Source organism: Ptychodera flava, chromosome 14 (genome assembly GCF_041260155.1).
Source record: "Ptychodera flava strain L36383 chromosome 14, AS_Pfla_20210202, whole genome shotgun sequence".
NCBI classification, from domain to species: domain Eukaryota; kingdom Metazoa; phylum Hemichordata; class Enteropneusta; family Ptychoderidae; genus Ptychodera; species Ptychodera flava.
Genome location: NC_091941.1, coordinates 40,448,124 through 40,592,302, shown reverse-complemented (window position 1 = coordinate 40,592,302; position 144,179 = coordinate 40,448,124). Strand labels below are relative to the sequence as shown.

General features: G+C 37.6%; 7 protein-coding genes and 1 long non-coding RNA gene across 9 annotated transcripts; 2 read left to right on the top strand and 6 right to left on the bottom strand.

Annotated features, from left to right (window-relative positions):
* Positions 1-2,043: 2,043 nt before the first annotated feature.
* On the bottom strand, positions 2,044-6,555 carry LOC139150509 (uncharacterized). The gene is made up of 4 exons (XM_070722927.1): positions 6,396-6,555; positions 5,996-6,224; positions 4,338-4,459; positions 2,044-3,784 (listed from the first exon to the last, which is right to left on the bottom strand). Exons 1-4 carry the CDS (start codon positions 6,445-6,447, stop codon positions 3,639-3,641), a joined length of 549 nt encoding a protein of 182 aa, XP_070579028.1. The 5' UTR covers positions 6,448-6,555; the 3' UTR covers positions 2,044-3,638.
* Positions 6,556-15,954: 9,399 nt separating this feature from the next.
* On the bottom strand, positions 15,955-19,014 carry LOC139150729 (protein shisa-3-like). Its single transcript, XM_070723140.1, has 4 exons — positions 18,873-19,014; positions 18,083-18,320; positions 17,038-17,171; positions 15,955-16,417 (listed from the first exon to the last, which is right to left on the bottom strand). Exons 1-4 carry the CDS (start codon positions 18,940-18,942, stop codon positions 16,251-16,253), a joined length of 609 nt encoding a protein of 202 aa, XP_070579241.1. The 5' UTR covers positions 18,943-19,014; the 3' UTR covers positions 15,955-16,250.
* Positions 19,015-36,094: 17,080 nt separating this feature from the next.
* LOC139150508 (protein shisa-3-like) lies at positions 36,095-58,238 on the bottom strand. The gene is made up of 4 exons (XM_070722926.1): positions 58,082-58,238; positions 57,448-57,679; positions 41,096-41,217; positions 36,095-40,426 (listed from the first exon to the last, which is right to left on the bottom strand). Exons 1-4 carry the CDS (start codon positions 58,146-58,148, stop codon positions 40,194-40,196), a joined length of 654 nt encoding a protein of 217 aa, XP_070579027.1. The 5' UTR covers positions 58,149-58,238; the 3' UTR covers positions 36,095-40,193.
* Positions 58,239-60,938: 2,700 nt separating this feature from the next.
* LOC139150505 (protein shisa-4-like) lies at positions 60,939-66,775 on the bottom strand. 2 transcript variants are annotated; one of them, XM_070722925.1, is made up of 5 exons: positions 66,617-66,775; positions 65,174-65,369; positions 64,642-64,763; positions 61,816-62,038; positions 60,939-61,755 (listed from the first exon to the last, which is right to left on the bottom strand). In XM_070722925.1, the coding sequence occupies exons 1-5, from the start codon at positions 66,768-66,770 to the stop codon at positions 61,719-61,721; spliced, it is 732 nt and encodes a 243-aa protein (XP_070579026.1). In that variant the 5' UTR covers positions 66,771-66,775; the 3' UTR covers positions 60,939-61,718. The 2 variants fall into 2 exon arrangements, with proteins under 2 accessions (XP_070579026.1, XP_070579025.1); XM_070722924.1 differs by having other exon boundaries at positions 60,939-62,038.
* A 6,285-nt stretch (positions 66,776-73,060) lies between these two features.
* On the top strand, positions 73,061-105,923 carry LOC139150503 (15-hydroxyprostaglandin dehydrogenase [NAD(+)]-like). The gene is made up of 7 exons (XM_070722923.1): positions 73,061-73,326; positions 74,130-74,253; positions 95,303-95,409; positions 95,672-95,768; positions 96,210-96,286; positions 96,813-96,967; positions 105,604-105,923. Exons 1-7 carry the CDS (start codon positions 73,234-73,236, stop codon positions 105,722-105,724), a joined length of 774 nt encoding a protein of 257 aa, XP_070579024.1. The 5' UTR covers positions 73,061-73,233; the 3' UTR covers positions 105,725-105,923.
* LOC139150504 (uncharacterized) lies at positions 98,234-100,217 on the bottom strand. The gene is made up of 2 exons (XR_011556235.1): positions 98,831-100,217; positions 98,234-98,420 (listed from the first exon to the last, which is right to left on the bottom strand). It is a non-coding gene; the product is annotated as an uncharacterized lncRNA (long non-coding RNA).
* A 2,729-nt stretch (positions 105,924-108,652) lies between the features above and the next one.
* LOC139150501 (uncharacterized) lies at positions 108,653-124,260 on the top strand. The gene is made up of 6 exons (XM_070722921.1): positions 108,653-110,370; positions 110,815-110,918; positions 111,822-112,057; positions 112,605-112,797; positions 116,558-119,353; positions 121,342-124,260. The coding sequence occupies exons 1-6, from the start codon at positions 109,419-109,421 to the stop codon at positions 121,441-121,443; spliced, it is 4,383 nt and encodes a 1,460-aa protein (XP_070579022.1). The 5' UTR covers positions 108,653-109,418; the 3' UTR covers positions 121,444-124,260.
* Positions 124,261-124,704: 444 nt separating this feature from the next.
* On the bottom strand, positions 124,705-143,619 carry LOC139150502 (BTB/POZ domain-containing protein 9-like). Its single transcript, XM_070722922.1, has 11 exons — positions 143,463-143,619; positions 141,505-141,797; positions 139,985-140,351; positions 138,966-139,230; positions 138,022-138,244; positions 137,241-137,360; positions 136,363-136,472; positions 134,942-135,131; positions 134,273-134,380; positions 132,694-132,772; positions 124,705-131,979 (listed from the first exon to the last, which is right to left on the bottom strand). Exons 2-11 carry the CDS (start codon positions 141,687-141,689, stop codon positions 131,713-131,715), a joined length of 1,914 nt encoding a protein of 637 aa, XP_070579023.1. The 5' UTR covers positions 141,690-141,797; positions 143,463-143,619; the 3' UTR covers positions 124,705-131,712.
* Positions 143,620-144,179: the final 560 nt, after the last annotated feature.

Below are 144,179 nucleotides of genomic sequence, written 5' to 3'. Positions count from 1 at the left end.
CAAAGATCTGTAAAATCTTGTTTGAAAAATCGATCCCTTCCACTGAATCAGTGCGGTTTTTAAAGAGGCACTCCCATGCACTCGGTAACATTTTTAAAACACTTTTTTTTTTAATGCCAACGGTCGATATTTGACGTGGCGAATGCGCGCGGATCGCGAGATATCGATAAAAACATGTCATTTCCCGAGCGTATTTTTCACATCCCGAAATTTTACGATCGTTTCTGATTTTGACCCGAAATCCCCCGAAGGTTTGTTGTTGTGCTGATTGACGATATTCTAGGGAGTCTACAATAAGTTCGAACGACGCAATTAATTTACTTCCCACTGCAAAGACTTTATATACAGCATTATGCCATTACCTCAGGTAAGTTTTGTAAAACTTCTCCTTAGTTTTTGTCATTTTCATTGTTCTAAATCAGTTGTACTATATTTTTAACCAATACCACATAAACATCAGTTTTTACGTGTCAAATATTAGCCGCCTCTGATGACTACATTTTGTCGTCTGCCACACAGTACGCCGCGCGCGTCGTATGCGTCTATGCATACCACTCGGCGGCCGCTATGTATCAACCGCACGTAACTGTGCTAGTCACCTATGCGAACTCTGGTGGAATCAAACTTTGTTTTCCGTTTTTTTCTCAGAGTCAGTAAGACTCGGCTTTCCCCCGGGGAGCATGACCGATCACCGACGCGAGTGGTACTGTGGCGTACAGCAGCGTTAATAAAGCGTAGACTCGTACTCCATAGCTTAGTTGACAATGGCCCCAGTGCCGAACGTTCGATGTTCGGAAGCTGAATTTAGGTGGGTCACCGGAATTTAAACTTTTACTTTTTTGAGGACATGTTTTTATCGATATCTCGTGATCCGCGCGCAGTCGCCCCGTGTAATATCGACCGTTGGCATTAAAAAGATGTGCTTTAAAAATGTTACCAATTGGGAGTGCCACTTTAAAACTCCCAGCCCATAAACCTTTGGATTTCTTCTTGTTCAGCTTTGCACCTGTTGCTTTTTTCACATTTGTTAAACATTTTCAAAGACTGTGTAATGCTTTCTACATTTATCAAGTACACAGTCGTATCATCTGCATAACTCTTAATTTTTTCCTCTTGTTTGTTTGTCTGGCAGTATGAATCCCGCTATGCTGTCATCTTTACGAATATTTTCGGCTAGCACTCCTGCTGCCGTAATATACAGTGATGGTGATAAGGGGCACCCTTGTCTCTCACCCTTATGAAGTTGAATTCTGCGAGAAAGAAAGCCATTGCACTTAATTTTGCATGTAGTATTGTTATAAAGAATTTTTATCCACTTGATGAAGTCAGTGCCAAATTTAATTTGAATTCGTCAAGGAATTGAAAAAGGAAATCTCTGTTTAGCCTGTCAAAAGCTTTTGTTTGGTCAAGACTTATGACAATAAGAGGTTTATCAGTAATATTTGCATATTCAATGATATCTCTAGTAAAGACAATATTATCAACTATCTCCAGCCCGGGGATGTATCCACACTGATCTGGGCTACATACTGTGCCAATTAGCTTCCGCACTCTATTAGCAATTACTTTTGCAAGAATCTTATAGTCTACATTGGGGAGACTTATTGGTCTCCAATTTTTAAAGTCTGCCTTATCTCCCTAGAGCAAAAGAAACTAAACCATCTGGCTGTTTGTCAATTCCCCTGAATTAAAGCAAGCGTTAAATGTTTCAATAAGGTCAGATCCTAAAATATGCCAGGAGCGAGTTGCGCTTTTCCGAGCTCTTCGTAAGCATAGCGCAGCCAGCGATAGAAATGGGACAGGGAGACAGATCAGTACGTGACAGTGCAAGTGTGCCATATCGGAGATATTCACACATTACGGGGTGTAACCTGACACTCTTAGAGGAGTATAAGCTTACAGTTGAGCGCCACCAGGCAGTACGTCGTACTTCAACATACTTTAGAATGATAATTATGAGGCAGAAAAATGGTGGAAATATTATCAAAAGTAATAACGATTGTCCTTTTTATAGTAAAAGCTCTAACTTTTGCTAAAGGTCTTGAGCATTTTTATTTATGTACACGATTCAGTATTTAATTTTCTGGAGCAATGCGAAATAAGGTGGCAAGACTGATAAGCCGAACATTCAGACTTCATTTAAATGAAACTATTACCGGTAGTTTAGATTTGTCTCATATACTTGCGAAGATGCCATTTAACAATTAGGCCTGAGAAAGGGGGGGTGTCTGGACAGGGAACGTTGGCTCCTTGTTTTTCTGTTGTTTATACATGTTTGTTTATTCGTTACGTATGACTATTTCCATATACAGTTGTGTTTGTGTTCGTGTTTGTCAATAAAGAACGGTATGAAATAAAGCCCCTTTGCCATGAAGAGTAAGCACTCATGTGTGTCCAACACTCTCTCTTAATACTTACCCTTTCTTTCTTTGCATTTAGAGAGAGTGTTGGACACCTCATGACAAAGGAGGTGCTTTCTTTCATATGAAATCAATGCATTTCATTTTGTATATACTGATAGCTAAATAATGATGACTTTAACGATGGTACTCGACAGGTTGACAACCCCTTGCCATCAAAATGACGTCTGATGTGGAATTTGACTATTTACCCATCAACAATCCAAGGATTAATTCATGTGATAGTGAGTATATATAAATCATTCCTTTGTTTCAAATTTTTATAGGAGGGAATTCCATTCAAAATTTTAAAAAAGTTTGCTTTCCACTTAATATGGCGAGAATTAATTCCATGAATGGAAAGAGTATCCATGTCACCTTATCATCATCATTATCATCATCATCATCATCATCATCATCATCATCATCATCATCATTTCAACTCGATAGCTCTGATTAGTGTATTCCTCTTTTCGGCAGGTTCAAGCACTAAAACGATACTTATTTATACGATTTTACAAAGTGAGAAAAATGTTCCAAAAAAGGACAGAAACAATAAAAACATAACAAATAAATTACAAACATTATCAGGTCAACTGGTAAAAATATCAGAAAAGCTTTGAAGATTAAAAATTAACAAAAGACATGCTTTAAACTTCCTAGACCCATACAATTCCTTATGGAAATAGGTAACTCATTGTACTGGCAAGCCGATAACTATATCCTTTACTAAAATACTGTTTTTGCAGTTCGCTTCTTGCAAATGTTACTTGTACAGAATCATTACTTACAGATAATAACGATCTATTTAGGTCCCAAATATATTTTAGGATGATACGACACTCTTTACATTTTCCAGATATATGGTAGAGACAGGGTATTAAGAGAGACGTCACTGTTTTTTACAAGAAATACCGCCGTCCCTACATAATCCAACAAGCCCTATAATATTGATGACGGCTCGTATTGCTTAGGTTTGAAAGCTGAAGCATAGTAAATCAATCCTGTTTTACAAGAGCTGAACTTTATGGCGTTTCTTTTATTCCAATAACATTTCAACGCCAGAGGACCTTCTCCATACACCAAGTCTGAAGAAAATTGGCGGCGGACACACATATTAAACCAGGCTGTATTGACCTCCAATAGTTTCATATCACGTGATTAGATTAATTCGGTCCGCTTGTTTTTGAAATGTGAAGTTATAAGCCATGCTGTACTATTTACAGGGAAGAGTCAATGCTAATAATGTGATGACCAACCAGAATCTACCGGAAACACAACACCGGGCAAACTGGATCCATTTACACCAACATTAGCTTCTTGTGTGATGTGACCAGAAATCGAAGCGGCGTTCTGGTGACTGCCTCGAGACGTTGGCAAAATAGCTTAAATTGAAGAAAGTAAGGGTAGAACGTTAAATCAATCTTTATTAATGATGGTCTTGTTTCAAAAAGTGGATATAGTCTGCAAGCTTCAATTCAATTCAAGATATGAGATAATTTATTTACCAACCAGAGATATTTGCAGTCCACTGTTTCTTTCGAAAAGTCATGTAAGAGAAAGTCGGTTGTCAAACCTCTTTTAGTGTTTTTCTAGGAAAATGCTTACTCGTACTCTTCGCATTCAGTAATTAGAAACATTCAGTGTTTCCCACGTCACTTGTAAAATAGCAAACGACTCATTATGTAAAAGTCGTTTGCAATAATAAATAGAAAATAATCTAACATTCGATAAGTATACCGGTATCATGGTATTTCCGTTTCTAGTTGTTCTCTCATTACGAAAAAATACTATTTCATCTCATTTCATTTCATTTCATTCAATTTCAATTTATTTCATATATAAATTCAAATGCCAAGTTACAGTGAACTGAACATTACACTTGTCCTATAGTTTATGGTATTCACTCGTTCAGAGATTTTTAGAATGCGATATTACCTTGCTTGCTAACAACAGTTGATGACTTGTTTATCAGCCAAAATACCAGTACACTCATTACTATGGCAACGAATATGACAGAGCCTACAACTGCTGTTATGATTATAACCATGGTGACCAATCTGTATTGAAAGACAAAAATAAGGAAAATGAGGTTAATCATCGAAACAGTAACTTGAGAACTCATGTATTACACACATGTGCAGTGAAAATTAAAACAATATTATGTTATACAAATTATCTCCTTCATTAACTTTGAAGTTCAATTTCCCCGCAATTTGAGCAGATACTGCCTTTATGTACTGTATTCAGCAGTAAATATAGACTTAATGCCAACACAAGACACCTTAGTAATATAAGGTTATTTTAACAAAGTACCGGGATTTTATAATATGTTCTCGTACATCGTTCTCGAATAACCGTGAATAAGCTTCTATGAACAATATACATACCGCAACGCGAGGTAGTGATTACGCTTTAAGGATAAAAACACATCTCCGTAAAATAAAGGATTCTCTCTTTTCAAAATAGAATGATAAAGTGATAAAGACAGTGTGTATCAAACCTAGAAACTTAATTATTTCGGAGAACATCTTGTAATCCGCTGCCATTTTTACGCTGATAAGATGAAAACGTTTTGGCGAGTCTGTTTTCCAATCTCCTGTTAGCATAATTCCTGTTTTCAATTCTATTTCATTCCACATGCAAATTAGCATCATTACATGCTCTGAAAAGAATGAGTTCAATTTTCATAAGGGTTTTCAATCATTTTACGAGAACATCACTATGTTCAAACAAAATTTTGGTCAACATTATACCGCACCTCACAAGACTAACATGAGACTAAGAGAAAGAATAATCGTAAACGATTTTCCGTAAATGTTATGTATGCCATAACATGAAAAAAAATAGAAAAGTACAGCACGACTAAAAGCAATTGCTTACCGGAGGTAACAATTATGGCCGGGGATATTACACAACGACAAAGTAAAGGTTACTTTGAAAAATGATTTCATAGAATAACAAATCTTCATTTTGAGCCAAAAACTCGAATGAGCTCGGAAGGGCCGATCCCTCTCTTAGTAGCTCTAGAAAATGTCTGTCGGACACAGTGCCCGTACACAAACACGATTGGAACTAATTTGGTATAATTGGATTTCATATTTTTTTAATTTCTCAAAAGAGTTAGGTGCCAAATAGTTTAATGTTGCAATATTACAAATTACTCATAAAAACAAGTGTGTAATGTAAAAAGAAAAGCAGATGAGATTACATTTGTAGCTTAGATCGACATTACTTCACCATCCAATAATCCCAAATTAGTTCCAATTGTGTTCACAGTCACCAGTAGTTGAAGTCGGCATATAGAGTTTATTTTATCGAGATTTACTATAATAATCTAGATTTTTATCACAAAAAATTGTTGTCTAATTGTCGGAGGTCTGAAAATTTTTCATCGACCTGGTGATAAACGAAGAGGGCTTCCTTGATAGGGTGTTGCACATGACAGTGATAACCCTTAACAAACTCACCCGGCTCGGATAAATTTGAATAAAATGTGAATGAATTGATGGATGGCTAGTAACTGTAAGATGTTTCTCTTCACCTATCAAACGATAACTCTATTCAAATCTATAGAACATTGATATAACACTTACCCGTCGTTTGAAATGTCATCAGCTGATAAACTGGAGAATTCCGATTCGCTAGACTCTGATTCTTCAGACTGTGAGTCAGAAACTGATGACAAACTGCTCGAAGAAGACCAACTTGAAGACCAACTTGCAGACCAACTTGAAGACCAACTTGCAGACCAACTTGAATGAGACCACGCCGACCCTCCAAAAACAAAGCCGAAACCGCCCACACCACCACCGCTTAATGCTCCTATGGGTAAAGATATTGCATGCGGTGTTATTAAAATCATTTTATATACAGATACAATGACATCTTAAAGTGTTGCTGAAGACACCGACGATGTCAGAAAAATTCAACTACATGTATGTGCATCAAAATACATTGAGAGATTGCAGTAGAGTTCACAATTTAACAACTTACCTTTAAATGTAGTAAAGAAGACAAGGAGAAGGGTCAAATGAAGCCCCATCATGCCTTATTTGATGAAATAATGATTGTCACTTTCGTCTTATATGATACACGCTGTTGAGCGAAATGCTACGCCAGACCAAGTTGTTGGTTTTGTCACTGGTGTCATATTATCAAGGAGTGCGGGCGACACTGGCATGAAAAAGGTCGGTGTCCTGATTAGCTGACAGTCATTAATTTTGCATAAGTAGAACCCGGAGACATTAATAATTCATCAAATGTAAAGAAATTCATGCATCAATTTAAGACCAAGTGACCTCGCTAATTACAGTGTCTGGGAGACATTGTAACTAGTGGATCATAGTGTTGTTTAACAGTACGCTTCCTTTGTAATTGTTCAGATATGGCTGTGTACCCCATTTCCTGCATGTCAATTAATCAGTGTTGACGAACATTTTCCACCATTTCCACCACTTCACCATTGATACCTATGATTTTCCATCCACGTACATTTCGACAACTTTCTCCCGTATAGCTTCTGCTGAACGTACCCCTCTTTTCCCGCGGACCATGAGTTTGTTTTGCCAAATAACTTCAAACAATGCAAAGGCAAGGACAAGAGTACAACTCGACTCTGACTTGGCTATCATACAAAGTAACCCAGGCCTATAAAGGAATGTACATGTATGAAGTATATATATGAAGTGCACCGCACAGTGTGCTCTGTGGTGTGTTTATTATGGGTTGGTATACAGGTCTTTGATTTTCACTGTAGTTACAAGTCATTGCAGCTTTTGAGGCCAATTTGGAACAGCTTTACAAACCAAAAAATCATATCAACTCATGTGAAAGTAGTACAGGTGACACTCAACAGATTTGACATATTTTCATTGAATATCGTTTTCGTGATCGGTTCTTTGTTATCCTTACATGTAAGACTATTTAAAAATGAGATGTTCAAAATTATTCTACTGGCTACAAGAAATATTGAGGGAAGAGCGAATTTTCTTTACCTGAAAAGTAGGTAAGGTAGATATACCTGACAGTCACGCAGACATGATCAACAAACGACCTTGTCTATAGTATCGCCACAGCGAAGACCCTGCACATTTGTAATAGCGCTTTTAGATATTTAAATATCATAAGTGTATAATAAATATTGTTTGAAAAATACAGGGTATTTGATGCATTAGATCACTTTGATTGGCATCTTCAAATATTTTAAGGGGACAGTCCTACATCCCTTTATACAAATTTTAATATTGCGTCCTTCAGCAGTACACTTTTAGTTATCTAGGCTTTTCACTGTGCCTTACCCAAGATTGGTGGGTACATACAGGCATAGGCCTTCAGCCTGACACTTTGATCCCGGACCTTCGATCGACTATCCTATCCTACGCAGTTCCATTACATTCTATCATTTAGGAGAGTAATGAACTCGGCAGAAGAGATGGATATGAATAATGCTTCGAACCTTTCGAGACACGTTAGGACGTATACACTTGATCAAGAAGGAGAAGATCTGTAGACAAGGCAATGACGCTATCGTCTCATAAATAAGTTGCGAAGTCTTTGTTTTATTTAGTATGTCTATTTCGTAACTAATCAAAGTGTTTAAAATGCCTGCTTAGATGTAGTCAGCTTCACTGTTTCGCAGATAAGTTTCATTGTGGGCCACTTATCTGAATTGCACGCAATTGCAATATAAGTAACAGTAAAATATTTGCATTGAAAAAAAAAGTCCGAGCAATCATCTGACGATAGGACTCATATACTGGTACATTGGTTGGTTGACGATAGGACTCATATACTGGTACATTGGTTGGTTGACGATAGGACTCATATACTGGTACATTGGTTGGTTGACGATAAGACTCATATACTGGTACATTGGTTAGTTGACGATAGGACTCATATACTGGTACATTGGTTGGTTGACGATAAGACTCATACTGGTACATTGGTTGGTTGACGATAGGACTCATATACTGGTACATTGGTTGGTTGACGATAGGACTCATATACTGGTACATTGGTTGGTTGACGATAAGACTCATATACTCATATGGAGGCATCATGGGCCAGTGGCTAGAGCAGTGGACTCACGATCAAAGGATGGTGAGTTCGAGCCCCGGCATGGCTGTGGTGTTGTGTCCTTGGGCAAGGCACTTTATTCCTCATTGCTTCTCCCCACCCAGGAGTGATGGGTACCTGGTAGGACAGAGGTTGTTATGTGTGCGTTTAGCTCTGCTGCGCTTATTGGCTGCACATGTGAGCTGTTGTCTGCTCCCCAGGGAGTTGAGTGGTATAATATTAGGTCCAGTGACCAGGGGTAATAATAATTGTAAAGCGCCTTGATCACATCTACTTGTGGATATGTGCGCTATATAAGAACCAAATATTATTATTATTATTATACTGGTACATTGGTTGGTTGACGATAGGACTCATATACTGGTACATTGGTTGGTTGACGATAAGACTCATATACTGGTACATTGGTTGGTTGACGATAGGACTCATATACTGGTACATTGGTTGGTTGACGATAGGACTCATATACTGGTACATTGGTTGGTTGACGATAAGACTCATATACTGGTACATTGGTTGGTTGACGATAGGACTCATATACTGGTACATTGGTTGGTTGACGATAAGACTCATACTGGTACATTGGTTGGTTGACGATAGGACTCATATACTGGTACATTGGTTGGTTGACGATAGGACTCATACATACGTCGTTGTTCCACTAATGAATACATGACCTAACTAATGTCCCTGTTAGTATAGATTAACCTTCCATAAGCATGTACATCAATATCCCTGAGTTCTGTCACTTGACATACACACATTAATTCACGAGGAAATGTAAAATGCACAAATATTGATTAAACAAGTAAGTGTCAAATTAAAACGTAAGTCTCAACTTTCGCTTGGCGGAAGGGATTGAAACGATATCACTTTCACTGTTAACAGCAAAAAGAAATATTTGATGTGAAACATAGCCATGTATGAGCAGTGCAATCCGTTCTATTGTGACGTCATTAATGGGGCTCAATTACAAAGACAGCGTAATCATTGGAAGAATTGACAAAATGTATGTTTATTCATAATAAAGAGGATTACAATAAAATTAACAGCTTTTTATTGATACTATATCGAAAATCTATCCTATTTAGGCTACGTGCACACCAAATTAATAAAATGAAGATATCCAAATTGTTAGACATATTATTTATACAGAGGTATCTTGTTAGAAATTGTTATCGTAAGACTTATCAAGACTTATAGCCTTGATATTCCGATAGGCAGTAAACTTTGGGATCTGTCTCCAAGCATGAAAGCATTATGCAAATACTTACTCCATTGTGACCTTCCTCCTTATTTTTTTACTGCTTCTTCTGAGAAATTAGAGATATGCAAGATAGAATTAGTCCTAGTCTTGTATGATCTACAAGATATTATGTCATCCATTCTAATAGACATTAAAAGAAAGATTTTATCTCCGTTTATCTTATTATGACAGAAACGAAAGGCTTTGGTGTCTAGATGTAAGTGTTATCCCAAACCGCAACACGATGAAAATGATACTTAATTATGACTCATGATGTCTTCAATGATGGCACTTGAGTTTTGTCGTAAACTAAGAACTTGATCTTTACGTTGGTGACCAAAGACGTCGTACATCCTTAAAAGTGAATTTTTGGGTCAAGTGTGACGTCATTGGCATTCCACTGATAGAAGGAAACGGATTTTTGCAATCCGGTTCTTGGAGGATAACAGAAACCAAATCATCAGAACAACGGTATCGATAACTTTTTTAATACTTGGGCATTAGGATTAGTTAATAAAGCAATGACTGTGCACACAGTGATACACTAGGTTTACTAACTAGTAGGTGCCGGTTGATGAGACCACTAGAGTTCCGGCGAGTGTCCAATGTGGTTTACGTAAAAAACGTTATTCAGCACTGAACACTTAAAGCGCCTTTGGACACAAATTGAGACACAAATTAAACATGGTATTCAGCTCAGTAACGTGGCTGAAACTAAGATCCATTTTGAAGAGACTGGTGGCCTTCAATATAAGGAAGGTGCACTTTCATGAATTGGGTGACGTAAGCGTAGGCCTAATGAGGAACAATATAGATGGCATCAAGGTAGAAAATATCTGAGTAAAGATTGTTGTTGTTATTGTCAACTTAAAATTGTTCGATTAATCAGGGAGACATATTGATTTTGTTGTCTGTCATGGTTATCGAGTCAACAACCTTAGTGTTACGTCTAGCGTAATTAATTCCTTGAAGAACTTCTATTCATCTGCATGACATTAATTTGTCATGGTTACTAAGCTACGTAATTGCACAAAGTTTGATTACATACCTCGATCTGAATGCCTGGTAAATACAATGAACAGCATAGGTACCGTCTTTTTGATGAATCTTTTACTGTACGTAGCCAAATCCGATTAAATCAAATGCTGTAACTATTGCGCTCGTAGAATTCGTTGGAACGCTTTGAACATTGAAGTCAAATTTTAATCATCAACACCACGGTGCTTAAATCTTTATTTCTGGAATACTCCTTACCATAGTAGTGGATATGTTGTCAATGTCTACATGAAATAAAATTAATGTTTTCGATGTACGTTTTGAGACTATCTGCAAAAGAAGCTAATAAAAGCTTGCAATGCTATAGTTAACATGCCATAAAGATCATCTACATCTTTTACTCATTTATCATCATAAAAGCTTGGTTGAGGATTGGTCGAATTGTGGGGGGACTAAGTAGAGTGTGGTCATAAAAATTTTCATTGACTTTTTGTTTGATTCATACATATGAGGTGCACATATTTCTTACTCGCATGCCCTGTAATAGCCTCAGAAACTTGTTTTTGGCCTTCCTTTCACAATTATAAAGGTTTACTCAGCTGGTGGTGAAATACTGACAGATGTTGGTAACAAATTTGTACTCCTCGCAACGCACAGATACATATTCTGAAGCTGATTTGATCGTTGGAAATACATTTGAAGTTCTGGTTTTCTTCACCGAGAATACTGCTAAGAATCAAAGTATGCTTTGTGCAATCACGTCAAACTGACGCGAGATACCACGAAAGTAAGAGTTGTTGCGTTATTGTGTTTGTCCACCGTCCTATACGTGGAGGGACTGTGGTTTGCCGTTGTTTTTCATTAGCGTCTTGTTGTCTAATTACAAAATAGGGTAGGCTTTTCCCCGCTGTGAATCATTGCGGTCATAATCTTCCAAGACCATAAAGAAATTGAATGCTTTATTCCCATAGAACTACTAGTTTTACAGGATTGGTGCAGGATAAACACGATTCACGAAGGACATGACATAAACTGCAGCATATTACTGCAATGGTTGCTGAGGTTGTCATCTTCTCTCTCTTGGCTGAATTGCTTATGTTTGTTCATTAATTCCCTTCATTTTGTTGTGACGCTGGTCGGGCTATAGCCAGAGCCAGTAATGTATTTCTTCTTCGATCCAAAAGTCTCTGTTATTTTAAACTTGTTTTGTTAAATTTGAATCACTGAGCTATTTTGATAATATTAACTATGACCGATGACGTTCGGGTCAAAGTTATTATTTGATGGACGTAACATTCGCACATCGAGTGTGTATATGTACCTTGTGTTTACTCGAAAGTATCGGATGGATGAACTCCAATCTACATATAATTAGAGCAACACCTGTTGCCTGGTTGCATGACACCAACCAGCACCTACAGATATGACATAACTGAGTTGGATATATATTGACGTGTTCACAACAAAACACCAGGAATAAAAACCTAAGGCAGGTGTGCCTTTCTGTCGCTGCTGCCCCTGGTGTCACCACTGTCTCCAGTCTCTCGGCCGCGTGACTGCCCGCTCCCGATGCAATGACTTGCTCATCGGTCGCCAGTGCCGTCACTGCGCGCTGTCAATGCAATGACTGCTGGACGGCCGCCTGTGTTGTGCAATAGCTGCTAGCTTGATCAAAGTTGACAGTGTGTGAGAGTAGAGAGTTTTCTCTCCAGTCTCAATTTACCAGCCATTGATTTAGGTCTACTGAGCATGGAAATGCAACCCATACTCGGTCGACAGTCGTCGGTCAACGAGTCATCTTTCAGTTCTTTGTCAACTAACAGTACGCGGTTTATCCACGACAGATGAACAGACTGTCATTTGCAAGCTATTGTCACTCGATGTCTCCACAGTCCCTCCACACACACCCACTCACACGAGGGACTGTGATATCTCCTAGCATTTCAGAGCATTGACATAATTGTGTTTTCCACTGTGGGTTTTGATTCTGTTGTAAACACGATTGGAACAAGTTTAGGAGGATAGGATATTGCAGTAATGTTGGTAATTTGTTATATTGCAACTTTCAGCTACATGGCACCGAACACAATTGATAAATTTGAACAATTACAAGACCCAATTTTCTCAAATCAGTTCCAATCGTGTTTGTATTACTGTAATTTGGTTCGTTGATTAGTTATTCAATATAATAGTTTTCAGACCGGTTTAAATGTAGTACATGTTTTAGTCTGTGTTTAACACGTGACCTCAATAATCAAGCTTTTCATCTGGTTTGGATCTATTTCTATATATCTGCAATTATGCCTAACCTTTGGCAAAATTTTGACAGTCTCCATTTCGTACTATGCCGACACATGATTGCCACATACTGCACAAAGACGTTATCATTGTTCCAAGTCCCTAACATTGCTTTTGTGCAACGCCACTTTTTGTTATGTATATATTACAATAAACAAATGAGTGCAATAAGCTTTTTCGTCCTTGATGGAATACTTTGCCAAGAAAACGATATCCTAATGAAATATCACACCAGTCTACGGGGTAATTACCCTGATAACAGGGATCTGAATAATATTGTGTCTGCAGGGCGGAGTGGGTTGAACTTAAAATGGAAGTAAAATCTGTACCATATCATGAAACTTAATAGCTGTTTATTTATTGCAATGAAAAGCTATGAACGTTATCGATGTAAATAGCCAAACAACAAAATACAAATCAATATTATCACAGCATGCTCAATAACCAAACCTAGTCTTTGGGTGATGAGTTCAAATGTGTGACGTAATCTTCAACCTTTTGATGGAAGGTGTCATTGACAGTCCCTAGACTTTACGAGAAAATGGAATTAAAACACCATCATCGTTTATTTATACAAATTATGAACATTCGCTTTATGAAATAAAGGTATATAAATACATTAAATTCTTTTTAAGAATGGATTTATTCTTCAAATTGGAACGAATATGAAGAATGTTGCTGTCAAACATTGTTTTTAAAGAAGACGCATAAACTGTAATTTCAAAGTCTACTTTCCGAGGTATTTTAAAGGTCTCCCATTTAGCTTTGAGTTCGTCAACATAATCAATTTAAATGTAAGTAGCAATTTCATCTTTGGCAATTGCTTTAAATAAAGCTGTTGAAAATTACATTCTTGTTTCATAAACTAATTGTCCGAGGAGTGTTCTTGCTGTTCTGGAATCAGGATTCAGGGGAACTTCAGACCACAGTACTCGTTAATGGAGTAAATATATAGATCAGGCGACACAGGAATTAACGTTGTGCTCGAAACTTCATTTGCCCAGGTCAGCCTGATGGCTGCCTGGGGCAACTCTTAGCTCCGAGAGCCCGGAGATATGCTCACTTAAAGGCCCCCAAAGTCCGACTCCCAAATTTACAATACTTTGTCGACAAGAAAACTTGCCAACGCTAGTTTCACAATGATTAATTCGTAGTATGTATGAGACATGTCACAACATCATTGTTTTAAATCAAAGCTGTGAAAATATGAAAAGCGATACTTAACAGCTACGATTCTGATAAAAAAGTTCGTCTACATTGTCTTTCTATTGTCCAACCTTGCGTGAGACATTTCATGCATAATCATAGGAATTCACGATACATGAGGGTGCCAGGAATGGTGCTGCCATTGAATTTAAACACAGGAGAGACTTGCAAATGTAAATTTGCCGCCAATTTTGAAGAATTACACCTCCGGCAAACCGTGGAAATTCAAGCCCAAGTGGCGAAATGTTGAAATTTGGCGAATTACTAGAATGAAGATTTACAGTAACCGGTACAAATTATAGAAACATGACAGTTCTTTCAGATTACATTCTTCAAGAGTACGCGTGCAAGAACGACTACAGTACAATGGGCGACTCACAATGTTCAAATAAACACTAGAAAGACATTATAACATCTCAGACTAGAACCTACAACAACAGCTATGCATGCAATAATATAAAATGCCCAAATTTCTGGCAGCAGTGTCCGATTTCGCTCTCGAGAATTTATATTTAGTATCAAAACTGTAACCGCGAAACAATGCTATTAATGCAAATTCAATTTTTACTGGATTGAATCTGCAGACTTAAAGTCAACTGTCGTTAATAACAATTATTTACAATTATAAATATATATATATATATATATATATATATATATATATATATATATATATATATATATATATAATATATTATATATATATATTGTCTGCAAAACAAAGAACAATAACAATATATATATTTATAGTCTGCAAAACAAAGAACAATAACAATATAATATATATATATATATATATATATATATACATATAAATATGAGAACACATCAAGTATATATGCTTGGTACCTATTGCTCGACTTTCACGCATACACACGATCGTCAGATAGGTAGATTTTATTGTATGAAATTTGCTTCAGGTGCTCACATAGAAGTATCAGGTTGGGTCAAACCATTTGGTGCGGTGGGTTGGATTGAAATTTGACAAGTAAAATTTATTTTCGTGTCGGCACTTGGAGACCAACTCGGAACGCTTGTTTGAAAGGCTGGACTTATCTGCATTAGTTATGAATTGCTTCTCTGTAAGACAAAGGCTGCATTTCTTTGACACATTTAAGTAACTTCTTGCTTTCCATAGGATTGGCCGAGATATATTAAATGGTTTGTCCTGAGATTTCAAGTGACAGACATAGTTACAACACATTTAAAACACGCTATGCAAATCATGTCTAGACAGCTCATCCATGGCAAGTGGTGCTTAGTTTTACATTTTGGTCATTTTTACATTTTAGTTGGTCACGTTTATATTGTAGCAAATCACGGCTAATTTTTGTAAATTTCCATGTCAGACTAAAGTGTCAAACATGCAAGTATACATCTATCGCTTATCGTTTCTGACGTGTCTAACACGTCTAAAATGATAAACGTAAATGATAAACGTGCAGCTGAATTATGACAACTAGCAAGGACATGCTATGCTGGTGCATGAACGACCACCACAGCGACACCATTACGTGAGGAAGTCATACAACAGTTGTGACCAAGATTGAATAATAGTTTTATAACTATGATTATATATATATATATATATATATATATATATATATATATATATATATATATATATATATATATATATATATATATATATATATATATATATATATATATATATAGCGGCTTACAATGAAATCGGTTTACTCGCCAATAAACATGTCACAAGTAGGCGACCTTCCTCAAATGTCTTTGTTTTGAATTTTTTTGATAACCGTGACATATTGAATTATAAGGTCAATCAAGGAGCAATAAAATAAAAAGTTGATATGTGACCCGGAGTAGACCTTTTTCGTGAAGCTATTACTCAGTCTTTTATCAAGATTTTTCCCAGCCCCTCCGGAGATCTTCGTGGACGCTGCCTAGAGTACTTTGAGATATTAACATACAGGAAATGCGTGTGTACACTGCGCACGGGCAAGGAGTATTGTATGTTAAGCCACAGTCTTTAACAACTCCAACATATTTCCATTTCAAACCAAACCGGCATTTGAAAAACTAAGTTGGGGTGAATATGGAGGTGGACTCGGCGGTGGTACTAATTCTTCAACTGACATCAGATCACCATTTGTCGGACGACTTGCTGGATCTTGTTGTGATTCTGAATGTTGATGTGATGTTTGGACTGGGGATACCCTGTCTGTTTCAGAAAGAAAGAAATAGTGTGTTTGGTATCTTCTGTCTGTGACTTGTTAGAGGTTGACTATGTAAAGAGTATCCGGCAGACCTTTAACTTTCTATTTAAGTTGTCATGTATTGGGAAATATTTGTTCTTGCTGCTTTCTCATATTGTTCTCATAGAGAAAACAGTAAAGGATCAGGATGTTGACATGCTTTGTGTGTGAACTGCAGATTTCATATTAGTACGCTTTGCAAACCAGACTTTCAATTTGCAAACATCAAGATATCTCTGGTATATATTAAAGATGCGCGCAATGCAACTGAATGATGCAATTCGTGGCTTGTACGGTGCGTTTTATCGAACAATTCAAAAAATTGTGACCCCCCTCTATCACCGAAGTCAAAAACAGGCCCCTCCCATAGATCCACCGGCCCCCAGACTGAAGACACTGACAAGTCCCTAAGTTGGTGTTTATCATATTGTAAATGGAATGTTTACTTGGAAATGTATGGAATCGCATACCTTCGCAAGTAATGCCGTAAATAGTGAATGATTTGAAAAAATATGAGAGATTTTCAAATAAAAACACTGTAATATTAAATAGACATCTTGTGGAAACTTCCAAATAGCATACTCACTGGGTGGGACCCACGGCATCTTTGAGGGCGTTGAAGATCTAGTTGACAACCAGTAACACAGCAAACAACCGACTACAGCGGCCACTAATAGAAATCCACTGGTCCCAGTTGTGACAGCTACAATAGTAAAAAGTCTGTTGGGGAAAAACAGATTATTAGTTACTTTTACCATTTTCCATGTCACTGGGTAAGAATTTGATCTGATGTTTTCCCAAATTCCTTACTTCGTTGAATGCACACTTCAGTGTCAAAATTACTGACTAAATCTTGCCAAGTTCAACAAAAGGACATTATCCGCGAAATTGTCGGAAGTTGGCGTCAAGTCCTTGTCGAAAAACTTGGTTGCATATAAAAAGTAAAGACTAATCAACATGCAATACTGACCAAATCTTGCTAGGTTTAAAAAAGCCGTGTCGAGATGATTTTATGTGCCGATGGTAAGATAGTTATCTGGTATTAGGTTGATTGCAAAGACCATTGTATCGTGCTGATACAAGTCTTCACAGGTATATATCTCACCTCTGAGCTGCTAAGTTCGAGGTATACTTGTTCGCCACACATTGTCATGTTGTTAACGAATTCTGAAATATTTTATCTTGGAAAGCGTAACCTTGCGTTTTAGTGTCGGTAAAAGTCTTGTCTGTCAGAATTCCACTCTCAAGATATTCTGTATCATTTCGCATGTTATGGGTGCTATTTTCACAGACGTATTACAAACATTTGTCAAATATGCAAATTACAAATTGACAAAATGTAGACTTCTAAATATCATGCTTAATAATAAGAAATAAATGTCACTGGTAACAGACGTCATTAAATTGCTGAGCGATGAACAATATAACAATTTACACATAAATTTTAATCACAACTAAAGAGTTGTCTGACAACACTGACCGGTCAGCTACACTGACACAAAGTAGTGTCCGATTTGTCGCTGGTTTGACACCCACTGACAAAAAGTAATGACAAATGGGTAATAGATTGATCCATGGAAAGAACCCGCTTACGTCCAAACATTGCTCCTTTAAATCAAAACAATACGTACTCATCTTCTCTTAGCGAACTCTTCTCTGTAACGGTGATCTCTGTGCTCTGAACAGCAGTGGTTATTTGACAGGAAGACTGGTCTAAGTCTGACGGGTCGTTACAGCAATACTTGAAGGTACATATTCCGCAGCAATAATTGAAAAACCGCAACAAAATGGCATTTGAACACGTGAAGCCGTTATTCAAATTCCCATTATTATCATAGTATGGCTCACAGTATTCCGTACCTTTTACTCCTGCATAAAAAGTCAACAAGAAAAAAGAAACGACTAAGCTATGCTACTAAAAACTGTGCACCACATATGACCAGCACTCGTAATATTTATGTGCCGTTTTGCAACACAACATTAAATACAGAAGAGTATAAAACTGAAAAAATAAACAAAGATATAAGACTTTTCCATCAACCGGGTCAGTTCGTTCTTTGAAGTTCTCTGAGCGAGGTGGATTAGTGGTTGAATCTAATCACACACAAATCAGGAATGAACATTTGAGAGTGTAGTATCATATGATTCAATATAGAATTTGAAACGACGTTAACGACTTGATTGTTGTTCGTTTACTCAGGAGTCACTGCACTTACTACCGACTGACGTAATCTTGTGACCAGATAAATGCAAGTAGTCTTAAATATACTTTACCGTCTGATCTATATAGTCATGTGGAGTTAAAACTGCACTGATTGTCTGCACAACTGATGGACAAAATCAAACGTCATTTGATGTTAAAAGTTGATCGAATCGCCTTTTACTAAATAACCGATTCTAGTGAAAAGCGTGTTATCTTACCTTTATGGAGTACCAGAATAGTCAAACTAAGTCTTTGTAAAAAGGTCACGTCCATGTCGAACTTTATCATGGAGTAACAACTCAAGAACCCGTCACGTCAATTGAGAAGCGTAACTAAATGCTATTAATCCATGATCCCAGCCTGTTTGCTGCTCTCAACGCATTGTTCACTTTAATTCCTTTTCTATAAGACCTCATTCGATCCTGGTTGCATAATCTTCTGTTTGAATTATCAATTACTCGAGATTTGCTCATTCATCTTTCATGGTTGTATCGACAATCAATGAAATTCGAAGTATGGATCGATTCTCGTCGAGGTCGACGGTATCCCCGCTGCTTCGATCGACAGTTTTGTACCAGCCTCGAGCTCCTTGCTGCACGTGTGCCATACCATTTAAAGACCAAAAATATGAAAGAAAGTTTTGTTGGTACATGTGTCCTTACTGGTGCAATATTTCATGAAAATTGTAGGTGGAAACTCTCCACAAAATATTCAAATTACATTAAAATAGTATTTTCGTTACGATGTCTCACCTTCTCAATTTTTTCCATGGTAACATTCTCTGTATGAGTCACAATTCTCCACTTCCCTCCGCTGCAGTGTCGCAATACTTTATTTCGAAAACGATGAAGGACACTATACTTCATTTCCTCCATGCAGTACCATTCTTTGCTTTTCAAACATACAAACATACATTGGTTTTATTCATGGATACACCAGGTGTTTACTTTCCTCCATGTGGTGGAAACAATATTTTGATTCATAACAACAGTTAGGAACTTTTCAGTAAAATGGTGGTTCTTTAATTCAATTAAGTAAATATCGGAAAATGTAATATCATATGTATACACTGTATGGCTGTGTGTTCGGAACACTTGCACAGAGCCTGACTTTTGTCACATGAATGGAGTGCTGAAGAAAAAAGCTCCTTGATGTCATGGTGCTCATTTTCGATTATAAAGGGCTACCCGCCTTTGTCAGTATTAAGATTACACTGCATTCACAAACACCTCTGGAGCGGGGAGGGGAAGGAAAATAAAAGATTCTCTGATTTCTTCAAATTCCTCCCCTAACAATCTCAAACACCTGATAATGCCCCCTATTCTGATCTGCTATAATTTTGACACCCCCTCAAAATAAAACTGGCGCCGTTTTAAAATGCGCAGATTGTTTTCGGTGTGTGTTTCCCTTCCATAGGGAAGGAGGGCGCTGTTTTGACATATTTCTCTTACAGGAAAAACTTCATCCTGTAAAACAGAAAAACAGCGATAACAGAAAAAATGATTTGGAAACAGGATGACTTCCTTCACCTACCAGGAAAACTGACATAACTGTGTAAAAGGACATAAGCTGTACTTTTTGGCCAATTTTTCAGTACATTTTGTTTGTTCTATGTATCAATTGCAGTTTCTTGTTCTACTCACGGCATGTTGGAATAACAAAATAATCTGTTTGGCAAAATACTCTGTATATGTGTAAAGACTGTAATCATTGTTATTGATGACAAATGAAATCTAGTCCGGACTTAAAGTCAATTTTAAACACATAACAATTCTGACTGTACACATAATGCTGCGTTGATAACTTAAAAACTAGACTTTTTATCACGCTCCCGAGACTAGAGCAAGAAACTACAGCAGATACAAAAAACAAAAACAAAAAACAAAAATAGCCCAAAGTTACAAGTATAATGGAGTAAGGTTACTCTTAGGCTATGTAAATGGCCCATTCTCACCCATAAATCTGAGTTGTTACTGAAAGGCCAGTCAGAATGTGTTTAACTGTTCCATTTGTTTCCTATTAAAAGTGAACCAGTGTGACTTCCACTGTTCCACTGCTCATCTATGGAAAAGGCCGGTCTCACAGGTTGTTTTCCATACTGTTATCAACAGCTGCCATTTAGTCTTATACATTAAACACCAACTTTTGGTTTTCCAGCCTCAACTAGAGAATGCTGCAAAAGTTGTGGATGTGATGTTTCATAATACCTATATTGTGCATTGGAACAAGCGACTCACTGTAATCTTTTTACGGTCTATAATGTGTCTGTTGATACACAGAACAAAGAGGCTGGAGCAGTTCCATTTGATCTGGGTTGATGTCTATGGATGTTAGAAAGTACCAGTATGTTTATGTATGTGTTCTTAACAATAAATACACAACAGAGAATTTTTTCCATACATTTACTTTCTGTGACTTTTTATCTTAGATTTAATCCAACACATATTTCATATCAATCAGAGACAGTTTCGTTTCGGGTCCCCCTTTAAGTCTCCAAATCCCTTCAAATGTTCCAAACATACCCTTGCTATGTCCCCGTTAATTCTCCTCCATGAGGTGTTTGTGAACGCAGCCCTATGAAGACTATGATTTATGTTTGGGGAAGAGTTTCTGAGATGTGCTCTTTAGGCCTACTGGAAATTCGTGTGACGTACACAGATGTGCCCACATTGTTGATATACTGAGACTGAAAATAAAGCAGGCCTACGAAATTTCAGTCAATTAGGTTGCGTTCACAAAACACGGTGGTGGTGGGGGGTGGGGGGGTGGGGTGGAGGAATCGCGATTGAAATCTCAACAGTTTTCAAGTCCTCCGTCTATATGATCATAAATTTTCAAGTCTCTCCCGTATTTCTTAGGAATGCACGCAGAGCAAAAATAAACATGTATTGCTTAGTTTTGCTCGCAGATGTTCGAAACTACCACTTATCAACAGGTTGTAGAGCCATTTCGCTAGGGCAGGTTCTTTAATTGATTCATTTTTAAATGCATCAGTGGACTTTTGATTTATCAGTCTAAGTCGACTTGAGATTATCCAACTCTGGCCATACCAATGGCACCAGCTGAAGAGCACACAAAATGACAATCACGAGAGATTATGCAAATTGTGAATTCCTGGCTACATTTAGCCAAATTGTGAAAAACTGACCTGCCAAAAATATTTTTTTCAAAAGTACAAGACATATACGATTTAGATGCTACTTATAAATGTTTTGCAAAACTGACAATACTGGTAACTGGAAGGTTAAAATATTCTATCAAATAAATGATTATACTGTTCAAAACTTTACTTTTGTGTCATTGTATGATGAGATGTGAAAATTTTATTCACTGCATGAACTTGAACTGAATGGTTTTATATATTGATTTTAAGTCATTTTCGAGAAACACTGTGACTTTTCATCGTGCATTTGTATAAAATCAAGCATGGTGACCCCATCTTTTTTCTGTAATATTTTATTACTCTTATATGCCAGAATTCAAAATTCCATGGTAACTATTAAGTCTCCCAGTCTTCCATGTGTTGCTCTCTGGCCTGATCTTGTGTACAAGTACATGTATGTTTCACTGTCAATTGAGTGTCCTATGACCCAAACTCTTCTTAAACTACATCAGAGTCAGAGTATCCTGTCACCATCGGTATGCAGTGACTTACCTTTGTATTTTGACAATATTTTTGTTCAGTTTATACAACTGCGTTCTTGTTCTACTCCCTCCAGCATGTTTAACTGTCCAGTATTCAGCTTGCCAACACAGCCTTGGTGTACCGTGCATTCGTATAATTGAAAAATAACTTTCAGTCTGAACTCTAATTCGCTTATCACCAATATACAGACAAACGGGCTTTGTTGACAAACTGAATATTGTGTTTTTCAGCATGCTGTAGAGAGACATCAAGAAACTGTATTTGTATATTGCATAGAAACATTAAAAAAATTATCGACATTTGCAGCTCCTGCCCGTTACAAGGCCAACTTGTTGTTTTTACGAAAATTTAATGCCATTCATGCATTTTTTTATTTTTTCGAGACTAGAGTCATAAAATGCGGCAAAACGGTTCTAGATTTTGTTTAATTTATTACTAACATTAGGACCATTGGACGACATCAAAATGTTGGGAACCAAAAATTTTCAGGTTCCCCCTATAGGCAGATTAAAACTTTCAAGCCCCCCTTTACTAAGCCCAGAATTTTTGAACCCCACCCGTAAATTCCTCCAGCCTCCTCCCTCATAATTTTTTTGTGAACTCAGCCTTATCGAGAGAAACTTCGACAGTCTTACCGAATGAATCACGTAACTTGAGCATTAATCGATGCTTCGACTTGCATTGGTCCGATAATAGTTTTGATGTCTGTGACGTGTTCAGATGTTTTACAGAAGTTACCAACGCTGACTACAGGAGTAAAGATCGCCATAAAGGAAGACAAGGTTCCATGAAAATATGTCACAGGATAATGAGGAAACTTAGGGAAAGAAAAAAAAAACTATTCAGTTTGATAGCCTAAACAAACAGGCAACGACAATTTGAGTCAAGTCATTTGAGTCAAGCCTTTTGAGTCAAACCAACTCATAATGAAGACATTAACAGGCACAGTCATTCGAAATACGCGCCTAAACCGCCACTGTAGCCAACAATAGGGCTTGATATGCTTGTTACAAGTCAGTTTGAAATTGGGGTTTCCGTACCTGTTTCATACAGGCAATCACAAAACGATTAAAGATTTGGTAATTACTTCATTAAATTGTTATAATCAACATCACATACACTATTCATCATGTAATAGCTTCAGTTAAAACAGTGTTTGGTATGCAAATATGTAATTACCTAAAATGAAATGCTAAATTTCTTCCACTGCTGTCATATCATTGAATTATCACTTTATTTAGTAAAGTTTGATTGCCATTGGTCAAGTCCTTCAAGTTTCATATGCCAAATTGTGAAAGCTCATTAGATATGCCAATAACAAATTAGCTGACTTGAAAATGCGAAATGTCTTTCACTACTACAATATCATTTGTCTCATCAATATACATAGTAAAGGAGCCGTCATTATTTACGGCATGGGGGTCGGAGGAATCTGAGAAGGGGGGCACTCAAACAATTGAAAGCTACAAGGGGGTTGTTCAAAAAGTGGAGAGAAAAAAGGGGTTATACTCAATTTTTGTTGCAAAATAAATTGAAAGACCTCTCAGATTGCACCATTACACGCATCAATATCTCAAAATATTCGATGCGAGAGGAGGACACCCCTCTCGTGCTCTCCCCTTGGGGTGTTCTGACAGTTTTACTTAGTAAGGGACGATTCAGAATTTACTTCCAGGGGGGTGGAGGATTTTCAGGGGGGGTCACCCATTTTTCCCAAGAAAATTTAGGGGGGGCCAGACAAAAATACCACAATCTTTTAGGGGGGGCCAAGGAAAAAAAACATCAATTCAATATTTGCCCAGAATTTCTGATCCCTACGAAAGAGAACCATAGACGCTACCTGGGTGACAGATAAACTCACATGTTTAGTTAAACTCCTTTAGCTGCCAAATTCGGTAATATTCACAGTGGTTTTGTTTTATGCATCTACTGCAGTATCTTGTTCTCCTCCCTGAAGCGTCATGAAATGTCCAGTATTTAGCATGTCAACACAAACCATACAGTGAACAGTCAGGGTTGTTTTTGTTGAAAAGAGATCTCGAATCAAGTCCAGACTAGAATTCATTTATCAACAATAACAATGGTCATTTATGTTCACACTGGTATGTTGCTAAATACAGCATTGGGTGTTCTATGTAGTGATAGAATATCAAACAAATGCTGATGCACAGAGATGAACATTGAACAAATGCTAAAAATTACAGCAAATGTCTTTTTAAGGTTGGGTTTACCTTGTAGCTTGTAAAGCAGTTGAAAGTTGTATGAAAAAGAAGTGTTAATTTATGCAAATCACCCGATTTCTTGGCTTCTTTTGCCTCCCAATTTTCAAAATTTCCAAAGAATTTAACTCCACTCCGGCTGGGTCAAATTTTCTGAAATTTCACATTATGTTTTTTACATGCTATATAACACAACGACTATCAATTGGTTTTGTTTGGCAATAAAGCTCTTACATTTTTAATATGAGGCATTTTGAATAAGAGGCATCTTAATTTTGCTGATCATGATTTTAATCAATTATTAGTGTGTCAGTCTTTAAACCCCTACAATTTTAAAATGAGGATGGATAATGCCAAATAAAATAGTTGTTTTTTTCTACATATACTCTCCTTTCAAGTGAAATATTACATTTCAGAAAATAGTGTCAAGTTTTTGACTTAAATTAATTTTTATCATTAATACCAAAATTGAGGTTTTTTACCCCAAATATACACCCACTTCATCCTTTGAGTAAACTACTGCTACCATACTAAACTTTAAAGTCTCTGCTTTTTGAAAATATATGGTATGAGGGGGTTTCCTTGTCATCTTTGATGAGAAATATTGCTTTGAAAAAAACTGTGTTGGCAACATGCAGCTCCACCTTAATTCAAAACAAAACGACTTGCTACTCTGCCACTTCTTAAAGTAACATGGTCACGTTGGTTCTCTGGGATTTTGTCAGTGTCAGTGTCTGTGTCACTATCATATTCAGAACCAACACCATCATCATCACTCTCAATGACTCCATTGACAGAGGTTTCCAATTCAGAGTCACTGCTATCTGACTCTGACTCATCTGTGACATAAGTTGTTACAATATCTTTCCCTGACAGTTTTCTTAAATTGAATGAAGGTTGTGCATGTACGGTATATGTGCGGTTATAATTTGAACTTTTTCAGCTTTCAATTTTTTTTTGTTTTGGTAATTTATGTTTATCAAGGTATTTTTTTAATTCTTTTACGTTTAAATTTTGAAGGTTCCCACTCAAGAGCAACTTTAACCAGTCATAGTCCTCGTATTTTTTATCCTCTCTTCTTTTCTGCTCCTTTTTTCTATGTTTCATTCTCATCAATTTTACCCTTTCTAAATTTTTTAAATGTTTTACATAACTTTTTACAGTGCTTACATCTACTATAAACTTTTTTGAAAATAAATTTATGGCCGTCTCATCTTCAAGTTACCTTTTCAACGAATAGTTTTTTAATGTTTAAAATAAAAATATTATGTATTACTGTCAAAAATATATGGTGATAATTTATAAAAGGGTTGATTTTCCAATAATGCTGTATGGGCATCCAGAAGATTATGTGGCACTGCATCAATGCTACGGTGTCGGATTGTTGAAATATTGTGTACCAAGAAATTTGCTGTAGTCCAAGAAGTGATCTCAATGTGTATGAGGCTAGGAGAAATCTGGATACGCTTACACATTGTGTATTGATGCTAATACTTTTGTGTCCCATTCATTCTGATATGTATAATCAAAGATTTTACAGTGGCGGCTGGCAGAAAAGGCAAAAAAACAAATTAACATGTATTGTTTCGTGTCATCTGAAAACATGTGCATCACGACTATTTTAAATTAAAGTTTGTTAAAAAAATTTGAAATATGAATGCTCTGTCAATTTTGAAAAATACTGCTGACAAAATGTGAACTTTGACTTACACAGGGTAATCTGCATTTTAATATGAACATTGGATTGTGAATGGAATGAGCAGAATAACATGTGAATTCATGTTTTGGATAAGGTGTTTTGTTCAAGAAATGTTCCGTCAGCAATTGTTGCTTTCAGTGGCAGCTACTTGGTCTTATGACAACCAAATTAGAAAAAAAGAGAAAATTAAAAATAAGTTGGCTTTCACCAATTTTAATTCCTAATGTTTAAAACTTTCACCGTGAGTCTGCAAATATTCAGCATCATCAAATGAAAATGTATGCTGAACGTGTGCATGTACATGTACATCTCACTTTCCAGAAATATCTGGATATCTGCAAATGATGTACCATTAAACTTCAAGATATATATCATTTGCAGACTGCTCCTCTGATTTTCTGTTCACTATTTCTAACTGACATCTTTGCTTGTCTTTGTGTGCATCATATTTATCAGTGAGACATAACGAAAAAAGTATTCATATTTAGTAATTAACTTTTCTTCAGAAATTTACAACCAGATATGTTTATTCTTTCCAAAAGTGTGCCACTTGCAGTCCCTGCAAATCATTCTTTTTATAGTCACATAACCCTGAAATGATTTGTTATATCATCGATTATATGTCCACTACAGTTCCTGCAACTTGTTAGACTGGATATGACTATAATGTATAAGCATGCATGTATATATTTAGGGGGGGGGGGGCCATGGAAAAAAAAACAGGAAAGATGAGGGGGGGGGCCATAGATTTTTTCTATAATTTACTAGGGGGGGGGCGTGGAAAAAAATCACCCAGAAAATAGAAAATCCTCCACCCTCCCCCTGGAAGTAAATTCTGAATCGTCCCTAAAACAAAATTAAAAACCCCTCTCAGATTGCACCAAACTGCACCATTGCACACGTCAATTCCTGAAAATTTCCCATGCAAGACAGGGGCAGCCCCCTCTGACGCTTTTCCTCATCTTCTCGCGTATACCCCCTCCGTACTTTCAAATTCCGCCCTGTGAGATATCGTATAGTGAAAAACCTGTAATGATACCCATCCAAATTAAACGATACTGTATGGTTGCATACTGGTTATAGCATGAGCTTTTATAACTATATTTTGTAGTGACTTTGAATTTCGTTTTGTTGGTTTCACCTTCTTCAACCGTCATGAGATAACCGATGATAATCTAGCAGGGTACACCATGATGTGTAAGGTCTTTACTATTGCTGTAATTTTGTAAAATTTACAAATACACGTAGTGACATGTAACTTTTTCTATGTGTGGGGGTCAGTCAAAATTTATGTGTTAGGGAGGGGGTTACTCAAATTCATCATGATGGGGGGGGGGGGGGGGCTGGGTTACTCGAAATTTCAGAGTTTTCGATAAAATTCCTCCGACTCCATCACAGTCCGGAAATGATGATGGCTTCCTAAGTTTCCCCAACTTTGGTTTAGTCAAGTTTTTAGGTCATTGCATTTTCGCATCGAAATGCAACAATTTATCCCAAGACACGCGACATGTTTTAATTTTAGTCTTGCTCAGCGAATGCTGTACAGTGCTTTTGCAAATAGAAAATCGCCATACCTTCTTACATTTATTGCTTTGGACTAATCCATCAAAGAATGCACAAAACTCAGGGGAGAACGTCTGCCCGTCTGTGGAAAGGCAATCTGCAGTGATCTTGACCAAAGTGATAGTTCGCGAAATACTAATACGAGATGGATGGTGACAAGGCGACAGGTTTCATGGATCATACGTACAAACAGCAAAGATAAATTCTGATTGGCAGCAAGACAGCAAAGAATATTCGGTATATTGTTTGCAAGACAGAAACTATTATTAATAAACTAGATACTATTATTAAACATTTGGGAAAATAGTCGATATTGTCTTCATCTGGGCACCTCAGCAGTGTTACTTTACATTTCTCCGATAATCCTGCTTGAAAGTACCCTCGTCTCTACTCTGTTCAATATTTATGTACTTGTCTGCAGCGAGTGAGGTGCCCACGACTACATCAGTCCTGGTTCTGAGCTATGTATCCAAACCTACGGCAGTAGCAACACGAGTGGCTATTGTGTCCGTATTTCGTCAATTTAGATTAAACTTGGGCATGCTTTGAACTGAGGTTTTAAAAAATCATAAAAATTGTCATACGTTGAATTCGATTCGTGAATGCTAAAACCGGTGGCCAATAAATATCTCCAAAGTCAGATAGAAAGGGGCTTCGGTTAAAATTAAAGAAGCAAAGCTGAGCACCTAAACCACTGGATTCAAATTTTTAACAAATACAAAATTTACTGGATGGTCTGTAATATCTGTTTCAATACGCCAACATTACAGATAATGATCTGTGATATTGATGATCAGCTTTTGTCCTGCTACCCGCATTGACCCTAGGAACGCTTTCTAAACCTCTCGCATCATAATCTTTCTAAAATGCACCCCTTATTGCCCATCAGCTTTTCACGCACCAAGAAACTCAAAAGATAAATTTATAAACGAGGCAGGAAAGGCTCTTTTAGACATCTGTCGCAACTTTGGTATTCACATCGTTATACCACTCTCAGCCTCGTGCCCATTGTTCTAACCATGCTTTCTAATTTCCATAACCGAATATTTTATTATTACCACCTGGCTTTCTTTTGTTTAAAAAGTGTCCGATTTACAAGTTCTTTTGTTTAAAAGTGTCCGATTTACTAGTAAATCGGACACTTTTAAACAAAAGAACTTGTAAAATGGACACTTTTGAAACAAAAGAAAGTCACGTGGCGACGAGTAAAAAACAAAACAAATGCGAGACATTAACCAGAAGAAATTTATTTCACCATCAAGTACAGAGTAAACACTTTAAAAGAATCACCGGACTGAATTAATTTTGCACGACTGTACATCTCAAAATCAATTACAGGTCACCGTGAAATAACGCTATTGATTGCAAATATCACTTCTGTGTTAAGGTTATTGTTATCACGATCATTCGAATCTGAAATTTAAGACTTCAAAGTCAAGTTTTTAAACACTGAATGTGGAGATTTCAGTCGCCTTTGGTAAAGTTAAATCTAGCTACAGGCAAACACACACGCAGTACCACAGTCATTGTGGATCTAGACAGTTTTTTGTACTTGCAGTTTCTGTTGCGTATGGCGTTGAATCCCTGCCAAAATTACGCTATGCCATTTGTAATTACGACATGCCATTCGTAATTACGACATGCCATGATGAGGTACAAAATGCGAATATTTGGACATGCAGACTTGACATTCGCAATTACGACATGCCATGATGAGATGCAAAATGCGAATATTTGGACATGCAGACTTGACATTCGTAATTACGACATGCCATGATGAGGTGCAAAATGCGATCATTTGGACATGCTATTATGCGATGCAAAATGCGGACATGCCATTATGCGATGCAAATGGCATAGCTTAATTTTGGCAGGGATTCGACGCCGTTAGGCGTTGAATCCCTGCCAAAATTAAGCTATGCCATTTGTAACGACATGAGGAGTCGAAGCTTTGAATTAGGCTACCTTTTCCAGCAACCTAGGGAGTCACCTTATATCTTCACTGCCCCGGCGTATTTGCAAACATGGCCTCAAATGAGAGTAGCCAGAGGCATGGCTGTGTAGCTCGAGGTTTTGCCCGGGTATTTGGGTCGGACGGCAAAACCATAGCTTTGCGTGGCAGGGCTGTGTGTTACCGGCGTTATACAGCCTCCCACCACAACACCGGTAACACACAGCCCTGCCACGCAGAGCTAGACAACCACTGCAGAGCTACAGGTCCAACCGTACGTTCTGATATGTAGCCTTCATACAGGGAAGGCTATAGCACAGGGTGTTGTCTAAATGTCCGTCCCCAGGGGTGGGTAGGTGTTTCGTTGTATTGCTAATAAAGATATATTCTACCAACCTTTGGTGTTTTGGTCTTAAACTTAGCACTGCCCTTGACAATCTTGCGTTAACGTTTTATTCAACATGCTGTATCTATTATCTGATAGCAGGTGCAGCCAACGAACAATGCACTTTTAAAAAGATCCTTACTATGATAAGATATATTGTGCATGACAAATAATGTGAATTGACTAATTTTAAGTCAAGAGGGTAATTAACTAGCTGTTCATAATTTGCCCTCCCACAGAACATTTTTCGACTTACCCTCCCACACTCAAACTTCATTTTTACCCACTCCCCACTTATTTTTGCATGTTTCCCCTCCCCACTGTGAATTTTTGAAGCTCCCTCACCCTGTGGCGAAAAAAAACTTGCCAATTTCCCCTGCCCTGGAAACAATTCCCCTCAAAAAGTTTTTCGCCAAGCCCTGTCCCCATGACAATCGACCGATATCCGCCCTGCCCTACAAAAAAACTAAAATTTGCTCCCCTACCACCTAAAAATATGTCCCCTGCCCTAGCAAAATTAAAATTTCCCCTGCCCTCAAAAATTGCTCCTTGAATAGCTTTTTCGATGAATAGCTCCGGTGGCTGCACCTGTTTGAGTGCCTAATTGGCCAAAGTAAGCAAGGGTAAATTACTAAGCTGTGGACGCTGTCACCAGATTATCACCGGATTAAATTTGACAAAGTCAACAACGAACGCGCCAGTAGTTGTTGACTTTGTCAAATTTAATCCGGTGATAATCTGGTGACAGCGTCCACAGCTTAGTAATTTACCCTTGCTTACTTTGGCCAATTTGCACTCAAACTCATCAGATAATAGATACAGCATGTTGATAAAACGTTAACGCAAGATTGTCAAGGGCAGTGCTAAGTTTAAGACCAAAACACCAAAGGTTGGTAGAATATATCTTTATTAGCAATACAACGAAACACCTACCCACCCCTGGGGACGGACATTTAGACAACACCCTGTGGCTATAGCGCATATCAGGACGTCGGAACGTAGCATAAAAACTCACAGCAAACACCTTTGATACAAACTACCCGGTCAACAATTATGCCTGTGGTCTGAGAAGGTTATTTGGCGAATTTAGCCTTCCTTACCTTGCCGGTCGCGGTTTACCATTTGGCATCTACCCGATGTCTGCTATTTAGCCAAATTACTACTGTTTAACTGTTTAATTTAGCTTTCCAAACTTCCAACAAAACTTTCAAAAACCGATAAAACTCAATTCCGCACCTTAAGGTAAAGGACGACGAATTCGGACGCGCACACGCTTTAGAACGTTTCTGCGCAGATTTAACTCCAGCCTGCCGCAATTGGTTATTTTGTAGCGCATGTTTTTAACATCACCTGTCATTGTTGAAATTGCGCTTTTACCTAATTTTTTGACCCAGTGTCTTAGAAATACATGTGACCTATAACCTTGTCATATTTTGACCCCCTAGGAAGCTGGTTTTTATTCAATATGAGCGTAAAATTAACATTTCTCTCCCTTTTATATGGTGCAAATTACCCATTCACCTTGAGATATTGTAAAAAGTAGCGTGGTGACACCCTTTTATTAAAAGTGTAAACTAAATGGTATTATGTCAGGAGTTTATTCGCCATGTTTGGTCAAATGACACCATTCAAAGCGACAGGAAGAAAGTTCGAAAATTATGTAGTGATATAATTTCGATATTGTCATTTTGTAATCGATACTTATGTCAAAATTTCTTCACAAACATCATGAACACTATACATTCGATAGATATGGATCTTAAGTCTCGGTATTTATTAAAATTAACTCATTTGCTAAGCGTTTTATGATTGCTTTCTTTAGTTTAAGTGAATTATATCATTTTTATGTATTTCTAACGACGCCATTCTAACGTCCGTTTCCATGGAAACAAGCGTGGTGACCCCCATTTTTTATTTCATTTCTGCACTTGCACAACTTCCAAGAATATTTGTGCAAAGTTTCAAGAAAATGACACCACAACTTAATTTTGACGTAATTCGTAGTACTTCACCTTAATGGAGTTACACGAGGCACTGTCCCTCTATGAATAGCGGGACTGTGCTCGTTGCCTCGTTTGTATGATAGGTGTTGAATGCGTATATATTGGTGTCAGTGTATTTTGTCTTTAACTCCACGATGTCGACACCAGTATATTTTGTGTATATTCTCTAAATCATGTAATGCAGTTTTATAGGTCTTGTAAGTCCGCTGTCTTTTGACGATACGTTGTAAGAGGGGGAATAATGCAATAAACATGGTGAGTTCTTGGAGGGTACAAAGTGCGCTCGTGGGGTGTGACGACCACCCCCGGCGACCACCGCATACCGCACATTATCTCTGTTGTGTATCATTTATTTTTCATTTCTCGAAATTAAATATAAATACCTTTAACCTCTGTTCATGCTCAGAACAGTGATTCTGCTACGCTCATGGGTCGTAGCTTGTTAGTACAAGTAGTTCACAAAACTCGAACAGGAACGATACATACTAGAAACAGCCAAAAAACAACCAACCAATCAATCAATCAATCAATCAATCAATCAATCAATCAATCAATAGATCGACTTAGAAGGTAAATTAATCTGTAAATAAATCCCAAACAATATCGACCCCCCTATTAATTCCACTGCTTCCAAACAGTTGTGAATTATCTCTTAAATATTAGATCAACTGCTGATGAGAATTTCGGCAAATGATCCATCAAAATTCTCTGTTGTCCTTACATATGAATTGATATTTCAAGGCACGGAAACGACGAAAGCATTGATCACGTGACAGATATTTGTTTTCATCAAATAATTTTATGACGTACGGGAAACGTTCTCTATGTACCTGATAATCATAGCTGTTTAGAAGTACTTGCTATGATTTCCTGTCATGGACGGACTTTGAAGTCTCATATCAACTTTTTATCCGACGCCTGTAACTGCACAGTGTCAAAGGAAATTAGGCTATTCATTCCGAGGGTAGAAGAATAGTCCTCATGCCGAGAAATGTTTTTCTTGAAAAATACACAAATTTCACATGTTTCTGAGAAAAAAGTGCAGCAAAATCATCAGGGACGCAGAGCTAAACCAAAAATCACACGTTAGCACAGACACATGTACATCACTGCGTGCCGTCAGACGTACGCGTAAATACGCGTAACTAAACCTCTCTACGGGAGCCTTCAGTATTTACAAGGGTTGGGCCGGGGGAATTTCGCGCGCACCTGTACTGTAAAATGTGACCCTCCCTCCCTCTATCCTCTTGTCTAAAATGTGACCCCCTTGTCCGACATTCTAAAACTTGACCCTCCTTATATTCTCTCCCAGGAATAACTGAAACAATATCAGCAAATTTAAATAACAATTGGTTATATATGTTAGCGATAGAAATTACAGCCCGGAGGGCCGGCGGTTTTGGGAGGGAGGGTTGCAATTTATCATGCAATCATTTTCGTAGGGTCATACATTTGCAGGAGGGTCTCCATATTTCGTCAGTAATTTCCTGTTCAGGAAATATCACATGGACAATCAAAGGTCTGGCAGTAAAATAAGCTTCTGTTTAAGTGACAGCCCCCCCCCCCCCCCAAGATAGGTTTATAAAAAGTGACCCTCCCCCTTAGACGGTTTTCTAAAAAGTGACCCTCCCAAAAATTCCCCCCGGCCCACCCACCCCCTGTAATTACTGAAAGCTCCCTCATAAGCTTACAAAGAAACGTGAATGTGCAAAAGTGTGGCGTTTCCTTTCAAACATGGCGTCGCTTGTGAGAAACCAGCTCCCGGCAAACAAAAACCCGATATATAAACAGCAGTAATTTGGCTAAAGAGCAAGACATCAGGTAGATACCAAATGGGTAGACTGGCATAGAAATTTAAAGGAAGGCCAGATTCTCCGAATAACCTTCTAAGACGCTCGAACGGAATACCGTTCGGCAACCATGTGCACGTTCTGTACGGTTTAGGCCTATCTGTGTAGCTCTGGTTTTGCCGTTCGACCCAAATATCCGGGCAAAACCTCGAGCTACAGTACTGCAGCTAAGTCTCGGGCTTCTCTCATTCGAGGCCATGTTTCCAAATACACCGTGGCATCGAAGATATAAGGTGACTACCTAGTTTGCTGGAAAATGTGGCCTTATTCAAAGTTTCGCCTCCTCATCATGTATCGCTTATTTAACCTCATGCCCGCATTCTGCGTGGCATAATGTCATATCCGTATTCCGCATCGCATAATGTCATGTCCGCATTCTGCATCGCATATCGGCAAGTTCGCATTTTGCATCGCGAAATGGTATGTCGTAATTACGAATGTCAAGTCTTCATGTCCAAATAATCGCATTTTGCATCTCATCATGTCATGTCGTAATTGCGAAAGGCATTTCGTAATTACAAATGGCATAGCTTAATTTTGGCAGGGATTCAACGCCATAAGGCGTCGAATCCCTGCCAAAATTAAGCTATGCCATTTGCATGGCATAATGGCATGTCCGCATTTTGCATCGCATAATGGCATGTCGAAATATTCGCATTTTGCATCTCATCATGGCATGTCGCGATGTCGTAATTACGAATGTCAAGTCTTCATGTCCAAATATTCGCATTTTGCATCTCATCATGGCATGTCGTAATTACGAATGGCATAGCTTAAATTTTGGCAGGCATTCAACGCCATAGTTGCGCCTTTCTCTGACGTGGCTGTGAAGCTTGGTCTTCCGATTGTAGCCGCTAGCACTGGCGTGACAGGGGGACTTTTCTTTTCCATCTTTGGCTTTGGTAGTTGAAGTGCACCGGATACAGCTTTCATTTGTACTTCATCCGCCATATCGAAATACGTAGAGCGATTCGACAATTACTTGTATGCTGCTCAAAGTTTTCGACTCAAATGAGCAAAGCGTGACTCTAACGTCGATCTGCAAACACCTTTTCACTTCATTCAACCAACCAATCAATCAAATACAATTCAAATCAAACCAGGTGCTCAACCACGTCATCGCACTACAATAACAACACATGTCAACTTTGTTTCATCCAATCATGGGTTATTTTTTATACTTTCGTTCAACAAGGTGTCAAAACGCGTCAATGTTTTCCTGCCAAAGTTTCAACTTGCTCTGCACTAAAATTACAAAAAGAAACATTCGGCGTGCAAACAAGGCTCTAAAACTCGGCAAAATCGTGGTATAACACGGTAAGCGAACTCGTAGTCGGTAGTTTACGGAATTTAACGGTACAGTTTGCCATAAAACTCCTCGGCCCTGCGGGCCTCGGAGTTTTACTGGCAAACTGTACCGTTAAATTCCGTAAACCGCCTCCTACTCGTCCGTTTACCTATAGTTAATGGTTGATATAAAGAAGGAAATGTAACACATGTATCCTTGACGGGTTTATCCTTGACGGGTGGCAGTGTTATCGATTTATGTCACTGTGCCTTCAGAACTTTTCAGTTGTGTAAATCATTTTGCAGTTGCTCCTCGAATAGAGTCAGATCATTTCCCTATCACGTGTCTTATGAAGTCAACATGCATTTCCACACGTAAAACAATGTGTCCAGACGAGTCTGTTTCGACTTCTATTCGTTATCGTATGACTGAAGAATGTAGGAGTCATTTTAATGGTCATCTACTCACTGCACCTGTGCAGAAATTGTTCCAGGATGAAAACGGGCTTTACCGAATCCAAGTCATGCTATTCAAATTTTGAATGATGCCTTGAAGGCAGCTGGTGTAGAAGGGCGCATTCAGTCGAGTTTTCGGAGGAATCAAAGGTCAATTCAGCCGCCATGGTTTGATGAATTCATTGAATTCTGTCAGCAAGCCAAAAGCAGTGTTCATGAGAAATTAAAAACAGCTAAAAACAACTAGGTTCCTCTGACACGCTGAATGGTACCAAAAATGCAAAGAAATACTTTAAAGAGATATGCAAGAACTGCAAGAGCAATAATTATTATCAAGACTCTGTTCGTAACCGCTTTCGAGAGGCTGCGACAAAGAATTCGGGAGAATTTTGGAACATTTTAAATTCCGTGATGAATCGTAAAAAAGTTCAACGAGCGATATCAACATTCAGACATGGTACGATTACTTTAGCAACTTGTACCAAAAAATGCAACGATTTAAATTCTGGTGATTTGGGATTCTCGCAACCTGTTGAAGAACAATTAAATGCATATTTTAACGGGGATGAATCAGAGGAGAGTGACCATGATATAGATAACGTCCTAAGTGCACCATATATAACAGAGACAGAGGTGTTAAATTGCTTGAGAAGGTTGAAAACTTGGAAAGCGCCTGGTCCAGATGGTGTCCCTAATGAAGTTTACCGTTTTGCAGCATGTATAATCCTACCAGTATTAGTAGAACTTTTCAATATCATTTTCGACTCTGGAAATTTTCCTTCTGAGTGGTCAATGGCTTTTTAAAAACATGAGACACAGGTACTAGGTGATGTAAACAACAACAGAGGTATTTCCCTCTTAAATGCACTTGGTAAAGTCTTTACTGCAATTCTGATCAATGAGCGTTTAACCAAATGGTCTGAAAGTGCAAGTATATTGTCAGATTGGCAAGCAGGTTTTAGAAAAGATCGCAGCACAATCGATAATATTTTCGTTTTACATGCTATCATCCAGAAATACTTATCTGTTAGACGTGGGAAGCTATATTGTCCTTTCATAGACTTTCCCAAGGCTTTCGATAGAGTCAACCACACTTTACTCTTGTATAAGCTTTTGTCACTTGGTGTTAAAAAGCAAAATGTTACACATTTTACACTCTATGTATACAGTGGTATCCAATCTTGTCACAGGGCTGATAATGTGTCATCACAGTATTTTGACAGCCCAGCAGGTGTTAGACAGGGCTGCATTCTCAGTCCTATTCTTTTCAGTTTTTTTATTTTTTTTTATTGAAGAGCTTAACTCGATGCTTATGTCATCTGATCAAATAGGTATCCAGTTAACACAAGATATCTATGACCACAGACAAATAGAGAAACAGACTAACAACGGGAATTGTTCAAGGCGTGAAGCGGTTACGTAACCAATCCATGTTCGCGTCGCCTCAGGTAGCTCTCGCCTCTCTTTTCCTAAGAGTGCCGACCATGCATCCTTCGGTAATTTTCGGATTTTCGCCAATTGTTAAGCGAAAGAATGTTAGGCAAAGTTTGTGTTGTTGTTGTCGTGTGGTGCTGAGCGGAATAGACGTACTGGTGAAAACGGGAGTGTTTTGAACTTCAGGAAAGTGAGTTTTACCATTTTAAAAATTCCTCTCATATTTTTATGAATATATAATGAGTGTGTTTGAACCAAATTTGAAAGTCTTTTATCGATACTGTCTGGTTTTACTCAATGGTTTACGGTCAGTCATACTGTCTTTTACACGTTCATCAAGGAAGGACATGTTTATGAAACTGCTGGCGTGTTACGTTTTGATTGGCGTGAAGCAGTGTTTCTGCCTTGAGAGCTCACAAAGTAACTATGGTTGCTACGCGACTGGCAGCACGATGCCATCTCGTCGTATTTTTCGCATAATCTCGTGCAATTATCAACCACAAACAAAGTCTCCAAAAAGTTAACACCTTTGCAGCTCATTTTAATATGAAAAGGCCATAGTCTACGGAGACGACCATGGAACAAAAGTCATGCCGCGTTGCTAGTCTGTTTTTCTATTTGTCTGTGCTATGACCTTTTTGACCTTCTGTATGCAGATAACGTGGTCGGTTTTGCTGACTCTGTAAGAAGTCTCCAGCGTTTCATTGATATCTCTCAAGTTTTTGTGTAAAATGGTGCATGGAAGTTAACCTCAATAAAACAAAGGTTATGATTTTTCGAAGAGGTGAACACCCCTCTAGGTTTGAAAAGTGATACTTTCGTGATAAGCAGATTGAAGTAGTTTCTTACTACAAATGCCTTGGTCTCCTTTTTGTGTACAGGAAATAAATGGTCTAAAGCCGTGTTCACTTTAGCTAAGCAAGTTGGCAAGGCTTTGATTACATTGTCAGCTGCTAGGCGGGGACTTGACTTCTTGGATGTCAGTACTCATTTTAAATTATTTGATGCAATGGTAATGACAATCGTTCAGAATCTGGAGATTTCAATACTTTGACGTTATAGAGAAAATCCAGAGAAGGTGGTGCAGAAAATTATTGGGAGTCCCTAACCATACAACAAAAGAAGCTGTCGTTGGGGAATGTGGCCGTCTCCCTATTTGTTATCATACTTTAAAATGTTGTATCACATTCTGATTGAAACTTCTTGAAATCTCATAGAATTCCAAGACAAGCATATCTGATTTTGTGCATGCATTTTTTACAACATGGGTAGAAATACATGGGCGACGTCTTTTAAGATTATTTTATATTCATTTGGCTTTGGTTTTGCATGGGTTTCCCAGGAAGTGGGTAACAAGCAGTTTTTCTGTATACTTTTCAAAATAGATTTAAAGATGTTTTTAAACAACGCTGGAAGGAAAGTTTAGCGTTGAAACCAAAGCTTCGCTAAGAGTCTTCGGATCCCGAAAAATATCTGTACCTACATAGTAATAGACAAGCCGTTCGAATGTTTTCGTTGCTCAGTACTTCCTCTTGCAATAGAGGAAGGCAGAAGATACAACATTGCTCCAGTCAACAGGCTCTGTAAAATTTGTATTTTGAATATGGTAGAAGATGAATATCTCTTTCTTGTTATTTGCCCACTGTACAACAACTTCAGAATTCAATACTTACCCATGGATCTGTTTCTGGAACCAAATTATTACAAATTTGTAAAATTTATGAGTTCATCTGTCCCAGAAGATTTATTAAGTCTGTGTAATTTTCTTTACAGAGCATTTAGGCCTTATCTCAGAGAAAACGCATGAATAGAGTTTTACACATGTGTACTACTGCGTTTTCACTGAATCGTTGTACTGTGTATTGTAACTTTTACAACGTAGTAGCAAATGTATTCTCCTATTTATGTAATGTGTTTATTTATCGTTATTCACTCATTTTGTACTGAACACAAAATAACAGATGTAACCCCCTTTGCATATGGGCCGCTGGGCCTTGAGACGCAAATAAAACTTCAATTCAATTCAATTCTAAAATGCGCTGCTAGCGTTCGGGAATAGCGGACTTCTCAGCGGGGAATGAAGCCGGCGGTGCACTATGCCTTGATCATTACGTCACGTCAGCAAAGCAACGAGGTTTGGAAAGCGTTACTAGGATGTTAATGATTTTAAACGTTAATAGAAGAATGTAGAGAATGAAGATACCGGAAGTGAATTGGATTTGAAATCAATTTTGCACTTCTGATCTTTCAGGAATAGAATAAAGACGGTTTCGAAACTGTCCAAGAAATTTATGAGGGAAGAGTTTATTTTGAGGTGAACGACGCCGATCACAGTCTCTGTCTAGTGTCTGACAAATGCAAAAACATAATTTAACTATTTCATCTGGGGTTTTTTACGCTGAGCAGCATACAAAAGGGGAATTTTATAAAATATTGCTAATCACGGAATATCACAGACAACTAATTTTTCCTGAAGGTATGCATCATTAACTGTTCCTTTCTCCCTTGTGACAAAAGTTACAAGCTTCCCATGAAAAATGGAAGCTAAGCACACTGTAACGGGTATTTTCCCCCACAATCGACCATTTCGCTGTTACTTTCCACAGACTATTAACGTAAGCTGTCGACAGACATTGTATTGACATCATAGGCAAAATTTTCATCGAATCTCATGAATAATGATATTTCAAATACTTCTGATAATCAAGTTAAAAGACCTGGAAAGACGTTAATCATCACATTTTTTATCAAATGTATCAATTACATTTTTGTATTTGTGTGTGTTTACATGTGTGTGAAATATGACTACAAATACAAATAGCTACGAATTCATATATCATCAACAATTAATTGTGCCAAGAGAACAACTTCGAGCATAACGCTGACTAATGATACCACGGACCACATAAAGTCAAACAAGAAATTCTGATCATTATCATCATCTTCAGATCATGCTGACGTCAATTCATGGTTTACATTTACATGCACCGTTCTGTTGAACATAATGCACGTCATTGATGACACTGAACATTTCAAATCCATCAATCTACAAAGGAAGCGGTGCCTTTGTTGAAGGGCCGGCTCCCTCGTTTTGACGGCAGTAATTTTCAGGCGGATAATAGGCAGGTGGTGGCGGTACCGCTCCGTGGTAACCAGGTGGTTCCATGCTCATGTGTTGAGGGACGTATGCTTGCTGATTGGTTTGCTGTGAAGATGTTTGTACCAGCATTGATGTACGTGGTGAGGGCATCGGTACATGGGGATCGGCTTGTCGGGTCTCTGGATAGTTTTGGCATTGAAAAAAATATGAAACAGCCGTGTTTATAATTGATATAATGAGAAAAGTAAAATTCATATCAGTAATCAGCAAAACATGTGTTCCCATTTTTATCGTAACAATATTAAAAGCTGTGAGGTAAACGTATGTTTTTGCAAAATTCCAAAGCAAATTTACCTCACATTTCAATTACAACCATTTTCAGTATTAGTTAGCGAAGCTACCGCAGTGAACTGAAATAAAACTGCTCACACTAATTAGTTTCAGCTGTAGCCGTGGCCACTTTGGTGTTGAACAAGGCTACTTGATAAAGACCAAAAAATCTGTTTGTGCAAAGGCAAAACTAGCTCTGTCTGAGGCTCGGGTTGGAAATGAGAGTATATGATTGGCACCCTGTGTTCAAGATTAAGATACAATGTAACATTACCATGCACTGGTCCATGTACAAATCTTGTTTATTTCAACTTCCCCAGACAAACTGTCTCCATGGGACATACAATGTTGTCGACTTTGCCAGCTGGCTACAGGTGAAACTAATAAGTGTGAGCAGTTTTATTGTAGTTCACTGCAGTGGCTTCGCTATCTAATACTGAAAATGGTTGTAAGAAACAAACCACGCAGTGTCAAGCATATAGCGTCATTGAAAAAGTCATGAATGTATTAAAACTTACGAATGACAGTGGTTGCACTTCTTGACTTGGCAGATATGTAGTGGCAACATACACACGCCATGACCAGTAGTGATAGGATAAAAACAACAAGACCACTGACGATGTAAAGTATGATCAACCATCTGAAAAATATAAACATTAAAACTTTACGATTTTTCGAAGTAAAGTCGTTGACCTTTTCCTCCATAACACTGACATAGAGTGCGCTGTGTTCTCACGACCTCGTCTAAACCTACGACAAAAGTCAGAGGGAACGTAATACTCAATTTACTGCGTATTTCTCGCTTCTGTATACTCGTCTATGGGGCGAATAGTCCCAGAGTTGAATAGCTCTCGAGCGACTGTGTATTTCTCGCTTCTGTATACTCGTCTATGGGGCGAATAGTCCCAGAGCTGAATAGCTCTCGAGCGACGGTATTTCTCGCTTCTGTATACTCGTCTATGGGGCGAATAGTCCCAGAGCTGAATAGCTCTCGAGCGACTGTGTATTTCTCGCTTCTGTATACTCGTCTATGGGGCGAATAGTCCCAGAGCTGAATAGCTCTCGAGCGACTGTGGTTGGGGAGACCATGCTACGCAAACTTAATCAAGCCGTGCGGACCGGACGATGCGTAAAGCAGACTTGGCATCGATTGACCAATCACAGGTATCATACAGTTTTATAAATGCAGGTTTGATGTAATAAATGCAGTGGATTAACGCCTGATGATGCCCTCACAGTCAATCTATGTACGTAAAATGAAATTATTTGTATTTTTACACTATTTAAAGATACATGCGAACAAGTTATGTGTGTCTGTATTTTGCTTCTACTTGTAACTCGGTACGGATATGGAATACGACGCTTATGCTCTAAATGAGTCGAACATCCCCGACTGTTGTATGGAACTGACTGCTGATGTCACATGGTAAAACCATTCTACTTTACAAGTCTTCGAACAGCCGGCCACGAACAGAAACACATGAAAATACTAGAGTTCAACATGTAACAGCGCGTATACATGTCGTCATGTCAACACTAAATTAACGTAACGTGACGAAATGGGACGAAATCCAATCACATTTACCGGAGTCTGCATTTCAACTAGGACTCACCTTCATGCAAACTTTTTCATGTTCACACATAGGGTCCTCGAGCTCCGATGATGATGATGATTATAGATTAAACATTTAAAAATGAAGAAAAATAAAAATATATTTGGACTCAGTAATGTTGTTGTTGTTGTTGTTATTGTTGTTGTTGTAGTTGATAGTATTTGCAGAAAAGGACAAATTATGCGCTGCAAAATTCAATACAGCCTCACTGTACACATGGAGGTAAGCTACCTCCATGCTATACACATGCGCTGCAAAATTCAATACAGCGATATTGATGATGATGTGATGATTAAATATTTAAAAATGGAGAAAAATAAAAATATATTGGACTCTGTAAATTTGTTGTTGTTTTTATTATTGTTGTTGTTGTTGTTGATAGTATTTGCAGAAAAGAACAAAGTATGCGCTGCGAAATTCAATACAGCCTTACTATACTATGCGCTGCAAAATTCAATACAGCCTAACTATACATGTGCGTTGCAGCCTAACTATACTATGTGTTGCAAATTCAATACAGCCTTAAACTATACATGTGCGTTGCAGCCTAACTATACTATGCGTTGCAAATTCAATACAGCCTAACTATACATGTGCGTTGCAGCCTAATTATACATGTGCGTTGAAAATTCAATACAGCCTAAAAAGTTAGGCTGTATCGAATTTTGCAGCGCATGTGTATAATATACTATAAAGGCTGTATTGAATTTTGCAGTGCATGTGTATAGTTTGGCTGTATTGAATTTGCAACCCATACTTTGTTCTTTTCTACAAATACTATCAACAACAACAATAACAACAAAAACAACTTTACTGGGTCCGATTATATTTTTATTTTCCTTCATTTTTAATGTTTAATCATCATCATCGTCACCATCTGATCATCATCATCGGAGCCTGAATTCCCTATGGTTCACATGGTCGTATTTTCCAGTGAGAGGAACAAACTACAATTTCAGTACTACCTTGGCACAAATATGCCAGACTGTACGGCTATATACATTTCATGTGACCAACTACACGGGCTAAGTTATCCATTGCCTTGTGGTAAAGCCATTGACACAAACCGAGGTATCTATTGCCCCTTGGTCAGGCCAATAACACAGGCCTAGGTATCCATTGCCCCCTGGTCAGGCCAATGACACAGGCCTAGGTATCCATTCTGTCCATTGCCCCCTGGTCAGGCCCATGACACAGGCCTAGGTATCCATTGCCCCTTGGTCAGGCTAATGACACAGGCCTAGGTATCCATTGCCCCTTGGTCAGGCCCATGACACAGGCCTAGGTATCAGTGTGCGAAATTAACGTCGGTCCGACGGTCCGAGACCGACAGATTTCTCGTCGGGCCGAAAGTTTTTAGCAACATGTCGGTCCTTATGACCGACTGAATTTGGAATAAATGATGAAAATTTCTCCGTCAAGACCTGTAACAGATGCAGATGACTGACTCTGAATCATGTGATTCAGACTTGAATGTCATGCACCTATCAATGTTTTTCACCGTGGGAGTGCGAGGCAACAGGGGATATTGATCGCACTTCGTGTCCTGGTAGTTGGGAATTTGATCTCTATGGTACACCAGACCGGGGTGGTGGGAGTTGACAATGTCGCAACATAGTATTTTTTTTGTCTTGCGACTTTTTACATTTACGAAAAGTCTATACCTTCCGATCGATGCGCATAGCACGGTGCAGCTGATTACATTCAGATCAGTATGAATTACGTCCGTGCATGCAGATTCTAGCAATGATGGAATGGATTGATTTTGGCGCAACAATGTGACACAATATTATAATACTCGTCTAGAGAGTGTAACCCTGGTAAAGTTAGCATATTTGTGTCATATGATAACAACAACCAGTATTACTTCACTAGTTCCACACTTTAAGTGTTCGGAATTTACATGTACACAAATGTACATAATACAGCCCTTCATTTTATCAAACTGACTCCGTTTTCTTCGCTATGATTTTCCATTGAAGAGTTCAAACATAAACGGTTCACAGAAGAGTTTAAGACAAAAACCTACTACGAGAACAGTGCTGTTGACTAAACATATTTGGTTTTGAACATGGAGGTATTTTTTTACCTCAAGTTTTGAACAAGGACTATATGTTACACGACAGCCCAATTGCACTACCTGCAGTCGACAGTCAAGTTCAAATTTCGCTGCGTTTGCACACGATTTTTGGACCGCTAGAACATCTTGCTTGCTTGTTGGTCTTTAACAAAAGTTCACAAGGCCGACTCTTACCACGATATATCGTGATAACAAGTGTACATTTTATAAAATAGAGCGACCTTATCATTAACAGTTTTGTCGAGTTGCACGATCCGTCGTGTATACTCTCAGAGGCCGAGAGTAGGGCTTCAAATTGTTTCGATGTATACCGTTTTACGACAGACAGGCAAAACTTAGCGTCATCATGGACTGTAGGCCTAAATGTCGCAAAAAATTGCGTCTTTTAAGATTTTACGGTATCATAAACTGATTGTGTCGACGGTTTTCGGCAGTATCGAGTCTGTCAAACTTTTCAGAGTCATTTTAATAACTTTAAGCTTTCAAAGGGCGATGAGACCCAGCAAACTTTTCGATCAGAAAATATGCATTCATTTCCGTGAGTGGCGACGTGTGCCATTCATGTTGTCTGCAATTTCTATAATCGAGAAAAAGTTACGATACTTATCCTTTTAATTAAAAGTATAACTTCATCTGTTTCTTCATGAATGCAACAGAGGCCACATTTAAGCATATTTATTTTTTGAAAAATTTTGAGAAGTATCCATACGACATACAGACCAAGTTTTTTTCCCTCCTGTTTTACATTACAATAAACAAGTCGTAGTGATCAATGTTTGCATAAAAAAATTATTCATACACTACCCTTACTCATGACTGTTTTCAGGGTACTAAGTTCTTCACTCACTCTTCTACCACTTGCGTTGGCTTATTTCAGAAGTGCTTTTCAGCTCGCCAACCATTTTCAAATCACAATATCACATGCCCTGGTGTTGTGTACAATAGGACTGTTCACAGTTTACGTCGCTGTTCTCATTAATATGCAAAAATAAATATTTGTCCGCATTTTTAGATTACGCTTTTGAAATTGCGCATGCAAAATCGACGAAAACAAATCTAAGTAGGCGACTGCTAGTGTAACAATGAATACTAAAAGGCATATTCATGACTCAGAGTACAAGCTGCAAAAACGGCCATGTATGCAACATTGATAAAATTTGTCCGTATTTCAAGCTGCCGTGTCCGATGTCGCGCGCGTACAGCTATATTTAGTAACAAACGTGTAACCGTGAACAGCGCTATTGTACATAGCAATGTGGAGAACACCATTCCCCATAGAAAGTTACGATAGACAAAATTTCTTGCTTTCATCAGCCACATGTAGCCAGTGCATGAGCCTGTATTCCCCGGCCCCTGGGTGTTTGACATCATTTTATAGTCCGAGAGTGGGGGATTTGACATGGCTAGAAAAATGTCAAATTCTCCTGTTAGTCCCGTAGTCCCCCCCCCCCCCCGTGGTTGAAAACATTGATAAATGTGTGCGCATGACAGTGAGGAAGATGAGGGCTGTGATCTTTTTCAGATTCCAGATCATGTAGATGAATATTTCATGATCATTCACTTACACTATTTTGCAATCTATGTGAACAATAGTCCTTTGGAGTGAATACTTACTGACTCTATTGATAAAAGGACATGAAAAATTAAATATTACAACATTAAAAAGCATAGTATTGGTGGAGAAGATGACTTTAATGGTCGTTAACAACTTCATGTATTGAGGACCGGCAGTTTTCTGTAAGGACCTGAAGCTTTGGCTTGGTGCAGGTCCTTATGACCGGAAGCTATTTTCTCTTAATTTCGCACACTGTTCTTTGGCCCCCGTTTACGTTTTCTACACCGCTTACACTGCCGGCAATCGCCCACAGTCCCTCGTGGGCTATTCAGCTCTGGGACTATTCGCCCTATAGACGAGTGTACAGAAGGGAGTCATTGTTTCTCCCTTCTGTACACTCGTCTATGGGGCGAATAGTCCCAGAGCTGAATAGCCCACCAAACGACTGTGCAGTCGCCAGCCATGTTGGAATTCTTGACCGCGGACATCCGGGAACTTGCGGTTTTTCACGTCATTTTTGCGTCACACTGCTGTGAGAACAAAATATTGAAGTGTGGATTTTCAACCTTTACACCAGTATTCAAAGTTTCAACATAATGTCAATGATAAACACTAAGTTCTGTCCTTTGTCACATAATTTCTGCATTGTTCACTGTCCTGAATAGTCAAATCTTGATTCACCTCACTCGCCTGCATGAGGTGAGTATTGTAAAAGGTAAACAGAGGAATATAAATTGAAAGCATTTATGACTGTTTTCTATTGTCAGTTAGTAAAACATTAAGACATGCCGCTAGAGAAATATACAAAGTAGTGCATTGTAACTCTATTTAACCAGATATGAACTGTAAATGCTCACGTGTTTCATTGTACATGTATATTGCAGTTATGTGTAAATTTGAACCTTTGCCACATGTTTGCAACTTAATTGAAAGTATTATGATCAACATAATGAACAATATTCACCACAGATTAAACTCTATAGGTCATTAAGTATTCAAATACGCAATTAGCTGAAATAGAAATAATTAATTTCTTTGACTGCTGTCATTGTATCACCACTTTATATAGCAAGTGTAATTGCCTTTGGTCAAGTGCTTCAAACTATATATTCCAAACTTTGAAAGCTCATTAGATATGCAAACTATTAATTAGCTGACATGAAAACTTAAGTACGAAATGACTTTCAATATTGGTATAACCTGGTATAATCATCAATATACATAGCATGTTATGCCAACTTTGATCAAATAAATCCAAGTATGTATCCGTAATTAGGCAAGTTCATTAAATATACACATTAGGAATTGGCTGAAGCAAAAATGCTTTATAATGTTAGCCTACATAATAGTATCTTTAATGTACATAGCAATTTTCATCAATTTTGGTCATGTAAATTCAAATATATATCCCTAATTTCAAAAATTCATTAAATGTGCAAATTAGGAGCTGGATGAAGTAAAAATGCTTAATCACTTTCAATAATGTCGTATCATAGCATCTTTAATGTACATCGTAAGTTTTGTAAACTTTGGTTTAGTCAATACAGATAAATATCCCTGATTATGAAAGTTCATTAAATATGCAAATAAGGAATTGGCTAAAGTTCAAATGCTCAGTGACTTTCAATAATGTTCTATCATAGTATCTTTAATGTACATAGCAAGTTTCATCAACTTTGGTCAGGTCAATTCAGATAAATATCCCTGATTATGAAAGTTCATTAAATATGCAAATAAGGAATTGGCTAAAGTTCAAATGCTCAGTGACTTTCAATAATGTTCTATCATAGCAAGTTTCATCAACTTTGGTCAGGTCAATTCAGATACATACCCCTAATTACGAAAGTTCATAAAATATGCAAATTAGGAATTGGCTGATGTAAAAATGCTGAATGACATTTAATAATGTTTTATCATAGTACTTTTAATGTACATAGCAAGTTTCATCAATTTCGGTCATGTAACTTCAAATTTAAATCCTTAATTTCAAAAATTCATTAAATATGCATATTAGGATTTGGATGAAGTAAGAATGCTTAATGACTTTCAATAAGGTTAAATCATAGTATCTTCAATATGCATACCAAATTTCGTCAATTTTGATCGAGTAAATTCAGATATATACACCTAATTAGGAAATTTCATTAAACATGCAAATTAGTAGTTATCTTTCACGTCACCCCTTAATATCTTTCAAAGCTGATATATCTTGGTGTGATCAACATGTGTAGCGAATCTCATCAAATTGTGTGCAGTCGTTGTCAGTATATATCAGTTTTTTCTAAAATCATTAATTATGCAAATGAGCAAAAAGTAAGCAAGCCACACCCACCAAAAACTAATCAGTTCTTGCCATTTGGAAACTGAATCTATGTACCAGATTTGATTCTGATCTGATGAGCCGTTTTTGAGATATTGAGTACACAGACAGACAGACAGACAGACAGACAGAGACACAGACACACAGACATCGCTGCGACATATGCCCACGTGTGTCAACACGTGAGCAAAAAATTTAGTACATAGATACATTTCAGACGGTATCACGATGCTATGGCAAGGGTACCCTCTAACTACTTAAGATATTTATTCTTGGACATGGCTACAGTATTGTGCCCATGAGCATTGCGAATTTCATACTTCTTCTCCCTTTTGCCTGACCAAGGGGCAATGGATACCTAGGCCTGTGTCATTGGCCTGACCAAGGGGCAATGGATACCTAGGCCTGTGTCATTGGCCTGACCAAGGGGCAACGGATACCTAGGCCTGTGTCATGGGCCTTACCAAGGGGCAATGGATACCTAGGCCTGTGTCATGGGCCTGACCAAGGGGCAATGGATACCTAGCAGTGTGCGAAATTAAGAGAAAATAGCTTCCGGTCATAAGGACCTGCACCAAGCCAAAGCTTCAGGTCCTTACAGAAAACTGCCGGTCCTCAATACATGAAGTTGTTAACGACGATTAAAGTCATCTTCTCCACAATACTATGCTTTTTAATGTTGTAATATTTATTTTTCATGTCCTTTTATCAGTAGAGTCAGTAAGTATTCACTCCAAAGGACTATTGTTCACATAGATTGCAAAATAGTGTAAGTGAATGATCATGAAATATTCATCTACATGATCTGGAATCTGAAAAAGATCACAGCCCTCATCTTCCTCACTGTGATGCGCACACATTTATCAATGTTTTCAACCACGGGGGGGAGGGGGGGGAACTACGGGACTAACAGGAGAATTTGACATTTTTTCTAGCCATGTCAAATCCCCCACTCTCGGACTATAAAATGATGTCAAACACCCAGGGGCCGGGGCATACAGGCTCATGCACTGGCTACATGTGGCTGATGAAAGCAAGAAATTTTGTCTATCGTAACTTTCTATGGGGAATGGTGTTCTCCACATTGCTATGTACAATAGCGCTGTTCACGGTTACACGTTTGTTACTAAATATAGCTGTACGCGCGCGACATCGGACACGGCAGCTTGAAATACGGACAAATTTTATCAATGTTGCATACATGGCCGTTTTTGCAGCTTGTACTCTGAGTCGTGAATATGCCTTTTAGTATTCATTGTTACACTAGCAGTCGCCTACTAAGATTTGTTTTCGTCGATTTTGCATGCGCAATTTCAAAAGCGTAATCTAAAAATGCGGACAAATATTTATTTTTGCATATTAATGAGAACAGTGACGTAAACTGTGAACAGTCCTATTGTACACAACACCAGGGCATGTGATATTGTGATTTGAAAATGGTTGGCGAGCTGAAAAGCACTTCTGAAATAAGCCAACGCAAGTGATAGAAGAGTGACTGAAAACTTAGTACCCTGAAAACAGTCATGAGTAAGGGTAGTGTATGAATAATTTTTTTATGCAAACATTGATCACTACGACTTGTTTATTGTAATGTAAAACAGGAGGGAAAAATACTTGGTGTGTATTTTGATATGTCGTATGGATTACTTTCAAAATTTTTCAAAAAATAAATATGCTTAAATGTGGCCTCTGTTGCATTCATGAAGAAACAGATGAAGTTATACTTTTAATTAAAAGGATAAGTATCGTAACTTTTTCTCGATTATAGAAATTGCAGACAACATGAATGGCACACGTCGCCACTCACGGAAATGAATGCATATTTTCTGATCGAAAAGTTTGCTGGGTCTCATCGCCCTTTGAAAGCTTAAAGTTATTAAAATGACTCTGAAAAGTTTGACAGACTCGATACTACTGCTGAAAACCGTCGACACAATCAGTTTATGATACCGTAAAATCTTAAAAGACGTAATTTTTTGCGACATTTAGGCCTACAGTCCATGATGACGCTGAGTTTTGCCTGTCCTGTCGTAAAACGGTATACATCGAAACAATTTGAAGACAATTTGAAGCCCTACTCTCGGCCTCTGAGAGTATACACGACGGATTGTGCAGCTCGACAAAACTGTTAATAATAAGGTCGCTCTATTTTATAAAATGTACACTTGTTATCACGATATATCGTGGTAAGAGTCGGCCTTGTGAACTTTTGTTAAAGACCAACAAGCAAGCAAGATGTTCTAGCGGTCCACAAACCGTGTGCAAACGCAGCGAAACTTGAACTTGACTGTCGACTGCAGGTAGTGCAATTGGGCTGTCGTGTAACATATAGTCCTTGTTCAAAACTTGAGGTAAAAAAATACCTCCATGTTCAAAACCAAATATGTTTAGTCAACAGCACTGTTCTCGTAGTAGGTTTTTGTCTTAAACTCTTCTGTGAACCGTTTATGTTTGAACTCTTCAATGGAAAATCAAAGCGAAGAAAACGGAGTCAGTTTGATAAAATGAAGGGCTGTATTATGTACTTTTGTGTACATGTAAATTCCGAACACTTAAAGTGTGGAACTAGTGAAGTAATACTGGTTGTTGTTATCATATGACACAAATATGCTAACTTTACCAGGGTTACACTCTCTAGACGAGTATTATTATAATATTGTGTCACATTGTTGCGCCAAAATCAATCCATTCCATCATTGCTAGAATCTGCATGCACGGACGTAATTCATACTGATCTGAATGTAATCAGCTGCACCGTGCTATGCGCATCGATCGGAAGGGTTAGACTTTTCGTAAATGTAAAAAGTCGCAAGACAAAAAAAATACTATGTTGCGACATTGTCAACTCCCACCACCCCCGGTCTGGTGTACCATAGAGATCAAATTCCCAACTACCAGGACACGAAGTGCGATCAATATCCCCTGTTGCCTCGCACTCCCACGGTGGAAAACATTGATAGGTGCAGGACATTCAAGTTTGAATCACATGAGTCAGAGTCAGTCATGTGCATCTGTTACAGGTCTTGACGGAGAAATTTTCATCATTTATTCCAAATTTCAGTCGGTCATAAGGACCGACATGTTGCTAAAAACTTTCGGCCCGACGAGAAATCTGTCGGTCTCGGACCGTCGGACCGACGTTAATTTCGCACACTGCCAAAGAAGCAAAATGGAAAGCTGATGGACGCGAGCGTTTTGAAACTTTTGAAACTTTCTGACCTTGGCTCATACTACAACTGCCATTGAAACGTTTGTTGGTACTATACTATGGTAACATAGTTCCACGCGTGATGTTGAGAATGCATAACTACAGTATAGCCTATAGCTCCATACCCGGGCTCCATACACACGCGCACGTACAGCACTGTAGATTACACTGCCGCCCCACGAGACTCTATTTGACCTTCACTGGAAAATATGGTTCTAAAACAGTAGCCCATATTTTGGACTTAGTTTGTAAATTGTCAATTCGACACTGTTATGTCGGTCCAGAGCACAGCAACGTACGCGAAACGTCGCTTCACGATCGGTGCCGGTCTGTTTCTATCTGTGGTCATGAGAGTCTCGCGACACGTCGCCGTCTCAATTTAACAATCAGTGAATCTGTCGAGTATCGCCTCAGTCGTTTATTTTAAGTCATGAAGAATCGCTTTTACGTGTAACTGAAGTTGATTTTGGTTTCATACGCGGGGCCATAATAGTACATGTCACAGTCGAAAGCGAAATAGCACATGAAAAACCCGGTATCATTCCTGCAGCAGATCACGGTGAAAACTACAAAAACCAGATATGAACTGTAAATGCTCACGTGTTTCATTATATATTGCAGTTATGTATAAATTTGAACATTTGCCACATGTTTGCAACTTCATTGAAAGTATTATGATCAACATAATAAACGATATTCACCACAGATTAACTCTATAGGTCATTAAGTATTAAAATATGTAATTAACTGAAATAAAAATAATTAATTTCTTTGACTGCTATAATTGTATCACCACTTATATAGCAAGTGTAATTGCCTTTGGTCAAGTGCTTCAAACTATATATTCCAAACTTTGAAAGCTCATTAGATATGCAAACTATTAATTAGCTGGCATGAAAACTTAAGTGCGAAATGACTTCCAATATTGGTATAACCTGGTATAATCATCAATGTCATAGCTTGTTATGCCAACTTTGATCAAATAAATCCAAGAATATATCCCTAATTAGGAACGTTAATTAAATACACACATTAGGAATTGGCTGAAGCAAAAATGCTTAATGCCTTTCAATAATGTTAGCTTACATAATAGTATCTTTAATGTACATAGCAAGTTTCATCAATTTTGCTCATGTCAATTCAAATATATATCCCTAATTTCAAAAATTCATTAAATATGCAAATTAGGAGCTGGATGAAATATAAATGCTTAATGACTTTCCATAATGTCGTATCGTAGCATCTTTAATGTACATAGCAAGTTTACAGATAAATATCCCTGATTATGAAAGTTCATTAAATATGCAAATAAGGAATTGGCTAAAGTTCGAATGCTTTATGATTTTCAATAATGTTCTATCATAGTATCTTTAATGTCCATAGCCAGTTTCATCAACTTTGGTCTCGTTAATTCAAATAAATACCCCTAATTAGGAAAGTTCATAAAATATGCAAATTAGGAATTGGCTGATGTAAAAATGCTGAATGACATTTAATAATGTTCTATCATAGTATCTTTAATGTACATAGCAAGTTTCATCAATTTTGGTCATGTAACTTCAAATAGATATCCTTAATTTCAAAAATTCATTAAATATGCAAATTGGGGTTATATACTATGATTACTTTATTGAAAGTCATAGTATCTTCAATATGGATACCAAGTTTCGTCAATTTTGATCGAGTAAATTCAGATATAGGCCTATACTCCTAATTAGGAAATTTCATTAAACATGCAAATTAGTAATTATCTTTCACGTCAACCCCTTCATATCTTTCAAAGCTGATATATTTTGGTGTGATCAACATTTGTAGCGAATCTCATCAAATTGTGGGCTGTCGTTGTCAATATATATCAGTTTTTTCTAAAATCATTAATTATGCAAATGAGCAAAAATAGGCAAGCCACACCCACCAAAAACTAATCAGTTCTTGCCATTTGGAAACTGAATCTATGTACCAGATTTGATTCTGATCTGATGAGCCGTTTTTGAGATATTGAGTACACAGACAGACAGACAGACAGACAGACAGACAGACACACAGACAGACAGACATCGCTGCGACATATGCCCACGTGTGTCAACACGTGAGCAAACAAGTGCGACTCACTCGCATTCCTTGAACTTCTCAACTACAGAATTTTTAGAGCATCGAGAGTTGGTCGCCTCATATTCGAAAGCAAGCAAGCAAGTGACCGTGTGACGTCCTGTACTATAGGCACAAAAATCGGCGCTAAAATGAACTTGACAATCATTTCACACTTGGTACGTTCATAAATTACGAGCTATGAGACCGGAAGTCGAGCGCTTGCGAGCAAGCGAGTGCGCGTCGTCGGGAGAACGCAGACCTGTAAACCATTCCGGCTGTATTTTTTATAACTTTTCTAGTCTTGTAACCAGACTCTAACCGTTACCAATCAGTGTACAGTTAATATGATTATAAGCTAGATACGCATTTGACAAACAGATTATGCCCTGAATTATCTTTCTAGTGTTTATAGTGTAAATAGTACCCACCGCTTACGCTGACCAGCCTCACGTTTCTACGCACAATTTTCATCATTTTTAGGCGAATTAGTGTTCAGGACTTGTCAGAAATTCTCAAATCTGATGCTCAATATTTAACCTAGACCCAGATCGAATGAATTGTTTTTAAACGCACAAAAATCTGACTTTTTCGGCCATTTTGTGTGAAAAATGGGACGTTTACACAAATCGTCGATTTTCTCAGTTCCGATTGTTGCTATGTATGCGCACCTTCAAATGAGTGTAAGTCGGCGACGCGTGGGCGGATTTCCCCAATTCTTCGCATGCTCACACTTCATGATTAGACCTGAAAAACCGTGTTTTAGATTTTTGATAAACCCCCCTGAAGTGACGATAACTTGACAAACGTGAACAACAGACGATAATTTAAGCGAAAATCCGACTGTTCACACTTCGAAGGCTCACTGTGCAGAAACAAAAGCGAATTTCAAAAATCCAAAACACGATTTTTCCCCCAGTATATCCAGCTGTCTAGTGCCATTAACATATCACTTAGGGGTGCTGCCAATTCTTTCTTATACTTTTTCAAGTGAAAAAACTCAAAATCACACGTTTTTGACTTAAACAAACATACGAATGCATGTTTTGACGACTAAACAAAATTTTTACCTTCTTCAAATATAGACCTTACAGAAAATGTACCACATGTTGGGTATGAGACCCCGTCTTTTATGTGAAACTTTTGATTGAAAATATGTGTCAACGAACCTGAGTCACTAAAGCAGTAAAGCTATCACACAGCAAACGTTTAACTCTGAACAAAAGATACGTCTTCATTTGACATCTAGCTTCCGCTAGTGGCTTGTCTTACTTCATTTAAAGCTTGCCACTTTATACCAGCCTTTTTCTACTCTACTGGCCTAACTCAAGCCAATGTATCTGCTAACTTAATCGGAAAGATTGCTCACTACGGTACCTGTCTTATTGTTATTGAGGATATATAAGGCTTTAATTAACGAAAACCCTGAACCTAATCCAAACACCATATGTTTAATCCCCTTCAAGTCCCTTTAAAGGGATAAACTTAGTGTGCTTCCTCCAAGGAAAGTTCCCCGATAAGAGTGATTTCGTGTACGGTGGAACCTTAATTCAACCAAGCCATTTAATTTAGTAATGGTAGCCAGCTGAGAGCATCCATTTTAGTGTCATGAAAAATCTCATACTAGCGTATCTCCCGATTTTATCAAGTTATTTCTGGAAAACCATAAAATCGAAGCACAATGAAGAGTGAAAATACTTGGCCAATAGTTTGGTGTTTGACGTTAAATTGCACACCATCACAGAGAGCAAGGACTTTTAGACGTTCAGGGAGGGCGTTGTAATACAGTACTGTTGTACATGGAAAATGCAGGACTGTGATCACCGTCATGATCACAATAAGTTGTGTGAGAATTCAACGTATTGTACATTTTCTGCGTGATCTTCATCCTGTTCGACTATTTTTAATGTTCATCATCTTATTAACTTTTGAAGAGTGTGTTCATTTGCTTAAAATCCAGGACAACTTTTGGATTTTTGGACTCGGAACTTTTCCTTAATTCTGCATGCTTTTGTCTGTGTGACGAGTTCATTCCTCACACGTGAGAGACGTTTTAGATTCTAATTTTTTCAAGAAATAACCAAAAACGCACCATGACATGATGCAATGTTAACTTATCGACTATAAAAACTGATATTTTGCTAATTCTTTGTACTGACTCAGAGTAAATACTTCACTTTTCTATGAAGTCTAATAAAGCGACAAATGTGACAATGCGAGATAAAGTAAATTATCGTTCATTTAGACAGACTAAACAGACCAATGACTTTCGGTAAACTGTTGCTTACTGCCTATACCATTGAGGAGACCAAGGCATCTTTGTTAGTCGCATAGGGGGTCTTTTTAATGGATAATTTTAGTTTATCACGACATCTCTTTGAGGAATCGATATCAAAGGACATTTTCTTGATGATGCGGCTACTCCTTCTGATGTAATAGCAAACAGTTCATTCTTTACGTGATCGATAATTAAAACTTAAGATTAAGTAACTCCTCACAAAACTATTGTCAGGTGACCGGGCATACACTTGGAAGAACAGATATTTTCAATGTTGTGGTTGTTTGACTTTCGTCTGGAAAGCATTGCCATGTCGTCAACTTCACTTTTACTATCGTTTGTAGTCATTGTTGTCTAGGCCTTGTCACGACATTTTAATTATATTCTGCGTATATTTTGCCATGAAATGTCAATATACCTTTGTGATATTTGCCCTTCGAATTAATTAAACGTATTACACGAAAGCATGTAGTTAGGAGCAATAGACTCACTGACTCTGTAGTGTTGAGGCAAATATGAACTGAAAATGTCACTGGTCAAGCTGAAATGTAGGGTACTTTGACGAAGTGCTAAATAACATATCAACATAATACAAGCTTTGAGAAAGACACTTTCCGCGATTGGAAAAAAGCATGCTGTACTTCACTGAAACTCTAAATGAAAAATATTCACTTTGATGTTGTCAAGTGAAACGTGTGCCCCTTAGTGCTGCAAGAAAGTTTCTATTTATTGGCCACCACTGTAATACATTGTCATTGTCTTGTCAGCTTTTATGGGGCAAGTTCCTGTAAACTATTTATTGTCATCATTGGCAGATCTTACTTCGTCTTGGAAATTGTCGACCACAGTAATGGGAATATCTCAATTTCTTTAGGCCTACCATCATGTGCCCTATTAAAATCCTAGGCTAGGATTCAGAGATCAGCCTCTGATGGCAGTGAGAAGCAGGTTCCTCCATGGATTGAAAATTGACACTTTAATTTAATAATACCGCCTGATAATACTAGAGGGTCTTTTCAACTTTATATGGCAATCTCGTATCTCAAACATACTGCAAAATTATATCAGGATTTTTGTTAATAAGAAGGCTTAACCATTTCTTTGACATTTCTTCTGTAGATTCATATCATATTTTCGATTGGAAGCCATTTCCGTCTTTCCATTCCGCTAAAATTGACTCTTTGCAACCATAAAAGTTGCCCTTTTTGCCGGCATGATAATTTGTTAACGTCAATTTCTAGGCGAGAGACCAAAAGTCTGACAGTTAGCTGAGAGAAATGATGACAAAGTGATTTTATCGAAATGTTTTGTTTGAGAATTTGAAGTCTATGAAATGAGCATCTTTTCCACTGTCATCATGAAATTGCAAATGATTTGCTTTTTAATAGGGATAAATTAATTTGATTTGATTTCCCATAATGTAGACCTTCACTTTTTCTGTCAACATCAAGTTGATGTTTTCACAGACTACCACGACAGTACCTGTCATTCCCAAATTCCAGGGCAGTCAAAACCATTCCAAAATGTACCACCAAAGCCATAGCCTCATTTAAATGTATTAATGGTCTATATCTTGCAAGTACACCGTGCTGTAGTTATACCACATCAGTCTCTCTGATAAAATCAGCGAGATTTCTTAAACGGTAACAACCGAGCTTCAGATAGACGTGGCAGCGTGAATGTATACCCGCATATAAAATGTGTACCTGTATTAGAAATATGACTTACCCATGATTGGTTTCAGATTCGTCGTCGTAGTAGTATGATGATTCGGATCCATAATCACTGTACTCACAGTCATCTTGATCAAAACTGTTTTCATGATCACAGCAGAATTTATATGTACAACTGCCACAACAGTACCTTTCATACCAACTGTCCCAGAATCCAGGACAGTCAAAACCATTCCAAAATGTACCGCCAGGGCCATAGTAACCAGTACATCGTTCGGCTTGACAGCCTGATGGGAAAGCATATGGACCGACGGACAAGTAGACGATCCATGTATGGTGATTTTTAGAGAAAAATCAGATACAGAATAAGTTACGATTAAATGACTTTATCAAGCACTGTTGGTACTATTCATGTGGTTAACAGTTTTGTAATTACAGTCGTTTGTCAAGGTGACCGATAACCGTCATCTACCAAAAGTAACAAAAAACTACGACATTTAGACAATGATGAATTTAATTGAATGATATTGAATAATATTCATTTCTGCTGCACATAATGTAATGCTAGATAAGTACACATGCGATTGCGCAGTTGCAGAAATGGTAAAATTATAGCAAAATTTTTATCCACATAGAAACTATTTGTGATTAGTGTGTCAAAAAGTCAAAATGTAACTGAAATGCATTACCTCCAATGCTGAGTACGACAAGAGAGAGTGAAATTAGAACCATCATCTTCGGTGTTCTTTTCGTCATCAAAGACAGCTATACTCTTCTTAATTTGACTGATGTGTACAGTAAGTCCCCAATAACATATCAATTATTTATGAAATTTCATTGTTGCGCGCGCTCTTCTTTCCCGTCTTTGGGTTGTATTGATTTTCGATTCTTGCCAACAGGACGATCGTGTGCTATGAATATTTTAAAAGGTTGACAAAATGCAAATCAAGCATGAACGTACAGAGCTGGCAACTCTACGCCAGAGATTTTGAGGAAATGCACAGTTGTTGACTCCGATTTGAAATAAGTTGCGGGACAATCATAGGCATATAGTTTAGAGGGAAAGGCAGGGATTTCTTTCTCAGGCTATCAGGTCTACAGGTTTTTTTTTACTTCGCCGTTTACCGTGTGTATTATAGTAATGTTTATCGAGGTTAATTAATCATTTTTAAACGCGATTTGAACCAATTTTGGATAACTGGATCTTGAAACTTTTCAAATTTCTCAAAAATGTTCGTTGCCCTATAGCTGAATGTTGGAATATTTACTCATCAAAACAAGTGTATAACTTAAAAAGAGAAGCAGATGAGCTTACCGACATTACTTCAACATCCAATTAGTTCCAATAGTGTTTTTATGATTGAAACCTGATATTAGTGCATTGTATATACAAATACATAGTAGGAGGCCGATTAAATTCTCATATTGCTGGCATGTATACATGATAGTTGAAGTTTGACATAGGTGCACACAGTAGGAGGCCACTTTGTGTCTGATATTGTATACGTATAGCAGTTGAAGTCTAATATTGGTATATACATAATAGTAGGAAGCCACTTGAAGTCTGATATTGGTGTAAATCGTAAAACCAGAAAACCAGGCATGGTATGTACTAATTTGTTCACAAACCATTAATAGCACTGCTCATACACAAGCACTGTGCAATAAAAGTCTCAGCACACAAATCTCAGAAAACAGCTAGAAAAAGAGATGACAAAGGACACGGAATGTTGTAAAACAAGTGTATGTACCAAAGTTATCTCATGTATTTACAGCTTTCTCCCCCCTCCCCCCCCCCCCCCCCATCAAATCTCGACAGCTCATTGCTACATGTCAATAGTGGCCGTTTTCTTGCAGTATTAAATGCACACACAAGTACTATCACTTTCGTAAAGGTGTCGTTGTCCACTTTTACATCAACTCTTAACGGGAACTGACGGTACACCCGGACATATATTAACGACTTCGATATTATCAAAACCACTGTAGAAATCGGCTGTACGTCTGTGTACATTAATAACTGGAAACGAGAAAATCCAACAATCTCGTAGGCTATGTGTCACCTTTATGTAGACAATGATGATTTCATTCCTGCATCTAAACCGTAAACGAAATAAAATTTCAACATCTATAAATGTTCGCATTTAATTTAAATGAACTCAAACTAGCTTAGTTAGTAAGGAATTGGGTTGTGTTTTGGGAATTATGTACAGTAATTTGTTCTTCTAGCAGTCCAACCTATTTGTCCAGCACTGGTTCTACTGCTATTCGCTTATATCATAATCTACTAACTTTGCTACATGTCACGAATCGTCCATACAATCTGCACCTCTTCTCCGTTTATGACTTGTCTATCGTTGCTACTCTTCAAAACGATTTTCACTTCTAGTTTGTGCCTGCGCCTACTTTGACTGCTCTTCTTGACTGCTCTTCTTAGGGTCTTTGCTTCTCCATTCGATAGTTATTGCCAAAGCTTCTTTTATAAAACATATTTAACCGATTTACTTATCAACGACTGAAAACTTTCCCCCATTTTTCTTCAAAATTCCCCGCTCGTTATATAACTGAAGTTTGGTTTGTAGATGCACAGGTGCGACATCTAGCACTAGTTTTTTAAACGATTATGAAATTCGCCAATATTAATTTTACATAAGATTTCTCTAATTTGGTCAAAACATCTATTTCTCTTAAACTACTGGCCCAATAAACTTCAAATTTGGTGTGTAGGTTTGCAGAATGACTATGTTCTGACAAGGATAAACAATCGGAAATTTGTTATGTTTTAGATTAACTTTCTCATTCTTGATAACTCTTATCATTCTCCGAAACCGTTTTTCAATACAAAGTTTGATTCGTAGGTTCCATGGGATAACTTGACTAGATTGTGTCTCGCAAAATGATGACATTTGCACGCTAAAATTTTAAGATTGGGCATTTTTTGTCAATTAATGACGGGCAAATTTATATTTTATCTTAGCGATGAATCAGAAAAATACCTGCGCGACCAGGCAGAGTGTGAGAATCGTTTGTTTGCGGGTTTTCCTGTGAGACGGGCACAGTAGTCGTCCATGGAGGAGAGTAGTGAGCTTTCGTTATGAGGAGATAGATGTGGAGAGTCCTCGCGTTGAGATGGGGAGGGAAGCTGATATGGAGAGCCTTTCCCTCAAAAGACAGGGGAGAGCCTTTCCCTCAAAAGACAGGGGAGGGAAGCTGGAGAGCAGTTGCCAACAGATGTCACTTTCCCGTAAAAAGCTGATATGGAGAGCCTTTCCCTCAAAAGACAGGGGAGAGCCTTTCCCTCAAAAGACAGGGGAGGGAAGCTGGAGAGCAGTTGCCAACAGATGTCACTTTCCCGTAAAAAGTTGAGTTTATTCTAAATATCTGAAAACAGCTGATTTACTTTCAATACTTTAAGAAATCGGCAAAGTTGCTGCCCTAACTCAAGAGCATTTTAAGTTCTTTGTTGACAGACGAAGATTATACGTTTACAGCTTTGATAAGATATTAAGATGAGCTGTTAAATTACAACCATTTTTCACATTATCCTTCTTATGGACATTGACGGTCACTTATTTTATTTCATTTTATTTTATTTTATTTGATACACAGATCAACGGGCAAACCCATTAACAGATCTGCGAAACAAAAAAGTCACACCATCACAAGACAAATGTACAAGACAACCATAAAAGTAACACGATACATTAAATTGAAAAAAACATACACGAATCAAAAAGGAGAACTGTTAAAATGACTGGATAAAATAGTTTTAAAACTACACAGCGTAGAAAAAATATCTATATTACATTTAAAAGAGATATCATTAAAAACATACATGCATCTGGACACTCGAGAATTTTCTGCAATTAACAGAACACAAGTCTGGTTTAAAAAGGGGTTTCCTGCGTAAATTTCTACTGGGGGCATAAAAGCAGATTTGATTTAGAATATCTGGAGCATCATAATGTGAATGAATTATTTTGTACAAAAAGCAAATGTCAAGGGTTAGTCTTCTATTGTGTAACTTAGGAATGTTAACGTTAGTTAACGAGAGAAGAACTGTAAGTAAAATCACAAATTAAAGTTTTGAAAGCATCACATTAAATAATTGTAAGATCCTTGTAGTATCTGAAATTAAAAATTAAGCGAATGTAGAACTTGTGCTAATACTATTGTCAATCATAGTATATTTGTGTTCATCAACTAGCTACACATTGACATTGGTAGTAGAATTGTCCTTCCAGTCGTTTAAGGGAAAATGCCAATAACCTGCTAGTAACGGTTTAGGAAAACAAAAACACTGCAACAGTTACACTGCATTGACATTCAATAGGTAGGTTTAAAAGACTGTGGGGGTGGATAAGCCGGGTCAATCCCTGCCGAAGGGTTACTGTTCATTGATCCGGGTATTGGGGGTGGGTAGGCCGGGTCAATCCCTGCCGAAGGGTTACTGTACATTGATCCGGGTACCTGGTTATCAACTGGTTGTGGTGGCGGATACTGCTGAAAACCAGTGGGATACGTGTCTTGATATGATGGTGGTGGTACTGGGTTGCTTGGCGGCATCACTGACTGAGACACAGTTGGAACAAAATTGGTTGTGTTGGTGTGTGATAATACAACTGGTGCAGCGCTGGCAGCCCCACCTGCAAAAAACAAATAAACGCTTATACTTTATTTTATTGGAGAATGATATATGATTGTATTTCAGTAATTTAAAGCTTGTATTTCTAACTCTGTGAAACTGTATAGACCAACTTGCATGTTGCACCATGATATATATTATGGTGACCATTTGCCCGACGTCGGGACTACGTTCTCCTGCTTAGAGGGCACATGGTCGACCCTAGTTCGGGCTATTATGATTTTATTACATGCCTCTCTTACATAGTTTTACTCCAATTTTTGGGTTAATTCGCAAATGACAATGTGTGCTTATTTCCATGTTAGACGAAAGTCAGTTGAAAATTGAATGATTTTTCATCATCGAACGGCGCATTGATATATTATGTAAGTCATTGTTATGGACTTATCGATTTTTGTGCCAAAATATCTAAAAACCGGATTTCCTATGTAAAATTTGAGATTTGATTATTTTTTAATCCCGAAGTTGTCAAATTTGAAAATTGATCCAGTTCACTTTTAATGATGACAATGTGGCCCATTACGTCATCAACAAGTTACATGGAATCGTGCAGGGCGCGCGACGTTCGAATACAAGGCATGTATGATTATAAATAATGCTTAAATGTCTCTTGATATTTTAGGAAAACTAATCTTACGATGTGGTTCGTTTTAGGTATATTCGTATATTCGTCATAGGTACAGAGTTCTGGTTGCTTGACTTGAAAAGGACAAATGCAGTGATTTTTATTATATTCGACGCGAACAATGGGTTGGATATGCATAACAAAGAAGTCAATTAATGTATGATGCCATGGTAAGTGACAGATTGGTCAAACTTCCAGATACAATTGTGTTTTATGGGCGTTGCTGAATGTGCAGAGACGCAGGATTGTGGCCAAGTGCGGCTAAGGGATGTCGAGCCAGAGACGCAGGTTTGTGGCCAATGCCTACATTGAGGCGAAGGGATGTCGTGCCTTCAGAGAGACTTCCATTGCAAGAAGGGTTGTCAAATTATCGGTGCTCTCAGTTAGTGTGCATCTTTGCCATGTTTACTCTAATATGATTCATTTAAAATGATAATGGCAAAATGTAGTGCAAACTTTAAATTTGATCTTGCAGAGATTCGGAAAGGATACTGTCATTGTGAGATGAAATATTTCTAAAATAACTTCCAGCGGAAGAAACATGAAAGAACATGTATAATTTAGTAGGCATTCCATATTGCGATTAATTGTGGATTTGTTAAAGGTTGCAAATTAGTAAAAATTTCAGACATAAAAAGCATGATAGGTTATTTATTACTACCCCAGGCATAACTTCAGAACAGACTAGCTGGTCGTAATTCTTTCTACGATTACATGAGTAGCTTTGTAGTCAGCAAATCCAAGAACTCTACATGTAAATACAGTTTCAGTCTCAGTCTCAGTTTCGTCAATTTAGCATTTACCGTCATTTAATATTGTAACTACTTTGATGCTACTTAATGTTGTTATTCCCGTTCATCTTGCATCAAAAAGCTGTTTTTTGTCGTTTTCTTTATAACTTATTTTTCAACATGTCAGCTTGATGTATACTATGCGTTTTTTGCTCACTTGTTCACACAAGTGAGCATATGTCGCAGCGATGTCTGTCTGTGTGTCTGTCTGTATGTCTATCTGTAGGTCCGATATCTCAAAAACGGCTGATCAGATCGGAATCGTCTGGTACATAGATTCAGATAGCACATGGCAAGAACTGATGACTAATTATACCTAATTACAAAGTTCATTAAATATACAAATGAACCCTTAATTAACTCCACACAACTAAATGCTTTACACCACAGTTAGATATCAGTCGGATCAGTACCTGCAGCAGATTTCATCACATTTGGTGCACTTATATCGGAATTATATGCCTAAATACAAAACTTCATAGAATATGCAAATGAGCTATTTATTAACTTGACACTGTCCAATGCTTCTAAGTATAATTAGATATATATCAGGTCAATATTTGTTGCGCGTATCATCAAGTTTGGTGCAGGAATTTCAGAGTTATGTCACTAATAACAAAAGTTCATTAAATATGCAAATGAGCAGATAATTGACATGACACTCACAGTATCATCATGATGTTCTGAGATTGTCATCTGTGAAAAGTTTCATGAAATTTTGTGCAGTATTTCTTGATATATGTCTACACTGTCATTACCGTCTCCATGGGGAAACCATTGCTGTATTCCTATATATTGCTATATAAAGTGGTGATACAATGACAGCAGTCAAAGAACTTTAATATTTTTATTTCAGCTAATTACATATTTGTATACTTCATGACCTTTTAGAATTAATCGACGGTGAATATTGTTCATGATGTTGATCATAATACTTTAAATGAAGTTGCAAACATGTGGCAAAGGTTCAAATTTACTCATAACTGCAATATATAATGAAACACGTGAGCATTTTCAATTCATATCTGGTTATAGAGACTATTATTAAGTGATTCATTGTGAAATAACGCTTGATGTCCATATAAGGTATGCGTTTCGTATATTGGACATTGAACCTTCATGACTACTGCTTTCATTCTGGCTTAGTGCATACTTTGGGTCGTAATAGTAAGAATAATATAATCTTACCCGTGCGAATAACTGTAGTCCTATTAGACGAACCTAATTTACAAACAAATTTTGCGATTGCTGCCACGATGATTACTATGAATACGATAACGCCGAACACAATGCCAAAAATAATGCCAACCCTGAAAAAAGAAACACAACAAAGTGATCAGAGTGTGTGTACACACTAATATTGGAAAGCAACATTAGACGATTCACTGTAGATGCATGTATGTCCACTATGAGACAGAAATAGTCACTTCACTCACGTAGATTGCTACAAACGAATGTTTCTCTCTACGGTTTGCCATAATTGAGGCTTTAATTATGGAGAAAGTTGGTTCACGTTGAGGATGCTGCATGACACTCGCTTTCCTCCCCAGTGAGATCTTTCTGACAAAATGAATGACGGAATGTGTGTGTGTGTATGTATGTACGGATGGATGGATGGATGGATGGATGGATGATGGATGTATGTATGCATGTATGTATGTATGCACTATGTATCTATGTATCTATCTAAGTATGTATCTATGTATTTCCGGACACTTACCCAAGTCTGATTGCATTATCAACGCCACCGTCGTAATCGTTTGATAGCCATTCGGTATACCCACAACAATATTTGTTGTTATAGGAGCCACAACAGTAAGTTTCGTCGTACCAATCAAATACCGTAGGACAAGTGAACCCTAAGTGATATGTTCCATAGGAATCATAGTAACTACTGCAGTATTCACCGTGAACTCCTGAAATAACAGGCAACATGTCTTGAAAGGTAGTAACTTTACAAAAACGACGAAGTCTATACAATACGTTATATTACTTTGACGTAACATTAAATAATAGAAATGTATTTTACCAAAGGTGAATAATGGAAAATGGGCCTACATCAAAAATTCTAGCTGATACTTTAATAAAAAGAGGTAATGACCTTGAAGTCACCTCTGCAAAGGTTAATACTAGTGATTTTGGCAGCCAACCCGATGAGTTTAAATAATATCACAAACTAGAGATAGGTATCTTGCCAATATTCATCTCGTTTTTGCGCCACGTTACACTTGTAGAAACGATCTTGCAATTCTTAGGTGACGTACCCGGAGTTTTAAATTCCTTAAGATACTTACATTACAGAGCCTGGCATTTCACGGTTAACTATCAATAATGCATGCCCGATCACTGATTGTTTAAATCATACACCATTCATTTAATAAATTTCATTTCCGGCAAACGCATCAAGCGAAACAGGTACACATGTCAGGTCAAGATACATTCTGGCATACTTGTCTCTGCCATTCAATGTAATTTGGTTACAATACAGTTGACGAGAGTTGGTAAGCACCTGGGTGAAAACGAAAGCTACATAATATTGGACGAGATTTTGCCACTGTCAAAACAAAACTATAGATTATCTATCAAATGATAGGAAGGACTAGTCATTGTATACGTCAGACTCTGATTCTGCCCAACGATGGCCATAGAAATCACCGCTAAATTAGTGTCCGCCATCTTGACAAAAAGATAGTTTCGAAAAGGTAAATAATCTGTAGTTAGGCCGATCACAACTATGAGCCATCATGAAGTAGCCTTCTCTTCGCCATTGACATTCAATTCACAATCAAAAGTAGTAGAATCTTGCGGTTTCAACTAATTTTTCGACAATATTAATTCGCCAACGCATGAAAGTCAAAAGTTACACAAAAACGGGATCTTTGGTGGTTCGGACAAATAACAGAACACTGTTGAAACACTGTTGGCACCTCGGGATAAACGGTACAATGTCGTGCTTAGCACGATCATGGAGGTGTACCAGCGATTACCTGGAGTCCATGGCATGATCAACCACAGAGTGTTACGTAATGTTGCTTTAAACACGTCATACTATTTCAGAAGTCTCGCCAACACACCAGGTGCGTAAATCAATGAAAACGGATCAAAGTGAAAGGTTTAAGAAATAGTTTCCAGTGGGAAATACCGATGATTTAAGGTTATTTACCTGAAATGAATAAATTGGAAATAAAGATGACGACACCAATGCCGACAGTCAACGCCATCTTGTCCTTCAACAGAATATTGACACTTTCATACCACCGATCGATACAATGCGATGAATATTCAAAACATCCGCGACACGTTGTCAACGGCGACATATAAACACTTGCGGCAGGTATATTGAGGCCCCTATACGTAGTGGGCCTTCACGAAGTATGCCCTCTATCGTCTGAGTGTAATGGTATCAGTCTTCGGGTGCAATGCAAATGTAATCGAAATTCACCCATGCTGTCAGGATTTGTAAACTTTGGCAAGCGCACAGACTGTGCCATGCCAGGCATCATTTTATGCCAATCATGATCACAGAGACTATCAACAAATTTGACAATTTGAACTTTAATACTAAAGTCAAGTTAATCACGAGTGGCACAAATGGAAAAACTAACAAAAGTATAATGGTGATGGTTTCGCACTTGTTGAAAAGCTGAACCTCATTATCACCAGACTGGCAAGTAAGAATGGGAAATTCTATTTTAACAATGTTGTAGTATATAGGAATGGCAGGAGAATAAATGCACAGAAAATAATTATCCGCTCTGCTCCAACTGCCTACAGAAAGGCCACTTCGAGACATTGCCAAAATCCATTTGTTTGCTGATCATGTAGAGGTAAGATCAAACTTTTCGTTACAACTTGTGAACGGGACTGAGAAAACGACCAGAATGTGGAAATAAAGAAATGGGACGGAAATAGCAAAGTCAAAATTGTAGGACATGCAGAAGACCAGATCATATTGTCAAATTTTCCGATTTAATAGTTTGATAAGGTAAGCTCAGAGTGGGTTCACTTTTCTTGACATTTCTCAATAACACGATTGGAACTACTTCGGGATAATTGGACGGGGAAGTAATGTCTGGTTAATCTGCAAATGTAAGCTCATCTGCTTTTCTTTTTAAGTCATACACTTGCTTTTATGAGCAATTTGCAAAATTGCAACATTCCGCTATATGGCACCTAACACTTTTGAAAAATCTGAAAAATATGCAGATCCAATTATCCCAAATTAGTTCCAATCGTGTTCAAGTAATTTGGTCAGCCACTTTAATTGAAGAGAAGTAATTTTTATTCAGTATACATGACTTTTTTACCACTGAATGAAAGTACTCCATCTTATCACTTCATGTTTTCTCCTCCAAATAAATTCTATAATTTTCTGTTTTGCTTTGATAACCATCGTATACATGATCAAATGACGCTACCTAACATAAGTTTGGAGCAGCTAGCATATTTAAGCATTACTTCCCCAGATCGAATAATTTTTTTTGAAACGCACAAAAATCCGACTTTTTTCGGCGATTTTGTGTGAAAAATGGGACGTTTACACAAATCGTCGATTTTCTCAGTTCCGATTTTTGCTATGTATGCGCACCTTCAAATGAGTGTAAGTCGGCGACGCGTGGGCGGATTTCCCCGATTCTTCGCATGCTAACACTTCATGAATAGACCTGAAAAACCGTGTCTTAGATTTTTGATAAACCCCCCTGAAGTGACGATAACTTGACAAACGTGAACAAAAGCCGATAATTTATGCGAAAATCCGACAGTTCACACTTCGAAGGCTCACTGTGCAGAAACAAAAGCGAATTTCAAAAAATCCAAAACACGGTTTTTCCCCCTGTATATCCAGCTGTCTAGTGCCGTTAACAGATCAATTAGGGGTGCTGCCAATTCTTACTTATACTCTTTTAAGTGAAAAAATTCAAAATCACATGTTTTTGACTTAAACAAACATACCAATGCATGTTTTGACAACTAAACAAAATTTTTACCTTCTTCAAATATAGACCTATTAGAAAATGTACCACATGTTGGGTGTGAGACCCTGTTTTCTATGTGAAACTTTTGATTGAAAATATGTGTCAACGAAACTGAGTCACTACCTTAAAAGGACACATTCCAAATCATGAAACAGTCTGCAATGTTTTTATCACTAGTACAAATAATCATTCGAAAAAAATAACCATAGAGTGTGAAAGATGAAAAAATTGCAGTGATTTTATCATGATTATACACTCAAGGCATGTTTTTTTTCTCAAAATGATAAATTTATTCCAACAAAGTGGCAAAAAAAAAACAACAAATCTACATAGCTGTGAATGTGTGTGGAGCGAATGAATAAAATTACAAAGCAAATTGCCAGTCTGAAAATAATTATTCATTTTACTAAAAAGAAGAGAAAGAGAATTATCAAAATGAAAAAACATATCATCATATAAATGCACTCAGGACGCATTCGTCTCCATCCAGTCTTACTAGGCTTGAAAACTTTGTGATGAAATCCTCAGCTTTGTCCATCGTATTATGAGTGAAAAACAATATATTTATCCATTAAGAAAGATAATATTTCAATTGCATAACATTGGATTAGAGGGAAACTTTAATCCCATCAATAGTAGCTGAATTTCGAATATTCCAAACTGTATTTTTACAAAGGAAGTGGTACAGTATATAATGTCTGATGTTGCATTATAATCACCATCAATTCCTGCAATGCTAATCTTTTGACATTGGTAGTGTTTTCAAACTTGTGTTTTTGACGAAGAAAGAAATACATTTGTGCCAGATTTCTTTTACATATTTACATTCAAAAAAGACGTGTACCAGTGTTTCCTTTTGGCCACAAATATGACATTTTCCATCGCTTAAATTAAATGTTTTGGACATGCTTCCTGTGATAAGGCCTCTGTGAAATATCTTCCAATTTAGATCATTTACAGAATTGCCATCAATTCCTGTCGAATTGAGACGACTGAATAAAGGAAGCTTTGTGATTGTTGGTGAGAGTAAGATTCTCAGCCCACTTTTGCCCAATTTGACTTTTGACGTCATGCCATTTCTTATCAACTAATTTCCGATAAAGTGACTTGGTTTTGACATCACTCTATGTCAGACCTTAGTTCTCTAGCTCTAGAATATCATACCTTTCTTCATTTTGGATGTTTGAACTGATTATTTGTTTCCAGGTAATATGGAATTGAGGAATGTTTCATACTCTGTCTTAATTTTCTCGTCTATTTATACCTCTTCTGATTTAAAATAATTATTTCCCTTTGTTCAACCCAGTCGTTTCTGTTATCATCCCAAATATTTTTAAGCATTAATATTCAATTCTTTGACCATTTTCATAGAAAAGGACACTTCTTTCTTTATGTTTTCGTTGTACCAAAGACCTTCACTAAGAAGATAGTGTTTTGATTTTGGTAAGACTGCGTTAACAAAAAAACGGTGAGGGGGCTAGCTGGAGGAATTCAGGGGAATTCGAAAAAAAATTGGGGGAAGTAGAGGGGTGACTTGACAGTTTTGCTGGATTTTCTAAATGTTTACATTGTCATCGTACAATAGCACAAAAACAAAACTTTGAACAGTAAAGACTCTAATTTAAATGAAAATTGTGTTACTAAATGGCATTATTTACTAAATTTACCATAATTACACTCAAAATTTAAGAGATTGTAACGTTTGACTGAATAGTTTCACCTTTTAGTATTGTCAATTTTGTAAAACATTTATAAGTAGAATCTAAGTCATATGTCTTATACTTTTTGATAGGTCACTGTGCGTGCTCAGTTTTTCACAATTTTGTAAACTGTAGCCAGGACTTCATAATTTCATAATTGACATTTCGTGTGCTCTTCAGCACGTGCTATTGACCTGGCCAGAGTTGGATAAGCTCAAGTCGACTTTGACTCATAAATTCAAAAGGTCCACCGATGCATTTAAAAATGAATCAATTTAAGAATTTGCCTTAGTAATATGGCTCTACAAACTGCTAATAACAATAAGCAGTGTCGAATATTTGCGAGCAGAACTGCTGCATGAATACATGTTTTATACAGTGTTTTCTTTGCGTGCATCCCTAACGTGTGGCTATATGATAATTGGGGGGGGGGGACTTGAAAAATTTTGATCTTATAGATGGGGGCACTTCAATATTTTTTTAGGGTATTGAAGAGGATCTGGAAAAAAAATAAGATTTCAAGCACGATTCCTCCAGCACCCCTCTCTCCGTTGTTTGTGAACGCAGATAAATTAATTACTGTAACTCTTAGATATTTCCAGTTATTCAACATCTCCCCATTGTAATTTTTGTACTCTATGTTGTCGTACTTTACTGAGTAACACACACGTTACACTGTATAACTTCTATAACAAGGGCAGTCTAACAACAATAGTCGTCCGGTCACGGTCGTCTGTGCACAGGGAACTCAGAAATCTGGTTGTTGTTGTTTGTATTGTTGTTTATGTTTATATTAGCCGTGTTGGATTGTACCAATAAAATTCAACGAACATAACTGTTGTGTTGTGGTTGTTATTGTTGTTTCAAACCACAGGCGCTCGTTAGCTGGGTAGTCTGCTAATTTATCGACTTTCAGCTCGATCTATCGATCCCCTGGTCGATATGCCTGCCACCGTGAGTATTCAGGCGGGCATATCGACTACGGGATCAAAACTACGGGATCGAAAATCGATCTATTTAGCAGACTTCTCAGGTAACGAGTGCCTGTGTTGCAAACGTAATGTAAATGTCATAAGAAACACTACAAGGATACCATCATTATGTGACTCAATGCAACTCCCAATTACGTACTCTCTACCTAGAAAGTGTCACGTTGAGAGAGTTTTTCTTTTATCTACATAACTGTGAATGGGTCAAGTGATTGAACAAAATTACAACGCAACTTGTCTGAAAAAAATCAGTTACTTAACTAAAAAGAAAAGGAAGGGTTTTATAAAAACACCACATCATCATGTAAATATGGCGTGTAATCAAGGCCAATATTTGAACTCTCCATTTTGGATTCGTACTGTCCATTTTGGATTCGTAAACGCAATTTTCAACTTTCGAATTCAACATTTTGGATTCGTACTCCCCATTTTGGATTCGCACAACGTAGGTTGCAGTGGCGGGCATATCGACTACGGGATCAATAAATAAAGCCGAAAATTGATCTACGTAGCAGACTACCCGAGAAGGGTCTTGCAGCATGCCTCGCGCCCAGACACTATTAATAAGGTTATTATTGAGTTTTTCTCAGTTTTTCTCTATCAGTTCCTCTCCTTTTCTTCATGCTCTGACTGATTGTACTGATAGCCTAACCTAGCCTCTTGACTCTTTATTTATTTTACATCCCATTACAAGGACGTTTATCTCTCATATAGGCCTACACATCTTGTAATTAATTAGTCAACACAACTAATTATGCTAATCCGTGGACTTATCAGGGATTTTATGGGTTGGTCAACATCGCGAAGGATAGGAAAGGTTACTTGGTAAAGAGGGTCGATCATGGCCATGGCATATAGTGAACTTTATTGTAGGTATTATGTTTTTGAAAATGTGGTGATCCCCCTGAAACTCCTTTTTCATTTACATCTCTATCTTTCCAATGTTGACCAAACCTTGATAAGTCTACGGTTTGGATTTGAACTCCAGTACGCGGCTCACTTTATTCGTGTAGCAGAGATGCCAGTGCACAAACTTCTCAGCCATATCCATGCAAACGTCTGTTATTATTAAAATTAGGACGACTGTAAGGCAATTTTTAACTTCATTTCCACAGACAACTTATGTCCATGGACATTGTATAAAGTAAACTTTATTGGAGTGGTTCGCCAGGGTCATGGGCCATTACGTAAAGTCAACTTTAGGCCTAGGCCTATTCTAGTGGGCCACCAAAGGTGGCCCGCGAGAGAAAATGTAGGCATTCTACGTTTACGTTAATAGATATTCACAGCATTTAAAAATGAGTTTAACATGCAATTTTCCTATATTTACTGATATTTACTGATTGTGCTTCTAAAGGTACAAAACAAGTATCTCAAGAAGCACGTTCACCTTTGGAATGACATCCGCGTATGAGGATGCCTTTACACGCATGCGCACACTTATGCTTCCTCATGCTTCTTGTGCGTGCTTTTTGTACTTTTTTGTAACCTTTCATTCCTGCCATGCCCGCTGGTAAAGAGGGTCGATCATGGCCACTGCATAAAGTAAACTTTACTGGACAGGGCCACTGAGGGCTATTACAATAATTATTATTGTAGTGGGCCGCCGCAGGCCAGCGGCCCGCCGGTAAAGAGGATCGATCATGGCCATTGCATGAAGTAAACCTAATGGAGTGGGCCGCCAAAGGTCAAGGGTCATGGGGAATACATATAATAATTGTAGTGGGCCGCCAAAGCCCGCCGGTAAAGAGGGTCGATCATGGCCATGGCATACAGTGAACTTTAGTGTAGGTATTATGTTTTTGAAAATGTGGTGATCCTCCTTTCCTACCAGTGAAAAAGCGATGACCCCCCTTCACGGATTCCAAAATTACGATGACCCGCCCGGATTTTGCCGGCTCCCCGGCCGTAAAATCTGAACGGTCCCTAATACTAACAAAGTGGGCGTGTCTGGTTCATGCCCCTAAGTTTCTGCGTCATCAGACCTGCTGTAAGTCGGTAGACATTCCCATACATTACCTTGTTTACTCAGTACGCACGCCAACATCCGAAGGGTTCTCAGCGAGAGACTCGCCTGACTTCTTACTCATTTAACGTATCATAGGTGCGAATGAAATGGCTCTTCCCGGTAAAGTGGCGTTGATAACTGGAGCTGCCGATGGTATTGGACTAGCTCTTGTACAAGACTTCCTTGCAAACGGTGCAAAGGTAATGGAAGCGTCTTTTATATCTCTGTGTGGTGTAATGGTTTGGCTGCATCCCCATGACTCGATCATGTTGAAGGTTAGCTGTGACACTGACACAGGTGCCTGGGTCGCCGGTGTACATGCATAATCTAAAGCTAAATCATAAGCTAAATCTACGAAACCGGTCGGTTTCGTAGTAATTAACTGCCAACGAAGCCCATAGTTTGGCTCGCAGCGGGACTGTGGCGAGCGACTGAGCGCGTTCGATACACGCCACAAGTATCGCTGCGATATCACAGATAGTTGAAGGTCGTACGTTCGATCTCTCTGGTAGTGCCACCGTATTGCTGCAACTTTGCAGGGAAGGTTGTACTGTAGGCTACGGTCATATCGATGTTGATATCATAATTGGTACCCCAAAATGGGCAGATCGTCCATGTAGCCGACACGAACACGAAGTGTCTGATACCGACTACCGAAAACTATCGGAAAAATAGTAAAGAATGAGCTACAAAATCACTATCAATTTTAAGTTGCAGGTTGAATAAGTCTGTGCCTTTGTAGCTACATGGACTGTGTGCCCCAAAATGTCTATGAAATTGCACTGCTTTACATTTGTCAAATGTAGTGAAGGGATATACCGGTAGAAGATAACTTTTGAACAGCAATGTACACAATGTGCTTGTATTTGGACAAAACCTGTCAATGACAGTGTAATACAACTACATTTAGATATGTAGTTCCATACCCTACACTGTGGATCGATTATGAAATGCTTGGCCTTAAATTATTCCAAGAATTTAATGGAAATTCACTTCTCTATAGGTTTGTATGGCCGACATCAATGAAAACGCTGGGCACAAAGCTCTTGAAAATCTGAAAGAACAACACGGATCTGATAAAGTTTGCTTTTGCAAATGTGATGTAACATCAAAAGATCAACTTGAAGGTAAGAAGATGATCATGCTTACAAAGATACACTCTCTGAAGAGATACCCTCTCCCAAAACACAATCTACAACAGCTTGTGTTTTGAGATAGATGAAAACTGATTTCCTTCATCATTGTAAATAATAACTACAAGAATGGAAACTGTAATTAAGTAAAGTAGTCAGTCATTATCTTACTCTATCAATTTTTAGCTCCATTTAGCATAAGAGGACATTGGGAAGCTATTAGAATCATTCTTAGCCCACTATATCTTTTATATCTGTTAAAGCTACTTCTGTAAACTTTTAGCTCTATTTCTATGTCATAGGTCATTTTGATAACATTGTCTTATGTTTGCCATCCCACAGTACACTGCATCCATGGTGGTTTTAGTTTGTGAATTTCAAGACTTGATAAAAGTTGATGATTGAATGAGGTTCTATCATGGCAATAAATCACCATCTGACACTGAGAAATGAAACTGTGATTTATTACCAATAAAAAGCCTTCAAATCATTCCTTTGTTCCTTTCAAATCTATCTACCACAATCTTCCTGTAATCAATTTGTCAACATGAACTTTATATCATTACACATTGAACCAAGCTGAATGCAGATGCAAGTCACAACTAGAAGCAGTTACTTAGTAACCATGGCAGCAGTTACATCTTTGCACGGAAAGTTGGTAGCAAAAGTTATAAAAGGAAGGACAGAGAAAGAAAGTAAACAACAGTAAAGGGTAAAAAGAAAACCTAAATAAGTAGCAAAACAGTATACTTTGTAAGTAAGGATCCAAAGGGCAACATTTTCAGTGCAGGATATGATGTACTATCAGAATTAGCTAGGGGAAAGGACTGTACTTACACTATAGAAAATTATGCGAAGGGCAACAGATCAAGATCGAGATCAAAATTTAAAATAAAAAGGAACCAGTATTGTTGTGTTGGATGAAATGTATAAGATCATTCGAGAGCAGTTGTTATTACTTGTGTCAAGGGTCATTGTCATGGTGCAAATCTGTCTCAGACAGCTGCCGTACACATAGCAGACAAGGCCATCAACATCTGTGAGGAAGAAGATTGAGGTTCCAAAATTATAGTAAAGTAAGCCTTTATTGAAATCGTATCCAAGTTGGGATCTTGATCATAAAGTACAATAAAGGTTTTGCAAAAACAACAATGAAAGAGTATGTATAATATATATATAAATATAAATATCTATACATGAGGTCAACATATTAAAGGTTCATAAATAGTTTACTTTGTCTTTTTCATTTTGTCTTGTCTGAGTTTAAAACATGTATGTATGTATTTTCCCAATTCACATAGTGATGCTTTATCTGTCCTTGAAAAGATGCTTACAAGGTCTTGTGTGCCTCTGAATGCGTTTTTACAAATGTTTATAGTTTACTGAAAAAATCATGTCTAATGTCTGTGTATCCTTTGCAATGAAAAGGAAAATGTATCTCATCTTCTACTTGTTTGTTTTGGCAAATTGGGCATGCTCTGTCTATTATCTTGTTCACATTGGCAACCCAACTGAAATTTGGGCCGACGCAAAATAATTGTCCTTTTGGGATTAAATTTGGTCCGTGTCCACACCTACCGGTACCAGAATTAGGGCCGACGTAACTTTACCTTCCTTTGTGACCTCTGACCTGTCAAAGTTCAAAATGGCGCATATGAATATGGCACGCTGTTTCTACTGTTCATGATTTTCCTGTGTTTTTACGCACAAGAAGGGCAAATATGACTACCACTCACCCTTTTAATCATCGGAGAGATCTTCACTATTTATTGGATGAGCATATGGTATATATAAGACCGCGGTGGAGAAATAACCAGTGCGCGGCATTTTTGACATGCCTCTCTAGTCTATTACGTGCACTGTGGAATCGAATGACATGGTCTCGTTTGTGGAACAAAGGTTGGTGGGAAGTTCTGCGTACATGGGATGATATTAAAATGTAAAGACTGGATTGAAAACTTTCGATAGGTGTAAACTTTAGTTTCAAACGTCGTTTGTTTTGTGCGAATAGGGTGACTAGTTTAACTTCGATCCATGGCGGAGGCATGGTCAACTGGGACCAGGGCCGACGTAACGTGTCCACACTGGCGATTTGCGTCGGACCAAATTTTGCGTCTGCCCTGAGTCGGCCCTGAACCCCCCCTTCTAACCGGGACCAAACTGAGTCGGCCCAGGGCCGACTCAGCGTGTCCACATTGGTTTTTTACGTCGGCCCCGGCCCAGGTCCGGACCTGGGCCGACGCAAAGTCGTCAATCTGAACGTACTAAATGACATCAAGGTTTCTGTATCTACCTGTTTCTATGTGTAGTATGTGTGCACTAATGCGTAACTTGCACAGGGCTGATCTGTGATCTGGGTTTTTTACAACATGAAGGTAGCTTTCGAGAGAGAAATCTTTTTTCAACTCTCTGTATGTGCGAAGTTTATTTTTATGGTGCCCTTGTCTGGTATCATCATGAATCAATTCAAATGCACATTTTTAAATAGCTGTTTAACTTTTACATGGAAATTAGTTTTAAACTGTTTGTCATTTTCTATCTTTACATTCATGGCATCTCCAATATTTACGAGCAGCAACGATTGTTTAATTCCTGACACCCAATTATCTGTATGTGCATTGTCCAGTTGATAACCTGGATCATAAGCCTCACGAGTCAGTGTTGTATCTGCTTTCTTACTTATTTTTAACCAATATTTGACCATTTGTGTTATGCTTGAAACAATTAGAGGATATCTACCCAGTTCCATTAAACATGCTATGTTGGATGCTTTATATTATTCACTTTAAGTATGTGCTTGCAAAATTTAAGGTAGCGACTCGGGTTCATTGTCACTTATTTTCAATCCTCATTTTCACAAAGAAGACGTGGTCACACACCCGACATGTGGTACTTTTTTTATCTGCTCGGTCACCGAAGAGTTCAGAAAATTTGTTAGTTTTTTAAAAACAGTGCGCATACGGCTGTTTTACTCAAAAACACGTGTTTTTTAGTTTTTTTACTCAAAAAAGTGTAAGTACAAATCTCCAATCGGCCTTGGTGATCTGTTTACGGCAATCGACGGCTGGGTATACTGGCCAAAAAACGGTGTCCCGGATTTTTGAAATTCGCTTTTGTTTTCGCACAATGCACCTTCAAAGTGTCAACTTGACGTTTTTTGCATAAATTATCGGCCTTTGTTCACGTTTGTCAGGATATCTTCACTTCCAGGCCCTTTATCGGAAATCTGAGACACGGTCTTTCAGATATATTCATTCACTGTCCACAGGTGAAAAATCAGGCTAATCTGTCCAGGCGCCGCCGACTTATACTTATTTGAATAATGTACGCACTGCCAAAAACGGAACTGAGAAAATCGACGATTTGTGTAAACGACCTATGCGTCACACATTGTGACCAAGAAGTCCGACTCGCGCACCATTTTCTGCGAATTTTCTTACACCAGGACTAAGTTGAAATATTTAGAGTCAGTTTTGGGAATTTTGAATATGTTTAGGATTGCAGATCGTGTGAAAATAGAAAGAAATTATACACTGAACTGGCAAATGCTTAGTGCCAGCAGTGGGTGGTATTTACACAACAAACACAAAGGGGTACTTAGCGATTTAATCCATTTTCGGAACGTTTAACTAGCATATTAACTGTATACTGTTGTCTCAACGGTTACAATCTGGTTACCAGAGTTCACAGTCAAGACGAAGACGTCGAAACTTGCGTAAAAAAGTCTATCCGATCGAGACTTATGTGCTGTCGTCGCGCGATCGCGTCGGGCATTCACTTGTTCTTGACTCAAGTTGTCTACTTCCTGTCTCGCGATCGGCAATTTATGCAGGTTTGAGTTCTTTGTGAAAAGTGATTGTCAAGTTCATGTTAGCGCCGACACTGTGCGAACGGGACGTCACTTGCTAGTTTTCCTACCTCAAGATGAGACGAACACACGTAACTCTTGACAACATAAAATATCTGTCGTATTTTCTTAGCTTTTGCACCGCACTGCAAACTTGTCGCCCTTCGTTACGACGGGAGAGATTGACTCGTGTTATTTTTAAACTTTATTTATATGTGTTCTTGTACCGATTTTATCAAACTAATAATAATCACGCCGTAGCGTAGAACAGTGCAGGCTGTCATCGACAGCGTGTTCCGAGAGACAGAGTATCGACTAGTCTACAGTGGAGTCACTCGACTTGCGCAATACCAGCGCACACATAATTATTTCGGAGATTTTTACTTTTAGTCAAACTTTCGATGACTGCCCTCATATATCAAAAATTGCTAGTTTCAGCACTTCTAGAAGTTGAGCCGGGTTTGTTTTACGTTCAGTGTTGAGGTCCAGCTAGCAGCTGTGGAGTCTGCGGGTAGTTGATAAGTTTAGACAACACGCACGCAAGAATCATTTGTGAACCCTCGCAATTCACGTTTGACGTAATTTAAATTTTGGGTTATATTTAAAGAAAGAAAAGGCATGAAATAAAAAAAGATTAGGGGAAAACTAAAACGAAGGGGGAAGGGGGAAGGGGAAGGGTGAATACGAAGGGTTACGATATTCTCTCTGTAAGTAGATAAAATTTTGATAACACTATGCAAAAATGAAATATTGTCCTGACTTTGATAAAAATACGCAAAAATGAAATATTATCCTCACGCTAAAGGGACTTATGTCAGTAGAAGAAGGACGGGGGCTGGGGCTTTATGCACAATGCAATATTATATACCAGCACTAGCACCAACCTGATGGGGACCTATAACTGTCACTGATACCATTTATGGGCTATGATATGATATGCACTGTGTTAGTAGAGAACACATATAAATATATGCAAAAATGAAAAATTGTCCTTACGTTTAAGGTACTTATCTTATTGGACGAAAGCGGAGGGCTTTGTGCATAGTGCACTATACACAAGCACTAGCATCATACAGATCATGCCCATTACAGTCCCTGATGCAAAAAAGAGGGACATGATATGCACAGCGTCAGTACAGACCAGTTTGATACAAACATGCAAAGTTAAATTATTGCCCTCACGCTTAAGGGATTTATGTTATAGGACGAAGGGGAGGGCCTAGTGTATAATGTATAATATGGAGGCACCACCACAATGCTGAAGACAGGGCCTATAAGTTTCACCGATGCGATGAAGGGGACATGATATCCTCAGTGTCAGAAGAAAACATATTGATAACAAGATTCAAAAATGAAATATTGTGCTCACGCTTAAGGGACTTATCTTATAGGACGAAGGGGAGGGCTCTGAGTTATAATGTATACTATAGAGGCAGCACATCCGTACTGAACTGACTGAAGGCAGGACCTATAACTTTCAGTTATGCCACGAAGGGGGACATGATATTCTCAGTGTCAGTAGAGAACACTTTGATAAAAGGATGCAAAAAAGAAATATTGTACTCAGCCTTAAGGGACTGATGTTATAGGGCGAAGGGGGAGGGCTTAGTGTATAATGTGCAATATACAGGCACCACCAGAATGCTCAAGACAGCGCCTATAACTTTCACTATACCACGAAGGGAGACATGAATTCTCAGTGTCAGTAGGGAACTGTTTAATAGAAATATGCAAAGTTATGATATTTTCTGTCCTCAGGCTTAATGCACTTATGTTGTCAGACGAAGGGGGAGGGCTTAGTGCATAATGTATAACATACAGGCACCACCACAATGCTAAGGATGGGACAAATAACTTTCATTTATACCACGTTTACAACTACTGTCTTACGATTCTGACCTAGTCATTGGATTATGGATTGGTATGATTGTGATTATTGTACACAGAGCCCCCCTTTCGTCTTATAACACCAGTCCCTTAAGCCCGAGGACAAAATTTCTTTTTTGTATATTATTATCAAAGTGTTCTCTACTTACACCGATAATATCATGTTCCCCTTTGTGGCATCAGTGAAAGTTGTAAGCCCAATTTTAAGTATGGTGGTGGTGCCTGTATATTATACATTATACACAAAGCCCTCCCCCTTCGCCCTATGACATCAGTCCCTTATGGCTGACTACAATATTTCTTTTTTGCATCTTTTTATCAAAGTGTTCTCTACTGACACTGAGAATATCATTTCCCCTTCGTGGCATCAGTTAAAGTTATAAGCCATGTCTTCAGTATGGTGGAGGTGCCTGTATATTATATATTGTACACAGAGCCCCCCTCGTCTTATAACACCAGTCCCTTAAGCCTGAGGACAATATTTTTTTTGTATATTATTATCAAAGTGTTTCCTACTGACGCTGAGAATATAATGTCCCCTTTTGGGGCATCAGTGAAAGTTATAGGCCCCATTTCAGTATTGTGTCCTTGTCTGTATATTATGCATTATACACAAAGCCCTCCCCCTACTACCTGTTACATCAGTGCCTTATGCCTGAGTACAATAATCCTTTTGCATATAATTATCAAAGTGTTGTCTATTTACCGTGAGCATACCATGTCCCATACATGCCATCAGTTAAAGTTATAAGCCCTGTCTTTAGTATGGTGGAGGTGCCTGTATATTAAATATTGTATACATTGTACGCAGAGCCCCCCCCTTCGTCTTATAACACCAGTCCCTTAAGCCTGAGGACAATATTTCTTTTTTGTATATTATTATCAAAGTGTTCTCTACTGACACTGAGAATATCATGTCCCCCTTTGTGGCATCAGTGAAAGTTGTAAGCCCAATTTTAAGTATGGTGGTGGTGCCTGTATATTATACATTATACACAAAGCCCTCCCCCTTCGCCCTATAACATCAGTCCCTTAAGGCTGACTACAATATTTCTTTTTTGCATCTTTTTATCAAAGTGTTCTCTACTGACACTGAGAATATCATTTCCCCTTCGTGGCATCATTTAAGTTATAAGCCATGTCTTCAGTATGGTGGAGGTGACTGTATATTATACATTGTACACAGAGTCCCCCCTTCATCTTATAACACCAGTCCCTTAAGCCTAAGGACAAGATTTCTTTTTTGTATATTATTACCAAAGTGTTCTCTACTGACACTAAGAATATCATGATCCCCTTCCGGGCATTAGTTAAAGTTATAGGCCCCGTCTTTAGTATGTGGTGATGGTGGCTGTATATTATGCATTATACACAAAGCCTCCCCCTCGTCCTATACCATAAGTCCCTTGAGCTTGAGGGCAATATTTCATTGTTGCATCTTGCAATCAATATGTTCTCTACTGAGAATATCATGTCCCCCTTCGTGGTTTGATTTCAAGTTATAGGCCCTATTTATAGTATGGTTCTGGTGTCTACGTATTATACATTATACGCAAAGCCCCCTCCCCAGTCCTATAGCATAAGTTCCTTATTCCCAATGACAATAATTTAACTTTGCGTGTTTCTATCAAACTTTTCGCTAATCACGCTGAAAATATCATGTCCAATCAATGTGTTCTCTACTGACACTGAGAATATCATGTCCCCTTCGTGGCATTATTTAAAGTTATTGGTCCCGTCTTCAGTGTGGGGTTAGTGTCTGTACATTGTACATCATATACAAGACCTCCCACCCCTTTTTATATAACATAAGTGCCCTATGCCTGAGGACAATATTTCATTTTTGAATCTTGTTGTCAATGTGTTCAATATTAAATCTCAAAATATCATGCTCCCTTCGTGGCATCAGTGATAGTTATAGGCCCCCGATCTGTATGATGGTAGTATTTTTACAGGTTGCATTGTATGTTAACCCCCAGGGCAAAAAGATACGTCTCTTAAGAGTGAGAATCATATTTCATTTTTCAATTTTTATCAAACTTTTTTCTGCTTACACTGTGAATATCATGTCCCTCTTCATGACTCCAGTGATAGTTATTGGTTCTGCCTTTAGCATGGCGTGAGTGCCTGTATATATTGTATTGTACATAAACCCCGGGGTCACCAAATAACATGAGCTCATTAATTGTAAGGACAATATTTCATTTTTGCACATCGCTATCAAAGTATTTTCTTCTATTTCTGTGAATATCATATCCCACTTCACTGCATCAGTGATGGTTATTGATCAAGCATATGGTTCTTTTATATTGCATTGTACATAAAGCCACCCCCACCTTGTCCACTAACATAAGTCCCTTAAGTGTGAGGATAATATTTCTATATTTTCATATTTATCATAGTCAGGACAATATTTTATTTTTGCATAGTTTTACCCAAGTTTTATCTACTTAGAATGTGAATATCATAATCCCATCGTAATCCCCCTTCCCCCTTCGTTTTAGGGTCATAAGCCCTTCGTATCCCCCTTCCCCCTTCGTTTTAGGGTCATAAGCCCTTCGTATCCCCCTTCCCCCTTTCCCCCTCCCCCTTCGTTTTAGGGCCACCCAAATATTTGCATTTCGTTTCGAAAAATTAGCAGATCGGTGAACTTGCTCTTGTGAATCTACATTATGTGTGTATGAACTCCTGCACTGGCTTGGGAAACTCCTTGACATAAATGTCGCGTGATGTCGGGTACGGTGTTGTTCAAGGTTTCTCAGCAGACACGAAAAGACTGCACGATAGAAAACTCGAGTTTAAAAATATAAAAGAACACGATACTAACACCAAGCATGTACAGCAAGAGTGATAAAATTATCGCAACTAACAGAAGTTTCATCTCGCTCAGGCTAATTTTTGGACTCGGGTATGTAATCAGCATAGCCTAATATGTTGGAAAAGCAGTGTGTCAAATACTTTCATAGTTGTTGAACTGAGCACGTCTCCGTTATCGTCTGCGTCCTCGGCCAAATCTGACTCTTCACTGCATTCTTGATCGTTATTGCAGGGAGTATGAGCCAAAGTCGGACTGTTTTACATTTAAATCGACCTTTGCGCACGTTGCCGTCTTTTTCAGGTCCGCTTTTGTGGACCTCCCTTGCTTTTTCGACGGTACGGAGCGCGAGCGCCGGCTTTGGTCTGCTCGACGTGTTTGCCGTACCGATACATGCGGAGTTCAATACGCTGGGCCTAACGTTGAAGCTAGCGCATGCGCACTACACCGCAAAGCCTATACATAATCTCTGCGTGTTTATCAAAGATATCGTGGTCGGTAATCCGCGACCGTTAAGACAAAAGGGAAATAATGGCTCGCGGTGTAGCTGATAGTTTGTCATTTTAGTAATATTTCAGGAATTTCCCGGTACGATGTGACCCAACACCTTTCCTCAAAAGAAAGACCACGTGTCAGTGGTTCGAAATTTGAAATAAAAAAAAATTGCTAAAATTGACCTTTGAACCTGAGTCGCATCGTTAATGTGCAACTTTTCAATTGTGTTTGTGAGTATGGTTTTTGCATTTGTGCATATGTCCGCAGTCCATACTTCTGTACAGTATAGCAGAATAGGTTTTATCATGGCATCAAACATTTGTAAATGGACCTTAATTGGAATATATATATATATATATATATATATATATATATATATATATATATATATATATATATATATATATATATATATATATATATATATATATATATATATATATATTCATCAAAAACTCATCTACTGTAAACAGTGAGCTGCCACTTTCAACTGAAATAACCACATTTTCTAATCTTCCTCTGCACAGTGTGATGGACTTTTCCCAAATGTGATATTATTGTAATCACATGTACCTTAATTGTTGTTGTATTATTATCCCCATAATCACTGTGCAATGCTGCTATGTAAAGCTTAGATGATTTGTCAAAAACCCAAACACATAAAACTTGACTGTAGCTGTGAGAACTTGGAGACTCTGATTGCTTGAAAAATCAACCATATATCTGTGTTCTTGCTGTAATGTATTGGTGTTGTTGGCAGTTTATAGAATGCTCTTATTTGCACAGATCGTCCATGTAGCCGACACGAACACGAAGTGTGTGTTACCGGCTACCAAAAACCATTAGAAATAGTAAAGAATGAGCTACAAAATCACCGTCAGTTTTAAGTTGCAGGTAGAATAAGTCTGTGCCTTTGTAAAAAATACTATAAAAATAGTAGAAAGTGAAAAACCAGCTGAAAGTTAGTTGAGGAGACCTTAACCGCATATCATTTGCATCTCATTGTCGGCTACATGGACTGTGTGCTCTTATTTGCACAATTGATAGGACTGTCTATAGTGACTGTTTCATGTCAATTTACATTGCAAAAACCAACAGTAGCCTAGAAAGTTGTTGAGATTATTTTCCATTCAGATTAACTGGCATATACCATGATCAGTATTTGGCAATAGTACAACATAAGGTTAAAGGGACAAAGTCGGCCATTTTTCATGAATTTTGTTTGATACAAGATACTGCTTATATTGTTTGACGTGTTGAAAGATACTGAATGAATGGGTGACCGACCATGCATACATTCGACTCTGGTTTCAGACAAATTAAATGAAACCATCGCGAAAATGACCATGACCATTAATTCATTTTTAGCTCACAATTGGTGTATCAATGTGAGGTTATCGTATAAGCTTAGTCAGTTCATTTGCATCTGGTTTGCATGTCTGTATGTCTGTATATTTGTGGGTATGTGCGGATGTATGTCCGTCACACACAAAGGCAGCTCCCATACCGCCAAAGCTACCATCTCAGTATTTGGTGTACAGGTAGATGCAGGGGTTGAGATGTGAATTTGTTCAAATGAACACATCAGTGTCAAAAATGTGCAAATGAGGTAAGAAAAAGTGAAATCCTGCAAATGTGCATGCCAGTGAGAAACAGGCAAACTCCACTGATCTTGACTCATTTCCTGTCATTGTTTATGAACTGTTACATATTAACAGACCAGCTGCAACCATAGACAGTAGATGGGGGAAGACCGTTTATACTAAACTAAGAGGGGCTTGTTTCTGCCATGCATGTTGCTAAAGTTGACACGCAGTACCTAAAGTTAGACCTTAATTACTTTTGTCATTCTTGTTTTTCTGGTTTAAATATTTCTTGTTGTTTTTCTGGTTGTACTGTGCAGAAATCATTGCCATAACATCAACGTAGAATTTTCCTCCACTGAACAAATAGAAACAACATTTATTGTTGATCATTGGTAACCCATACTGGTATATACCAATTCTGATCAAATTTGAGCGACACTGTATAATTGCGGTATTTTTGCGATTGTTTCATTTATTGTGTCTAAAACCGGGGTTGAATAAATGCATGGTCAACCATTCATTCAGTATCTTTCAACATGTCAAACAATATAAGTAGTATCTCGTATCGAACAAAATTCATGAAAAATGGCTGACTTTGTCCCTTTAACATTTTATGATGAATTAATCAATGTGATATGATATGCCACATCTTGTGATACATGTCATGCTATCATAACTTTAATGGTTTGATCACCTGACTCCAAGTCATCAATCACATTTGAGAACCATTCAGCCAGTACAATGGTTTCCTTCACTTTTTGCTTTCTATGTTAAACACTGCTGTTAAAATCAATCATTTAAGCAACTGACCAATCACAAAGCTCCATTCAAGTGTCAAATGTCAAGCCGTTCATTGTGATCATAGCCCCATGTGTGTGTTTGAAATGTTTGGTTATTGGCTCAGCATGCTAAACACAGCCAACAGTTAGGACAATAGATCATAATATGAATTGCAATACTGATAGCAAGGGTGTTCCAGCATTGTAGGCAAATCATGAACTAAAATCTATTCATTCATATCAAAGTTTTATAGGGCTGCAATAAATGAAAATGCTCCTGCTCAGTGAGCTTATTATAGCATTGTGCCTTTTTTGCTCACGTGTTCACACATGTGAGCATATGTCGCAGAGATGTCTGTCTATCTGTGTAATAATAATAATAATAATAATAATAATAACAAGGCAGTATTGCTGAAGGCAATGAGTACTTGGGCAGAGATAGAGTAATTTTGAGGACAATATATACTACTATTCAAATATGGTCTTGAATTTCCTCCTGTCAATTAGGCATTTGATTAACTGGTTATTAAACGAAGCAATCGCATGACAACGGCAAAATATGTCTAGCAACTTTTGTGGAGTTTGAGGCAGGGGTTCTTTATTTATAGTGAAATTGCTTAAACTCCTTAAATATTCAATTACAGCAAATTTCTTTTGTTCTCGATGGTAGATGTCTAATATTTAGATGGGCATATTTAGATTTCTACCCTATAGTTATCCCTATATACCAAAAATCGGACATCTAGCTCTATTGGCTTGCTCAGAATTAGATATGTGAATAATTAATGAGGTACAATATGTGGTGTCATAAGGTGTCCCATCATACCAAATATGAAGGGTGTAGCACTTGTGGTTACTGAGTTGTGGACAAATATATATATTTGAGGTCAAAGGTCATTGAGGTCACATGACATTTTGTCAAAATAATTGTATTGCTAAGTTATTCCTATATACCAAAAATCAGACCTCTAGCTCTATTGGCTCGCTCAAAATTAGATATGCACATAATTAATAAGGTACAATATGTGGTGTCATTAGGTGTCTTATCATACCTAATATGAAGGATGTAGCACTTGTGGTTACTGAGTTGTGGACAAATATATATATTTGAGGTCAAAGGTCATTGAGGTCACGTCACATTTTGTCATAATAATTGTATTTCTAAGTTATTCCTAAATACCAAAAATCAGACCTCTAGCTCTATTGGCTCACTCAAAATAAGGTATGCGCATAATTAATGAGGTACAATATATGGTGTCATAAGGTGTCCTATCATACCAAATATGAAGGGTGTAGCACTTGTGGTTACTGAGTTGTGGACAAATATATATATTTGAGGTCAAAGGTCATTGAGGTCACGTGACGTTTTGTCAACAAATTATATTGTTAACTTATCCCTATATACCAAAAATCAGACCTCTAGCTCTATTGGCTCGCTCAAAATTAGATATGCGCATAATTAATGAGGTACAATATGTGGCGTCATAAGGTGTCCCATCATACCAAATATGAAAGGTTTAGCACTTGTGGTTACTGAGTTACGGACAATAATGTATATTTGAGGTCAAAGGTCACCAAGGTCACATGATATTTTGTCAAAATGTCTGAGATATCTGCGTGAACCGATGGACTCACTGATGGACTCACGGACGGATATGACCCAATCTATAAGCCCCTGGACTTTATCCGTGGGGACAAAAAACTGTGTCACTGCATCCTTTAGGCAATATGAATACGATGAGAAACTAAATTTTTATTTTTCTTGGCCTTATACATGAAAGTCTATGGAGAACTGCCTTATACATGGGAGTCTATGGAGGTGTAAACTAAAAAGTCCTCTAACACGGCCAAATTCGATTGCATTGTGAAACAAATCGACGTGCATCTGTATGGGGTTGGGTACTATTCTTGTGCAAAGTTTGAAAGAAATTGACCAGGGCATGTCTGAGATATCTGCGTGAACGGACGGACGGACGGACGGACTGACATGACCAAACCTATAACTCCCCCAGGACTTCATCCGTGGGCACTAAAAACAACGCAACAGTTATTACAGCTACACCGGCGGTAGGTTCATATCCAGAGCCCCGTACGGTCTGCCGCCGTCGCTTGAAAACAATCTCATAAACCTGGCCATATGGGCAACTGTGTATGAGCAGCTGGATACTTGACTTCCCGGAGAAGGCGAGCTGTCACGTTCAAGCTCAGGATTATTTGTCGATCAAATTTCAGTAAATTTACCTTACCTAGATGAAATTTTGTCTATATGCTGAAATTTCGCCGAAGTTTGACAAAATTGCATCGATTTTTCAGGTTCATATCCGACATTTTTTGAGTTTTGAGTGCAGACAGAAATAAGTTTTGAGGCAACATGGCTGCGACCCCATGTTGACCCCTAGCCCTGCGTACGATGCTATGTGCTACAGCTAACACACAGCATTGTACGCAGGGCTAGCGAGAGAGTTGCCGACATCGACGGTTATTTACGAGAAGTGAATAAAAGACTGTCATTTTTGGAAGCGATCGAGTAGCTGAGGTAGGCTGGGATACGACTTGGGCCCAAGAACGCTGAATTTCGGCAGTAATTTGGCTTTTACGTCAAGTCCCAAAATGGATTTGAAGTCACCAACCCTACGTACGCGTACGGGTCTTTGCAGGGCTGTGGTGAGCGGGGCAATTAGCTGTAGCGGAACACACAGCATCGTACGCAGAGCTAGTTGACCCCAAGTGAAAATGTGTTCACGATCAAATCTTCCTATATTTTTTTCAGAATTTTCGACAAAATCATTGCTTCTTACATCTTTTGTAAAATATAAAATATTAGAATAAAAATGCGATGTGCCATGTCTCCAGATTTCTAAAATATCGTTCGTTGACCGTTCGACGGAATACTCATTTCGCAAACTTGTGACGCAGTTGAAATTCAATACTGACCGCCAAATAATCTTAATGAGACGAGATCATTCTAGACATCCTCCAAATTATCCAATCATTCGCGTTAGAGTTCAGCTCGCTTAGAGGATCATAACATTCTTCGGCCTTCGTTTAGATCGACCCTAATCTCTCCCATTTAGGAAATAAATACACAAGCTACCTTGACAAAACTTCGTGCACCATCCAGGACCAAACACACTACAAATCTGTCTTGACGTCATCATCTCCTTACATGGTAATCGGCATACCGTATTTTTTAGCAAAGGAGACACAGAATACGTCGGAGTATTCAGTTTCAAAACGTATTACATTGTGTGATGTTGTCAAAAAAAGGTAATGTTACTGCAGTGGTATAAATTACAAAACACAAAAGTTCAAATCAGTTTATTTTGGACTGGCTTTACCAACATTTCATATTGTTTCTTATGCCAGATTTGACCACGTGCTTACTGGCGACCCCTTTACATGCAAATTTTGTGTCAAATGGTGTGTTCTCCTGGAAAAACAAACGTACGATTTCTATATGAAGGAGGCGAAATTTGCCCTCAAAACTTGAAACCACCCCTTATGGGGTGTACCTAGCTATTTTGAACGAGCTTCTCGAATCTGCAGCTCTATTTCGAAATGATGGTCTGGTTTTCTCAGCTCAAGGATAAGTGTTCTCCATCGCTGTGGGCATTACTATTCTCAACTGGGGGTACAGTTTCCAGTCGTAATGTTTTTCATTGTGTCCGGGATATAAAACCTTTCCTTTTCACAATTTTACTTCGATTAACACTAGTCCACATCTTGTCAGCGATTAAACATGTTTCAAGTTTAAATGTTAAATTCTGGTCTCGAGCCCTCTTGTTCGACCAAACTGAAATTACCCCTCCCACTTTGGCTCGTCCAGTGGGTGTAGCAAGGGTCGTGCCATCGCCTAGGAAACGGAGGGTGCATTAATTGTTGCATTTCGATGCACATTTTGATTATATTCAGAAGATTTTGTGGCAAAAACTCAGATAGAGAAGCATTAATATTCACATCTCACTAAATTCAAGACTGGCTGAGAGCAGCACTTCCATTCAGTTAACATCATTACGCCATTTATTATGCCAAGAAAGATGAAGCCAAGACATTTTGCCCTCCCTGGTCTCAGCCAGGAATGGTTATACCTTACAGAGTTTTTTCCCACGGAATGAAAACAAATGTACTTGGGCTGAGGCCCAAGTACAATAATGGTTTATTTTTCATCCTATGGTGACCTATTGGTAAGATTGACGGGGATTACATGACTTGAAAAAAAAAAACTTTAAAACGTGAATAAATAACAAAGGCTAAAAGTTTACTAAAATCATACATAAAAAGCAAAAATAATCTTTAAAAGCAAATCAAAAAAACAAACAACAATATAAAAATGACCAAGGACAACAATACTAAATAAAACAGGTCAAGTGAAATGAATAGGTACAGGGAGACAACATAAAACTGAACATAATGAAATTCTCGACTTAAAAGACGGACACTGTAAACAACTGGGCTGATTTCCTTACGTTTGGTTCTGCATCTAAATGTCACTCTATGATTAAAACAGGTGTCATATATGTGGTGCGTTACATCAGGAAGTAAAAAGTGCAGTTTGCTATCAGGGTTAAAAATACTAGATGCAAATTTCTTGCAAATGAGCAGGCGTCTTGCTTCAAGCGTTTCCATATATTCATCAATTTGAGGGCTTCTCTGTAGGGTGTGAACGGATAAATAATCCTTACAGCTCTTTTCTGGACACTGTCAATGGTGGATTTGAGCTTTGCTGAAAGTCCTCCTTGCCATACTTCTGTGGAAAATTCAAGACAGGAACGTACTAATGAGATGTAGATTAATTTAAGGTCATTAGCACTGGCTCCATACCCACTCAAAACGCGCATAATATGGAGACGCTTAGAAGCTTTGGTTACTAATTCGTCAATATGTAAATCCCACTTCAAATTACTACAGACACTTAAACCAAGACACTTATATACATTTACAAGTTCCAAGACCGTTCCATCTATCACCAGCGGTTGAACATTTACAGGAGACTTTGAAAAGCATATCCTCGTTTCTTTACATTTCAATGAATTGAACTGCATGTGGTTCATTTTGGACCAATCAGAGATTTTATCCAGGTCTGACTGCAAGGTCGATTCACTAGGGTTATTGTAATGAAAGTGTTTTGAAATAGTCGTATCATCCATAAAAATGAAATGCGAATTTCTTATACAAAATTGAATATCATTAACCATCAGGATAAATAAGATTGGACCAAGTTTTGTACCCTTGGGCACTCCAGCTTTTACTCTTTGCCACACTGAGAATACATTATTCAAAAGAGCCCTTTGTGATCTATCGGTAAGGAAATGAGCGATCCATCTTATAATGCTAGGATTGATATTCAAATTTACAAGCTTGGACATTAAAATGCTATGGTCTATTTTATCAAAAGCCTTGCTAAAATCAAGGAAACAAATTCTTATCATATGACCAGGATGATCAAGTTGGTCAAGCCATGTTTGAATCATGTCCACCATTGCTAGCGAGGAAGATGATTTCTTTATACCAGCATATTGTTTTTTGTCGATAATACCTTTTACTTCCTGCTTTATCCACTTTTCCATCAATGATTCCATTAGTTTTCCTATTGTATTTGTAAGTGAGATTGGTCGAAAATCGTTCAGAGAAACCGGATTATCCACCTTAGGAATAGGGACAATGTTTGCCTTTGTCATCAGTTCAGGTACATAACCTTCTTGGAAAGATGTATTCAGGATATCCACTAGGGGAGTAGCAAATTCTTCGGCAAATTCTTTTAACAACGTATTTGGAATTCCATCAGCACCGCCTTTTTTATTGATCGGAAGGGATTTTAATAAAGTTACCATACCATTGTACGTCGCCGTTGGAAGTGGACTGCCTTCAGGCAGGGACATCACGAAATCGTCGTAATGCAGTGGATGATAATCTTCCGTTAAACTGGTGAAATGGTCGTTTATCGCTTCCGCCAGGTTCCTTCCCTGTAGCCGTTCACCATTAATTTCAAGTTTCACTGTGGATGAGAATTTTGATTAGCCTCTGATTTTATTAATCATTTTCCACCATTGCCTACTATCACCATCTTTACAACTACCAATTTCATCTTTGTAGTACGATTGTCGACTTTGCGCAATAGTTCTCTTCACCTTATTACGTGTGTCTATGTGTCTGTCTGTCTGTCTGTCTGTCTCTGTGCTCGATGTCTCAAAAACGGCTCATCAGATCAGTATCAAATAAGGTACATAGATTCAGTTTGCAAATGGCAAGAGCTGATTAGTTTTTGGTGGGTGTCTGTCACTTGCTTACTTTTTGCTCATTTGCATAATTAATGATTTCAGAAAAAAAACAGGATATATATTGACAACGACTGCACATAATTTGATGAGATTTGCTACAAATGTTGATCACACCAAGATATATCAGCTGTGAAAGATATTAAGGGGTGACAGAAAATATAATGGACAATTTGCATATTTAATGAACTTTCCTAATAAGGGATATATCTGATTTGACTTGATTAAAATTGACAAAACTTGGTATGTATATTGAGGATACTATGATTTAACATTATTGAAAGTCATTAAGCATTTTTACTTTATCAAACTCTTAATTTGCATATTTAATGAACTTTTGAAATTAGGGATATTTATTTGAATTGACTCGACAAAAATTGATGAAACTTGCTATGTACATCAAAGATACTATGACACAACATTGTTGAAAGTCATTAAGCATTTTTACTTCAGCCAAATACTTATTTGCATGTTTAATAAACTTTCCTAATTAGATATGTGTATCTGAATTGACTTGACCAAAGTTGATGAAACTTGCTATGTACATTGAAGATACTATGATATAACATTATTGAAAATCATTAAGCAGTTTTACTTCAGCCAATTCCTTATTTACATATTTCATGAACTTCACTAATTAGGGATATATATCTGAATTGACTCGACTGAAGTTAATGAATCTTGCTACATATATTGAAGATACTATAAAACAACATTATTGAAAGTCATTAAACTTTTTTACTTCAGCCAATTCCTAATTTGCATATTAATGAGAACATTTAAGTCAATTACTAATTTGCATATTTTAATGACCTTTCCTGATTGGGGATACATACTGTGGAATTAATCTGTGGTGAATATTATTCATTATGTTGATCATAACACTTTCAATGAAGTTGCAAACATGTGGCAAAGGTTCAAATTTACACATAACTGCAATGTAAATGAAACGTGTGAGCATTTTCAGTTCATATCTGGTCCATTGTGTAGGAAGGCCAATTCTGAGACTCTACAAACCTGAAATAAAAATGAGGAATTCTAAACTATCTGATGCAATAAACTTTTGAATAAGTCATTAAGATGCCAAATTTTTATAGCTGAAATAAATTGATATGCTTTGGCCATAATTTCAAGTGTTTGATAAAACTTCCATCCTTAGCAATTTCTTGTATGTAAAGTTTGATCCTAAGACATAATATCTCACTTGGCATTTTTTGGTAATGCTTTTTTTCATACACATTTAAGAAAATCCAGGCCTCATAACTGAAAGACTTAATCTTTTGCTTCAACTTTCTGTATGAAAACTTCAGCCCATTCCTATTCAAAATCATCTGTAAAATCCAGATATGAACTGAAAATGCTCACGTGTTTCATTATATATTGCAGTTATGTATAAATTTGAACATTTGCCACATGTTTGCAACTTCATTGAAAGTATTATGATCAACATAATAAGCAATATTCACCACAGATTAACTCTATAGGTCATTAAGTATTAAAATATGTAATTAACTGAAATAAAAATAATTAATTTCTTTGACTGCTATAATTGTATCACCACTTATATAGCAAGTGTAATTGCCTTTGGTCAAGTCCTTCAAACTATATATTCCAAACTTTGAAAGCTCATTAGATATGCAAACTATTAATTAGCTGACATGAAAACTTAAGTGCGAAATGACTTCCAATATTGGTATAACCTGGTATAATCATCAATGTCATAGCATGTTATGCCAACTTTGATCAAATAAATCCAAGAATATATCCCTAATTAGGAACGTTAATTAAATACACACATTAGGAATGGGCTGAAGCAAAAATGCTTAATGCCTTTCAATAATGTTAGCTTACATAATAGTATCTTTAATGTACATAGCAAGTTTCATCAATTTTGCTCATGTAAATTCAAATACATATCCCTAATTTCAAAAATTCATTAAATATGCAAATTAGGAGCTGGATGAAGTAAAAATGCTTAATGACTTTCAATAATGTCGTATCGTAGCATCTTTAATGTACATAGCAAGTTTTGTCAACTTTTGTTCAGTCAATACAGATAAATATCCCTGATTATGAAAGTTCATTAAATATGCAAATAAGGAATTGGCTAAAGTTCAAATGCTTAATGATTTTCAATAATGTTCTATCATAGTATCTTTAATGTACATAGCCAGTTTCATCAACTTTGGTCTCGTACATAGCCAGTTTCATCAACTTTGTCTCGTTAATTCAAGTAAATACCCCTAATTAGGAAAGTTCATAAAATATGCAAATTAGGAATTGGCTGATGTAAAAATGCTGAATGACATTTAATAATGTTCTATCATAGTATCTTTAATGTACATAGCAAGTTTCATCAATTTTGGTCATGTAACTTCAAATAGATATCCTTAATTTCAAAAATTCATTAAATATGCAAATTAGGATTTGCATGAAGTTAAAATGCTTAATGACTTTCAATAAGGTTAAATCATAGTATCTTCAATATGCATACCAAGTTTCGTCAATTTTGATAGAGTATATTCAGATATATACTCCTAATTAGGAAATTTTATTAAACATGCAAATTAGTAATTATCTTTCACGTCACCCCTTAATATCTTTTAAAGCTGATATATCTTGGTGTGATCAACATTTGTAGCGAATCTCATCAAATTGTGTGCTGTCGTTGTCAACATATATCAGTTTTTTCTAAAATCATTAATTATGCAAATGAGCAAAAAGTAAGCAAGCCACACCCACCAAAAACTAATCAGTTCTTGCAATTTGCAAACTGAATCTATGTACCAGATTTGATTCTGATCTGATGAGCCGTTTTTGAGATATTGAGTACACAGACAGACAGACGGACAGACACACAGACAGACAGACATCGCTGCGACATATGCCCACGTGTGTCAACACGTGAGCAAATGAGAGGGCACCATGCAAAATATAGAAACAAGTTACCCAATATTTACGCACACTTGAAATTCAAAGTGACTGAGTCCCTGTACAGTGTTAAATCTATGAGGAAAAAATCAGTTTTTTAAGTGTGGAAAATAAGCCAGTGAAAATTTTATGCTTCAAAATGGATCTCCAAAAGTAGCTACAAAAGAATATTGTAAAAGTTTTAGGTTCCAAATATTGATCTGTCCTCAAGGCATATTCTACCTGAATCCTAAATTTTCTTGTATCTTCCAATATTTAGCTAGACTAAGTGCTTTTGTAAACTAGTGAATGGTGGGATGCATACAGAAATCATTGTCAGCGTACCTAATTTTCTGATGCAGTTGAAACAGATGCAGTGTATGTTTATATTATAAATCATCCAAAACTAATTTGCCATAATGATTACCTTCATTGTTTGTATATTTCAGATGCATTTAAGAAATGTGTGGATACATTTGGACAGCTAGACATTGTATGTAACAATGCTGGGATTCTCAACGAATTCAAATGGCAACTCATGTTAGCAATAAACCTGGTAAGGAAGATAGTGATGAATGTGAAATAAAAGTTTAAAAGAAAAGTAATAGCAAAAAAACCTTGAATAGTTTTAATGTTGACAACATGGATGCCATTCTCTGTGTGAAGACACACAGACAACATTTTCGGATGCTAGGCTGTTTACTTGTTATCAGCTCATAAAATAACCATTTTCAATATTTGACTTAATGTGATAAAAGTTTCTGACCTCGTAAAGTGGTGACTTAAATTTTTCAAAAAGAAATCTTATTCACTTTCAGAATGCAGTCATTGAGGGAACATATTTAGCTGTTAAATATATGGGCACACAAAATGGAGGGAAAGGAGGTGTGGTAATCAATACATCATCTGTCGTGGGTGAGTTTTCAGAAACACGTGAGGATTGTATCTTATGACAGAATAAGAAAGACTTGAAAATAAAGCTTTGTAAGATTGACTCATACAGATGAATAGCCATAATCTATTAAACACTGCATCAAAAGATTTGCCTGTAGGCCTATTGTTTAATTTACGGGTAGACTATTACTGATTAATATCAGGTGTTCTTGTTTCATGTTAGGGCAGCGACATGCCAGTATAAAAAACAATTGAAACAAAATGGCTGCAGGGTAAAGTCCAATTCAGTGCCAGCAGCTGACAGATTATTGACCAATCAGAAATCATTACCCTTTCTGCCGTCAAATTATTGCATCCCCACCTTTTATTCTACCACTTTTTAGTTTTGTTCAATTCTTATTGTTCTTTAATCCCTTTGTATGACTTTCATTGCAATTAATAGCTTATTTGCTCTTCACAAAGGTTTGATACCACGTGACCTGATCCCTGTATACTCAGCAAGTAAGCATGGTGTAGTTGGTTTTACAAGGAGTGTGGCTGTGAGTACTGACCCTGTTATGCTCTCAACTGACATGAGTTGAACTCAAATCAAAGTTTTTAACTTAACGTCTTCCAGTAAATATTTTGCGAAAAAAAATGACTTCATGAAAAATAACTGCATGGAGGCAACAAAAAGTTCATGAAATATTTAGATTGAAGATTTATGGAGCTTATAAAAATTGTAGTGGTGATAACTTTGCAGAACAAGGCAACACTTATGTCACAGTATTTTGCTTTGATAAGGGCTGCTTCTTGTAAATTTAGAAAATACAAAACTTTTAAAACTTTTGATTAAAAATGTCACACTGTTCTCTTTCGGTGGAAATCATAATGACTGCAAAATAATGATTAGTGTACATTTGACATTGCCATAGAGATTGCTGATTGGCACTTTGGCAGAGCTATTAGAAATTCAATGTTCAAATTGATATTTTACTGGTGCAATTTATGGTTTAATTTTCATGGACTTCTGATAGTTTCAAATGCATCGTATTTATCACTGATCCATTGCTTCCTGTTTTGCAGTTTGAACCAATGTTACTAGACAATGGTATTCGTGTTGTAGCGATATGCCCCATGGCAGTTGAGACATCCTTTATGCCAGTTGGAATAGAGAAAGGAATGCGATACACAGAACAATTTAAGAAAGGAATGACAGAAAGAAATTTTCCATTTGTCAAGTAAGTGATGTACTTGCATTCAAATTCTATAGACAAATAACCTTTTCAGTGCAGATCGTTGTGTCAGAACTCTCATAGAAAAAGTGCCAACAAAGGGACTGGTCAGTTTTTTGCCAATGTCAAAAAGTGGCTGACCCCCTATTCCATGGCTGACCCCCTATTCCAACATTCTAAAACAGAATAACCCTGCACATGACAAAGGTATAAAACAAAAGATGGAATATAAATTCAATAATTCAGTAAATTCAGTGTGTGTGTGTGTATATATATATATATATATATATATATATATATATATATATATTGTTTTTCTCTCCAGAAATGGTGTAGCCTCCTTATGTGACACTGTATCAAATATATTGAATACATGTGCAATATTAGTGTATGTTGCTTTCTAATACTGAATTCTCATAGAGAAAACAGAAAAGAATCAGGAATTTGTCATTCTTTTCATATGAACTGCAGATTTCATAATGGTTAGTAAACTTTGCAAAAAAAGACTTTTAATTTACAGAGATCAACCCTTACGATTTATATCAGTTTGGGGCAAACTTGGCTCAAGGTTCGTGTCCATCTTGCAACCAAGGTGGAGATAAAAAAGGCTTTAAACTCAATCAAAGCTTGTGGGAGCTTTGTCTGGCAAGCTTGCCAGCCAAGCTTAAAATGAAACTGTCAAAAGCTTGGTTGAAAGTTTAGTATTGCACACTTGTAACAAGGTTTAACAAAGTTGTGCATTTAAACTTTGTATGCTCCATATTAACTCCTCATTTTCAAGCCTCAAAGGTTGTGCCAAAGTTGTAGTTCTCCCATCATTCCTTGCTGGTTGTACTTTTATCAGTATGTTGCCATGGAGACTTCGTTTTACCTACCCTGTCTTTCTGATGGGTTTACTGCTCATACTTTTGTGCATTTTATCCTGCCAAAATTCCTGTAAAAGTTGGCATAAACCCTGAGCAGTGAGCTCTCGAATAAATGCATTTACCAATTTACAAGGAAAAATATTTCCAAACAGTTAAATAGAAAACTAAATATATTGTAGATACTGAAACCAAAGAAACAACACACTTTAGTGACAGCAAAATTTGTGAATTGTGATTTGTAGTTGTACCACACTTTTAACATTTTGAAAGTTCAGATATGTACACCGAGTAGTGAAATCAGCTGTCTAAACATGACTAATAACATAATTGCAGACTGTAAATCAGCGCAGATGTATTTCTGAAATACTAAGAAACAGTAAAAAAAATAAAACAGAGAAACAAAAGGTTAAGTTAATTTAGGGTACGATTTATTTTACCGTATATGCCAATGTTTTTTCATGCGACATAAATGTCTTCATAAAGCTTTGACTTGAGAAGGTTCATGTGAAATTTACATTACTCTCAAAGGCAGTGATTTAGCTTCTGTTTTCTGAATTTCTCGTCCATTTACACTGCAGTACCAGCAACGAATTCTGAAAAATACAAATGGTTGAGGGAAGAGTGTACGTCTTTACTGTTTGACCGCAATTTGATGAATGAAATCAATTAAAATTATTAGTTGAAAATGAGACAATAGTTACTTGAAAAGCATAGAAACCAACAGCATAAACATTTATAATCATATATTGATAATATTTACATGTAAAACGGACAGCGGTGACAAATGGTCTGTAAAAATCTCGCAATTATTTTCATTTACCATTTTCTAGCATCGTTGTGAATTGAAAGTGAATTCCGTATTTCCGTACGAATCATTACTCGACGAAACTTATCTGTGTTTAAATAGAGCGATACCAAGGTTGCAGAATGAGTAATTCAATGGCAATGCAAGGTATAAATGTACGTTATCAGGTTCTAGCTCCATGCGGCTATATCGACTTACCTGTATTTGTGAACGGCTCGCAGACGCTAGACGGTTCCCGGCTTCAGGTCTCCCCGTGCTGCACGCACAGCACATCGGTACAAGTTACTGGGAAAATATAGTCGGCATCTTTAACTTCTTTTCGCGTTCACAAATTTAGAACTCTGTCTGTCCCTGGTACTCTATACACATTTCTGCGAAAGTTTGATGTCATTCGGCTAGTGATTCCATACAAAGATCGCGAAACTTTCCGCCAGATGACCCCTGATCACAAATATCAAGTCGACGGTAGAGAAATCTTACTTCGCGCCGTTCGAGCCTTGTGACTTTCACGGAAGTGAGATCAATAAATCATTACGCGATGGATAACGTAGTCCCGCTTTTGAACGTCGGATTTTGACTTTCTATCGACCCATATCCAGTACATTTCAAACTCAAAATAGTAATTTATTTTATTAAATTATGAAAATAATCATATACTAATGATTGGAAATACTCAAAAGAGTGTGTTCTTTCAGCACGAAGATTAAATATCAATGCGCGAACTTAACTGGTAAATCGTGATCAGCTGGTGACCTCAGAGTAAACAAGTCGGCTGCTTCCAGCCGGCTTCGGCTCACGCTTTGGCAAAGTAGCTAGCGTATTGGATATTCGTACAGCTAGTCAGCTTAGGATGGAGTGCAATATAGCTCTGATGCATAAAACATGAGCAAAAGCCGTAACCTCAATCCACGTCTTCTGAAGGTGAGATTTTGTTGGCAGCATCGATGATCAAGTGACACAGACTGTAAGCTCGCTTATAAGTATGCTGTGCATTCTTTAGCTGAGGGACTGTGCTTGAATTGATGTATCTTTCTTTCTACCTCCATGCATATCAAACATTGAAAGCAATAAAGCATTGACATTTATGTACGTTTCAACCATGAAAAGTCCTGTTCTGTTGACATTTTTATGGTACAAATTTGCAGCAACAATAAGGCTACGACCTGTTGCTTGTTTTGAAAGAGGTGTACGGATTGCGTCCGTAACACAGCACTCTCTCCCTTTCATATAATTTACTGAAAATGTAAGGTTTGAATCTTCTATAAAAACATACAAATTCCTGTTGAACAATTGGTTTTATTTTCTTGAAAATTCAGCTGTTGATCCAACCACGATTTACAAAACACGATCGTCGACTATATTAAAAGTTTGCTTGATTTTTACAGAGACTCTCAAATCTTGTGTACGTACTTGTAAGCTCGAAACTCAACTCTCAGCTTAGACTTGCCTCATGTCTTTGGGCATTAAAAGAAACTTAGGTGATTGCCAAGGTATATACTAGAAAAACTGATGCTTTTAATCAGCTGAATTGTGCAAAACCACAAGTGAAAGGCTGTCTATTTTCCACCAGTTCTTGTCGTTTAAAATTTTGGATTGTCAGTTGTGGAAAATAAATGAAAAGATAACATTGTTCACTTGGAAAATTTACTCACATTTTGTAATCTTGTGAGTGAGTCAGTGAATGTGTTTGTCTGTAATCCTGCTGTGATGAATGAAAAACCTATCGAGTCTGGCCAAATCATTTTTTTTTGAATAAGTAATGATAGTGCTCAAGTCTTTCCCTGCGACAGCAACTGTCCGTGCAGCTGTTGTGAGAGTTCGTACAGTAGTTTAAATGGATGTAGGTTCATACCGCGTAAAATGACATGTTCATTGGGTGTGCATCGGATCAATTGCACACTCATGAGTCACAGAGAACAGGAGGTACAAAATCATAAATGTTGACTTTGTAAGAAGATTGCATCTTACAACCTTCACTGAACGAAGTATGGAAAACTAAACCTTGTAAGAAAATTGTATCTACCAACCGTGTATGCAATTTGAACGAAAGTTGGTACAAGTGTATTAATTTTAGTTCGAATACTTTCCAAGCTTGCCCAACCTTGATACAAGTTACCAGCTGGGCTTTCAAGATTGCAGCAAGCTTACAGCAATGTTGTACAAACTTGGCCCAAGCTGACATAAATCGTAAGGGGAGATATTTCTGACATATATCTCTGACAGAGATATCTGGATGTTAATTAGTGCACCCTTCTTGCACGCTAATAAATATTAACATCCACATATCTTTGTTTGATACATGAAAGTCATACAGCTGAAGGGCATGCTAAAAAATATGTCTGAAACTTTAAACATACAGAGATCTCTGATATATATGTCTGATATATTAAAGTCAGGTGCCTAAAGCGGGTGCCAAAAATGCAAGTGAATGATAAAATTTATGGCTGACATGATGCTTTTTAGGGACTGGTCAGTTTCTTCAGCCTGGGGGGGGGGGGCCGGTGGATTCATGGGGGGGTCACCCTGTTTTTGACTTTGGTGATAGGGGGGGTCACCATGTTTTTGAAATACCCAATAGGGGGGGTCAGTGTGTTTTTGAATTTTGACACATGCTCATCATTGCCTAAAATGCTAGTGTCAGCCACAAATTTCATCATTCAGTTGTATTTTTCGGCGCGCCCTTCGGGCGCGTAACATTAATAATCAGTCATATTTTTCAGCACGCCCAACTTTAACATATCAAGCATACATACATCTGAGATATCTGTATGTTCAATATTTTTCAGCGTGCTCTTCAAGCTCATTACTTTAATATATCAGACATTTTTCAGCATGCCCTGGTGCATGACTTTAATATACGAGGCATATATATCAGAGATATCAGGATGTTTCATATTTTTCGGCGCCCTTCGGGCGCCATACTTTAAATAATAAATCAGAGATATCTTGATGTTTGCAAAGTGAAAGTGTACATTATGAAATCTGCATTTCATATGAAAAGGATGACAAATTCCTGATACTTTTCTGTTCTCTCTATGAGAATTCAGTATAAGAAAGCAACATGCACAAATATTTCACTATATATATTTGATACAGTGACTTATTTTAGAGATAGGAAAATGACAAGATATCTTTCCTTCTCATTGATGCAATTATTTTCCTTTGTGTCACAGGTTTTCTGTAGAAAAATGCTTTTTTATGAACAAAATAACAGTTAAAGAAGGCAGTTTTTGTCATTATTAGCTGTGCTTTTATGGTTTCAATGTTACAAGAAAAGCTCCTCTGAGACACTGTACACATCAGATTTGGCTAAAAAAGCTTTCTATGTAAAATGTAAAATGATATATATATTATATATATATATATATATATATATATATATATATATATATATATATATATGTATATATATATATATATATATATTGGCTAAAAAAGCTCTCTATGTAAAATGTAAAATGATATATATATATATATATAACCATATATATATATATATATATATATATATATATATAAAATTTATGTCCACCTTTTCTTTTACCTATATCGCGCCCGGGGGGGGGGGGGGGGGGTCACCCTGTTTTCGAAATTTGGAATAGGGGGGGTCACCCTGTTTTCAAAATTTGGAATAGGGGGGGTCAGCCACTTTTTGACATCGGCAAAAAATAATCCACCGGCCCCCCCAGGCCGAAGAAACTGACCAGTCCCTTAGGCAAGTATGAGCCCATGTCGATTCTCAAAACCCATGCACACTGACCCCCCCTTTTGGGCATTTCAAAAACATGGTGACTCCCCATCACCTGAGTCAAAAACAGACTGACCCCCCTTCCCGGCTGAAGAAACTGACCAGTCCCCAATATAATTCCAATTCGTAAAGAAGAGGAAATATTGTGTCATTCATTAACATTGTACTGATTCTACTGACTTGTATTAAGGTAATGCACCTCGAAAGTGAAAGACTTAAACTTTTGGTCTAACTTTCCTCAAGGAATTTTTCAATCATTTCAAAATCAAGAATAAAAATAGGGGTCACCGTGCAAATTTTGGTACTAGAGAAACAAATTACCCAAGATTGACCGATATTAGAAATTCAAAATGGCCGCCATCTCTATGGCGAAAAATAAAAATTTTCGAATTTCATAAAACTAAGCCATTGAAAAGTTTTGTTTCACCAAGAGCTTTAAAATGAACCCCCACATGTGGTATATCAGAAGAGAACTGTAAAAGTTTGAGAGTCCGAATGTCTGTCCCCGAGGTGTGTTCTACCTTATATTTAAATTTGGTACCGTCACAGCTGGGGGTATACTATAGGAATACAGTGGTACAAGGCATGCCTAGAGGCACATGTACATTTCAGGGATGCAGGAAAACAGGACACAGAGGTATACTCTAGGGATACAGAGGGATACAGAGATACAATATGGCACAGCTAGGGGTATACACACAGGCACTCCTTAGCTGGGTAGTCTGCTAAGTAGATCGATTTTCGGATCGATCTATTGATCCCGTAGTCGATATGCCCGCCACTGCAACCTAAATACTCACAAGGTGTGCAACACAATCACTCAAAAAACACACCATCCGATTTGTCAACTGGCCGTGCGCTCGCACAAAACATTCAGAACTACACTCCCATATACCTAGTTGGATCACAAATTTGAAGAAATCGGACGTGTTTTGAGACCAAGCGCAGTGAAATGTGGCCTGCAGAACGATTCTACCATATGATGTAATTTATTCCACTACTGATTGGCTAATGAACGGCCAAAACAAAGGTCATGGCAAGACGTCACTGTTGTAGTATAGTTGAACCAATCAGCAGCGGAAAAAATGACGTCATATGGTAGAATAGTTCTGCAGGCCACATTTCACCGCGCTTGGTCTCAAAACACGGCCGATTTCTTCAAGATGACGCGAGTAACACATTCATCGGCGTGATTTTTGAGGAGATGGTTAAATTTGTGATCCAACTAGGTATATGGGAGTGTAGTTCTGAATGTTTTGTGCGAGCGCACGGCCAGTTGACAAATCGGGTGGTGTGTTTTTTGAGTGATTGTGTTGCACACCTTGTGAGTATTTAGGTTGCAGTGGCGGGTATATCGACTACGGGATCAATAGATCGATCCGAAAATCGATCTACTTAGCAGACTACCCAGCTAAGGAGTGCCAGTGGGTATACAACAGGGATACAGAACACAGTAGGGTAGAACCCATACAGGGCACAGCTAGGGGTAGAAATACAGTACATAGCTAGGGGTAGGGATCGATACAGGTGTATAATGATTTAATTTATTGTTTTTGGGACGAGTTAATTAATGTGGAAAACCTTGGTTTGACTGGCCGTGGGTAAGTTGGGAGACAGCGAATTCTTAATGTGATCAATGCAACCAGTTATTGTCCATGCAACAGTAATCCAGACACACACAGAAAATATAGTAACTCTCCTATTTATTCTAATTAAATATCAAAGAAATACTAAGTTACAATAATAACAACAAGAAGAAAAACTTATCTGACTCCTGTGCATAAAGGGGGGGTAGGGGAGTAACGTACAGTCTATGAGCTCTACAGTTTCCCGGGTTAAGTAAGTGTCCGTTTTCAGTGCTCACTGTCCAGTCGAGCATACAATTCCTTGATCCAGTAACTTCAACATAGATCCCATTCAAGTTCTTTCCCGTAGCACGTGTGCACAGTTGTTTGTCCTAGAATAGTACCACCAGAGGTCCCGCAATTCAGGCCCTGTACGGTAATTCCATAGGATTGTCTCTGTTCAGGTACAACTGGCCAAGTGTATGCACACCAAGTGCTTCCTCATAGTTCAGTCACTCCGCTCAATGGTGGGACCAAAGTCTTGACACCGTAGAGTCCCGGCTTTCAGCACACACAACAGGCCCCACTGGGAGGAGTGCAGCGCAAGGAGGAAAAGTGAGAAGTGAGCTTCCTAAGCTGAATCATACAGTTACATCGACTACGTATTGCATTTGACATTAAAGATTTGATCCTTGATAAATTGTCAAGGAGTGGACGCAAAGTCTGGTCTCAGCGTCATGGTCTGGCAAGTTCAGATCATAATGTACCTACAGATGGTCTGTAATCCATCATATTTAGACACTAAGTAGGGTTTAATTGTGAGAAGGGGGGGGAGCTATTCCCAAAGTGTATATTTTGGCAACCTCCACGTAGAATCTGATCTAGGATGTAGCCATGCCCTTGTCAGGTTGAAGTGGATAAAATGTCTTTGTGGAAATTCAGCCGAGGTGCAGACATTTCAAGGTAATTTTGATAAGTTTCACACAGGACATAGCTTGGGATAGCAATACTCCAGGACACAGCTAGGGGTAATGACTCAATAGCACAGCTAGGGGCTAAGGAATACAGGACGTAGCTAGAGGTCAGGGAGAAACTTTACTCTTTCACTTTGTATTCAAAGGGTTGTGACCTTCTAATCTCCTAATTTGGGCTCTTAAATTGGTACTTAGATATGAATAATTGACTTTCTGGCTGAGCTTGCTTGCTTAATAACCACACCATTGATAATAGAAATTAAAAAGCTCAAATGATTCAACAAAGCTTGAGTGTGGAAAGAGAATCTATGTCATTGAACACATACATCTATATAGGACAATATGTGCAGTCATAACACTCCACTGTGACAATTAGGAGCTTATTGTGTCGGTAACTGTCCATTGTCATCTGCCATCTTCTTGCAAAGTAAATTGTGTCATTTGCTGACAAGCCAAAAATTACAGTGAAATTATAGTGAAATAATTAATACTTTATTATCTTTTAGTAATACATTTGATTTATTCATTGTGCACATGCCTTTACCTGTGTTCATTTTGTTTACAATCAAATAAGCAAGTAAACAATAACTGAACTACAGTGTCTCTCTGTTCTTTAAGCAGCTCGCTGGAAATTTTTTGTCACTTTCCTAATAACATATTATTAAATGTGTTACCTAATTTTAGGTTAAGTGAAGTTACATCAACGATTGTGGAGTTGATTAATGATCAAAGTAACAATGGCACAGCTAACGTGATCATACCAGGCAAAGGATTTGAAAACATCCCACCCCCAAAACTGGAATAGATGTCACAAGAAATTTGTAAGGATCTAAAGAGTTCAATCAAGACACATCAAGACACATATCAGATATCATATCATATTGACAGCTGAAATATTTTACTGTATTTTCCTGTATTGCATGGCCTGTATTGACTCATAGTGATTTTCATGGACAACTCATTTTAATATAATACTGTTTCAATAAAAACTGTGACATTCATTACTAGTGATGGTCATTATTGAATCTTGCTACTGAGAGGAATGATTGAAGTATATGAACCAGCAAAGAGTCACATCCTACCAGTATATAACATTGAAATCAAATCAAAGAAAACGGCAATTTTTGAATAAATCATTCCTACACACCCCAAGGAAATATGTTGACATTGCAGAGAACTTTAACCAAAGTTGATTCACCAGTCAGTTCTCCACAGCTTAGTTTTCCGAAAATCTAAAATTTAATTTCCCCCCGTAGAGTTAACGCAGGAATGGCAGCCATTTTGAATTCCAAATATCGCCAAATGTTGGGTATTTGTTTTGCTAGTTCCAAACTTTGAAAGATGCCCCCCCCCCCCCATTTTTATTGTTGATTTGGTAAGAAAACGTTTGAGCAAAAGTTTAAGTCTTCCACTTTTGAGGCGCATAAAAACTTAACATGGGCCTTTACTATCAGTATCACTAGAATTTACAGTTCTTTGAAAATCGATTTGATTTACCCATGAGGCTGACTCGACATAGTCAGTTTGTAACAGAAAATTACGCCTAGTTGAACCATGAACCAATTCTTTGAGCTTTTTATCATTGGAAACCATGCTGTAATTTCTTGTCTTAAACGAGAGTTGACGATACAATACCCAGTTGTTCAAGTTACTGTATCCAGTTTCAAACAGGAGAAAGACTGAAGACTGTTGTATGTCTTCTACATTCTACCTCTGCTCGATGACTTGCCCAATAATTCTCCATTGCTTCTGTCGAGTACAAAGTAATACGATTTCGTAAGCAGCAAAACAACTGTCATCACTGTTGCTTGTTGAGCTGATGGGTACGTTGCTAAAATAATGACAAGATCAACCCATGTTTGTGTTTACATGTTAAGTACCAAAACACTGAGTATGTACAGTAGCTTGGTGTGATACGTGCTAGGTAAGTGATCTGTTTTATTTCAATCTTCCTCAGAGGTACCGTATTGTCAAATAGAAAGTAATCAAAAGTATCCTACAACTTTTAGATTCGAAAGGATTTGGATAAACATGGTAGCAGTGTAAAATTAAAAAATTATAGAAAGAGGAGATTGAATGAGTGACAAGCGTACAATCCATGACAATAAAGCAGGCTTACCAAAGGTGATCAGTCACGTTTATTTGTTTCAGCAAGATTTTAAAACCTAGATAAGCAAAACGTCAAGACCACTAGAAATACTTCAACGCCTTTTCTCACAAACTTTTAACTTTTCATCTGCCATACTTGGAGCTGATCGATCTTGAGAGGAACTTTCGCAAACTATCGAGAATTCGTAGGTACGATTTAAGGGTTCTCTGTTTACATCTTTTTGGCGCACGTAATTTCACTATCAAAAGTTTTGCGATCACCAACTATGCATGTTCTTATATCATCATAATGAATCGGTCCACCAACCTCCAAACTGTTAGAGTATTTGTCCGGCGAATATGTCTATCAAGTGCATATAGAAACTATTATAGGCTGCTTTCAAATTTGGAAAAGAGCATAGGGTCTCTTAGTGAAGGCCATAGCTGAACTATTGTAAAACGACACTGCTGTTAAGAAACGACCCACAGTCAGCTGCCTTGGCTTGAACATATGCATCATCAAACATTTATTTTCATCGCTTTGTTCATTATGAATACTTTGGGACAGGCAGACTATAGGAAGAGATGGATAAAACAACGCAAATTGAAATAAAAAACTGACAGGAAGTCGCTAGCAAATAAGGAAACGGAATGTAATGACTGCACACAAAAACTCGAATAGTAAAAACGTTTAACCGTAAAAATGTTTATAAACACTAGACGAACAAGACTTAATCAAGGTTGAAATACTCCCGAAACATGATATTGTTTTTACAGGTTTTTTTCCATGAAAATGTGCTATGGAATAGGGTAATCCATGTGAAGCTATCCTTTATTCCCGATACTGAATAGTTGAGAATCATCATGATGATATACACATATATCACAACATAAAATTCCTGCCATTTAATGTACCAAATGCAACCAACAAGTTGAAGAAAATCACAAAAATTTTAAATAGTTTAAACAAAGATAACGTGAATTCCACTTCTATGATACAAACGTCTGCTGCCGATGTCATGAAATGTGATTCCCTGTTGCTTTTACACACAATAACTCACCGGACACTTTAAGACTTCAACCGTATAACGCTTCGGTATCCAACATGGGTTATGCATTGAAGGTTAAACGAATCTATGGTTTCTAGACGATACATAAGAAGGTCGTTTTGTCGGCGGTGAGGTATTTGAGTAAATTGATATTGTAATCGAGATACGACATACGCCAGAAAAGAAAGTCGTAGGCGATAACCGTATTGTTTATACGTGTCATTTGATACGACGACACAGTCAGTTTTGTCAATCCGCAATTCAACTTCATTGCGGACATTTCAGTGCCTCAACGATACTGGACCGCCAAACGTGCCTACCTATGAGACGCATTTCATTTGCTATAAATAATACATTGCTTAAAGACGGTCACAGTAAATCGTCAAAGTAACATTAGGTTGACATTGATACCGGTTAAAGTCACATCACATTAATCAAATATGTATCATATAAGCTCTCTCTCTCTCTCTCTCTCTCTCTCTCTCTCTCTCTCTCTCTCTCTTGCTTGACCATGTTGACAGACTAGCTTTTATTTTCTCATCTTTTTATACATATGTGTGTGTGTTTGTGTATTGCTTTCAATTGTGAAGATTCTAACGAATTGCGTCACCGTTATCAAACGGTATGAAATATTATGTAAAAGAATTTGTTAAATGCAATTTTAGAAACTCGTCAGTATATAAGCGATCATGCAATTTATCACACACCTTCAGCTTTATGTCAACTAGAAATGAAAAAAGCAAACATTGCACGTAGACCATGGTGTCTATGTGGTGATCACTGTAAAAAGACATGCACAATACAATTTAGACTATTTCCTTAAGATGATATTCTTTATTTGACACTTCATCAAAATACACTGGACTAGAAAAGATAATTTGGATGAGGTTGATGCGAGAACTAAGATGTGGTATCGATGTAACTGGAAGTGAGCTATGCAACTTCTGTTCTATATAAAACAATCGCATTTCCCTGTTATTCATTGGGAAGATGACCTGCTGGCTTCTTTCATCGTTTTCAGTCAAATCATTAATAAGTGTGTCGGCATGACGTAACATTAACCACTTTGAAGTTTATAAGTGCAAACAACAATCTCCACATAATTTGTCAGTTCAGGTTCAAAGACTGGATTACGTTACAAATTCAATGGTATTGAAATAATTATTTCCTTTAAAGTCTTCTTCACAGGACATATTGATATAGATTGCAGTCGATCATGATATGACACTTCTGATATATAATTCCATAAGCGAGTTCATAATCCTCCCAAGCTAAGTGTTAATATTCGTTTTAATAGTATACGTTTTATCCTCTCACCTCAGTGACTCTTTCAGTGTTGGTAGTGAATGCTGAAGGGTAGCCATGTCCAACAATACAACTATCACTCAGAGTATAGAAGATGAAGCAATTCACATCATCACATCGGACAGTTTGAGCGTTGCCATGTGGATTATTGCCTTGACGACAATCATAAGCAATGCCGCCCTTCTCTTCACAAGATTGTATCAACAGAAAGAAACGTCGGCATTCGCATTATTTTTATCAGCATTATCTCTGAATCATATCATTACTGGGACTTATCTAACCATACTAACATCAGTGGATTCCTACAATGATAGTAACAACAATGTGAGAGAAGAGGAGTGGATCACTGGTTCCATATGTAAATTTATCGGGTTTCTCGGCTCATTTTCCGTTCAAATGTCAGTATGGATTGTACTAACACTGTCTATTACGCTGTATTGTCAACATTTCACACCAGGAAAATTGAACAGAAAGAACCCTACGTTTATGTTTGGAATTGTTATCTTCATCGAAGTTTGTTTTGTAACTATGTTGGCAGCTCTGCCATTACGTTCAAACTTAGACAGTACACCTGCCACAGAGGGCATCTTCTGTCTGAGGATATTCTTCCCGTCCTATTCAATGAGGATCTATAATGTTTTCATCGCGACATTGTTGGGTATTTGCATCTTCATTACATCATTTTTTATCTGCTACGTTAACAGCGATGTACGTCGACGACGGACAGCAGTACATGTCATCACCAGTGACGTCAATAATATAAAAGGCGGCAGTTCAACTGCTCGTAAACTATCCTGTTTGACTCTCTTACATGTTGTATGTTGGGTGCCTTCGCTGATAGTTAGTCTCAGTACGAACACAGGCGTAGTTGTTTCTGTCGACGTTTGTGAGTGGTTACTTTGGTTTGTTTTACCGATAAGTTCAGTACTTCACCCAATCTTGTACGTTTTTCTAACTGTCGATAACGGGAAGGAGCTTATAAAGATGTTCACAGAATGCAAGATAGGAGGTAAATCATGCTAGACCCAAATCTCTTCAGTGTTATCAATAAGTAGTGGCCTGAGCGTAATCTAGAAATGCCAATGTGATTAATGGACGTTACACGTTTTTGCTTGGCAAGTTGCCACTGGAAAATAATAACGCATGCTATTATTATTTGCTTAAACATTACAACTCCGAATAAAAAAGATAGCGCAAATTGCTTCTCGAGGAGTTTTGACATGAAGCGCGGATAGCTATAAATTAGGATTTCAATTTTGTAGTGCGGGCGTAGTGAATTGTGAGTCGCACTCTACTGTAATCCAGAACCTTTGAATGATTACAGCGTTTGGTGTCAACGTTTATTCAGTATAGCTTTCATATATATTGAGAGAAATTACATGTACATTACCGAACAATTAATACATTGTCGGTACTCAGACAACTTCTCTATATATCTGATTAACAATTTCAGAATTTATCAAAACGAGTCCCCAGACTGCAGAAATCAGCAATAATGCACCGAGCCGAGTTACATGGATAGCATCGGAACTCATGACCGCTGGCCATGATAAGGAGGTACGAACCGTCTACTACTACAAATGTAAGAAGATGTGCGGTCTTGAGTTCAAGGGCAGTGGATATGGAAGCCCGAGGCAATGGGCCAAAATGTTGTTGGTCTGAGGCAGCTATGCAGCTATCATTGTGGCATAGCTATAATAAGTAGTTACTGAGGGCCTGGACACATTTAATTGGGGAGGTGCAATTTGCGGTCGGGTCACTATATTTCATGAAATTGTTGGGGGAGCGGGGACTTTTACAATTTGTACAGGCATTAGCGGAGGGCCACTACTTTCGTGCGATTCTAGGATGAAATGTGACCAAAATGTCCAAATAGGCAACATGATAACATCTTCTGTATTACCCGCTCTAACGCTACACTTGACAGGTACATGTCTAAATCTTCACCCAAAATTTCGCTAAAATGATGCCATTTCAATAGTTCAATTTTCAAAAGTTTCTTTAAAGGGGTTCCCTTTTGACCCCTCCTGCATGACCACTGAATTGGTACAAAATGTCTCCCTTTTTTTTCTATGTAACGTAGAAGTTAATTGCTGTACTTTCATATTCATGGCCAGTACGTCTCAAAATTCACCGAATATACCACTAAGTGACATAATTTTAATAGCTAAATGTTTGAAAGAGTCTACATCTGACCTCTGAGAGACTGGTGCAATGCATTGTTGCATTGCACCACTTCTCATCACAAGTAATCCGCTTTTTCGGTCTTGCGGAAAAGTTCATATAGCAATTTCATATTCTGGTTTAAGTTTATTGCTGTTTCACAATACAGTACATTTTTAGTTTTTAAATAATATTTACTATTTCTCCTGCAAAATATATGCCTGCTGTTGTTTTAGCACATGGATAACTATGCGTGTAATTTCTTCCAATATGAGCTTTGTGAGATTATTATTTCAGAAAACTGCGATCATTGAGTGGAGCTACGATGGTGAAACAACTTCACATGGAATGCTGAAACTCTTCCATCCAACCAGAATTAAAGAGTGGCAAAACGAGATCAAGATTATGCTTAGATTGTCCCGTTATGATCAGCATCCGAATATTTCAGAATATGAATGGTACTCGGACTGCAACCACACGACGATTGAAAATTGTCCGCTCAGTTTATGGCGCCATTTCCAGAATTATAGCAGGTAAAGATCACAAGAATACGTCACAAAGATAAGTTTGTTAAACATCGTTTGATCCTTAGTAAAGTGAATATGGAAATCAATCACTCAATTCGGAAAGATAACTTCGGCATTGTGTGTGTGTTTGTGTGAGGGGCAGACTCTACTCTTTCCCATTGTGTTATAATACTGAAATAATGCTGCTTTAATATTAAATTGTTTTAAAATGTGTTCCGTCGGCAAGACTTACACAATTATCATTTATTTGCAAATTTACCGTTTTCGGACAATTATGTATACGATGGTAATGGCTTCTCTGAATTTGATTGAAGATGGAAGATGGATTTGTTACACAAATTAATATCGTGCAAAGGCATTAATTGGCAAAATTTTGCAAAGGAGTCTCAGAAATTTGATGATATTTCCACAATTACTGATTGCAACTGCTACGCTCCAGATAACTCTCATCATAATCATTCAAATCGTTCGATCTTCTCTCACCCATCGTTAATACGTTTGTCAACTTTTCCTTTAATAGACAACTTTTCATATGTTGCTAATGTTTTGGCAGATATATTTGCACTGGCCTGTACAAACATGGATCACTCAGGCGTTTATTTATTAATCACCGAAGCAGTTTGACAGATGCAAATATACATGCAATTGCTGATCAAATAGCTTCTGGTCTTCAATATTTACATGGAATGCGCATTGTACACAACAACTTGACCTCAACGAGTGTTTTGGTCGGCGGAAACCTTCAGGTAAAATGATTTTTTGTGATGTCACAGAGCCGTGTCCATGCATGTTTAACGTTGAAGTACAGAACAGATGATAATGAACACATCAAAGATGCATGGTATTAGAGAATTACCTCTGCTCCAGCCATGTTCAAATTACGTTGCCTCCGATTTTAGAATGAGATGAAAAGTAAGAATGGGTAGAGAACGTCACATGGAAAAGTAAAACCATTTTTATAACCAGAACCTTGAACATGTAACTATAGTTGTTAGCGTTCTTTGCAAAAATACAGATTACGCGCCTCGGGGACAGATATTTGACGTTCAAATTTTTCCCAAACCTTTGTGGTCTATAACTTGTGGGGGTTCATTTTTAAAACCCCTTGGAGTAAAAAGCATTTCCACATTTTCTTAGTATCTTTCAAAATTTAAAAATGTTGTTCTTCTCCATAAAGTTAGCACAGGGACGGCCGCTATTCTAAATTTTGAATATCGGTAAATCTTTGATGATTTGTTTCTCTGGTAACAGTTTTGTATTCTTAATTTGGAAAGAGAATATAGTTGAAAGTCTCCTTGAGGTAACTTTGAGAACCAGTTTAAGTCTCTCTGTTTCCGAGGCACATACTATCCAAATCATAAATGATAAGTACCTGGTATATCTACAACGATAAAAACTTCCATATGACCTGGTGTGTAAGGATTCCCTTGTTTTGCTCCGATGAAGAAAACGTTTTCACTGTTTGACGTTCTAGCAAGATGAGATCACAAACGATATCAGATACGTTTTAATGAGTTGACGATCCCTGCAATTTATCCATGCTATTGTGTTTAAAAATCTTTATAAAATGCAGCTCATTTTCAGTAAACTCTTTATAATCTGTAAAGTAATTCTACTTATCGATAATTTGTTGTGATAGACTCTAGACGGCTTCACATACATATGTATATTATGATGTCTCTCTGCAGATAGCATCAATATGCTGAAGTAGACAGACTCACTAGAACAAATTAATCAAAATGTCAGATATAAATTAAATGTACATACTTGCTGAAGCAGGATAAATTGACAATATCAATGAAAGAGTATACAGGACTTGTAGACTTTTGAGTGTTTTTTTATACCAGTTTTGACTTAAGACCGTGTCATACCTTGACGATTTAGCCAGCGTATGCCAACCGTATGAAAAAATTTGCGAATACGCTGGGCGTACGTCGAATACGTTATGGGTAAGTTTTGTGTCGGTTAAGAGCACGCTAAGCACTCTGGTATACGTCGAGGTCGTCGAAAACTTTTGTGCATGCACAAAACTTTTCGACGTATCCCAGCGTATGGCTCATACCACAGGTTCTCGTAACGTTGCTTGGATAGTCGTTCGAGGCGGGCTGCCGCAGGTCGCCGTTTACGTGGAAAGTAGTAAACGGTATGGAAAGCCGTTCGGGACCCCCGGCGACAACAGTCAAACCAATGCAAAATTACATAGGAATGCAGCGGCGACAACTGTTACACAAATCTGGCAGTACAACTGGCGACAACAACAGAATTTTGACCGGCACCGACAACTCCAGAGCCGACAACTGTAGAATATCACCCGACACCTACAACTTATCACCCGACAGGCGCCCTTCTCAATCCCAGGTTCTCGCATTAGCAAATGTGTCAACAGCCCATTAACAGTTTGTCATTCTTTTGTTTTCCATTGAATATTTTATCAAGTAACTAATATTTATATTAGATAAATCTGATAATTGAGTGGGGGCTTTAAAAGCCGACACCTACAACTACAGCTGGCTCACTGGCCCGGCAGCGGCAGCGCAATTCGGCAGCGCTGTTCATTTGGAAGCGCCTGCGCAATTTGATTGTACTCGATGCCGCTGGCGACAACTCTAGTCAATTCACAGGCGACCCAATAAGTATTACTGAGTTTTTCACAGTGTTTTCTCTATCATTTTCTCTTCTTTCTTCATGCTCTGAATGATCGGAATAAATAAAATAAATGGTTTATATAACATAACCTAGCCTCTGTGACTCTTTATTTATTTTACACTCCATTACAAGGACGTATATCTCTCATACACACATGCTGTAATTAATTAGTCAACACAACTAATTATGCTAATCCGTGGACTTATCAGGGATTTTACGGGTTGGTCAACATCGCGAAAGATAGGAATGGTTACTAAAACCTTTTTCATTAACATCACTATCTTTCCGATGTTGACCAACCTCTGATAAGTCCACGGATTAGCATAATTAGTTGTGTTGACTAATCAATTACAGCATGTGTGTATGAGAGATATACGTCCTTGTAATGGAGTGTAAAATGAATAAAGAGCCAAGAGGCTATAGGTTAGGCTATATAGCCATTTATTTTATTTACTACGATCAGTCAGAGCATGAAGAAAAGGAGAGGGATTGACAGTGACAGAGAAAACTGAGAAAAACTCAATAATAAGCTTATCAATATGTATGGGCCGCCTATGGTTACAATTCAAGCGGCGCCTACAACAGTGGTTTGTTCATTAGTAAACGCATGCGCACTAAGTTGTACCAAAATCCGCTTGCGACAACTCTTGGCCCTGCTTGCAGCGGCGGCGATAGACTCTCCACAGTCGCTGTGCCTTGTTTTGTGCGCGCCGCGATGGGCCTGCATTCGAAGGCTGTGCAGCTGTGAGCACGCGCTGCCAGACACAGCGACTGTCGGTTCTTGCAAGTATATGAATATTCATAAGGGTAGTGATGTCAAAAGAAAACATATCTAACTGGGCGGAGGGAATATATACTAGTAGCTGATAGACTTATATACGCGGTATATTTTTATTTTTCATTTTTAATCTATTTGGCTATGGTACTTGTCATTTTTGTTTTGATTGACGGATGTGTGGAGTTCTATAAAGTACCCGGATCAGGCAGAAATCCGACCGGTCGCTTGCAAGAACGTCCAGACCCTGGGATTCGCGTCGCGTCTCTGAAGGGCGCGCGCGTGTTCCAACAGGGAAGAACGCGAATCGCAGGGTCTCTGCCAGACTACGGCGGCGATAGTGCTGCTCATTGGTAGGCGCATGCGCATTTACATGATACCAAATGCCGCTGGCGGCAACTCTGGGCACTGCTTGCAGCGGCGGCGACGGTGGTGCTCACTACCAAACGCATGCGCATTTAGATTATACACAAGACCTACCAGTCTGACAGTGCTGTTAATGATTATTGTCAGTAATGCAGTTTTAAGTTCTATCGCCTCGAACGACTATCCAAGCAACGTTACGAGAACCTGTGGCTCATACGTCCGGCATACGTGGGACATTAAGTTGTAGTTAGGTTATGCGCTCGTGGACACACATTCACACACGTTACTTGTAAGTTACTCATAACAGAAGTCGAAATGCGTCAAGATAATTGTCTAGCGTACACAAAACGTATTTTTAACCTATGAGTACGTTATGAATACGTTATTTATATGCCCAAAATTGAAATATACATCGTAAATTCAGCAAGCCAGTGTTTTAAAGAAATTTTGATACGTCGGCATACGCTGGCTAAATCGTCAAGGTGTGACAGGGCCCTTACTGAGACAGCCAAATTTTCATTAAAGTATTAAGCATATATCTGTAAAGTTTTCAACACCGAGGTATTTATCTACATTATGTGTTGTCAAGCTCTGCAATTTATTCATAGTGATAGTGTCGACTGTTGTTATTTCATGTAATTCGAAAGGTTTGTGTACTCTCTGTTCTTGTTAAAGCAGTCGTTTTACAAGTAACATGTCGCTACTTCCCCCTCTTTCAGACCATGATTCTAGAAGTTGTCATTTCTGACTTCAATAAGGCCATGGATTTGTCGAACCTAAGCCAGGAACCAACTAAGTATTTTTTCATACAAAGAACATGTTGCTGCCTTACAGTTCCTGCTTCTGAAAGATTGGCAACACCCGCTGGAATTCGAAGTTATGCTTTCTCTTTTGACATTAGATCTTTCGCTCTCGTCTTGTTAGAAATGCTTGCATGGTTAGAGCAAGCCGATGATTCATTGAACTCCATCAAATGTTCCGTGCTCGGAAACAAGGGCAACTTTTATGAAATACGTCAAAGTTGCAATCCAGGAGTGATTAGAAAGACAAACCGCTCTGTCTCACAAACATCGCCAAGATCACATGTATCACAGCATCTGACAGAGCGAATGGTGATCGAATCTACCGCACCCGACACTTTGTCAAAAGATGATGATTTAGCACTCTCCCCAATAGACGATATGAGAAGTCAAATAAGTGTTAGATCAACTCCCAAGTTGATCCAGTTCACAGAAACTGTTAACGAGGCAAATCTTGACATAGTTCGACCCACTGCAGCACATCCATTGAAGAGCACTGATAGAACTGCAATCACGTCAGATAAACCAGTCATCGTTAATGTCCGTCAAGCACCTGTTGAGAACCAAGTTGACAATACCAGAGAAATAGGTCACTGCGATCTGCCACCACGGACATTTCAACATTCACTGAAAAGCGCGTTTAAAGTTCTAAACACGAAGGAGAAACTTTCGCTGTCAAGACTATCTTTAAGGAAAATTGGTTCAGAGAAAGTTTTCCCCAAAAGTCACCGATCAGCGGACGTTTACAGAGTCGAAGCAACGCCTGAGTGGACAAAGCAGATTTGTACTAATGAAGAGTTCAAGGAAACTACTGCAAAAAGAATATATGCGGACGTTAATAATGTCATTTCCTGTAATCATGAAACAATAACAAATCATGACGATGGAGATAAAATATTGAAATCAAATTCAAAATTACAGATATGCCGTACAACTCTACAAAGAACAATTAAATCTAATGAAAACAATACATTCATATTTTCTTCTACCTGTGAACTACACAGCCGGTGTGAGTCAAAGTCTTTCACATTTGACAAAACTCCGAAATCGACACCTAGCAATACTTTGAAGACAAGTCCAAATCTTACTGGAATAAGTAAAAAGTTAAAGGTCGATAATATTGACTCAGAATCGAATGATAAATCGGTTTTTCAGACGACGGTTCAAAACCACGTAAAGGAAAACAATGATCAACGAAGAAAGCCACAAAAACATCGGTCAGGTGTAACTCATGACACCTGTAACCATCAAAAGATGACAACCATGGAAAAAGCGAGGGTAACACGTGTGCCAGTACCAATACCAAAAGATTTAAGTTTTGCCACATTGGGGGACTCTACCTCTGACTCGGCAAATGATGGTACAAATAGTCACAAACTCGACGGAAAAAGGCCTAATGGAATAATGAATACAAGTCGTGATTTAGTTGAACGAAATGAAAGAGGATCCATGCAAGCGGTCTGTAACGAAAATGTTTATCTTTACGATCACTTGCGATACCAACACTCCAAATCCAACATGCTTTCAAACACAGACATCAGGTATCATGCCGAAGTAAGACTACCAAACTCACAAAGTCAAAAAAGCTCCCAACCAAGAAAGCAAAAGCCATTGTTAAACAGCCAAATGAGCATGGGGAACCGTGAACGCACTTATCTGGCAGAGAAGATGCGAGCATTAGCGTCCTCCAAGAAACAAAAACACAGGAGATTGCCATTGGTTCCACCTTCTTCTTTTGAGAACATATCGTCATCGAAAAGTAATACATCGTCTGATTTTGGAGAGTTGTTTGATGTCCCAACACAGTGTGCAGTTGATGATGAACTTCATGAAAAGTCAGGAGTAACATCACTGACAACACTGTCAACCCCTGACAAGGAGTGGAGAGAAGACAAAACAAAACACTCTCCTCTCACATATACAGCTAGTCGACGTGTAAAATCACCTACCCAACATGAACCGTTCTTTGACATTAAATCGACAAAATCTGAAGTATCAAAACAGGAGAACCACTCTTTCGTCAGTTTTAATATTCATAAAGAAATGGAACATTTGTCCAAGCAAGATTTAAAGATTTTGGCCGAACCTAAGCGATATGCTGGAATCAGTCCGGGCATTGATTCGCAGCATAAAGTGTTGCAATCGAAAAAACTGTTAAAGACTAGACGTCAATTTGTGGAAGACGTGCCTCGCTGTGTTAATGAAGAGGGTGGTATGGACGATGATAGGTCAATAAAAGGATGGCCAACAGATATTGATATTAAATCGGATAGAAAGATAAACAGCGACGAATCCACATCATCTATGATTAGGTACCCAGTCAGACGAGATGACATTTTTGAGCAGTCAATTTCGCAACTATCCGAATCAGTTGAGGCGAGTCGATTCCAAAAACAAATGAGTGACGCAAGTAGTGATAAATCTAAAGAAGACGACTTAACACAGATACCAAACGCATGTTCACAAGTGACATGTTTATCACGACCAGACAAATCATGTGTGATGAGCGCTGATGAAGAAGGGATGGAAAATCTTGTGGATGATACACCAACAGAAGACAGATATGGTCATTTGGATTACTATCAACAGTTAAGGATGTTGTTTCCTTGGTTTATTAAAGAACGATCGTTGCTGTCCAGAAGAGATATACTGACTGAATCCTTGAATCAAATCTTCACCTGTACAGAGTCTGAAACTGGAAATCTAAGACAAAATGTAAGTTAGTGTCGTCACATACCACACCTTTTATATACAGAGTAACTATTGTTATACACTGAGTATGCTCAGATTTAATATTAAGTATTCGCACATGTTGGAGGCTTTTTTATTATACACAGGGAAGGGGGAGGGATACTCCTATTGAAAGGTGTAAAAATGATTTTTTCTCATCTGAAAAACCCTCAAATAGAGTCGATAATGAAAATATCCCTCTTCGTATGGAAAATCTTTACATGTATAGAGTAACGGTAAAATTCACGAGTTTGTCGATAATTTCTGACAATGGGTCAATTTTTAAAATATAAATTGGTAGATGTTTTAAACAAGGGCAGCATACCCCGTGTGAAAATATTGGTGTAACGACACTATACCACGAATACAATAGGAGGCCTTCAATGATAACGATATACGGGGTACTTTGGTCAGGCCCTCAAGTCACTCCTTAAAAAGATGTCATATGTTCATCGTTCATAAAACCTCAGACAAGAGGGAGTCATTTTTATAGTTGATTTACGGTTAATAGAATCAATCAAGTGAAGCATTAGTGTCACAGGAGGAAAGTGCTTACAAATAATGTTTTCATACACGAAAACAATGTGCAAACAGAATCAAGTATTCTTCTAAGGAGAAAAACAGCGTAACAGATTGTTAACGTTTTACGTAAAATCAGTGCCTTTTTGCTGCACGATAACAATGTGATTCGAAACGGTTATACTGAAAACAATAGTTTAACAGTGTAAATACTATAGTATATTTATTATCCATAAACGTACCAACAATATATTTGGCCATCCATTTACAGATTTGATATTTCACTAAACATCGAAAACTATCTTTAAAAAAACTACATTGAGATCGCGCTCCTGTGCATTAATATCTTCGATGTCAACATGTTGAACAGTTCAAGCAGAGAGACAAAAAGATAGCGTCACAGATTTACCTAAGAGTCCAGTTAAAGGGGGGTCGTCGGAACTGCGCGTGTGCGACTTTCTTGCTTACAAACATAGTATTTCATGCATGATATCTAGATGCATAACGTCAACATAGCTACAATATTTAAATTTTACGATATTCATTGTTAACATGTGTTAACTTTCATCGTCGTAGGGGTCCCTGGCAACCTTTGAGCAGAGTTTCGCGACGACCGACCCCCCCCCCCCCACAGTATTAAAGTGAGGCTACCTACAATTCTCCATGATCTGTACACACGGATATCACTCACTGAGCTGACGCAAATTTCTTCTGTACACAGAACAGCTCGGTCCATATTTCAAAATTCTGGCAACATAGTTCTGATAATCATAATTTTCTGATTTCTCACTGTGAATAATGAGAAGATCAATCCCTTTTCCGCGGAGAAGATAGCAATTTTGTAATTTTGTCGACATAGATTTTTGACAGCCATACACAATATTTTCAAGGAAACTAAGGGAATAAGTTGCATCTGTGTTGGCAAAAGAAAGGGTATTGATTTTTTTTAATTTTCGTAACAAAGGAAATTTGCATGTCTGACAGGTGATAACTTTATCTTTACAAGTGTGCAATTTTTAGCACCTCCAAACATCAACTTTTCGTTAATTTACTTTTGAATTTCAAACATTATCAATAATTTTGGAACATAGTTTTAACAAATAATCCTGAACTTAAATTATAAGTTAAAAATTGTTAAGGAACTGATAAAACTGAAAAAGCCTTTAGCAAAAAATATCTGAGTGAACAAATCATGGGGCATTGTGGGTAGCCTCACTTACTGTGCCCCCTCCCTTTAAAATTGTTTCATGATATATGCTTTCATTTGTGTGAGTAGTCCAAATGGACCGATATCATCGGGTTTTTTGCATTGATATCCTAGAACCTGGTCGCGCATGTCAAGTTCTGTGAACCTAAAACTATTACTTTCGTACATAAGCCCATCAAGGCCAGGGTTATATTCGATATTGTAGTCTGGGAATCTTTAATTCGTTCTTCATTTTTTTATGTCACAGCTTCTGAAGATTGTAGACCAATGTTGGTCACGTGATCCAGCACCCACAGCAGATGAATTGCGGATGATGCTGTTTGATTCCCTTCCAGTCACAGAAATATAAACAACATCGATGGAAAATTTTAATCTTTCTTTGCTTAGGCCAACCTGTTGCTATATATTGAATGATGCTATAATTGAATGCCTAGCACATATTGTTGTGATGTGATATGAAGTGGAGGGTAATATCAGCTTATATATTGGTGATTAATTTTGTACAGGGGAAAGTCGATTATGTGTAGTGGTTAATTACATTGAAAAAAGGATAGATCCAGTCTTTCGTTGTCATGAAATTATAATTCCGTCTGTATTATGTTTCTATACTTCATATTCATTACACAAGGAAATTGTAGCTTTAAGTTAAAACTTAGGGTAAAAAAGCCCTTCCAAAACTTTGACGAATTAATATATTTACCGTCCGATTTATTGATACATAAAATATTTTATCCCTCACACATGTACCAAAAAATTGATGAAATAAAAAATTATAAACAACACGATTGGAACTAATTTGCGATAATTGGATGGTGAAGTAATGCCGATTTAATCTACAAGTGTAATCTCATCTGCTTTTCTTTTTACATTACACACTTGTTTTTATGAGTTATTTATATTATTGCAACATTCATCTATCTGGCACCTAACACTTTTGAGAAATTTAAAAAATATGAAAATCCAATTATCCCAAATTAGTTCCAATCGAGTTAAACATTTAAGTTAAAAGTGCTTTATATTATGGGTTGATTGTCGCGGTCCTCGTTCGTCAACATGATGATACTCTTTCCTCGGAAACTTCAATATTTTGTTATGAGCGTCTTATTTGAATTTGTTCAAATGATGACGAAATTTGCGCGTTCAATGTTTTTCGCTTTATTTTATCAGTTTTAGCAAACCAACTGTGGTAAGCTTGCTGATGTTAGAATCATAAAATTACTTTAATAAAATCCACATATAATGTTCAAGTTTTTGCCCAATATTACACTTTCGCTCAAATGTTGAAACTTTAAGACCAACATTTACAGGGCAAATTTTCTCACTTTTGGTTAGAGATTTGTTTTCAGTGTATTTTATAAAAACATGGCTCACATCCAAGTGACAACTTTTTTCTGGCTATACTGACTGATGACAAAGTGTCTAGCCAATTGTGTGTGGAGTCCTCCAGATATCTTTATTCAATATTTTTTTGTGTCTTTGATTAATGTTTGGAAAATACCCTAGTTTTGAAAGTACTTTTTATTGATATTTTATTGAGAATTGTCCTTTTATATGGAATTTGTATCTTTCTATTCCTTACCACAAAGAAAATTCTAGGCTTACAACTTTTACTGGTTTATTACATTTTGTAGGGTAATGCAACTTTGTAATAGTAGCAAGACTGCCAGATATCAATATACATATGGTACTCTAATAATGTATTGTTCACTTTTAAATTTTGTCTGAAGGATACAATTATTACAAACCATGCAAGTGGATTATTACAGGAAACCGTTCCTCATGAATGATCAATTCATATTATGTAATAGAATAAAAATACATTTATTCTGTTTTTGTTGCAGAATATCTCTTGGCAGGAAAAGGGTTAAACTAATATGTCCATAATTGTGGTGCAATTTTGAACACTACAATGTACACACACTAAACAGCACCGTGTTATTAACCCTTTTCCTGCCAAGTCCATATTTCACCATCAGGTCAAAATGGTTAAAATTAATGAAACACAACATATTCCATATGGTGTATTTTAACATAATAAGTACATTTGAAAGCTGTTGAAAACATAAATACTGTAAACTTGATTATTTTGGACTAAAGATGCTATTATAACAGACAAAGCCCAGTGGGTGAAAATACGTCATGTTTTGGCTCAAAACCGCTTTTTACTGACTTTGCTGATGGAGAAGTGATACTGTCTGGCAGGAAAAGGGTTAATGTCCCTCTATGTGCATCTTGTTCCATTGGTCAGCAAAACACATTCAAATTTTAAAAACTTCAAATGTGTTTTGTTGAAAAGCAATCAATCTGAATTATATTACCATGCCCTGTCCACGTGACTGCCCACAAATACACAGTAATGGTTTGTTTTCATGCCCGTGAATATGAATAATATCGTAAGCATAGTAACTTTACAGCTAAAATGAAAATTGCGATTTGTACAAAGATCATAATCAACCACAAAATAAAATGGAGCACTTGTGGGCCAAGTTTAGACACTTTTTTCAAAAAAAATCTCTGGATTTGCAAAATTTTTGCAGTGCGCACACTGCTCACTGACAAGTTCTGGGGCCCCGTTGTCATTCGCAAGAAAATTTTCGTAACTTTTGTCGGCTCTTTGGGGTTAGTTGATAATATAATGGAAACAAGTCATCGTTGATGACATAGTCCCCACTTGTTAATGGGTACTTTAATTACAAGTCCTCAGAGAGGATAGGGTCCTCTTCATTAATTAGGTCTGTGATTAAAAACACTGCGATACAGATGGGGCTTAATGGCTGAGAACGAGTTCCATGGTTGTGAAAACATAAAACCAATGTAGGCTGCCATCCTAATTACAAAAGATCATTAAATGACTCAATTAGTAATTAATCGACAGGATGTTACCAAACATTTTTGCATCCTATCATAACGCCGATAGATTATCACCAGTACCATATTTTATATAGTTTGATGCAGTTCTCCTGGACATTCACCCTAAAAACAAGTTTGAATGAAACTGCTCTAGGCATCTCTAAGATATCTGCGTGAACAGATGGACACAAGCACTGACGCACGCACCGACGCATGCACAGACATAACCAAACCTATAAGTGCCCCCGGACGGTGTCCGTGGGGACTAATAACAGACTCCACGCTGACCATTAACGTTTATTTATGGGTGCGGGTGAGAGGAAAGCCAAAATTAACAGGCTTGGCAAGCCTTGCCCGTCAATTTTTAGTTTTCCTCTCGCCCTTGCCCATAAATAAACGTCAATGGTTAGCGCATTGTGCATTATTTCTATAATGTAATGATCAACTTATTCTCAAAATTATCATCTGAAAACAATTCGTAATGAGCTGAACTCAAAATGAAGTTCAACATTACCCTATCCATGAATAGAGCCAGTGGATAGTGAAACCGCAACTATTCATGAACAGCTTGTGTACAGTGCATTCATCTAACTCTTCCTCTGAACATAACATTGCATAACATAAACATCCATATTCAGCCTGTAACTTAGCTTTGTTATTGGAATGTAAATGTCATTTGAATTGTGTGAATGTGTTGTGGTGCTGTTCATCTAACCAAATGCATCATGGGTCTCCATAGTAATCATTTGAAATCACAACATTCTCCTTTGAATTCAATATATTTATTGCATATTTTGAATTAATATACATTATCTTAAACAGCTGCCATGAAATATATATACACAAACATTGCAAACAGCAAAGCAGATTATAACCAGTTACAGAGCACTGAACCCCATGACAGTAAGTAACTTTTAAACGCATTTCAAAAAATATTGAAACATTTTTTTTACTGTTGCACATTGGTCATAAGCAGTATAAAAGACAAAATCAAGCAGAGTAGTTTGGGTGATTGTTACAGCCACTGTGAAGCACATTTGATATCACTAGTCAAGAAGTTTTTATTAAGACTATAACATCCCTCTAGTTTGCCAGATAAATGTAAAATACAATTCCACAGAAGTAAATAGAAAAGTAAAGAATTGGGTCAAAACTGAGTACTTCAATGTAAGATTAGACATTGAAATCTCCAACAGGAAAACATACATAATTTATTACTGTACACTTTGCATGCGTGGATATTAAACTGCAAAGACTTCAAAGATAAATTTTGACTTATGAAGTGAGAGAACTTTGATCCTAAAAATACATAAATAGTTCTGATATACTCAGTTGTATTTAAGCTAGTGAAAGCAGACACTGAACTGTACGATCTTCCCCATGAATTTGCCAATCACTTGGCTTTGTTTGCACATTTCTAAATGCTAAGGTACTATGTGCCTTGAAAGTGAAAGACTTAAACTTTTGATCAAACTTTCCTTAAGGAATCTTTCCACCATTCTCTTTTAAAATCAAGAATATAAATTGGAAGTCACCGTGCAAATTTGGTACTAGAGACACAAATGACATCAAGAGCTTTAAAATGAACCCCCACAAGTGGTATATCAGAAAAGAATTGTAAAAGTTTGACAGTCAGAATATGTACCCAAGGCATGTTCTACCTTAATTTGTCTTAATCACAGTAACCTTTACTTGAAGGTTACAGAAATGATGGATTTCAGTACTTAAGACAAGCAGTCATAAAATATTATATATTATAGCCCAAACATGGGACTATGTACCCGAGGATAGGGGACCATTTGCCCGACGTAAGGAGGGCAAATTGTCTCCTGCCCCGAGGGTACATAGTCCCTTGTTTGGGCTATAATATTTTCATTACATGCCTCTCTTACACAGTTTTCACTCAAAATATTTACGTTTATTGGCAAATGATAATCAGATTCTTTAATTCCCTTTTCGACGGTAAACCGTTAAAAATGGAACGATTTTCATCATCAAATGGTGCATTGATATATTTGAACTACTGTTATGCGGTTTATCATTTTTTTCTGCAAAATTTTCCAAAAACCGGATTTCCTATGCAAAACATGAAATTTCAACACTTTTACATCAAAAAGTTGTTAAGTTGAAAATAGTTCCGGTTCACTTTCAGTCCAATGATGACTATGCGGCCCGCGACATCATTGACGAATTACCATTGAATCTTATGAAGCGCGCGACGTTCGATGTACGAGGCATGTAATATAGAAGAATTTCCCAATCCCATTTTCTCCAGTCTAACTCTTCATGTTGAGGCATAAACCATGGCAATGATAGTTGAAGGTTCAGTTGCTGATGTCATCCACATGATCCAAACTGGAGCCATCATACTTTGAAAGAATCATGTAGTAATGGTAATGTATAATTGTGAAAATAACTACTGTGTATATAGAAACAGATAGTTGAGTATGAATAGGAAGTAACAGCACTGAAAAAGTAGTCATTATTCACAAGGATTTAATTTTCCTATTTTTGCTGATAGATGAATTCTGCATGACTAAATCGTAGTCAACATGTATGTTAAATAGCAACAGATACCACTGTTCAACAATCAGAATCAGTGAATTTAAATTCAAGTGTTAATATCTCAAATATCAAAATAGTGAAATGAAATCCTGTTGTAAATAAATGATTTGACAGAACATCACACAAAGGTGAGCAATATCACTACTTCTACTTTGAATGCAATTCAATCAACTTTACCCAAAAGTATTGTTCAGATATTCCATGAAAGGGAGATTTGATAACAAGTCATTGACACAGTCCCCACTTGTTAATGGGTACTCAAGTCCTCTGAGAGGAAAGAGTCCTCTTCATTAATTAGGTCTGTGATTAAAATTACTGTGATACAGATGGGGCTTAATGGCCAAAAATGAGTTCCATGGTGGTGAAAACATAAAACCAATGTAAGCCACGGTACTAAATACAAAAGGTCATTAAAATGAATCAATTAGTACTTAATCGACAGGATGCTGCCAAACATTTTTGCATCCTATCCTAACACTGACAGATTATCACCGGTACCATATTTCATAAAGTTTGATGCAGTACTTTGGACATTCACCCTAAAAACAAAAATCCATTATGTAAATGCAAACTAGCAATTAATTTATATATATAAATGATACCACTAAGTGTCACTGATTTGTATTTACAATACTATGAGATCAAAATCTGTACATACCAAGTTTCATCAAATTTAACGCAGTATTTGTGGATATATCACTCTAATTAGGAAAGTTCATTACATATGCAATTACAAATTAATTAACTTGACACTGATAAATGTCTTTTTCACTGTTAAAGCAATGTGAGCTTAACATCTGTACCAAGTTTCATGAAATTTGATGCAGTATTTCTTGACATATCAGACTAACTACAAAAATTCAATAACTGACATGATACTGCTACATGCCGTGAAACAAATTGATGTGCATATGTATGACGTAGGTCAACGTCCTTGTGCCAACTTTGAATGATACTTGTGGAAATATGTTATGGCTCTGAACATGAAAAAATCTTAACAAAATGGCAACCGGGCAGCCATTATATTACATTGGACTGTGAAACCAATAGACATGCATATTTATGACATAGGTCAATGTCCTTGTACCAACTTTGAAAAAAATCAGTTGATACATATCCAAATTATGGCTCAGGACATGACAAAATCATAACAAAATGGCCACAAGGCAGCCATATTGCATCGGATTGTGAAACCAATTGACATGCATATTTATGACATAGGTCAATGTCCTTGTACCAACTTTGAATAAAATCGGTTGAGATGTGCCTGAGTTATGGCTCTGTACATGAAAAAATCGTAACAAAATGGCCGCATGGCAGCCATATTGGATCGTATCACAAAACAAATCAATGTGGATATGCATGACATAGGTCAATGTCCTTGTACCAACTTTGAATAAAATCGGTTGAGACGTGCCTGAGTTATGGCTAAGGACATGAAAAAATTGTAACAAAATGGCCGCCATGCGGCCATATTGGATCATATCGTGAAACAAATTGACGTGCATATGTATGATATAGGTCAATGTCCTTGTACCAACTTTGAATAAAATCAGTTGAGAGGTGCCTGAGTTATGGCTCCATACATGAAAAAATCGTAACAAAATGGTCCCACGGCGGCCATATTGGACTGTATCACAAAACAAATCCACGTGCATATGTATGACATAATGAAGTAATCCTTGTACCAAGTTTGAATGAAATCACTACAGGCATCTCTGAGATATCTGCGTGAACAGACAGACGCACAGACACATGGACATGACCAACCCTATAAGTCCCCCCTGGACGGAGTCCGTGGGGACTAATAAAAGACCCATTAAACTTGTATCATAATCTAATTTGTTTTCTTTTACTAGCTGGATTTATAAAATGTCTAATGTCTGCATATTCTGGAGACAGAAGTCTAGACCTGTTTCATGTTTATAAAGCTACATAGTGTACTGATATTGAGTCAGACTTTTCAGATACCATGAATGACATGACTTCAGGATATGTAATAAAACCCAACACAGCATACTGGTATTAACCTATGTTGGATTGTAGCATTTATATGACATGAAGACATAACATTGCTGAAGTATATTGTTCCTTTTGACTAGACAGAATTGGATCAATATATTTTTGAGTTGTAACTTGTGATAGAAATGACACACAAGAAATCTGTTTGGGCTCATGTGAAACATAAACACTGGACTTAATAAAACAATACAACAATGTGTTGTCATTATGAGCTGATCATTCTGTTTATTTTGAAGGAAACCTTGCTTGAAATTTGACTAATAGAGCCATAGAGGAAAAATATCACACAAATGTGGTTACTTTGTAGCAATGCTTTTTTTGCAATAATTTATGTTGAGTATGCTTTCTTTCAAAGTTTTAAAGAAACTCCTTGTTTGACCAAGAAAATAGTACACAGACACAAAACCATTGCTTACATGTATAAGATCCATAATCTATCAATTACATCACCAGCTACATCAATGAAAGAAAACTTAGAATTGACAACGTCAATGGATTTACCTAAACAGAAATAACACTCAAGTAGACTTGTGAAAAGTGAATTTTGTGGTTCTCCTGTGCCATAGAATTGAAGATATACAAACATACAGTTATATATCTACAGAACGCTGACTAAAATAAAGAGACACTACACCTGTAAAACATACATGAATTAACTTGCACTTTGCAAGTCCCTGGATCAACTATACCATTTCTTATCAATATTTCTACTCTTTCTGACAAAGCACTGGACATCTTAATCTTGATAACCAAACAGATTTGTACACTGTTGTGGGAAACTTATTAGCTTTTCAGAGAATAAATTGCATTTCTAATTATCAAAGTTTAGCTGTAAATTCATGAGTTTATGGCTAACAGGTTAACAGGTCAAAGCAACTCCATCATGACAACATGTGACCTAGATTAATCCTCTTTCTCCAAAGTTGAATTTATTTCTGTGGTTTGTTTACAGAGCCTGGTAGAAAGAGGATTAACTGAAAAACAAATTTTAACAAAACCGCATTTATACGGTGTCGCTCAAATTTGATCAGAATTGGTACACACCAGTATGGGTACCAAAGATCAACAATAAATGTTGTTTGTATCTGTTCATTGCAGGAAAATTCTATGTTGATGTTATGACAATGATTTCTGCACAGTACAACCAGAAAAACAACAAGAAATATTTATACCAGAAAAACAAGAATGACAAAAGTAATTAAGGTCTGAAACTTTAGGTACTGGAGGTCAACTTTAGCAACATGCATAGCAGAAAGGCAGCTAGCCCCCCCCCCTAGTTTGACCATAGACGGTCTTCCTCCCCTCTACTGACGGTCTTCCTCCCCTTGCTGTCTATGGTTTGAGCAGGTCTGTCAATATGTAACCGTTCATAAACAATGACAGGAAATGACTCAAGTCAGTGGAGTAAGATTGTTTCAAGCCTGTTTCAGAATTTCGCTTTTTCTTACCTCATTTGCACATTTTTGACACTGATGTGTTCATTTGAACAAATTCACATCTCAACCCCTACATCTACCTGTACACCAAATACTGAGACGGTAGCTTTGGCGGTATTGGAGCCTTTGTGTGTGACGGACTACATCCGCACATACCCACAAATATACAGACATAGACGCCACTTAGACTCATCATATAAGCTCTTTTGGTATTTATATATAAAACCAAATTTTAACAAAAACTGATGTATTGTCTTGTGCCCACAATTTCAATGAGCTGCTAATCTTTTGATGTCATTCATTCTGGATCTATACATTTTCCAGCTGACTTGCTGGATTTAATAATGCTGTAAAATATGCTGGCTTCATTATTACTGATATCATGGTATGTATTCATCTGCATAATAGTAGGCTATTCAATTTCCCTTGCATATGTGCAAAAATTGAGAAAAATATTTCAGGATGATTCGGAGATTTCAAATTTCTGATATGCATTTGTATTTACGGCATTCACATACATGACCTTGGATGCAGTACAAACATGACCTTAGATGCAGTACAAATCCAAGGCTGATGTCATCCCATGTGGATTGTGAAGTTAAGATTTTCAATGTTAATAGGAATACTAATACAGCAACACAACCAAGCATCAAAGATTCAAAGAATTTATGATACACAAAATCCAGTGTGTCATATCAAGAATGTCAAGCTATTTTGTAATAACTTCACTTTATGATAGAAATTTGGTACATTTATAACATTTATAAATAACCTATTTGCTGGTACAGCAGTTCCAGAATGTTCAATGTAACTACTTGTGAAAGGCACTTGAACTAGTGTTAGGGTTGCAGTGACCAACTAAACATTATTTCATAATGATGTTCACATTTTTTTAGTAGAATTAAACAAAGGATTTGCTTTTGAACTAATTTTTGGAAAAAGTTACCCAGTAGCAAATCTTTAAATATTTTAATGTGTCGTGGACATCTATTTCTTTGCAGGAAACAGATAACATAAAATTTTAAATTTTGACACATAATTTTTTGATCAGATGTTGTTTCTCTTTGTTATCTGAAAATATTTCTCTTAGCTTAGATTTTGTGAACATCACAAGAAGTTCCTTTTCTTACAAATGTTGTCATATGGAAAGTCCAGACAACATGAAACATTCACACATCGGTTATGTACTTTTCTATTATATAACTCTAAAATATTTGGTTAATTTTAAAAAGCAAAAACTCATAAAGTACAAATTGGTGTCCATGTTAATTTGTTATTGAGCTTCCATACTCATAGGTACTCGTAGCTAATTATCTGCTGGGTAATATGGCATAATCTTCTTGGGAATATGGCATTATCTGCTGGGTAATATGGCATTATCTTCTTTGGAACATGGCATTATCTGCTGGGTAATATGGCATTATCTGCCGGATAATATGGCATTATCTGCTGGGTAATATGGCATTATCTTCTTTGGAACATGGCATTATCTGCTGGATAATATGGCATTATCTGCTGGGTAGTATGGCATTATCTGCTGGATAATATGGCATTATCTGCTGGGTAATACGGCATTATCTTCTTGGGAATATAGCATTATCTGCTGGGGAATGTGACTTTATGTACTGGGGCATATGGCATTATCTTCACTATGCAAGGCCACTAGTAGGGTTTGTTAACTGAACTGATCACTATATCAGTAATACTTGTATTCTATAAAGTTATCTTTATCAAGAGAGACAAATTCAGAACCTAAAAGGTCCATGTCCATTACCACTTCCACTTAAAGCACCACCTTGTGGCAAGATTTGCTGTTGTCTAGGTGGTAGCCCAGCGCCAGCCATGGCACCTTGATTGGGGTTGAGGTTTACCATGGCAACATCAGCCGGCTGTGCTGATGGACCAATCATTGCTGATGCAGAGGATACTGTTTGCTGACTTGCCATTGGATGTTCTTCTTGAGTTCTACCATTCAATTGAGCTGGACATTCAAAGTGAACACAATGGAATACCTAAAATGCAAGTACACATAAATATTTATTAATTCATCAAAGTACTAGTAAATAATTTTCACAGACTGAGACCAATGATAATAAAAACCTGACTCTATTCTGTAAAAAATTACTCATTTTTGCTCCCTTAAATTTAGTAATACAAGCCTTTGATATGTTCAAGATGCATGATGTACAAGTCATTATAAATGACACAGTCCCCATCTATATTTAGGTGAGTTGCACCAATCACAATGTGTGACTCAGACTGGTAAGCACAGGTACATAAAGTCATAGCCACATATCATAGCACCTGCACCTGTCAACAGCTGGTCTTTGTCCCAAGTTGTTTTTGCATGTCTAAGTAACACACAGAATGCCTAAAAAGGGCCATCACTCATATACTGAATAGAATGCCACTGAGGGGTCATCGTGGCATGTACTGTACAAAAAGACATGCCATCAACTTTGGAGGACATTTTGAAAGAAAAGTTGCATGCACATGCAAATCACCTTGGGGTACTCTACAACAGAGAATATGAAAACATGGAGATAAAAATGCCCTATGACAACCATACTGGATTGCATTTCAAATTTATCATAGAAACACAAATACCACTCTGTACTTCTCAAGAAATATTAGTATAACTCTGTCCATCCCCGTTTGGGATTTTGCTGGCAACTAAATTCTTTACTGGAGACTTTGTATGTAAATGCACAAAGTGATCAACTTACTTCATTAGCAGTGTTATGTGTTCCAACAATTTTCACAAATGTCATGGGTCTCTTATCAAAGAAGATAGTTTGCCACGATCTGCAATTAAGACAATCAGGTGTGAGGCATGGAAAATACAGAATTCTTTCATTTCTTTAGAAAAACAACACTAATATTGAAAAGGAAAATATTTATATGACAAGTATGCATGTTCATCTGTGGAAAGAACTTTCCTCATATCCAGTCTTTCAAATAGCTTCTACAGGTAAAAATCAAATAAGACACCAACTAATTAAATGACAAATGATGATGTTCAATACAGTAAATGACATTCTATGACACAAGTTGCCTATAATTGTTTAGGCAAAGAGCGTGTTTTTCCAGATGTACATTGCACAAAATCACAGTGTGTTTGATTTAGTTGTGATCCATAATGCAGCTTTGTGGTCTCCCTATACAAAATTTCTCTACATATGTATTCACTATTCCATCAATTATCTTCTTACAATCCTCTTTAACTGTGCCCTCTAAGCCAATTTGGCACGCCATGACTCACAAATATTCTCTGTGACGCAAGAAAATTTTCATATGAATAAGAAATTATATATTGTGACTCAAGAAAATTTCTCAAATTTTTCAGTTGACTCAGAAGTTGCATGAAGTCTCTTTTGTTAGAGGGCACACTGATCCTCTTTAACTGTTTACAGCAGTGTTATATTGATGTTTATTTCAGTATTTGTGGCCTCCGGCCAAAATATACAAAATAATTACACAATATGGAAACAGATCGCTAGCATACAGTACAAAATATATACAATAAACAAGTGGAAAAGAAACGTCTGCAAGCATGTTTATTGAAATGGGAGTTTCAATTGAAACATGGAGAGCGAGAATTGGTACCTTTGACCAACCCTCTTGTGCAGCAGGTGTCGGCCATTACGAGCAGGTCAGTTGTCAGGGATTATGCCTAGGGCTACGAATGGTTTTGTTGAGTATGCTCTTATTATCCGGTGACATCGAAAGTAACCCAGGCCCCCCGAAAAATTCTCAGCAGACCACTGAGAAGAGACAATTACGCCAAAATACGTTATACGCCTCGAATACTTTGAGAGAAAATGAGTCTTTTGAACTTGGCGACGTGATGCGTGAATTACGTAATTTAAAGAGCGACCTGGGCAAGAAAATGGACAAAATGGCGGCCGATTTGAATAAAAAGATAGATGAACTCGTTGATGAAATCCAAGACGTTAAACATGAACTTGTGGAGACCCATGAAGAGACTGCTAGTCTTGCCGAGGAGAATAAGTTGCTGAACGATCAAGTGAGTGATTTGACGAGTGAATTGGACTCGATGAAAGGTCAAATGAAACGAGACAATTTACTGTTTAAAGGGATACAACAAGAAGATAACAAAACTTGGGACCAATCCGAGAGCAAGGTCAAGTCATTTATTACAGTGAAACTTGGTATTGATGGTGTTTACAGCAGTGGGTTTACCTGGATATCTAAAATATGAGAGAAAGGTGTATTGTCTTGAAATGCACAAAGTTGGTAGTCACATGAATAAATCATGTTGTTTTGGGTGACAGTTGTACTCACTTGCACTGTTCCTTAGTCTTGTCAGCAACTCTTGTCCAATTATGCTGATCACATGATACCTCTACATAGTAACTGTAACTCCTGTCATCACAATCCCACAGCAGTAGTCTATCATGTGAAAATATACTCTGCTTTACTCCTTAATGCAACCACTTGATACGGTTCCTTACACTGGGACAGATTCTTAAACCCTCAAATTTTTTAGACTCTTTTAGTCTACTACTTATGGGAGCTCATTTTAAAGCTCTTGGAGTAATAAATAATTTCACCATCTGACTTTCTAAAAATATAAAATTTTATTTTTCCCCATAGATTTACAAATGGATGGTGGTCATTTTAAATTTCAAATCTCTATAAATAATAAGTACTTTGTTTCCATAGTACCAAACTCTGCACAGTAACCCTGATCTTGATACAGAAAATTTTCATTGAGGAAAGTCTGAACAAAAGTTTAAGTCTTTCACTGTCAAGGCACACACGGTACTACCCTAAGAACCATGGTACAAATATTTCACATCTCAAAACAGTTGGCACAGATCAGACAAAGTTCTATTAAGACTTTTCTAAAGAATGCAAGAAAAGATCGTTTGCAATCTTATTGTACAACTTTGGATTAGTACACAAACATGGACTTGTCAATCTCTAGTGATTACGACTTGAGTAACCTACCTCATAGATGATATGATGAAAGGCTGAGCCAACTGTACAACTATTGCTCCACTGCCTAACTGATGACATGTATATCCAGAATCCCAATCATAGTTCTTGGTGTCACCATTTAACAGTGCATTGCGACTTCTGCTGACACCTTCTATAACACATGCACTTGCTTTCACTGTGGCAACATTTTCATTTGGTACTGGTATTAAAGGTAGTAGCAAAGAAACACCATTGTCAATACTATTTAATAAACCAATGTATGTTCACAACTATGCGTCCATGCAACTCCACAAAGACAAACACAGACGCTACTTGAAGTTTTCATCCTTTGAGTTATATAGATATAGTTCATTGCAATACAATGTGTGTCAATAACGCAATGCTTATCAAAAAATGCCGAGATTTCATCTCAGCATTCCATCAAGAGGCCATCACAGCATATACTAAATGCCATCTAGGGGCAACCATAGCATGTATTACAACACGCCACATGCTCATACTGTGTCGCGATTCGCCAGAATCCATCACGTGACGATAAAATAGATACGTCTCGTCCCCACTGGATTGACAAAAGTGATGTCAGAGGGTATTTTTTGAAAAGCTATTTCCCTAGGGAAATAGTTCTGACCAAATTTTCCAGATTCCAGATTTTCCAACATTTTCCAACATTCCAACAGCCTAGGAACTTGAACAGCTCATCAACGGAAAAGATTAAAGTGCAACTAAGGATGTCGCTAGGTATGCTTAGAATATTTTTTGAAAGAAAATACGACTAGTTTTCAATCGGGTTCGAACCCACAACATACGGCATCAGTCGCCTAGCGGAGAGGCCACAGAGAGAACCGCTCGGCTAAATCCCCACTCTCAATAAAGAGTGGTTCAATAGCCGGCTAAGTTGTTACATTTTTCTGACTGAAAGAAAGTGATACCTTGTACAACTGAAACCGCTGTAGAAACACTGCCCAGTAAACTTGTCACAATGGATTGTTGCGGTGCAAAATATCAAAACACATTAAAAACTATATAACATAATACATTATGAGCGTGTGGTGTGTTATAAAACACCTACAACCTGGTCTTTATTCAGGCTATAGCACCCGTTTATTACCCCTCGTGACCTTGTGTTACCAGAAACACATCGCTATACCCCTTGGTCTATGGCCTTTGGGAATAGTGATGTGTTTGTGGTAACACACGGCCCCTCAAGGTAATAGACGGGTGCTATAGCCCTCATGACCAGGCAATAGGGTGTTTACTATGCCATTGAGGGGACATCACAGCATATACTATAGAGAATATTGTCAAGGGATCATCATAGCATATACTATGTATGCCATTTCATGACATGGAGGAGACAGAGAAATTTAAAGACCTGGTCAATTCTGCTTTCCCAGTGACTTCAATTCTTGTATACCAAAAAGAGAACTTACCTAAAATACCAGAATCAAGACAGAATGGTTTGTTTGTGAAGAGGCATTCAAATGATACCAAATGAAACACTTTGTTGACAGTGTTGTGTACTCCAACTATACGGATATATCTGTACAAAAAAAACCAAAAGTGACATAAGGAAATTACAAGAAAAGGCAAAAGTGTCAATCTTTGGGTATTGTAACAATAACATTCTAACATCAAAATATGCACAACTTAAAAAGTCTCCTACAATCTTCTCATTAATGTGTATCCATAGGGATGTACAAAATATGAGTTCACCAGCTTGTGGATATTTTTGTCATGATTAATTTCAGCCTAATCCAATGTTGCATAGGTTCAGATGTATTGTCATATCATGATACATGTTACATTGATGAAAACAAGTTTATGAATCATATTTTGCTAGTGTTACAGTCTTAGACTCCTTCACCTACACAGGTACCACAGAGATGCATTCACTACTAATCCAAGCTTTGAGTTTCTACTAAGCCTTGCTGCTTACCAGTCGGGTCATTTGAATGGCTGATTAGTGTATAATCCAAGGACAAAACATGCAAGTCTATGACAAAATGGTAGATCCTTTGTAAGCCCTTTCCAATACACTGTTGTCTGATAAAACTGTTCCCGGTATACACATTTTGAAACATTGTACAATGACATATGAATACTTTTTTATCATTTAGATCTGGCAGCTTTACAAAAATCTTCCTGATCATAAAATATTGAACAACTTTATTTGTTTCACCGACTTCCTCTTTTAATGAAGTACAAACATTCTTATAACTGCTGTATTCCTTTGATGGCAGATTTAATGCACAACTTGAGTGAGAAGATTTTTTGGAGAAAAGCCACCGATAGTATCAAAAGTCATTACCTGACCACTCTTTGTTGAAAGTGTAATGTTTGCCATGATCGACACATGTAGCTACAATGGTCTATCACTTTAACCCAGTCTTGTTCATCCATTGATACTTCAATGTAGTAGGAATATGATCTGAATATGAATTGAAAGTTATCATTCAAACAATCCTTGACACACATACACAACTGGCATTTGTACAAGGTAAGCTCACCAGGGTAGCTCAGGTCATCAAATACAGGGGCAAAAGACTGCCTATCAGAAACACGAGTTCTGTTGAAAAGTAAACTTGTTTATTATTTTTGTGAACTGTAAAACAATCAGTTGAAGTTTACTTGATGTTTTTATATTTCTGCAAAAATAGAAATTCGGCACACAAAAAGGTTGATCGGCATCACATAAGATATCAATTGTTCATGCAGCATATCAAACAAATTTAACAAAGTATTTGTCAAGAAACAAAGCAAGTCGTCATACAATGGGACAAATTTGAGAAAACTGGTTGACATATTTCTTGGGATGCTTTAGGTGTAACAAAACCAGACAGGAATGAGCATCTAAATCAACATATACTGTACTCTTTGAGGGTTCAAAAAAACTGTCAACTATATGGAGGAATTAATATGTTTGAAAATGACAGTTTTAAAGGAGTGTTGATATCTACAATACAATTTTCATAATGCATTCCAATACATAAACAAGAAATATGGTATTACATATAATACTGCTTTTTTTAACTTTTCCATATTCAGAGGAAGAACAGAAGGTTCCCATGTTCTGAAAAGCCATAACCCACCTTGGATCTCTGTCCCATAGTAACATTTTGATTGTATTAATTATACATGGCTTTCCTAATTTGATGACAATACCACCATTTCCAGAAGGTTCTTCAATAGGGTGTCTGGTAAACCCCCTGTCTAAATCATAGTTAGTTGTATCACCATCAAGCAAAGCAGCCTTCATTTCACCACGGATCACTTGACCACCGTGTTTCATACAAGCCACATTTTCTTCAGGTGCTGAAAGTTTCAGGAATTCATCATGAGTTATATCAGTACACAAGAAATGGTCCCCATCTCACATGCATCATACAAATGCAGAAAATGATGGTGTACATGGCCCTAGGATTAGTGATATGTCACATGTGAAACATTACATGTATGATGTAAGAAGCTTCACATCACCAAATATATATCAACATCACTTCAGATTGTACTGGACTTGCTTGGACATTCAGTGCAGCCCAAACAAACATAATCATCAATATCTTAACAATATTGTTGCTGAGTAAAACTTTGCGGTTTTTCCTTTTGCACTTCCCTGCCAAAAATATGAGCAGGACATTTTATTATATAATATGCAGATGACAACTTTTGAAGTACATGTGCACTACTAACACATAAACTGTGTACAGTAAAAGTAAAAGTCAGTCCAGAATGGGACATGTTCATCTAAACATTGGCATCTGAGTTGGTTATAGCATCCATGTTAAAGTGCATTTCTATTATGGCAACACATCAGGGCATTAATCAAGTTTCATGATAAACTAATATGGTGTGAATTTGTTGACTTACAAATTCAGCCAATGAAGCTTTTTAATTTCAGACAATTAGCAGCTGATCGTTCTTTTTTGCCTTTATTTTGCACTGTGTTATTGAAAATTTAGAGTAAGTGCTGTTCAAGACCCCTGTCAATGTTTTAATGGTATTGAAGTGTTTTAACTTCAAATGTTCAACATACCAAGATATCCTCTATAGCCTAGCTCCATATCACGACTCTCCTCCCTCAACTTGATTGCATCAAGGATAGCATCTGGTGATACCAGGTTGGTTGGTCTGACTATATTCAACAAATCCTGTAGACTCATCAATGGAAGTCTGACTGCACAAACAATATTGGTTGGATCCACGTCAGGGTTGTTCTTGCTCCATTCTAACACTGCATTAAAGATGTCTATCTCTGATGCACAGAAAGAATGCCGGGATATTACATCTGTCAGAGCTGCCTGTAGTGTAAATAAATAACCAATACTTAGAAAAGAATACAGAAATGATTGTGATTTTATTATCGACATGCAGCGTAAGGCACAGTAATAGTATTAGACTATGGCTTTACTTTCTATAAAGCTTTCTTGCATGCAAAATAATATACATGTTATAAGATTGTTTCTAAAATTCATTACTGTAACACGAAACCTGACACAATCCTTTCTCGATTGGTTTGTTTATATTCAGTAAAAATCAATGACTTTCATATGACTAATGATTGACATTATCAATTCAAATCATGTAATAGCATGTTATAATGATGAGGTTCTAGGTGGTACTCTGTGGTATGGTAGTAGATAGAGGATGTCTCTGTGGTATGGTAGTAGATAGAGGATGTCTCTGTGGTATGGTAGTAGATAGAGGATGTCTCTGTGGTATGGTAGTAGATAGAGGATGTCTCTGTGGTATGGTAGTAGATAGAGGATGTCTCTGTGGTATGGTAGTAGATAGAGGATGTCTCTGTGGTATGGTAGTAGATAGAGGATGTCTCTGTGGTATGGTAGTAGATAGAGGATGTCTCTGTGGAATAGTAGCACTGTCAGCAAAATTAACCACCTCACTTCACTTACTCATTATTTCCTGCCAAACATGCTAATTTTTCTCAGTGATCATTTTATCCATTAAAAAATATCTTCCCTTGCTATTTATAACCTGTCACTGATCACTGCATAATTTGTTGGTGGTGACAATCAAAGAAGATTAAAATCTTACCTCAGACAATGCAAGAAACGATTCACTTTGCATGACTTCACCAGCATTGTTATCCATAAAGCTGAAGCATGTATCTTTGAGCGATCTCAGCTGATACAGACTTGCTACATCATAGATCAGACACACATTACTGATATTCAAAGTGGCTCTCAAATAGTCAGAAATGGATAATTCTAAATCAATGAATCCATATCGATGTGCTAGTCCCAGGATATCAAGCAAAGAGTCTTCTTTCAGGTCTTGTAAATTCATTTTACCGGTATAGATGTACTTTAACAGAGCATGGAAAGCTAGGGATGTTGTGTCTTTCAGTTCAATCTCTGTACACTCAGGTCTAGACTCTCTCATCCCACCAAAAAGCAGAGCTCTGAAACCAACAAAACCAACACTGAATGATATATCTTTCTTTTGACAGGTAGCGCTATGCCATGTACAGCAAGGGTCTGTACAAAAAACATAACACAACATGACAACAATGTGCCATGTATGTACGTACATACATACGTATAATACATACTAGACTCTCCACAGTCGCTGTGCCTTGTTTTTGTGCGCCCACGATGGGCCTGCATTCGAAGGCTACGCTGTGCAGCTGTGAGCACGCGCTGCCAGACACAGCGATTGTCGGTTTTTGCAAGTATATGAATATTCATAAGGGTAGTGACGTCAAAAGAAACACCTATCTAACTGGGCGGAGAGAATATATACTAGTAGCTAGACCTATATACGCGGCATGTTTTTATTTTTCATTTTTCGTTTTATTTGGCTATGGTACTTGTCATTTTGTTTTTGATTAACAGATGTGTGGAGTTCTATAAAGTACCCGGATCAGGCAGAAATCGGGCCGGTTGCTTGCAAGAACGTCCAGACCCTGGGATTCATGTCACGTCTCTGAAGGGCACGCGCGTGTTCAGACAGGGAAGAACGCGAATCGTAGGGTCTCTGCCAGACTAAATACATACATGCGTACACACATACATTACAGACAGACAGACAGATATCCACCAACTTACCATACAAACTCTCTTTGGTATATGTCAAACATGAGCAAACAAAAGTACATCAGATATTAAACATATTAACCCTATAGACATCATAGAGGAAAGTTCACCCGGTGCACTGAATTTTTACAAAAAGACAGGTTTCTTTGAAATTTTGGTCATGTAGAATTTGTTATAACAGGTCATCATTCAAATAGCAAATCCTGCTAATAACCTTCACTGACAAACAATTTATTGTACGTCCATGAATTATGTGCCCCTATATGAAAGGTTGGTCTACTAATTCATTTCACAGACAGACAGACAGACAGACAGACAGACATGCACACACATACACACACACATGAGGGACAGCAGTAAATTCAGCAAATTTCAACAAATTCTACTGTTTCTATTGCTAACATAGAACATGAACAATGAACACTAGAACTACAACTATTTGTTGCAGGAAAACAAAATTATGCATCATGGCTTTTCTAAATTTTGATCCTTTAGTCTTTGTTTGTAAAAAAATCTTACCTGAAATATTCACATCTTGCTGCCAGTATTACTCTATGTGCATGAAACCTGGTATTCTCAACTATGAATGTTATATCACTGTATTCTTGGTTGAGAAATAAATTACCAATTTGTTCAGACAGATGATGGACATGTTCTACCTCTCCAACTGGAGTGTGTGGTCTCAGGAGATGACTGTCACACATTCTGATCTCTTCTGAAGACTGTCAATGTCACTATTAAAGTTGCTTACACAGCTCTCCTGGAAAAACTCACTTGGAGTGAATGCAAAGACCTGTGTCTAACTTCATTTCCTGTCAAAAAAGATGTAATTTAAAGTATTGTCACAGTAAATCTATTTTCTTCAAGGTTCTGCTGCATAACAAGTATAATAAAAGGACATTTACATAGGATCTGTTTCGCTGCACGATTAAGTTAGAGTCAAACTGGCAAAGGACAAGATAGCATTTCTGCTGAAATTGCTTTGGATGAAGCTGTAAATGGGATTACCACGGTTACTCTAACCTTGGGCTAGAGTAACCGTGGGATTACGGTCCAGGACAGTGTTGTGATGAATTGTCCTGGCCCCAATCTGATTACTATCAGATGTAGAGTACGGCGACGTCTTTACTTACGCAGTATTCTCTTGCTGTCGCCTCTCACTATAGTGAGAGGCTCTACATCTGATTTTAATCAGATTGTCCTGGCCCCTACATCAATAGCCCTATAGTATGAGTATGTCGGGAGTGTCAAGCTGTTCACTATACCGCCAGTCTATTCTAGAGAGGCAGCGTAGCCAAAAGCTTAACACTTCCGACATGGCTACGGTCTCCACTACTCTCTCCAAATAATGGCCACCTTCATCATATCATAATCAAAGGGCCATCTTGAACCATGGAGGAAGTACCACAGGCGCGTGGAGTGTTCAGTGTACAATAAGTTAACGTAAAAGTGTTTTTCTGCATATGCCACATTGGCGACTCAACACACCTGTGGGTAGCTGCAAAATTGTAGCTCTACGGTGAGGCGGTTGATGAGTTTTTATTTTTGCGACCTCGCTCACCAGTAGAGCTACAATGCCGAAGGCCCTGTAGCATACAAAATAAGCGCGCCACACATGGCGCGGCATTTTCATGTAAAATCCCACATATTTACTGCATTTGGTCATACCGATTTATCATTACTGAAGACTAAACACTATACTACACTAACCTTGTCGTTTATGGGGTTTGGTGTTAGCACAGACACGTCGATCGCATTCCATAAACATTGAGCGTGTTTCTGGGAGCTGCCATTACCGGAAGTTGGTAATGGCGGCTCCAAGAAATGTTTTTGGAACGCGATCGACGTATTTGAACAAATACCAAACCCCATACTCGACAAGGCTAGTGTAGTATAGTGTTTAATCTTCAGTAGTGATAAATCAGTATGAACAAATGCAGTAAATATATGGGATTTTACATCAAAATGCCATGCCATGTGCAGCGTGCTTATTTTGTATGCTACAGGGCCATCGGCATTGTAGCTCTACTGGTGAGCGATGTCGCAAAAACAAAAACTTACCGACCGCCTCACCGTAGAGCTACAATTTTGCAGCTAACCTGTGGGTAGCACACTATGGGCTATCTCCCCGCTCTTGAATTACCATTTACTTATTTTACTCTTCTTATTACGTAAACAGCACACTGTAAGTTTGATCATTTTGACAGTCACGACATACTGACGGTCCGCTGTGTGGAAAGTGTGCGATTACCATGCAACGTTGGTGGTTCTGAGTAAAAGACAGTATGTTTACAGGACAACAGATATCAAGAAACCCAAGGTGCACAGTATTCGGTGATTCGAGGATCACACTCGTATTCGCGTCAATAACAGTGAACTGAGATACATTGAGTTGACAGCTCATTTTTTCAAATTACTAAAAGGCTGACAAGTCTCCCATTAAAGTACTGAATTAACGACACAAATTAATTTCTTACCTATTCTTCCTTTAAGTCTCGAGTCGTTGTGAATTTTTTGTTGGCCGGAAGTGGAGCAAAGTCCAAAATATATAGCCCCGTATCGTAGGCTTTGATGGCGTCGCGACATGTATACAACGCCCTCTTAGCTATCCCACCACACATCTCTGCATCAAGGCGGAAGTTGCGTTTCCAAGTGCATTCGACGAGCAATTCGTTCACTTGCTGCAGCCTCAAATCTACTGCTCACTACTGCTTTGCTTGTCAACCGTTAGGGTATTTCATGGAGGTAGTAGCGGACTCCATGGGTATCAGCAGCTCCGAAGCCGTCAAAATTGTTGGAGGAGTTGTTGGCTACGAACTGAAGTGAAGAAATCCACGAGAAGCCAGTTACCGGGGTTAGGCTATCTCATTGTCGGCTACATGGACTCTGTGCCGAACACAGTCCCTTGGTGGGCTATTCAGCTCTGGGACTATTCGCCCCATAGACGAGTGTACTCGCTTCTGTACACTCGTCTATGGGGCGAATAGTCCCAGAGATGAATAGCCCACGAGGGACTGTGGCTATAGGCTGCCGTGCTTGGGGATAGATAGCAATGTCTAAAAAGTTGAAAAGATGCAAAAGTGTAATTTAAGTTTCACAAACTTTTGTGATGAAAGCGACTATGTTAGTGTTGAAGATGTTTAATAGACCACTATCTCAAATTCGTACTGTGATGAGGCACAGTCACTCGTGAG

What these genes read in the sequence shown, in the direction of transcription:
- LOC139150509 (XM_070722927.1), bottom strand. Translation starts at nt 6,447, where the DNA reads ATGATGGGGCTTCATTTGACCCTTCTCCTTGTCTTCTTTACTACATTT. An exon ending in GATGACATTTCAAACGACGG is followed by an intron (nt 4,460 to 5,995) that starts GTAAGTGTTATA and finishes CTTTCAATACAG; the next exon opens with ATTGGTCACCATGGTTATAA. An exon ending in AACTGTTGTTAGCAAGCAAG is followed by an intron (nt 3,785 to 4,337) that starts GTAATATCGCAT and finishes CTTCAATTTAAG; the next exon opens with CTATTTTGCCAACGTCTCGA.
- LOC139150729 (XM_070723140.1), bottom strand. Translation starts at nt 18,942, where the DNA reads ATGATAAAGTTCGACATGGACGTGACCTTTTTACAAAGACTTAGTTTG. An exon ending in TATTCTGGTACTCCATAAAG is followed by an intron (nt 18,321 to 18,872) that starts GTAAGATAACAC and finishes CTTTTTATGCAG; the next exon opens with GAGTAAAAGGTACGGAATAC. An exon ending in GATGCCGTGGGTCCCACCCA is followed by an intron (nt 16,418 to 17,037) that starts GTGAGTATGCTA and finishes TTTCTGAAACAG; the next exon opens with ACAGGGTATCCCCAGTCCAA.
- LOC139150508 (XM_070722926.1), bottom strand. Translation starts at nt 58,148, where the DNA reads ATGACGAAAAGAACACCGAAGATGATGGTTCTAATTTCACTCTCTCTT. An exon ending in TGTCGTACTCAGCATTGGAG is followed by an intron (nt 57,680 to 58,081) that starts GTAATGCATTTC and finishes CTTTCCCATCAG; the next exon opens with GCTGTCAAGCCGAACGATGT. An exon ending in GAATCTGAAACCAATCATGG is followed by an intron (nt 41,218 to 57,447) that starts GTAAGTCATATT and finishes TATATTTTTCAG; the next exon opens with ATGGTTGATCATACTTTACA.
- LOC139150505 (XM_070722924.1), bottom strand. Translation starts at nt 66,770, where the DNA reads ATGTCGCCGTTGACAACGTGTCGCGGATGTTTTGAATATTCATCGCAT. An exon ending in GATAATGCAATCAGACTTGG is followed by an intron (nt 64,764 to 65,173) that starts GTAAGTGTCCGG and finishes TTCTTTTTTCAG; the next exon opens with GGTTGGCATTATTTTTGGCA. An exon ending in GACTACAGTTATTCGCACGG is followed by an intron (nt 62,039 to 64,641) that starts GTAAGATTATAT and finishes TGTTTTTTGCAG; the next exon opens with GTGGGGCTGCCAGCGCTGCA.
- LOC139150503 (XM_070722923.1), top strand. Translation starts at nt 73,234, where the DNA reads ATGGCTCTTCCCGGTAAAGTGGCGTTGATAACTGGAGCTGCCGATGGT. An exon ending in TCATGTTAGCAATAAACCTG is followed by an intron (nt 95,410 to 95,671) that starts GTAAGGAAGATA and finishes ATTCACTTTCAG; the next exon opens with AATGCAGTCATTGAGGGAAC. An exon ending in CAATACATCATCTGTCGTGG is followed by an intron (nt 95,769 to 96,209) that starts GTGAGTTTTCAG and finishes CTCTTCACAAAG; the next exon opens with GTTTGATACCACGTGACCTG.
- LOC139150501 (XM_070722921.1), top strand. Translation starts at nt 109,419, where the DNA reads ATGTCCAACAATACAACTATCACTCAGAGTATAGAAGATGAAGCAATT. An exon ending in CACAGAATGCAAGATAGGAG is followed by an intron (nt 110,371 to 110,814) that starts GTAAATCATGCT and finishes TAACAATTTCAG; the next exon opens with AATTTATCAAAACGAGTCCC. An exon ending in CCGCTGGCCATGATAAGGAG is followed by an intron (nt 110,919 to 111,821) that starts GTACGAACCGTC and finishes TTATTATTTCAG; the next exon opens with AAAACTGCGATCATTGAGTG.
- LOC139150502 (XM_070722922.1), bottom strand. Translation starts at nt 141,689, where the DNA reads ATGTGTGACAGTCATCTCCTGAGACCACACACTCCAGTTGGAGAGGTA. An exon ending in AGGCTATAGAGGATATCTTG is followed by an intron (nt 138,245 to 138,965) that starts GTATGTTGAACA and finishes TGAAACTTTCAG; the next exon opens with CACCTGAAGAAAATGTGGCT. An exon ending in CTATGGGACAGAGATCCAAG is followed by an intron (nt 137,361 to 138,021) that starts GTGGGTTATGGC and finishes ATTCATATTCAG; the next exon opens with ATCATATTCCTACTACATTG.